General features: G+C 46.5%; 1 protein-coding gene, 2 long non-coding RNA genes and 1 other non-coding gene across 6 annotated transcripts; 3 read left to right on the top strand and 1 right to left on the bottom strand.

The window, feature by feature from the left end:
- The first annotated feature begins 8,921 nt into the window (after positions 1-8,921).
- Positions 8,922-9,054, top strand: LOC129468701 (small nucleolar RNA SNORA64/SNORA10 family). The gene has a single exon (XR_008652779.2). It is a non-coding gene; the product is annotated as a small nucleolar RNA SNORA64/SNORA10 family (small nucleolar RNA).
- A 38,504-nt stretch (positions 9,055-47,558) lies between these two features.
- On the top strand, positions 47,559-50,320 carry LOC134733631 (uncharacterized). Of its 2 annotated transcripts, none has more exons than XR_010117286.1 (3): positions 47,559-47,780; positions 49,748-50,000; positions 50,168-50,320. It is a non-coding gene; the product is annotated as an uncharacterized lncRNA (long non-coding RNA). The 2 variants fall into 2 exon arrangements; XR_010117287.1 differs by lacking the exon at positions 47,559-47,780 and adding an exon at positions 49,007-49,030.
- Positions 50,321-53,612: 3,292 nt separating this feature from the next.
- On the top strand, positions 53,613-81,693 carry LBH (LBH regulator of WNT signaling pathway). Of its 2 annotated transcripts, none has more exons than XM_055252981.2 (3): positions 53,613-53,852; positions 56,496-56,598; positions 78,993-81,693. In XM_055252981.2, the coding sequence occupies exons 1-3, from the start codon at positions 53,827-53,829 to the stop codon at positions 79,179-79,181; spliced, it is 318 nt and encodes a 105-aa protein (XP_055108956.1). In that variant the 5' UTR covers positions 53,613-53,826; the 3' UTR covers positions 79,182-81,693. The 2 variants fall into 2 exon arrangements, with proteins under 2 accessions (XP_055108956.1, XP_063478822.1); XM_063622752.1 differs by lacking the exon at positions 53,613-53,852 and adding an exon at positions 54,206-54,297.
- A 59,629-nt stretch (positions 81,694-141,322) lies between these two features.
- Positions 141,323-142,442, bottom strand: LOC129468321 (uncharacterized). Its single transcript, XR_008652604.2, has 3 exons — positions 142,356-142,442; positions 141,712-141,987; positions 141,323-141,366 (listed from the first exon to the last, which is right to left on the bottom strand). It is a non-coding gene; the product is annotated as an uncharacterized lncRNA (long non-coding RNA).
- Positions 142,443-143,548: the final 1,106 nt, after the last annotated feature.

Here is a 143,548-nt window from a genome sequence, read left to right as displayed (position 1 = left end):
GGCAGCGCCCAGTTGCATCCTGAATTAAAATCATCCCCCTGGATGGGAGCCAAATTTCCATTTCCATGCTGGCTGCCTGAAAGGGTAGACAGATGACCCGGCACGAACAAGTTTCCTGGAACATCACTGGGAAGCCAAAAGGACATTGTAGAGATGAGACTGAGGCTAGAATGACAATTTCTGGGAGACGGCAAGGTTCAGAACTGCATGTTCCAAGTGGAGGACGAGTATGAGTCACTAAATGGAGAACGTCTCTAAGACTCCCTTGCAGTATCAGAGTCAGATGGTCAGGCTGGTTCAAGGACGGCAACCTGCCTGCCTACCGGCTGCTGCCTTGAGGACTCAGCTGCTCCTATGGGACTGAACACCTGGGAAGCGTCAAAACAGACTGCTTTCCGCTGGAAATTAGGACTAGCAGCGACTCCTGTGCTAGGGAACAGAGAAAATGTTCGGGAAAGGGTTAGAATATGCCTCCAGAAATAACACAAGGCTGAACAGGCTCCAGAGCAGAGATGCTGCTGCCCACATGAGCACCTACAAGGTCCCACCCAAAGGGGAGCTGGCAGTCCCAGAGCCACATGGGAGAGCATTTCTGGGCAGGTCTCCCTCACCACTCTCAAAGGAGCATATGGCAGCATAGATAGCAATTGGGGCTGATACGCTGAATTCATAACCTTACAGCAGGGACTTGGGGAACATTGACATCTCCTGTAACTACTGCAGGGTGCTTTCTGCCTGGGACCTATGAGCAAGGCTTGGAGGTCCACACATGCCCTCACTGAGTTCCTGCTGCAATGTATTCTTAGCCAGTTCATCCTGCTATAACAAAATACCATAAACTGGATGGCTTACAATAGCAGGAATTTATTTCTCACAATTCTGAAGGCTGAGAAGCCTGAGATCAGGGTGCCAGCATGGTCAGATTCTGGCGAGAGCTTCTTCTGGGTTGCAGATGGTGTTCTCACTGTGTCCTCACATGGTAGAAGGGGTGAAAGAGCTCCCCTGGGTCTCTTTTGTAAGGGCATCAATCTCATTCATGAAGACTCTGACCTCATGACCTAATCACCTCCTAATGGCCCCACCTCCTAATACCATCATCTGGGGTGTTAGGATTTCAACAAATACATTTGTAGGTAGACACAAACATTCAGACCATAGCAAATGCTATGCAGCAGAGAAGAATAAACCAAGGTATTGGCTCCCATTGTTCTGCTCAGTCACCATCTACCATGAGTACCAGGGAGCTGAGGAAGAAAGAGAAGCAACTCTAGCAGCCAGAAAGAAGCAGGATGACAAATGGAGCTCCGATCTGCAGGGTCCAGGCAAGCCTCCATTGAAACCAAGGCAGGTCCCTGATACTCCAGGTCTTAGTGGGTGTAGACAAGCAGGGTCCCAGGCCCAGGACTCTCAAGCATTGGGTAGGAGTCTATAATTTGCTTTCCGTCTAGCAGAATAGTCAATAAATAACAAAACTGTGCTCCAGTCATTCACTCAAGAGGTTGGAAATGGCTTTGTATTAATTGTCTATTTGCTGCCTAACAAATTGCCTCAACACAGTAGCTTAAAACAATAATAATTTATCTCTCACAGTTTCCATGGCTCATAAATTCAGACAGGGCACATCACAGTGAGGATGGCTTGTCCTTGCTCTACTATGTCTGGGGCCATGGCTGGAAGAAGCAAAGGCTGGGGCTGGCATTATCTGAAGACTCATTCACTCACACGCCTGACTGTTGATGCTGACTACAGGCTGAAGTCCCAGCAGGGGCAGTTGGCCAGACATCACCATCAGCCTCTCCACGCAGCCTGGGCTTCTGCAGAGTATGGTGGCTGTCCAAGGGCCAGGCTCCTGAGAGAGAGCCAGGCAGAAACTTCATCCTTTTTATAACCTTGGGAGTCACAGAGTATCATTTCTGCCCCATTATGTTTGTTATAATACATAACACTAAGTCCTACCCATATTTAAGAGACAGAGAAATAGCTTCCATCTTTAGATGGGAGAAGGGTTAAAGAATTTGTGGACCTATTTTAAAACCACCATAGGCCTCATAGTTACACGGATTTTGACAAATAGGGACATTTAAGGGTGACAAATAAGGGCATTTAAGGTTGCTCTCATATTCCTTTTTCCTTGCAAAACTAAGATGCTGAAATTTGAAGAAGATACAAATTGAAAGACCTTAAGACTTTAGCTCTTATGATGCCATGCCACCTCTAGCCTAGGCACATAAGGAGGTAATAAGACTCATTCAGGTTCCCGCCAGCAGTCCCCAAAGAGCTCCCTCCCAGAGAGGAATTAAACGTGCTCTGATGATTATGATGTAGGGAAGGGAGGCTTTCACCTGTAAATATAATAGGAGGCATCATTAGACATTTGGGAAGGTCCACAGAAAAGTCAACAGGGGAAAAGCGGGACTGGACAAAACCTACTAGCATGTGAGCAGGAATCTCTCTACTGTCATAGGTTTTACCCTAGCCTCTGTACACACTAGCTATTTAAATTACATGTGCCCTAACATAACTACTCACCCTCCGTGAGCATTAGTTTCCTCATCCTGTAAACGTGAATGATAATAGCAGCCATGGCATAGGGTTTGCACGGGAGTTAAGTGAGATCACTCATGTACTGTGCAGTGCCGACACTTGGTGCATTATCTTCAAGGTGGTTGTTGCTATCTATCCTGTTACCAGCTGTCCCCCAACTCCACCGCCTCTAAAGAAGATGCGAGCCCTGCCTGTTCAGTTGTCTTCCTCTTTCTGAAGCTTGGAGAGGTCCAGCCTTGCTAGGGGAGTTTCTGCAGCTTTTCCTATGGGGGTGGAATGAGCAAGAGAGAGAAAAGAGGAAGCAGGACCCACACTGAGTGAGAAGTTTTTTAGGGAATTTTGAAGGAGGAAACGCAGGTCAGCTCAGGTGTGGAGCCAAGTGGAGTCAGGTGTGAGCCAAGAGAAAGGATTTTCTTTCTTTCTTTCTTTCTTTTTTTAAACGGAGTCTTGTTCTGTTCCCCAGAGTGGAGTGCAGCGGCGTGATCTCGGCTCACTGCAGCCTCCACCTCCCAGGTTCAAGTGATTCCCCTGCCTCAGCCTCCTGAGCAGCTGGGATTACAGGCGCATCACCATGCCCAGCTAATTTTTTGTATTTTTAGTAGTGATTCTCCTGCCTCAGCCTCCCGAGTAGCTGGGATTATTGGCGTGTGCCACCACACCTGGCTAATTTTTTTGTATTATTAGTAGTGATGGGATTTCACCATGTTGGCCAAGCTATTCTTTAACTTCTGACTTCAAGTGATCCACCCATCTCAGCCTCCCAAAGTGCTGGGATTACAGGCATGAGCCACCGTGCCTGGCCACCAGAGAAAGGATTTTCTAAGACAAATCCTTTATGTGGTTCAAAAAATACAATGACCAACTTGAGTTTGTCTAGACTAATTTTTGGCTGTTGTGGATGTTTCTGGTCAGGACAACGCTCAGAGTCTGGGCCTTGTGCAGATAATTTTATTAAGCATTACATATTTTTATCTAAAATGAAGGCTCCAAACTGTTGGTGTAGCATGCTTCCATTTGTGTTAGGTTTTTGCATATAAATTTTCTAGAAGAAATAAAAGTAACCATTAAGAGTAGTTTTCTCGGCCGGGCGCGGTGGCTCACGCTTGTAATCCCAGCACTTCGGGAGGCCGAGGCGGGAGGATCACGAGGTCAGGAGATCGAGACCATGGTGAAACCCCGTCTCTACTAAAAATACAAAAAAAAAAAAATTAGCCGGGCGTGGTGGCGGGCGCCTCTAGTCCCAACTACTCGGAGAGGCTGAGGCAGGAGAATGGCGTGAACCCGGGAGGCGGAGCTTGCAGTGAGCCGAGATCGCGCCACTGCACTCCAGCCTGGGTGACACAGCAAGACTCCATCTAAAAAAAAAAAAAAAGAGTAGTTTTCTCACCAGGTGCAGTGGCTCACGCCTGTAATCCCAGCACTTTGGGAGGCCAAGGCAGGTGGATCACAAGATCAGGAGATTGAGACCATCCTGGCTAACGCAGTGAAACTCCTTCTCTACTAAAATACAAAAAAAAAAAAAAAAAAAATTAGCTGGGGGTAGTGGCTACTCAGGAGGCTGAGGCAGGACAATGGCATTAACCTGGGAGGCAGAGCTTGCAATGAGTCGAGATCGCACCACTGCACTCCAGCCTGGGCAACAGAGGGAGACTCTGTCTCAAAAAAAAAAAAAAAAAAAAAAAAAAGAAGAGTAGTTTTCTCTGAGCTACAAGAGATACTAATTTTTCGTTTTATTTATTTATTTATTTATTTATTTATTTATTGAGACGGAGTCTCCCTCTGTCACCCAGGCTGGAGTGCAGTGGCGCGATCTCCACTTGCTGCAACCTCTGACTCCTGAGTTCACGCCATTCTCCTGCCTCAGCCCCCCGGTAGCTGGGACTACAGGCGCCCGCCACCACGCCTGGCTAAGTTTTTGTATTCTTAGTAGAGACAGGGTTTCACCGTGTTAGCCAGGATGGTCTCGATCTCCTGACCTCATGATCCGCCTGCCTTGGCCTCCCAAAGTGCTGGGATTACAGGTGTGAGCCACCATGCCCAGCCTAATTTTTCATTTTATACCGTTTGTTTTACTAATTTTTTTTCCAACCTGAGCACATACAACTTTCTCTATTTAATGTAAATTAGTGTTTGTAAAGAAATAGCCATTTATTAAATCCCCATTAAATATCTGCTAGGGATTTTATATGCATTGTATCTGATCCACACAACAACTTTGCAAGATTGGTTTTATTATCTCCTATTTTATAGATGAGCAAACCTAGGCTTGAAAGATGAAGTGAATGTATTGGTCAGGATTCTCCAGAGAAACAAAATCATCAGGAAAGAGAAAGACTTATTTTAAGGAATTGGCTCACGTGATTGTGGGTGCTGGTAAGTCCCGAATTCATAGGGCACGCCAGCAGCCTGGAAATTCGGATAAGAACTGATGTTACCGTCTCGAGTGTGAATTCAGCAGGGCAGCAGGCTGGAAACTCAGGCAGGGTTTCTGTGTTGCAGTCTTGAAGGAAATGCCTTCTTCTTCTGGAAACCTCAGTCTTTGCTTTACTTAAGGCCTTCAAATAATTGGATGATGCCCAACACATGATGGAGGGTAATCTGTTTGACTCAGCATCTGCTGGTTGTGTTAGCCACATCTAGGAAATACCTTCATAGCAACATCTACACTGTTGACTCAACATCGGGCACTGCAGCCTTGCCCGTCTAACACATAAATTAACCATCACAGTGAATTGGCCAAAATTTCACAGCTAATAAATTGTTAGTCTGGATTGGAACCCACAGTTCCACAGTCCCATAGTCTGGAACCAAAGGCTAGAAGTGGATGAGCAGACTACAGGCATAGGGGATACACAAATGGCTGGCTGTCTTGGGCGGGTGGAGCAAAGAAGAGGGTAAGGCATAACCCTTGCAAGACACTCCTGGACCAGATGGCGGCTCTCCTGCGCTTCTCCACTGAGCTCTGATGCCAACTAACTGGGAGACACTGGAAGTCACTCCTCTCTCCATCTGTTCTAAAATGAAGGAGGTACATAGGACTCATTACCTACATAAGGAGGTAATTTTTGTATTTTTAGTAGAGACGGGGTTTCACCGTGGTCTCGATCTCCTGACCTCGTGATCCGCCTGCCTCGGCCTCCCAAAGTGCTGGGATTACAAGCGTGGGCCACCGCGCCCGGCCGAGAAAACTACTCTTAATGGTTACTTTTATTTCTTCTAGAAAATTTATATGCAAAAACCTAACACAAATGGAAGCATGCTACACCAACAGTTTGGAGCCTTCATTTTAGATAAAAATGGTTTTTTTCCCTCCTCCGAAGGGAGAGATTAAAGTAAATAGTCTTTAAGGGCCCTTCAAGCCATACATGCTAAGATTCAATGCCGCTGAGAGGAAACAAATCAATACCACAATAATGTACCACTATATGCCCATCAGAAAGGTTACAGAGACTGAAAATGCCAAGTATGTGTATAACTCAATAAGAAACGGCAAAAGTTACATATATATATATATATATATATATAATTGCACAAAAGAAGCTACACTATTTGTTTTTTAATAAATGCAAAGAGGTGGTTCTCATAGAAGTCAGGATACCACTGTCTTTAGTGAGGAAGGAATGAGTTATAATCAGGAAAAAGCCTGATAGGGCTCCTTGAGTACAGATGGTGTTCTGGAGGTTTCTTGACCTGGAAGTGGTTGCACAGATGATCACTTACAGTAATCCATTAAGCTCTTCATAACATCTAGGTTTTATATACAGTCATGCAGTGCATATGGACGTTTTAGTCAGTGATGGAGCACATATACAATGGTAGTCCTACAAGATTGTAACACTGTATTTTTACTGTACCTTTTCTATGTTTATATATGTTTAAATACATAAATTCTTACCATTGTGTTACACTTGCCTACATAGTCAATACGGGAACATTCTGTCCAGGCTTGTAGACTCAGAGCAATAAGCTCTACCATGCAGCCTAGGTGTGTGGTAGGCTACAACATCTGGGTTTGTGTAAGTACACCCTGATGTTTACACAACGATGAAATTGCCCAAGGACACATTTCTCAGACTCTATTCCCATGGTTAAGTGATGCAATACTGTACTTTTATGTATAGATGGTAATATTTTACAATAAAAAATTCTAAAAATAAATAAGAAACTTAGAAGTTGCTGCTCTCTTGATGTCCTGGAAGACAGGAGGCTCTGCGAAGAACCCCAGGCAGACAGCTTCAGCTCAGAGGCCTGACTCCCGGGCCAGGGTTCTGGCCACTGGCTCTGCTACCTTTCCGTACGAGGAAGGGACTTTGAAAAATTTTCTCTCCCTGTTCCACTCCTTTCAGGGCTCCTAATCAAGAGGAGGCACATCTTATTATAGAAGGCGCCTTCCATTTCACTCCAGACACAACCTTCTCTTCCTTTGTCTGATGTGTTGATTAGATTTCAGGCAGGATTACTGGGGTTGATGCCATTAAGTAAAAAGTCATCTCCTTTGGAAACAGCCCAGAAAGTCTGGATTCCATTTTTAAAAGCCTCAGATCCCATTAAAGATGAAACATTGAGAACCAAGTGGATTTAGATTCGGTGGGAGAAATCAGAACTCCAAGTGCCGGCAGGCTCATGTGAACACCTGGATGGGGAAGGGGGAAGAGGGATGGCAGTAAAATGGGGACAAGGAGTGTACTTTGGCAGTAAGATCAGCAAATTCTCAGCAACTCTCTTCCTCAAGAACAAGTGATCAATAAATCAAATACTGTCCATCTGCTAGGCAGTCACTGAATAAATTACAGTACGCTCACAGCATGATATATTGTGCATCCACTAAAAGTACAAATTAGAGTTACATCAATGGACTTGGGTGGATTTCCACCAGGTATTATTGATTGAGAAAAGCAAGATACTTCAGCTTTTAAAGCATCTATAACATGCTCCTATTGTATAGAACAATGACAAACAACCCTCCACTTATGTACATGAATAATTCTGTACATGTATATGTGCCCATATGAGTCTGCATGTACAGAGCAAAATATGGAAAGAAACATACCAGGTTAACATCAACTACCCAGCAGGATTTTGGGTGGCGGTGGGTGCTGAAGAGGATGGAGGAGAGATGAAAGGTGGAACCAAACAAAAGAAAACCATGAAAAACAGCCAGCAGGAATGATAGGATCACATGTATGTGTTTATGTAAAAATGAATAAGGGGGCCGGGCGCGGTGGCTCACGCCTGTAATCCCAGCACTTTGGGAGGCCGAGACGGACGGATCACGAGGTGAGGAGATCAAGACCATCCTGGCTAACACGGTGAAACCCCGTCTCTACTAAAAATACAAAAAATTAGCCGGGCACAGTGGCAGGCGCCTTCAGTCCCAGCTACTCGGGAGGCTGAGGCAGGAGAATGGCGTGAACCCGGGAGGCGGAGCTTGCAGTGAGCCGAGGTCACGCCACTGCACTCCAGCCTGGGTGACAGAGCGAGACTCCGTCTCAAAAAAAAAAAAAGAATAAGGGGTGGGGAATTTAACTATGTATTGCACCTCTACTTTCTCTAGCCCTGTCTCAGGCATTGTAAAGAACAGAGGACAGCTCTGTTGGCCGGAAGCTTACACTCCCTTTGGGAAAACAAGGCAAACCCATGCAGCACTCAGTGAGCAAGCCAGTGTAAGTCAACATTCGAATTCCCTATGTCCTGAATTCCTATCACTCTATTATATTGTTTATTTAACAAGCATTTCTTCAGGCCACACTAGGCGCCAGGTGTGATCACTGTCACTGAGGAGTCAAAAAAGCAATATAATTAGAGATGGATATCTAGTGCTAAGTAAATATTATCAAATGGGGTTAAAATATCTGTAATTTGGACAGAGAGAGGTGCTGTATGATTTTGTCTTTAGAGTCTTTGCAGTCCATCACATCAGTATCTAGGGCTGGAAAAAGACCTTATCACCCATCTAGTGTAACTTCTATATATTACTTACGAGGAAACTGAGGCGCTGGGGGAGCAAATGAGAGTAGTCCCTTCCAGTGAGTAGCAGAGCTGAGCTACAGCCCACAGCTCAAGAACTAGGCTTGTTTCTGTTCACCACACAATAGTGTCTTCAAGCAAAACTGAGAACAAATAATGTCTGAGAGTGAAGAATTTGATGTTTCAGTGATCTTTCATCTGAAGCAGCAAATATAATAGGGAAAATATGGTGCTATAGGTTCAATTGTCTCCCCCTAAAAGATGTATTCAGGTCTTACCTTCTGGAACCTATGTATGTGAGCATATTTGAAAATCGAGCCTTTGTATCGATGACTGCTACACCTCAGCCCGGGGATGCACTGCTACCCTGGGCAACTTTAGTAGGTGGTCCACGCATGGGGCATAGCCATGGTCTCTCAGCTCTGCTTAACCACACGGGTCCAGTGTGTGCTTGGCGTGTTTTCAGGGAGGCAGAGAAAGGCTCTCCTAATGCACGACACACCCGCCCAGAATGGCCTCTCTGTTCCTAGGAGTGTGACAATTTTTGGGTAAGAAAAAAAAAAGAAAAAGAAAATAGAGCCTTTGCCTATGTAATGAAGTTAAGATGAGGTCGTACTGGATTGGGGTGTTTCGTAAATCCAGTATGATTGGTGTCCTTATAAGAAGAGGGAAATGTGGACACAGAGATACAGACACACAGGGGAGAAGGCCACACCAAGATGGAGGCAGAGATGGAGTGCTGTATCTGTCTGTAAGCCAAGGAGCACCAAGGCCTGCCGGCAACCACCAAAAGCTAAAATAGGCAAGGACGGATCCTTCTCTAGAGCCTTTGGAAGAACATGACCCTGTAGACACCTTGATTTTAGACTTCTAGCCTCTAGAACTGTAAGATAATATATTTCTACTGTTGTAAGCCATGCTAATATACGTGGCTTGGAGTTTGTTAGATCTAGGTAAAATCTTGTTTTTGTTATTTACAAGACGGATGATCTTGGACAAACCAACAAACTTCTTTGATCCTTGGCTTCATTACTGTAAAACAGGGATAATAGCAGCACCTCGGCTGCTGTGAGGATAAAACAAGGTAACTCATGGACAGCACCCAGCTCCTAACCACTCTACTGAACTCTGGGAAAGGAAATGGACCAGGCTGGGCTCGGGGAAGGTAGCAGGCTCTGAGTCCCTCTTCCCCTGAATCTCATGATGCCATGTGGAGCAAAGCTGGCCAATTCATCTTTTTGGCTGCAATTAACCTACAGTAATGGCTGGCATGCTGTAGAATAGCTATGCTGTTGGCTGAAGCCTATCCCTCCCTGACATTAGCACCAACTTAATGGTCTAGAGTGATGCTGAGGCAGAATAGGGTCTGGAGGGAAGGAACATAAAGCCGATTCACACTGACTTCCTAGAATTAAATCAAATGGAAACACTTCAGCTATGACAGGAAATAACCTCTCCATTTACATAGGGCTTACACCAACTAAATGACTTTGCAACTTTACCACATTCTCCTCATTTACATAGAGTGTACACCAGTGAAAACCTCTAGAGAGTATTTAAACGCCCCAAAATTCTGTAACGGGGCTCTTGGGCCCCTATGCTCAGGCCCACTCCCACCCTGTGGAGTGAACTTTTGTTTTCAGTAAATCTCTGCTTTTGTTGCTTCATTCTTTCTTTGTTTGTGTGTTTTGTCCAATTATTTGTTTGAGACGCCAAGACCCTGGACACCCTTCATCAGTATCAATGCTACAGAAAACTGAGATGATACTGATAAGAGAGGGCATTGGTTTGAGCAAAAGATCCAGGTTCTATTCTTGGCTTGGAGACTTGCTCTGTTGACCTTGGAATTTGCATCCCAGTAGGAATAACAACACCTTCAGCCTCACAAAGCATTAGTAAAAATGAATGTGTTCTTAAAAGTCCTTTGAACAATGGAGCAGAGTTACCAAAAGACAAACTGAGTCAGCGATAGATACAGATGTAAATTTAGGTTTAGCTTCTAGAGTAAGGGAAAGACAAAATTCCTTTTTGCCTGCATATATCCGTTAAACTTTTTTGAACAATTGCTAGGATCTGAGGACACAAAAATGAGTAAGATGCAGTTCCCTGTCCTCAAGTCCTCGCAATCTGGTGTGGAAGACAGTGCAAGAACCATGAGAACAGTCAGAAGCCATGACCCTGATTTGAGAAAGGTCTGGAGGTTTCTGGAGCTGGAATGGAAGGAAGGATGGTCATGGAAAGAAAGCCTTTCAGAGGAGGAAACCCTGTGTCATTTTTTCTATTGCCAATTTTAAAAAGTCATTCTGGTCTCAACATCCCAGAAAAAGCTATCATAAGTCATGGAATCATCTCCTATTTATTTTACAATGTATGAAAAATCCTTGATCTCCCTCTTTGCCTCATACCTTCTAAGAATGAGGTACCTTGAAAACATATCCACACAAAAACCTACATGTGGATGCTTTTAGCAGCTTTATTCATAATGTCAAAACCCGGAAGCAACCAAGATGTCCTTTAGGAGGTGAATGGATAGGTAAACGGTGATACATTCAGACAATGGAATATTATTCATATACGATACAATAAATCTTTCTGAGTTTGTCTTCAAAGGGTTTAGCCTATTAACTTCCTTATCCTTTGTTCTCAAACTCAACTTTCTTTTTCTTCCTTGCCCCTAGTTACTGTAAACAGCCTACCCCCTTCCCGTCAGCTCTAATCAATAACTCACATCTGTTCCCTTGGTTACCTGTACCCATTGTTCCCCCAAAAACTGCACGTCTCACACACTCCACCTCTGTACCTCATGTCCCCCCTCCCCTTTTATATTTAGAAAAATATACACAAGCAGCCAATGGGGTCTGCTCAGATTGTGCAGTCTGACCCCTGCCCATGGGGGGGTGACACAGAGATAGGGACTGCATTGAGGATAAAAACCCCCTGGTCTCCTTTGTTCTCTATGCTCTTGCCATCTTGATTGATGCAAGTGGCATCCTTCTGCAGAAGTAAACTGCCTTGTTGAGAAAATTAAACTTTTGCCTGAGTGCTGGTTTTACTTCGTGGCACCAAGCATTTATTCCTGAAGCGTTTTATATCCAACATTCAGCACTAAAAAGACACGAGCAGCCGAGCCGGGTGGCTCACACCTATAATCCCGGCACTTTGGGAGGCAGAGGCAGGGGGATTACCTGAGGTCAGGAGTTCCAGATCAGCCTGGTCAACATGGCGAAACCTCTTCTCTACTAAAAATACAAAAAAATTAGCCAGGCGTGGTGGTACGTGCCTGTAATCCCAGCTACCCAAGAGGCTGAGGCAAGAGAATTTCTTGAACCTTGCAGTGTTATAGGAGTTATTAAGAAATTATTTGGCCGGGCGCGGTAGCTCATGCCTGTAATCCCAGCACTTTGGGAGGCCAAGACAGGCGGATCACGAGCCAGACCATCCTGGCTAATACGGTGAAACCTCGTCTCTACTAAAAATACAAAAAATTAGCCGGCCTGGTGGCGGGCGCTCCGGTAGTCCCAGCTACTCGGAAGGCTGAGGCAGGAGAATGGCGTCAACCCAGGAGGCGGAGCTTGCAGTGAGCCGAGATCGCGAGCCACTGCACTCCAGCCTGGGCAACAGAGCGAGATTCCGTCTCAAAAAAAAAAAAAAAAAAAGAAAAGAAATTATTTGAGACAGCTAGAGAGGAAAAGGGGTCCGTCTTTGAGAAGTTTTCATTTTTAAAGCTGCTCCAGAAACGTTTCTTGTCAAGCCCCAGCTCTTAGAGCTGAGCCGGCAACTTTTGATATGCAAATACAGGCCGTTAGAAACTGGGTCCACCCAAACATGGCGGTTACCGCTGCCTTCTTGCCCTTGCCCCACATGTTCCTGGCAACGCCCCCCACATATCCCCACGTGCGTAGAACTTCACGCCCTGCATTTGCATATTAAAAGGCTAGGATGGGAAGGCCAGCTTTTTCCCGGCTACGTGAATAACATGCCTGGTCAAAACAATCCGCTAAGCCCTGTGCATATCAGATCACCTCCTCCGACCTCTGCATATATACCTGGCTGGCGTCCACCACACTTGGGGCCCTCCTCTTTCGGCTTTGGAGTCCCCCTCTCTCTGTCTCTGTACGGGGGAGCCTCTTCCTTCTGCCTTCTTTCTTGCCTATTAAACTCTCCGCTCCTTAAAACCACTCCACGTGTGTCCGTGTTGTTTTATCTAATTCAACGTAAGACAAGAGCCCTAGTGTCCCTCCACTCATGGGAGCCCTATCAGCAGTGAGCGGAGATAACGCCACTGCACTCCCGCCTTGGTGACAGAGCGGGACTCCGTCTCAAGGAAAAAAATAAAAGACACAAGCTATCAAGCCATGACAAGACATGGAGGTACCTTAAGTGGGGATATTAACCAAGTGAAAAAAGCCAGTCGGGAAAGTCTACATACTGTATGATTCCAACTCTGTAACATGCTGAAAAGTCAATACTGTGGGGACCGTAAATAGATCAGTGGTTGCCAGAGGTTTGAGGGGAGGTGGGAAGGGATGAATAGGTGGATCACAGAGAATTTTTAGGGCTGTGAAATTATTCTGTATGATACCATAATGATGGATACATGTCAATATCCCTTTGTCCAAGCCCTTAAAATGTGCAACATTCTCTAAAATAAACCGCGGACTTTGGATGATAATGATGTGTCAATGTAGGTTCATTGACTGTAACAAAGGTACCCGGATGTTGATAATGGGGGAGGTTGTGTGTATGTGGGAGCAGGGGGTAAATGGGAACTCTCTCCACTTTTCATTCAATTTTGCTGTGAACCAAAAACTGCTCTAAAAACTAAACTTTATTAAGAAAAAATAAGATGCTAGTGCTCATCTTTTGATATTAATAAATTGAAAAATGCCTCTACTAGCCTTCCTCCTTTCTGGTCATCAAACTGTTTCCTGCTAACAGTGCCCAGTGAGTAGGATACTATTGAGTGCCAGGTGTAGGAGGAGAGATGCCAGCAGGAAAAAGGAGAAGCAATGCTGGCTGCCTCGTGGTACCTGTTAGCTTGAAAACACAAAGATGCTCTCCCTGCGTCTTGTTTGACAAGGGATCGGCAGGAGGCGTGCTTGTTGGCATGAAAAGGAACCACTGCCTGCTTTCCTTGACATGGGAGAGCATGAACTTCTTTGAGCAGGTCTGTGTGGCAATGTCACCCCGAAATGAAAGTGCCCGGAGGGTCACAGGACACCCGCTGAGGATAGAAGAGCCAGTAATCCCAGGGCTATGGAATTGAACAGCAGAGTGGCCCAGCGATAATAGAGGAGAAATGTCACAGTGGCCCTGAAAAGAACCCTGTGCCTTTGAGGTGGTAAAGCCAGGGGGAGGGGCAACTGTGGCAGGGGCTGGGGCGGGGAGGGTGCCTCCTCACGTCTCTCTGCCCCCTATCTTTCCCACCTCCTTGTTATCTTACGAGGAGCTGTGCTAAGCCTCTCATGTGCCTGTTTTAGTTTTGGACTGACAGCCTGAAGATAACTTCACTTCTTTTATGAGCAGTGGGACCCTGAGTTATCACTTAGACCCTCTGAGGCTCCATTCCTACATGAGAAATGGGGATGTTAGTTCCTGCCCTAGTCACTGAGAGTGTGGGTAGCGGTGGCAACCCAGGCTTGGAGGAGGGTGGACCAGGCAAGACCCCTGATGCCTCTACCCACCCAGGCCTGCTTGGGCTAGTGAATAGAGACATGATGCCTCTCGTGCAGGTTTTAGGGGAAAATTTACTTCATTAAAAGCTACCGTTCCAATGCCTCTTTGGTGCCAGCCACACTCACTATATCATTTCATATACAATGCCCAGCAACTACCTATGAGAAGTTAAATGGTTCCCATTTTGCAAATGTGGAAACTGAGGGGCAGAGAGATTTGATGCTCAAGGTGACAGAGCCAGGCCTGTGGGTGCACTACACTGTCTGCAATGTAGCAGGCTTCCGACAGCCATTGGTTCTCTCCCTGCCCCTTCATTCACAGGACTGATGTAAGAAAAGGTGAACTGTGGAGACAGTGAAAAGATCAATGGTTGCCCGGGAGGGATTTATAGGCAGAGCAGAGAATTTTTAGGCCATGAAGCTATTCTGTATGATGCCATCATGGTAGATACATGTCACTATATATTTGTCAAATGACAAGGCATTTGTAAACAATAAGATGAAAATAGTACTTTATAAATATAGGCAGCTTTTTTTAATATATAAAAAAGTCCTCTATTTTGTAAGTTGACATTTAAAACTAAGAAAACATCACAAATTTATAGTCCTGTAAATATTCCTTAGACTAGGATTACAAAGAGTGTTCACCAGCAGAAAATATTTCTATAGTTCCCCAAAAAGGTTTACTTAAACCATCCAGTGATTCATTTTTATGGTTCTGATGTAGTTTTGAAAGTCAAATAACAGTCTATAAGGACCAAAAATCAAAATAGAGCTTTCGGTTAAAAAAAAAAAAATCATTTAGCACTAGTGGAAGGTATTCAATTAGGAAAAATAGAAAGACTTATTTTTCTTCCTGGTGGCTATCGCATATCATTTCATTTTCTGTCCATCTCCACTGCATTCCCGCAGTGGGCACCTCCTCCGTGCACAGCTGCACTGGTCTCTGGTTTCACCACCTCTGTTCCCTCTTCACTGGGCTGTGACTGTGGTTATAACTAGTTGTGCCTTCCCAGAAGCTGGCAGGGGAGGCCCCCAGGATGGAGCCAGGGTTATAGGCGAAGTCCCCAGGCAGGGCCAGCCTCAACACGTGTGTGACCAGAGCAGCCACCCAGGACCCCACACTCATCAGGGACCCCTGCGCTCAGGACTGAATGCTCTGCAGTGGCTATCTTGAAATTCTTAATAATTCTTTCTTTTAATTTGTGCTTTGTAAGTGAAGTCTGACGCACAATGGAGCCTTGTCTCATTCCCTGTCCCACACCCTGCTGCCTCCCTAGGTCCCTCCTCCCACCTCCTGGTCTCCAGCCCTGCCTGGCCTTCCCCTTCACGCTCCTGTCCTGCCATCACTGCTATCCTCTGCCCAGGGTGGTGACCAGGTCGCATCAGCAGAGACAGACCCACGTTTCTGGGCACAGGCATGGGAGGATTGGGGTCAGACACACATGCTGTGACATCTTGGGATGAGGCAAGTCAGCAGCTGTCCTCTTTCAGGGCTGGCACAGGCAACTCAGCCGGAACCTCCCTCCACCCCCAATGCAGCTACCAAGTCATCCCAGTGTGGAAGCTGTCATCCCTTGGGGGTCACCTGGCCTCTCTGGCTTGGATGGCAGCTGGCAGGCCATGGGAAGGTGAAAATGCTTTCCTGACCTAGCAGGAGCTCTGTATTTTTTTTTTTCTTTCTTTTTGCATCTGCATCAAATTATGTAGCCAGCCTTCTCCTCAGGTCTCTCTTCCTGCCCTTTAGTGAGCACCAGGGTCCCCAGGTCCTGTTTCCTTCTCTCTGTACCACCTGGATGGTGCTGTCGTCCTTCCTCCTGTTCCTCTGCTAAGCCCAGCTTAGATTCTGCCCCTGCCCCAGCCCACACTTGCCTTCATCAGCGTCCTCTTCCTTTCCGTGCCCATGGTGCTTAATGCAGCCTGGCTCTTGACCTAGTGGCCTCTACCTATTTGGGTCTCAGTTTCGTCTTCTTTATAATGGGGGAGAGAAGGCATGGCCAGTTCTTAGGAGTGTGTCCCCAAGGAAGGATACATATTTGTGGGCCTTGCTCTTCAGCAAGGATGCGAACAACTCGAAGGATGAAACTCAGGCTTCCCTTGCGCATGCCTCAGTCCTCATCCCTATGCACAGCCCAACACAAACATTTCCAAAGTGTGTCTTGAATTGAATTCCTTAGAACAAAGGTGTGTCAGCCCTTTCAGACTCCCATGATCTCTTGCCCATTGTGACTTCGAGTTTTCGAATCCATCATGCGTCTCTCAGTTCTTCCAGCTGTTTCCAGTGGGCTGAATCCATCACAGTAGGCAGCCTGGGTCAACCTAGAGGTGGCCTCTCCTGCCTGTGTGTCCATCGGAGGCCACTGCTGCCCCAGTGTGGGTGCCCGGGGACAGCTTCCCTGATGCACTGTAGCCATCCTGCTCAAGTAGGGAGCGCTCCTGACCTCGGTCACCAGCTGGAGGATCAGCTGCCCTTTCGTCTAGACAGCCACCGGCAGCCACTGGGCCAGACACCAAGGGGGATGATGGCTTGAAGGTAGGCAGCCAGTGTGGGAGTCAAGCCTTCATATAGCACAGTCAAAAACTCGTGTTTGTGCAAGGATGGAATCTGCTTTCCAGGGGAAGCAGCATAGGCCATGGCCCTCAACTCTGTCTGGTGATAGAAAAAAGGCAAGAGACAAGTCCCTCGCCCAAAGAGTGCTAGTGCCAGAGACAGTACAGATTCGAACACAAATAGTCGGGAAGACCACTCTACTCTCTGGGCTTCTCAAATTTTATCATGCACAGGAGCCACTTGGGGAGATTATTTAAATCCAGGTTCCCAAACCTCACCCTGCAGACGGTCTGATTCTGTAGCTCTGCAGGGAGGTAAGGAGGGTGCTGAAATCCCAGTTTATAGCAAGCACCTCTAGTGATGCTGCTGCCCTCTCCACAGACCACACTTGGAGGGCAATTCCCCCATCAGCGAGCAGCAGGCCACCTACCCTGCCTGCCCAGGCCACAGCCAGTGACTGGGGGCCAACCACGAGCTGATCCACAGATACTGAGGCTTGATTTCAACTACTGAGCCAGAATAAGAGACAGAGGAGAAACTGGTCAGTTTGTGCAGACCTGAGATAGAAGGTCAGGTAGCCTCGAGGGCTGGACAGATATGCTGGGTTGTATTAGCCTGAGAAACAGAGGAAGCCTGTGATGGGGTGGAGAACAGAGCAGATGGCTGGTGAGAGACTCAGACAGAGAGAGAGAGAGAGAGAGAAAATAGGAACGACCGCTGGAGCTGCCTTTCTCCTTTCCTTCCTTTCCAAGGTCAGAGGCTTCAGCCACATTACCCTGGGTTCTTGTGCATCTGCACCCATCCAATCCACCCTCCATTCCTGGGGTAACTTGATTCTTCCTCTAAAATGCTTTGACATACAGGACAAGCGCTGAACCTTGGCTGCAGCAGGCCTACCTCTCTGGTCGTGGTGGGGAGAACCTGCCTCTGGCAGCCTCTAGGGCCCTGGCCTTGGTGATATCAACAGCAGGGTGTGTGATGGTGCATTCTTATTCTCTATTTTCTTTTTTTCTTTCTTTCTTTCTTTTTTTTTTTTTTTTGAGGTGGAGTTTCGCTCTTTTTGCCCAGGCTGGAGTGCAATGGTGCGATCTCAGCTCACTGCAACCTCCAGGTTCAAGCAATTCTCCTGCCTTAGCCTCCCGAGTAGCTTGGACTACAGGCATGCGCCACCATGCCCAGCTAATTTTGTATTTTTAGTAAAGACATGGTTTCTCCATGTTGGTCAGGCTGGTATCAAATTCCTGACCTCAGGTGATCCACCCACCTCGGCCTCCCAAAGTACTGGGATTACAGGTGTGAGCCACTGTGCCCGGCCTCTCTGTTTTCTAGGATAGATTCCTGAAAGGGGAATTCTTGACTTGGAGGGTGTGAACTTTTTTTTTTTTTTAATGTTTCCCTTCATGTTTCTCATATCTGCTTTCCAGAAACCCTGATCACGTGCCTGCTCTGTAGTTACACACTAAGCAAGCAAAACCCCCTTGCTGGGTGGAGAGATTCATGGCGAAGGGAGCCAAACAGGGCTGCACCATACTGGGAAAGACGACTCAATGTCAAGCGCAATCGCTGCAGCTTCTGTTTTCTTCAAAGAAAGCAGATTCCCTCCTTGCACTAACACTTATGAGTTTTGTGACTGTGCTAGTCACGGGTTTCTGCTGTAAAAAGTTGAAACCATTCCTGGTTTTCTTAAATAGCATAAGGAAATTCTGGAGGGTGTCATCAGCTGAATAATGTCCTCCCACAGATCTCTACGTCCTAGTGCCTGGAACCTGTGAATGTGTTATGTTACCAAAAGGGACTTTGCAGATGTAATTACATTAAGGATCTTGAGATGGTGGCATTATCCTGAATTATCTGGTTAGGTCTGATATAATCACAAAGGTCCTTAGAAGAGGGAGGCAGAAAGCTCAGAGTCAGAGAAAGACTTGTAACACATCATCCGAAGCGGAGGTCAGAGAGACTTGAAGATGCTGCACTGCTGACTTTGAAAATGGAAGAAGGAGGCCAGGTCCAGTGGGTCACACCTGTATTCCCAGCACTCTGGGAGGCCAAGGTGGGTGGATCACCTGAGGTCAGGAGTTCGAGACCAGCCTGGCCAACATGGCGAAACCCCGTCTCTACTAAAATTACAAAAATTAGCCGGGTGTGGTGGTGTGCACCTGTAATCCCAGCTACTTGGGAGGCTGAGGCAGGAGAATTGCTTGAACTCAGGAGGTGGAGGTTGCAGAGAGCCAAAATCGCACCACTGCACTCCAGCCTGGGCAACAGAGCAAGACTCAGCCTCGAAAAATAAAAAGGCTAGGTGTCGTGGCTCATACCTATAATCCCAGCACTTTAGGAGGCTGAGGCTGGTAGATCACCTGATCAACATGGAAAAACCCTGTCTCTACCAAAAATACAAAATTAGCCGGGCATGGTGGCATATGCCTGTAATCCCAGCTACTCAGGAGGCTGAGGCAGGAGAATCGCTTGAATTTAGGAGGTGGAGGTTGCGGTGAGCTGAGATCGCGCCATTGCACTCCACTCCAGCCTGGGCAACAGAGCAAAACTCCATCAAAAAGAAAAAAGAAAAGAAAAGAAAACGGAGGAAGGGACCCTGAGTCACAGAATGCAGACAACCCCTTTGAGATGGAAAAGGCAAGGAAATGGGTTTCCCCCAGAGCCTTCAGCAAGAACCAGTCCTGCCAACACTTTAATTTTACTCTGTAAGACCTATTTCAGACTTCTGACCTCCAGAATTGTAAGACTATAAATGTGTGTTGTTTTAAGTCACTGAGTTTGTGGAAATTTGGGACAGCAATATCAGGAAATTAATACAGAAGGCTCCAAGCAGCTGAGAACTGCCGGGGAGGCTGGAGAATCTGGCTCAGGCAGGGAGACACAGCAGAGCCCTGCCCCAGGAGTGGCCTGCTCAGGATGCTGCCCCTACTGGACACTTGCCACTGCCTCGGTGGGCACCCCTCCCTGGGACACGTGCAACTGCTGCCAGATCCCACCTCACTTCACACCTTCATCTCGCCCCCTCAGGACTCAGGCAGGTGGTCTGGACTGACCTTATGTGGGCAAGTCCCCACGCAGTAGGTGCCAGGGCTGAGGACACAGCTTCCAGTTTCCACGGCGCAGTGGGGACCCTGTCTCCGGGTTATCTCAGAAATCCCCCAGATAGGAAGGTATTCAGATGGCAGCTGACTAAAATGGCAAATTTCCACCAGAGTGGCTTTGGGTAGGCTGCCAAACCTCTCTAGACCCCAGTTTCCACATCTTAAGATAAAAGTTTATGGCCAGGCACGGTGGCTAACACCTGTAATCCCAGCACTTTGGGAGGCCAAGACAGGAGGATCACTTGAGGTCAGGAGTTCAAGACCTGCCTGGCCAACATGGTGAAATCCTGTCTCTACTAAAAATACAAAAAATTAGCCAGGTATGGTGCTGCACATCTGTAGTTCCAGCTACTCGGGAGGCTGAAGCATGAGAATTGCTTGAATCTGGGAGGTGAAGGTTGCAGTGAGCCACTGCACTCCAGCCTGGGCAACAGAATGAAACTCTGCCTCAAAAAAAAAAAAAAAAAAAAGGTTTTTCTATTTATCTAAAGTCACTTCCAGTATATACATTCGATAAATATTTGTTAATTTAGTGTTGGGGAAGGAGGTGGCCAGGAGTGGAATGGAGCCATTTGTTTGTTGGCATGGAGTTCTGAGTAAGAGCCCCTCATAGTCCTGGCCCTGGGAACCACCTCATTGTAATGGCCCTACCATTCTCTACCATAGGTCTAGAGGTCACAGACTCTTGCTCTGCAGAAATCTAGGTCTTTACTCATTTAAACCCACAAAACTTGAATTTGTTCATTGAGACTGTTTGAGCAGCTGGCTGCTCTTGAGGTGAAGGGAGTGGAGACCACAGCTCTATGTGGACCCCAGAAAATCCTGCACGTGAATCCTTAACAGCTTAGCCAGGAGCAGCACATTCAGTCTCCTCTTCATGGGGGCACCCAGGCAACATGAGTCTTCAGCAAGAAACAGCCCTGCCGACACCTTAATTTTATCCTGTAAGGCCTGTTTCAGACTTCTGACTTCCAGAATTGTAAGATAATAAATGAGTGGCTTTTGAACAACAGAAATCTATTCCTCACAGTTCTGGGGGCTGGAAAGTCCACGATCAAGGTGCTGGCAGAGTTGGTGTCTGATGAGGGTCTATTTCTTGATTCATAGATGGTGCCTGCTGGCTGTGTTCTCTGAATAAATTCAGAGGCCTTAGGCAAGAGACACACCATAAACCAAATTCCTCTGACCCATTTCCTGCAGAAAACATTCAGAAAAAGGAGATATAAAGCAATATGCTGCTGGGAATAGTCATCCTGAACACCACGGTTTCCTATTTCCCTACTCTGTTCTTGGGCAGGGAATCAACTGAGATGATTAACAACTTACACTCAAACCCCACCATGTGCCAGAGAGAGCAGCACTGTGGGAATTGCTTGATTTAAACACAAGAATCGACTGAGTCACAAAAGAACCTCCATTATCTATCACCTAGATTCAACGATTATAAAAGGGGATCCGATTTTCTTCCTTCTTTGGTCTGAATGTTTGTGTCATGCCAAAAATCACACATTGAAACCTAATCATGAGTTTGATGGTATTAGGAGGTGGGGCTTTTGGGAGGTGATAATCTCCTAATCTTACCTTCCAAAGGCCCCACCTCTTAATACCATTCTATTGGGTTGATATTAGCAGACCAGACCCTTTTAATGGAGGCCCCAGAGAGCTGCCTTCCCATTCCATCATGTGAGGACACAGCCAGAAGCCACCATTTGTGAACCAAGAAGCAGGCCCTCATCAGACACCAAGTCAACCAGCACCTTGATCTTGGACTTCCCAGCCCCCAGAACTGTGTGAAATGGATTTCTGTTGTTCAAAAGCCACCTAGTCTATGCTATTTGGTTATAGCAGCCCAAACAGACTTAAGACACTTCATTTATCCTTTTTTCCTTTGCTGAAATGTTTTAGAGCAAATCCTAAGCACTGTGTCATTTCAGTATGCATCTGAAAAATGAGAACTTTTCCTACAGAGCCCCAATGTCATTATCACGCCTACCAAAACTAGCAGGAATTCCTTAATATTATCTCCTATCTACACTTTAATCAAGTTTTCCAATTATTTCAAAAATGTCCCTTTAGAGATGGTTAACTCTAATTAGGACCCGAATTGGGGCCACACATTGCATTTGGTTATTCTGTCTCTTAATTCTCTTATAATCTAGCAGTCCACCCTCTCCTATTCTTCACTCCTATTTTTCTCCAACCTATTGGCTTGCTACAGAAACTGGACCAATTTTATGGTAGAATAAGTTAGCCAAAGATTAAAAAGAGGAGGACATGGTGGTGCTATCATGGAAGGAGTGTAGGTTTGCAGAGTGTCTTAGGATCAAAGCCTGGCACTATGTGTCATTGTGTGTCACTGAGCCCCTCAATATATCCACTGGAGTTTGATAAAAAAGGAAGAATCACTATAAGTGATATAGAATGAAAACATTTGGGGAAATTAGACCTTACACAATTGTGGGAGCTGATTAAACAGTTTACCGAATGCAGCTGCTGCCATGTCCAGTGTTGGTCCTAAGTCAGCAGAGCCAGCAGTTGGAAAGGAGAGATGAGTGTGAAGTGGGGGAGAGCAAGACTAGATTAGAACCCACAAAGACAAACTGGGACCCTGGAGGACAAACTGGAACTTGCATTTGTCTCACTCTCTTTCAGTGATGCAAGTGACCTGCAGGATTCATTGGTGCCCCACAGAGCTGCACAAGCTGGCCCAGGATTTGGAGAAGCAGAAGATTCGGCAAGACCAATAAGGGCTGTGGACTCAGCTGCTGTTTCACACTCACAAGGTGGCCGGGAGACCAGCAATTGTGTGCTTGAGCCCACATCAACCTTCAGAGAACAGGAATGGCTGTTATTTCACTTCCACTTCCAAATCTCATGAACTCCTTTTGTGGCCAACCCTAGCCTAGAACAGTACAAGAAAGGAATTCTGAAAATTCCTTAGTATTTTTGGTTAAAGTGATGTACATAGGCAAAAAACTCACATAAGGATAGTCTCTCCCATAGAAATGTGGCCAAACTCATACAGGTGTACAGTAGGGTTGGAGGTCTCCCTGGCCCCTTCAGTTCCACTGCTCATGTCTTTCCCTGCCTTTAGGGCTAGCAGCAAATGATGCAAGCATGTGCTGGTGTGGGTAAAAGTCCAGGTCTCCAGGCAGAGGGCTGTCTTGCTATAGACACAAATCTCTTTGAGGATAGACTTGTATTCCCAGCAAAAACCTGGCCCCTGTGGGAAGGGAATGGAGCCAAGAGTGCATATAGACATCTGAGCATCTCCAAACGTGGCTGAGAGCAGGGGTTATTGGAATGTACTTCTTCTTTTTGGTTTTTTTTTTTTCTTTTTTTTTTGAGACAGAGTCTTGCACTGTCACCCAGGCTGGAGTGCAATGGCACAATCTTGGCTCACTGCAACCTCCACCTCCTGTGTTCAAGCAATTCTCCTGCCTCAGCCTCCCGAGTAGCTGGCATTACAGGTGCCCACCATTATGCCCAGCTAATTTTTTGTATTTTTAGTGGAGACGGGATTTCACTGTGTTGGCCAGGCTGGTCTCAAACTCCTGACCTCATGATCTGCCCACCTTGGCCTCCCAAAGTGCTGGGATTACAGGCATCAGCCACCGTTCCCGGCCAGGAATGCACTTCTGACAGGCAGCAGAAATAGTCCCTCTCTACCCCAAACTCCATTTAGAATTTGAGCTCACCACAGATTATGTATAAAAATCAACCATAACAATAATGATAACTAATATTTTAATAGTGATTAGTATTTGCCAGGCACTATTACAAATATTTTATATACACACCACTTTAACTCATGTAACAAATCCATCAGCACTAATGGACCAGGCCCTGCTCGGTTAAAAAAAGAAAAGGTGACAACCACAGACTAATACTATTTAGGTATAAGTTATCACAGATGATTTCAAGATTTGACATTACGTTTTTTAAAAACTTTCATCTTATCAAGAGCTATTTTCATGGAAATGGAGTTTCACTGAACAAGAATATTGTAATCTGCAAACAAGGTCGAAGTACCCTAAGCTTCTCCCATCAAGAGGCGGAGTCTATTTCTCACCCCTTGAGTCTGGGCTGGCCTGTGACTTGCTTTGGAATGCCATGCAAATGACAGCTCACCAATTCTGAGCCTAGGCCTCAAGGGACCTTATAGCTTCAGTTCTGTCTTAAAATCTAGTTTTGCCACATGAGACAAGCCTAAAAGAAGAGATACTGCATGGAGAGAGGCCCCAGATCATCCCGGCTGAGGCCCCAGACATGTGAGTGTGTCCAGAGAACAACAGCCAAGCTTAGCCCAGACTGAAAGGACCTCCCAGCTAAGCCCAGAATCAGGAACTGAATAAATTATTGTTGTTCCTAGTCACATGATTTTGTCATGCAGCCAAAACTGATACACAGGGAGACACTAAAAGCTAGATTTTACGTCTGCCTGACATCCTGGGCTCTTAGTGTTCTTTTCAAAATTCTTTCTGCAAATTCATGGAGTCACCTGTACCCTTCATGATGGGTACTGATTGATGGAGTTTAAGGGTGTCCCTTTTATTCAAACAAATATTTCTCCCCTATCAAGTATATTTTTAAATTCTGACAAGAAAACATGGAAAATATAGAAAAGATTAAACAAGGAAACAAATAAATAAAACCATAATTAAATAATCCACAGATAGGGACTGTTAATATTCATGGATTTTTCTTTCACATATTTTTCCATTATATATTATTTATATATTATAAATGTATGCATATGAATATCACATTATTATTCTACATGGGTGTATATATTATACACACATGTATTATATAATTAGTTTATGTAGTTCCGAATCCCACTTTTCTCTTCACAAGATTCTTATATATTCCCAGCCATTTAAATTCTTGGAAAACATCACTCTAATGGGTATAATTGCCCATCATAAAGATATATCATAATTTATTTAACTGCTTCCCAATTGTTGAACATTATTCTGTCTTCAATTTTTATTATTATAAGTGGCAATGTCATGAACATCTGTGTACATCTTTGTTCACATCCCTGAATCTGTCCTCAGGAAGATGGAATTGCTGGGTTAAAGAGCACCAGCATTTAAAGTTTTATCCATAAAAGGAACTACAATCCAAACATCTCGGGAAGAACATCTAAAGGAAGACAATGTTTATCTCTACTCCCGATGTTTAAGCCACGAACAGGTCTGCTTTTGTTTTACTGGTACTAGGTCAGGAACGAAATGCTCAGTGAAACAGAAGTCCAGGCATTCAGTTCTGGATGCCAGGGGACCCTAGCCCAGGGCCCCTCTCTACCGAATTGCTCAGACCCTCCGTGACCACTTTTGATGTGTGTTCTCCTGGCTGGAGAGAGGAGATGCAGGCTGGAGAAGGCATGGCAGAGTCCAGGGACCATTCTTGTCCTGGCTTCCGGAACACGCTCCTCTTAGGGGTTTCATGTCCCTCCAGGCTGGGAGTGCTGCCAGGGGGCTGAGGAACCGATGTTCCCAAGGCTGGTACATTTGATTTTCACTCTTGGCTAGAATTCAGAGCAGAGAAAAGTAAACTGCATCTGGGCCAAGGTGAGCCTGTCTCCTTGGAGGTCCTTGGGCTAAATGGAGGAGAAGGGTATGCAGAGCTGAGAGCCAAGGAAGCCGATGAGGAATTGCACTTGGGTGTGGAGAGCAAAACTACGTGGCCACTGATTGACTCAGGAGCTCTGCTGAAGGTGCCCTTGGCTCCCTGCATCTTAACCCTGGCCTGAGAATGGTCAGTCTACTTGAGGGCCAGTAATACGATCTTAAACCTTCATGACTTATGCCTCAGTACCAAGGCCAGTCCCTTCATTTGAAAAGGAAGAAGGAAGAAAACTAGAATCCACTGGTGATTTGCTGTGTGCCAGGCACTTTACAATACAAAGAAGGCTTATTAATATTCTCATTTAAAAAAATAAGCAAACCAAGGCCACAGTAAATGATGGGATTTGCTTAAGGTTTTGGGATTAATTAATTAATTAATTCAAAAACTGAGACTTGGCTAGGCACAGTGGCTCACGCTTGTAATCCCAGCGCTTTGGGAGGCTGAGGCAGGTGGATCACCTGAGGTCAGGAGTTCGAGACAAGCCTAGCTAACATGGTAAAATCCCGTCTCTACTAAAAATTCCAAAAATTAGCCAGGTGTGGTGGCGGGCGCTTGTAATCCCACCTACCCGGGAGGCTGAGGCAGGAGAATTGCTTGAATCTGTGAGGTGGAGGTTGCAGTGAGCTGAGATTGTACCATTGCACTCCAGCCTGAGCGACAGAGAAAAACTCCATCTCAAAAAAAAAAAAAAAAAAAAAGAAAAAATGGAGACTCGAATTGGGTGCTTTTTAATCCCTGGATGCAAAAGCAGGTATGGTATGGCAAGGAAAAGATCACTGACCTTAGATTTTCTCCAAGCCCTGACTCTTATTAATTCTTTGAACTTGGGGATGGTACTCATTCCCTCTGAGCTTCAGCTTCCTATTCTGTAAAATGAGCAGTTGCCTACCCTGCAGGGTTCTGGTTAGGAGTGGCAGGGGGAATGCTTGCAAAAGACCTAGTGCTTCACTTGACCCACAGGAGGACTCGTGAACACCAGTTATAACATCCACCCCTTTTGCTTCTGTTGCCTCTTCTGGGAGCCCTGACGGGAAAACCCAATGAGGTTTAGGATACAGGGCTTTGTGGGAGACCTCCATCTCTGGAACGAATCCCCCACTCCTCCACCATGCCCACCACGCTGGCTGCTTGATTTCTCTGCCACACTCTAGCTTTTCTCTCTGAAAAACAACTTGCCAGTAACACAGCAAGAAGGCTCAGGGCTCTGAACTATTGTGTGCATCCCAGGTGGACTCAGTCCCCAGATGGAAGAAAGACAAGTCCCCATCTCAGAGACAGGGAGTGGGAAGGTAACTGGAATGTTACCCATGCAAAGTGCCCTACATCCAGGTGATATTTCATCCTGCTCTGTTCCTTCTTAAAGGTCTCCAGTGAGCAGAAGGGTTCCATGAGCCTTACTCCTCTGGTTCCAGGCCTTGCCAGGCACATGTCGCTTTTCCCTGGGAGTAGGGCTGGGCACTCCTGCTTCCCAATGCCCATCAGCCATGGAGTTCCCTTTAAAGGCTCTGGATCGAGCACAGTCACCTTCAATGGGACCATGGAGGACCAGCCCAGCAACCTAGAGCTGCTTCCCAGGCTGCCTGGGAATCATTTCATTTTCTATTTGCAGAATCACAGATGTTGACTTTTGATCTCTTCCTCTCTCCCTTGGGGGCCTCAAATCAGTGATGACAGCTATTTCATTCCTTTTTAATTTTTTTTCTTTTCCCTATAAACAGAAAAGGTCAGAAAGGGCTCAGAAAGGTTTTGAAAATATTGGAAGAGCTACATACTGGCTACTGGAATGCAAAAGAAAAGCTCTAGCCCTCTCTATGGAAAGCTCATGGCAATGACCAGGCAGAGGCTGGGGTGGGCACTCTTTAAGGCAGTAATTTTAACCTTTAGTGTGTCTGTAAATCATTCAGGAGTCTTGTTATTAATACGATGCAAATTCAGATTCAGTAGGTCTAATGCACTCCCAGGCAGGGTCCATGCTGCCAGCCCAGAACCATGCTTAGAGGAACAGGTGCTGAGTTTCTTCCTTGCCTCCACCTTGCCCCAGTCCTGAATCCTGCAATCTATAAATTCTCCCTGCTATCTTCATGCAGTTGAGTCTTAACAGGCAAGAAGCCAGCCAAGCGAGAATCTCTCAGCAGACACTTTAATCAAATTAAAACCCACATTTAGATTTTTATCACTTTTGATCATTTAAACAGAAGAACTTTCAGATATATACAGATTTCCAAAGAAGGGATCACAAGAGGACACTCGGGTGAGGGGTGGGGAGTTGGTGGCAGTGTTGGGGGGGCTTTCTTCTCTCACCCCATTCTATCCCCTTCGGCTTATTTGTTTCTTTTAAATAGCATTTGGCTCAACTATTATGATATTATGCTGAACCTTTTGCCATCCCATGAATGGGCAAGCCTCTGTATAACCAGTGAAAATTACCTTTTTCTTTCCATAGCTCCCAGTTGCTTTTTTTTTTTTTTTTTTTTTTTTTGAGTCAGAGTCTCATTCTGTCGCCCAGGCTATAGTGCAGTAATGTTATCTTGGCTCACTGCAACCTCCCGGATTCAAGTGATTCTCCTGCCTCAACCTCCTAAGGAGCTGGGACTACAGGAGTGTGCCACCATGTCAGGCTAATTTTCATATTTTTTAGTAGAGATGGGGTTTTGCCACACTGGCCAGGTTGGTCTTGAACTCCTGACCTCAGGTGATCCACCTGCCTCAGCCTCCCAAAGTGCTGGGATTACAGGTGTGAGACACCACACCTGGCCTCCCACCTCCCAGTTACTTTTATAAAAATTTTTCTATGTGTTTTGTGCATGTGGACACAACTTAAAGAAAATGCATTCTATGATAACTCAAACATAATAAGATGGATACATATTGTGTATTAGAAAACAATGTCCATTTTCTAAAATGATTCACTGCATCATGCCATAAGCGATGAGCCCTTTCTGGGCCTTTAACCATCAAAAAGTGACTCTCAGGGATTCAGACCTAATTGGCCTGAGAAGGGACTCAGGCACTAATATTTTTTAAAAGCTCTGAAAGTGATTCTAATGTACACTCAGGTTTCAGTACCACTAGACTAAATGATGTCAAGTTGCTAACTTGAAACCATTCCGACGCCTTACTACACATTTAAATTCCACACACATTTTTGAGTGCTTGTCATATGCCAGGCACTATGTGGGCTCCTGAGATATGAGCAGATCAGCTGCAGCTTCTGCCTTCAGGGCATGCACAGTCTAGCAGGGGAGATTTTAAAAAGCAGAATTAATTCTATCTAGAGGCCCCACAAATAGTGAAACAGGGAAATGTTGCCTCTATAAATACAAATGAAAGGAGAGGAGAGAGTGGGGGAACCTGCCCATATCTCCCCCATCATTGCTCTTCCTATCCCTTCCTCCAGAGGATACAGAACGTGGATTAAACAGCAACACAATGAGTGCAGGGCAGACACTCAGCTCTCAGATTTGAGCTCTGGAGAGAATGGGCAGGGCTGTGAGCAGCTGAAAAATGGAGCCTTCCAGACTGGGCAATTTCTTAATGTGGGAATGCAAAACCTGGCCCTCAAGTGGCAAAGGCTCAATTGTGAAATGATTTTCAGCAGCTCCTCCACCAAAACTGTCAGGTAGCTAAAGTCAGCCTCCTCCTCCCTGTCTGCATGCTCTCCAGCTGCCTGCTTTTTGTGCTTTTCCTGCCAGATGCCCTCAGCTGGTCCCTTCACATATATATATATATTTATTTACTTATTTGAGACAAGGTTTCGCTCTGTCGCCCAGGCTGGAGTGCAGTGGTGTGATCTCGGCTCACTGCAACCTCTGGCTCCTGGGTTCAAGCAATTCTCCTGCCTCAGCCTCCCAAAAAGCTGGGATTACAGGCACCTGCTACCACGCCTGGCTAATTTTTGTATTTTTAGTAGAGATGGGGTTTCGCCATGTGGGCTAGGCTGGTCTCAAACTCCTGACCTCAAGCAACCTGCCCGCCTTGGCCTCCCAAAGTGCTGGGATTACAGGTGTGAGCCACCACGCTGGCCCCTTCACTAAGTCTTTATGCCTGCCTGGCTTACCTGCCCCCCCAATTACCTTGCAGGTGTCAACCAGCTGGGCGGGACTTCACACTGAGCATGAGTGGCCAAGAGGGCGTGCAAGAACACCTGCATGGTAAGATAGGAGACTGTTTCTCCCAAAGAAACTCCAGTGTTGGGGAATTCATGAATGAGATATTTTAATAAATGCAAAATCATGCAGTCCCCAGTCCAAATGAATCCACAGATGAGTAAAGCCAATGAATTTTGGCAGAAAATAGCATATGCCCCAAACCTGCCCCTTCACCTCAATTCTGGGGCTCAGCAGGTGTTGCCAAGTGGAGTTCTCTCCTACAAGGGAGAGGGAGCTTGCTCCCAGGCACAGCTGGCCAATGAGAGAATGGGCTGCTTTTTGAGATAATGAATTTCCCACCAGAGGCCTTTTGTAAGGTTTTGGGGCAGGAGTATTTAAGCAATGGAAAGGGTGTTGGCTACTTTTAATGTGCCTTATAAGGAACCTCTTAAAACCACTTTATGACTGCCTTTAAGTACCTTTCAATTCTACAGTTCTTTGAAATATGTGAACTGAATTCAGGTCTCCTAAAGCAGAGGAATAATGACAGTGACAATACTGCAAAGCCATGAATATCAATGAATATTAACTGGGAATTTCCTTGGCCCGAGCTCTGTGACACTCTCAAATACATCCTGTCCCTCAAAAATGTGTAGAATTATATTGTACGTACTTTACAAATAAGGAAAGATGCATAAAGAAGCTGAAAGATTTGCCCAATAGCCCACAAAAGACAAGTGCTTCAAGTCCAGGTTTCTTTATTTGTAGTCTGATGTTTATAATATAATATCATAATTTTTATTTTGTTCAGATACAGTAAGAGCTGAAAAAAATCCTTAGAACATGTATCTTCAGGAAAGAAAATGATCTCAAAGAAGAAACAGATTTGGTGGAATTTGATGGCTGGATTAGCTGTCAGGGTAATGCTCATGAGTGGCCAGCAGGGAGCAGAAGCCTGACATTCTAGCCGCTTACATCCTTTCCAAGCCGATAGAGGTCTGGAAGTTAGTGCAGTAAAACCATTGAGAGCAAAGCCTAAGAAAGCAGAAGGGAGCCAGTGAGGACTGCTGCAAAGGCTCCTTTCAGGCAGAATATATTTGACAGCAGGGTGCATCTGAAGAGGCTTGCCCCAAGAGGATGCCTCCAAGACCTAGAGGCAGCAAGAAAACTCTGGAACATGCACAAGATTGGAATATCAGCAATCCAAGACTCCAGGAGTCAATCTGCTATTTTCCAGCCCATGACCCTTTCTCTGCATCTGTTTCCCGTCTCAATTTACAATACATTGTCATTGTCAAGCTGTGCAAAGGCCTTCTCTTGTTTTATTTCATTTTCCTATCATTTCCGGTCTGTGTTCCCATTCCCCCACATATTGTTCTCTTTTTCCTGTTGGTTTGCAAGAGCTCTCTGTATAATCTAGGTGTGCATCCCTTGTTTGCGAATATATTCTCCCCAACTGTCACTCAGCTATCTGTAAATTTCACTAAAGAGAAGTATGCCTTGTGTTTTCCCATCCTGAAGTCACAAAGATATTCCACATTTCCATCTGGAGTTTAGAATATGATATAAAGTTGACTATGATATAAGGTTGAGATACAGCTTTATTTTTCTCCATAGAGTAAGCTAGTTACAGCCCATCACCAAGCCCCCACATTCATGTTTTTCTTACTGTTTTGGGGTGCTACCTCTATCATAAGTCAAGTTTTCATGTTAAAAAATGGCTTTTATATTTTTGAGCTCTTTAGTTTGTTCTGTACGATTTGCTTGTTTCTGTACCAATGCCACATCCTTTTACTACTATGGCTTTGTGGTAAGGTCAACTCTCTCTCCTCTCCTCTCCTCTCCTCTCCTCTCCTCTCCTCTCCTCTCTTCTCTTCTCCTCTCCTCTCCTCTCCTCTCTTCTCTTCTTCTTCTTCCTCTCTCTCTCTCTCTCTGTCTCTATTAAAATTGGCTTAGCTATTTCTGGATCTTATTTATTTTTGAGACGAAATCTCACTCTGTCAGGCTAGAGTGTGGTGGCACAGTCACAGCTCACTGCAGCCTCGATCTCCCATGCTCAAGCAATCCTCCCACTTCAGCCTCCTGAGTAGCTGGGACTACAGGCATGTGCCGCTATGCCTGGCTAATTTTTAAAATTTTTTGTAGAGACAGGGTCTCAGTATGTTTCCCAGGCTGGTCTCAAACTCCTGGGCTCAAAAAATCCTCCTGCCTTGGCCTCCAAAGTACTGGGATTACAGGTGTGAGCCACTGTACCTGGCCTACTCTGATTCTTAGCATAACCCTGAAATATCCATCTACCTTTATGGTCCTTCTTTATTTTTCTAGTTTTATTGCTTTGGCTAAACCTCTAGGACTATGCTGATAGCAGGCACCTTTGAGAGCAAGGATGAATTGTCCTTGTACTGTATTTTGCCTTGAATATTTAATAAATAGCCTTCGCTGAGTTGAGAAAATATATATTTCTTCTAGTTTTGTGAGTAATTTCTTTAAAATCCAAAGTTGTTTAGATTTATCAAATGCTTTATTAAAATTTCCTGAGATAAATCACAAAATTTTTCTCTTTTAGTCTGTTAATGGTGAAAATTACATTCATTTTTTTCCTCACATTAAACTTTTCTGTATTTTGAAATAAGCTTCACTTGGTTATAACTTTTTAACCACACCGTCGCAGAACTGTATCCACAGTCGCTGCTGTCCCGCCGTGGCGGCTCTCTAATGCCAGCGCCACCTCCGGCTCACTAGCTCCAGCCCAAGGAGGAGGGGTAAGTGAGGAAGCCTCATGCCATGCATTGCTCCTACAGAGCTGACTGCCCACAAACCGGCAAAGCACCCAGGAAGCAACTGCTACAAAAGCCGCTGGCAGGAGGGCACCCTCTCCCGGAGGGGTAGAGAGCCTCATGCTTTCAGGCCTGCCACCGTGGCAACGCACGAACTTGGACATTTTCAGAAGTTCACTGAGCTTCAGATTCGCAAACTCTCCTTCCAGAATATGGTGCGAGAAATTGCTAGGAACTTCAGAACAGATCGTGCTTCCAGAGCACAGCTATTGGTGTTTTGCAGGAAGTGAGGCCTATCTGCTTGGCCTTTTTGAAGACACCAACCTGTGTGCTAGTGGTGCCAAACATGTAACAATTATGCCAAAATATATCCAGCCCACACTCCAGATATATGGAGGGCATGCTTAAGAATCTGTTATGATGGGGAACATTTCTTTCTCAAAAAAAAAAAAAAAAAAAAGAAATCTTCTTTCTGTTATCGGTAGTTCTGACCGTTAGATTTTCCCCCACAAGGGATCAAAAGGTACCTAAATATATGATTGCATGTGGAAAAATAGGAGAGAAACATCAGGTATTGGCAATTGTCTTAGTCCATTTTGGGCTGCTATAAAGGAATGCCTGGGGCTGGGTAATTTATAAAGAAAAAAGGTTTAATTGGCTCACTATTCTGACGGCTGGAAAGTTCAAGACGGGGCACCTGGTGAGGGCGTCCGGCCGCTTCCATGTACGGTGGAAGGCAAGGGGAGCCAGCCTGTGCAGAGACGACAAGGTGAGAGGAAACAAGAGTTTGTGGGGACCTGGCTCTAACAACCAGCTTTCAGAAACTAATAAGGTGAGAACTCACTCATCCCTACCCCACCCCCATGCCCAGGGAAGGGATTAATCTATATATGAGGCATCTGCCCCCAGGATCCAAACACCTCCCACTAAGCGCCACCTCCTAACACAGCCACACTGGAAATTAAATTTAAACATGGCCGGGAGCGGTGGCTCACGCCTGTAATCCCAGCACTTTGGGAGGCCAAGGTGGGCGGATCACGAGGTCAGGAGATACAGACCATCCTGGCTAACCTGGTGAAACTCCGTCTCTACTAAAAATACAAAAAATTAGCTGGGCGTGGTGGTGGGCGCCTGTAGTCCCAGCTACTTGGGAGGCTGAGGCAGGAGAATGGCATGAACCCAGCAGGCGGAGGTTGCAGTGAGCCGAGATCGTGCCAATGCACTCTAGCCTGGGCGACAGAGCGAGACTCCGTCTCAAAAAAAAAAAAAAAAAAAATTCAACCTAACATCGGGTGGGGACAAACAAGCCATATCCAAACCACAGCAGCAGCTTTTCCATTTTCGTGTGAATTTTTAATATAAATGTGGGCACATAAAGCATTCAAGAAAGAATGTTTCAGTGCATAAGTTTTAGCAGTTCACCTTTATAACAATTATGAATAAACCTGTTAAATTTTTCTGGACAATGTCAGCACTTGAATATTTTTTAGAAGAAATAAATGTCTTATTGACTAAATAGTATTTGCAGCATTTTTACCATACAGTAGATTCCACCCACTCACTATACTTTTCTGAGCCCTACATGTGAGTACTTTTTTTTTTTTTTTTTTGAGACAGAGTTTTGCTCTTGTTGCCCAGGCTGGAGTGCAATGGCGCGATCTGCAACTTCTAACTCCCGGGTTCAAGTGATTCTCCTGCTTCAGCCTCACAAGTAGCTGAGATTACAGGTGTGAGCCACTGCACTCGGCCACAGATACATATTTTTAATGTTGTCTGTCTTCTGTGCAATTCCTGTATGTTTGTTATTAAAATACACTAGGCTATAAATAAATAAATACACTATTGGATACCATCAACTTATATTTTATTCTGAATTTTCAAATATGAAATAGCCTTATCGTTTTGTGTGTGTGTGTTTCTGCCATCCTTATCTGACTTTGTAATAAAGATTAGAGCAGTCTTATAGCAAAGGAGGAACTCATTTCTATTTGCTGGAGTAATTTATGTATGTCAAGAGATTATCTATCTTTTTTTTTTTTTTTTTTTGAGAAGAGTCTCACTCTGTCATCCAGGCTGGAGTGCAATGACATAATCTCAGCTCATTGCAACCTCTACCTCCGGGGTTCAAGTGATTCTCTGGCCTCAGCCTGCCGAGTAGCTGGGATTACAGGCGCGGGCCACTACACTTGGCTAATTTTTGTATTTTTAGTAGAGACAGGGTTTCACTATGTCAGCCAGGCTGGTCTTGAACTCCTGACCTTGTGATCCACCCGCCTTGGCCTCCCAAAGTGCTGGGATTACAGGTGTGAGCTACCGCACCTGGCCCTATCTCATCCTTAAAAGTGGGTAGAGCTTATCTGTAAAACTATCTGAGCCTAGGGATTTTCAGAAAGGTTTTTGATTGTATTGTAATTCTTAATTGAATACTTGACAAAACAGTTTGTTATTTATTCTTGTCCCAGTCTTGGAATTTTATATTTTTTCAGAATTGTATCAATTTTAGTAGGCCTCCAAATTATAATTCTTCATAATATTATTAGTCTCAAACTTTTCACAGCCTGTGGCTTTCAGTATTTAATGCATGGTTTTATCTTCTCTTTTTTTTCTCCACTGGTCTCATCAGACATTTATATATTTTGTTAACCTTTTCAAAAAACCAGCTTGGTCAATGTCTTATTGTTGATATACACTATTTCTCACATTTCTGACCTTATGTATATATTTTCCTTTTTTCCAGATTTCTCTATTGAAAAATTAGCTTCAAGAATGTTTCAAAAGTGATTTAGGAATAAGCCATCTGAAGTCTTATATACCTGATACTATTTTTATTTTACTTTTATTTAAATGATAGTTTGTTGAAGTTCTTTCCCATCAACACTTTAAAATATTACTTTATTGTTTTCTTCTTCTTCTAGTTGATCTAGTTTTTCTTTATACATGTTTTGAGAATGTTCTCTTTGTCATTAATGTTCTTAAATTTCACTACCGTATATCTAGGTGAGAGTTCCTTTTTGTATTTGTCTTGTTTAACGCTTGGCTTATTTTTCAATCTGAAATTTTGTATTTTCTTTATTTCTAAAAAATTCTCAGTCATTTTACCTCCAAATATAGCCTCCCTTCACTATTTGCTTTCCCTTTCTGGTTCCAAATTCAGCCCTCCTAACCAGTACACTATCCACCTGCTCTGAGAAGGTCAGCTTCGCTGCCCTTATCTGCTTGGGTATGGCCTCCTTCTACCACACCGTGAAAGGCAGGGATAGAGTGCTGTTTTGTCTTTGTACTCCTGGGGCATCAGTACCCACTGTGTGCTAAACGAATGAATGAACTAAGAGAATGGAGAAGTAGAGGTGGCCACAGGGCTGGAGTAGGAGGTGCTGTGGGGCCAGGGCGGGAGCCCCTCTTCGTGACTGTGCTGCATCACACCCAGGCGCATGACCTCTACTGGGGCTGCAGCCCCTTGAGCAGACCCCTCCCTGTGGGAGTCTTACTGCTCGTAAGTTATATATATATTTCCTTTCAATAGGGGCATCCGAAGTCTTAACCCAAAGCAGGCACCGTTCCCTGGCAGCCTGGTGGCAGGGAAGTGGGAGAGATATGTTCCAAGCCCCTCAAATGGCCCACTTAGGCAGTCATGTAGAATCTCGAGAAATACTCCCTAGCTTCCCAGGCACAGACTTTTTCCTGGATAAGTCTCTCTCTCCCGGATGTAGGCTATCAGCTCTCCAGAAACACCTCCTCACTTTCAGTCTCTCTTAATGGTTACTCCCAGCAACCTTTGAACCATTATCGATTCATGCTATTTTCTACCATCTCTTCAATTTCATTTTTCAATAGGTCTGATGTTCTTTCACTATTCCTGCCTTTCTGATCTTCTCTCATAAAAATCTGCCATTTCTGTAGAAGCTTTATTGGAAGAGGTTTTACACATGAGTTAGGAAATTGGATTAGATTATCTTGGCCACCATCCAACCCTGAATTCATTGATTCTGCGAAATTTACAACCCAGTTGAGCTAAACTAGCACCACTGGGGATCACTAGTGATTAAATCATCCACCATACTACGGTGCCTTCTGCTTAATGAGAAGACACATTGCTAACCAGCAAGTTCTATTTGTGGCGTTGAGATTACTGAGCTACTCTGACATTATCTAAGTTGAACATTCAAAGTAACCATATTTCCAGTGCGCCTTGGGTATCTCAGTAATGACAATCATAGTTAACACATATGAGACACCTACAATGTGCCAGGCACTGTCCCAAGTACTTTACATACTTTTTTTTTTTTTGAGACAGAGTCTCACACTGTCGCCTGGGCTGGAGTGCAGGGGCACGATCTCAGCTCACTGCAACCTGTGCCTCCCAGGTTCAAGTGATTCTCCTGCCTCAGCCTCCTGAGTAGCTGGGATTACAGGCACCCCCCATGATGCCCGACTAATTTTTTGAATTTTCAGCAGAGATGGGGTTTCACCATGTTGGCCAGGCTGGTCTTGAACTCCAGACCTCGTCATTTGCCTGCCTCAGCCTCCCAAAGTGCTGGGATTAAAGGCGTGAGCCACCGTGCCTGGCCAGTACTTTACATACTTTAGCTCATTTATTTTTCAGTTACACAATGAGAGAAATAACATTTTCATCCCTGCATTACAGAAGGGAAAACTGAGGCATGCTGAGGTAATATAATTTACCCAAGATCAGAGTTGGTAAACGATAGAGCTGGAATTCAAACCGAGCGGGCTGGGCTGTTAACCACTGCACATACTACATCCTGAAGCTCAGAGAGATTATTGTGCACCCCCCATGTGGAATTATGCCTTCTTATCTCCTCACAGGAGGCTGCCAGAACTCCCTTCCCCTCCGATCATTATGACATGTGTCTGGGCTTCACCTTTTGCACATCTGAAAAGAGTTAAAATAATTAGGAGACTTTTGAAAGAGATGGATGGTATTGTAAGGAAAGATACTGAAGCGAAAACAAGAAATAGAAAGTAAGTCATGTTTGGGTCAAAGTAAGAAGAGTTAGGGAAGAAGAGGACGAAACTCAGGATCTTATGGAGGGCTTAGAAATCATAACAACATGCCAGATAAAAGGAAACAAATAAAAAGGAAGATGTAAAATCATAAAGATGTCAATTCTTCCCCAATCAATTATACAATTTCAGCTGAAGTCCAACACAGCTTTTTTTTTTTTTTTTTTTGGTTGGGTTTGGATTGTGTTTGGTTTTGTTCCGTTTTGTTTTGAACTAGACAATCTGATCTCAAAATTCCCTTGGAAGCGCAAAGGGCCAAGAATAACTGAGAAACAATTTTGAAAAAGTACAAGGTGGAAGAACTTGCCCTACCAGATATCAAGATTTATTATCAAAATATTTAGTAAAGAAGACAATATAGTCTAGGCACAAGGATAAGTAAGGGAGCAGGATAGAGGGCCCGGTCACTGGCCTGCCCATGTTTGGAAACAAGACAGGGCAGAGATGATGTTACACGCCAGTGGGGAAATGGTGTTCTATCTGATAAATGAGTGCTAGGAGCAACCTTTATCCATATGGAAAATACAAAAGTAGATTTCTATGTCAGATAATTCTTGGGTGAATTAAAGAACTTAAAAAAAAGCACAACTTTAAAACAGAAGATGAAGAGATAGAAAAATTCTTTGTGACTTTAAGATGAAGAGTTCATTTAAAAACACTGAAAATAGAAACTTGTGATAAGTTTAATTTTAAAAGTGGTAATGTGGACTAGTACATTAAAATTCACTTTTGTACAACAAAGGCCGTGAGAACAAAGTGAAAACCAAGCCATAGCCTGGAAGATAATATTTGCAATGAATACAATATGTAAAGTGATATCTCAAATTAATAAGAAAAAGACAACATATGGGGGAAAATGGGCAAAACTATCAATTCACAGAAAAACTCCAGAAGGTCAATAAAAATATAAAAAGATGCTTACTCTCACTATTAAAGAAATACAAATCCAAACAACAATGAGATACCATTCACACCCACAAGATAGCAAAAGTGTATGTCAATGCCAAGTGTTGGGAAAGATGTTAAATCATGGAGTCTCATTCACTGCTAGTGGAACTGTAAGTTGATCCAAGTACTCCAGACAGCAATTTGGCAACAACTAATAAAGTTGAAGATGATCATGTCCAGAAATTCCACTCCTAGGCATATAGTCCAGAAGACATGTATTAAGATGTTCACTGCAGTACTGGAAACAACTGAAATGTCCATCAACAAGAGAATAGATAATTAAATTGTATTATAGTTATACAATGGAATACAACACAGTATGTGTCAGCATAGATAAAAATCTCACAATTGTAATGCTAAGGGAGAAATGAACATTGCAGAAGATAATGATACTACAGATATGATTATACACTATATAAAGTTTAAAAGCCTGCATAATAATACTTTGCAATGTTTGTGATACATAAAAAATGTAGTAAAGGTATAAAAACACGTGTGAAGATGATTTATACTGATCTCAAAACAGTGCTTAGCTCTGGGAAATGAGGGAAGAAAATGGGATGAGGGAGGTGTACAGAGAGGAACTCAATTGTATCGCTGATATTTACTTTCGTTGAAGTAAAAAGACATGAAACAAATAAGGCAATGTGTTAATATTTGCTAAAGCTGATGTGGCCATCATTAGTGCTGCCCACCAAATATTTCTGGCTCTCTGCCTGCCAGGCCCATAGTAGGATTCCATTTCCTCACCCACTTTGAATCAGCAGCAGCCTAGAGATTTGCCTTGGCCAGTGAAATGTGACTTGAATTGACTTGTGTTTCTGGCCTCTTGAGCCAGTGCACAAAAGCTTTGGCCAACATGGCAGCCCAGAGACAAAGCTTCTGTCCTCCCCAGTCCCTGAGCAAGCATGACACCCCCAGGCAACCCTAGGAGGATGGGAGGATAAGAGGGAGATGAGTGCTGTCAGCCACTGAGGTTTGGGGGTTGTTTGTTACTACAAGTCTACCCTGGAGAATAGAGCTGGAAAATGGGTCCACTGCTATTCACTGTATCAATCTCTGATTTTATCTACATGTTGAAATATTATCAAAAAAATTTGTAATACTTTTAAATTGGACTGGCTTTCTATTTCTTTGTTCACGAAAATTCTCTGTACTGGCCTGCGCAAGGCCCCTCTCTTAATTTACTAACTTTTGTGTTTTCAGAAAGTGCCTCTGACTTGAGATGGAAGCAATGTGGAACTGGAGGAGCCTCCTGGTAAAAAGGATGAATGGCGGAAATCACTGATTAAGCCGATTTCTGGATGAGCCCAGATTTCCTCCAGTGCTGTCTGCTAGCATTTCCCATTAATTTGGGGGAGCCAGAAACCCAATGAGAAAATCTTAGCTTTTCTCCAGAGAAATGTAAGCAAGAATTTTGATGAATGCAACTGTCGTTGATTCTTTGTATGGCTTTTAGAAAGATCACTTCACCCTTTTTCCCACTTCTCTGCAGTTCACCTCTGGGAGAAATGTCAAGAAAACTTTCCCACACCTCCTGGCTTCCAGGTTCCTTTTTAGGGCTGCCTGCAAGGCCCACAGGGAATAAAAGCCCCAGCAGGAGGTGGAGGAGGGGCAGCATGGTGGGAGAAGGAAGAGAAACTCTGCTCTTGGCCAGTTGTGCTCCGTACTGTGCAGACACACAGGCAGCGCCTGGAAGTCACCGAGAAATGCAATGCCTTTGAGAAGTTCCGTGGAAAGAATGACATCATGACCAGTCACTCCCCCACCCCACCTTTTTTCCAGTGGGAGTGAGAAATAAATAGACTGACACATTTTCCAGTGAGGGAGCCATTCTGGACAGCAAGTTTACCTTGGCACAGGAGCTCAGGTGGGGCTGTGAGAAACCTTATCTGTGCTTGCCTGGTAAACAAGGAGCCTGCAATCTCCCCGGAGTCTTGGCCACTGAGAAGGTGACTGCGGGAGGCAGGTGAGCAGAGCAGGTGAGCAAGGTGAGCCTCGGGCCCAGGAGCACGCCGTGTTAGGTAAATATTGCCTTAACTTGATTGATGGACTCAACTAACTGTCTGTTTGTTGCCAAGGGAAATGCCATCACCGCCAAGTTCAAAGGTAAAATTCCTGTCCCTTAAATCAAGGGTCCTCAAACTGTAATGCGTTACTAGGTCACCTGGGGAATGCCATTAAAATGCAGGTTCTGATTCGGCAGGTTGGGATGGCTGAGAAAATTGCCTTTCTAACAAGCGGCTGGTGATGCCTAGGGTGCTGGTCTGTGGACCACTCTCTGAATTTGCAAAGTCTTAATGCTCAGATGACTGTATGCATTTTACACAGTCAAAATAGTTCCTGATTAAGGAGCACTGATGCAGGCTGCAGGTGCTGTACCAGATGTTTGCTATCATCTCTTGTAACTCTTCACACCAACTCCGCAAGGTGGGTGTTATTATCCCCGCCCCCTCCTTGGCTGGCAAGGAAATTGAAGCTAAGAGAGGTTAATTCATGCATTATATGTGTAATTTCCAAAAGATTTCATTGCTACCTTCCCTCCTTTCACAGTGATCTGAAATAACCCAAAGACAAAAGATAATAAACGCCTGTGGTAGAGACGGGCGTTGTCTGCTTGTGGTGATCAGCCCTCTTGGCACCTGGAAATGAGTAATTTCGTCCGTACATTGTCAGGGCCAAGCTCAGGAACTCAGAAATCCTGGTTATCTACGTTTGGCCTAGGAGGTCCTCTCTTCAAAAGAGAGAGTAGCTCCAAAAGGTGGACGAGACTGGTTTTCAGATCCCTCTGGTGCTCATGTGTTCGCCCCTAGGACATGCAGTTGGAGAAAGTTCTTAATACCAGGAGGAGTTGCTTTGATGTGTCAGCTTGGAAAGAATGCCTCCTAAGGGCCATTCAGGACACTAGGAGAACAACAAAAACAAAAAAGCCCCAGCTCATAGAAACATCAAAGTGAAGGCACATATAACCAGACTGACCCACCTGGAGGTATTTAAATACCTTGAAGAACTGTGGTGTGTCCTTGCAAAACCCAGGCAGCTTTCAGGTAGAAACTTGAGTCATGTCTGGATCACAAGGAGTGAGGTGGTCTGACTGGCTGTCCCTGGCCACTCATTATAATCAGGAAAAAGTGAGGACAATGTGAGATTCTCCCTTGGAGAGTCTGAAGACTTGGAAGACCTGAATTTTGGTGACCACTCAACAAGTCAGGCTGCTTCAGGGCCCCATTAACATTGCAACCTCATTCCTAGTGGTGCCAAGATGCAGCCATGATTTGTACTGCAGCGTGGGGAGGCCAGATTTGGGCCCTCCTGGAAGTCCACAGCAACTCCATCCCTGGGAAGTTGTTGCACAGAAGAAAATACAGCGCCACGTCCCAAGACAAACTGAAGGCCTCCAAAGAAGACAGATGTAATTTTGTTCTTTACATTTTACATCTTTACAGAAAGTATTCGAGTTTACAAAAACCACATAAAATAGAACAAAGTTTAAAAAATAGAATATAGAGGGAAAGGAAAAATAATAGATAACAGAGGACAAAGCCCAGTATGGCTGCTACCTTATTGCTGTAAGGTCCTGTACACTTTCAAATCAAGCTCTGACTTCCCAAACCACAGAGCAAAAGTTTAAGAAATGCACGTATAGCACTGCACCCACGATAAGAAAAACCAGACAGCTGCTGCAGAGAAGCACATCTATTCCCAATGCTGAGGCTCCCCATGGGGCCTCATGAGAAAGAATTGGAAGACACAGTGGAAGGCCACCAAGAGCATCCCCAACAACAGCCCTACCGTACACCATAGGGAGTTCCTGGGATGGAGTTTCCTGGGATGGTTCCTATGACATCCCAGTGCAGGCTACTGGCCATGCCAATGCCTGGTCCAGCGAGAACGATTATGGGAGACTCCAGAATGACCTCTGCTGAGCTGGCTTACTCCTAGGACAAAAATCAGAGGAAAGAAACTGCTTTGGGCATCTGAGGGGCCCTGGTTCTCTGGGAATCTGAATTCGGGCCTCTCCCCAGGTCTTGTGCCAGCTTTGCTCTTTGCTTTGGGAGGGGAGTCCCTAGGGTTTCCAGCAAAGCTGCAGTCATTGAAGACAGAGGCACAGCACATAGCCCATGCACAGGCCAGGGCCATGGTCTTCCCATTGCGACCTCTGGCCACAGAGTGGTCTCCTGTCAAGCAGAGGCCGAGGAGAAAGAGGGACTAAGTGCTGGTCCTGGGTTCACCAGTCACTGACTGTGGGAACTTGGGAAAGCCAACTCCCCTCTGTGGGCCTTAGTTCTGTTGCCTGCGAAGTGGAGCAGACGAGCTAGCATCTGATCTGTCCTTTTCCCGAGGATTCTCCTAGCTGCAGAGCTCTTCAGTGCATGGCAAGCTGAAGAGAGGCAATGAAGCAGGGCTGGAAGCGTTGGGGTCTGTGGAAGACATGAAATGTGCCACCCAGATCCCCCTTCTACGGAGGGCCTGCTGCCCAGCTGCAGGTATGAACCAGCAGTCTGCCTCCAGCTGTTTGTTCCTTCAAAGTCTGCCATGGCTGCAGAGAGCTGCCTCCCGCAAGATCATGCCCTCCCAGGATAGCCCATGCTGTGGATTGAGTGCAGCAGGGAATAAAGGCCCAGGCACTTTGTCCCTGTGCAGATCACTCTGACAGGTAATATTAGCTCCAAAGCTCCTCCCAGAATTGGCCAAGATTTGTTGAGTTTGCATTTCAGTTAGACTTCCAAGCATGTGGAAGGGTCTTTCTGCTGTCATTACTTGTCCTGGCTTTAGCTCAGACTCACACAGGACTTACACCTTCTTTTTCTACCCAAGCCCGCTTCTTCCTTCTTCTTTGCACCGGTGTTGGTCCCAAAACCTGTCTTGGCATCTGCTTCTGAAGAACCCAATCTGCAACACAGGCCAAGCACCCAAGCACAAAGACTTGCCTGGCCTATGACCTTTGGAACAAACACCTGAGACACCGTGGACCCAAGAGCTAGAGAAACAACCAGCATGGATGGTCTGACAGCACTGCTGGCCACAGCTTTTACTCAGTGGCCGTTCATCACATGGAAAAGGGACATGACCCTCTTCTCCCCAAACAGACCCTTCTTGACTTTGTTTTTCCAGCGGATGATGCCAGTTTTCCAGCCACCCAAGCTCAAGATCTCCAAGCCTCTCCCAAGTTCCTTTCCCTTCTGCTCCTACATCCGAACAGTTACTAAGTTTTGAAGCTCTATCTTTGCATACACCACCTCCCTCATGGGCTACTGCAGCAACCCCATGAGGACCCCTCCCTCCTTACTATAAGATGCTCACCCCTGGTGCAGGTCCTGTCACTGTGATTCTCGCTGGCGCTCCCCACCATATGAGTCACTGCTCTGTGGAAGGAAGGAATGACATATTGGAGTCACACGTGTTTCCCCGAAGTCACTGGGAGGTGTTCGTTGCTGCTTGTTAGAAATACCCAAACACAAACAAAAGGTGGGAAAACAATGTGAATTGGATGAGAAGTTTCTGCTTCTCTTTGGATTGAGGTCAGTGATATTTCCCTAGCGTAGACCCAGAAAACAGAGCACTTGTTCAACTGAGGAGGCGCCCCTGGCATGTAAGTGAATGTGCTCGTGTGGACATGTGGAGGTCTCAAGAACAAAAGAAGAACTGGGCAACTTGCTGGCACTTGATACCCAGGTGTTCCTTAATGTTCCTGTTGAACAAATAGCTGTAAAATGCTGAAGGAAATGCCCGCTTCCCTATGTACAGAAGGCAGGCTGCGAAGGTGGGGCACCATACATTCGAGTCCAAGGAGGACCAGTATAACCTCCCCATTAGGCCACACAAATGCCACAGCTGTGTGCGTGTAGCCAAGGTGTCAGCAAGGTAAGACCCCACACAAATACTCCAAAATGTGCTGGAAAGAGGGAGGGATGGAATATCAACCATTCTATTTGGCATTAAATGGAGAAATTACTAAGCATTGTGGAGGCTTAGGGTCCTGGAGGTGAAGGTAATAAAATGAGACTAACGCTGGTGAGTGTGTATGAAGGGGCCCTCTCTAGGGTGGAAGTGGAAGCCAAGTGGGTCAGCACTTTTATTGGTACAAGCTGCAACCATCCCAGATAAAATAATCAGGTGGCTAGGAGTGGGGAAGGTCCCCCCTACTCATGGGAAGACTCAAACACACAGAACATTCTAGCTTTTTGCAGTAATAATATCATGGACATTAAAGAAGAAGATCAGAAAACAGCTTCAGGTGCATCACCTTCTGTCTTTCTGGTGTTCCTTTCTAAGAGGAGGCCTGGATGAGAATGAACAAGAAAGCCAGGCACTCACTCAGGAGAGTGCAAAGCAAGGTTCCTACCTGGCTGTGCCTCTGAATTCACCCACCCAGGGCCCTTGGTGTGGGTGGGAGGTGTGGTGGCCAGTTGCCCCGCCATCTTCAGTAGCTGGGGGCAGTAGGGCCACTGGCTCTGCCTGAGGCCAAAATGTGCCACACTGGCTGCTCACTGGGCTCTGAAACCCTGCATGTAAGCTACCCCTGAGGCCTCACCAAGCACGTGGAAAGGTCTTTCTGCTGTCATTACTTGTCCTGGCTTTTGCTCAGACTCACACAGGACTTACACCCCTGGGCAGGGGTGCTGAGTGCCCGGGGTCCCCTTAGTCTAAAGCTCTGTCCCTTGGAAGAAAGGAAGGAAGGAAGGAAGGAAGGAAGGAAGGAAGGAAGGAAGGAAGGAAGGAAGGGAAGAAGGGAGGGAGGGAGGGAGGGAGGAAGGAAGGAAGGAAGGAAGGAAGGAAGGAAGGAAGGAAGGAAAGAAAGAAGGGAGGGAGGGAGGGAGGGAGGAAGGAAGGAAGGAAGGAAGGAAGGAAGGAAGGAAGGAAGGAAGGAAAGAAAGAAAAAGAAATGGTATGCCCAGATCTTTTTTCCCTCTTCCAAGTTAAACAGCTCAAGTGCTATGATCACATTAGATCTAGGGATAAGAATTCCAATCAGATCCCTCCAGAAGGACTGTGATGGACAAGGAAAGTCACCTCATAGTGTGCCCACTGGATGCACCCACCCCAGCCCTTCCAGGTGGTTCCCCCTTTCTCTCTCTCATCATGACATGGTTTCCCCTCGGGCTTCTACCATCAACCATCAATTTGCCTCCAGGACCAGAGACTTTCCTGTCACCCACTCACCCTGTCTGCAGTGCCACCGTGAAACTGAGGCCTTTGAGGTGCTGCCTGCATGTCATTCTCACAATAGTGTGAATTCATTTGTCAGATCAAGTTCTCTTGCCTGGCAGCTGCCTTGGCTTAGAGAGCTGCAGGATGGAAGTTTCAGTGGAAAAGCAAAGAGTGGTTTTGGAGCTTGGGAGGCTGTTACAAAAGGAGTGTGGGGCTTCCTGAGTTCAGTGGGTGCCTGGGGCGCATTGAAGAGAAGTGTGAAACAAGAGGGGTTAGAAAGGGGAAGTCTCAAAAGACAAATTTCACATACATGAAATTTGACCTACTTAACACTTCTGCTGAGGCCCCACCTGGCTGGAAAAGAAACTCTGATATTAGCTCGAATAACTTAGAGGTGAAGGAACCTGGATTGATTTGGCTAATGGAAGTAACAGACTTTTCTTTCTGCTAGAAATTGTGTGCACAGTCCCTTCCGCAGAGCATGAGGCCTTTTACTCACAAATAGTTATTCCCTTCAGCATATAGACTTGGAGTCACGGTAGTGCCTCTCCCAAGGTCTAGAATAGATACTGCTGCTGCCCACCCCTAGTTCCTGGGACACACCTGGCCCATCCTGACCCCTACACCTTTGCTGATGTTGTTCTGCCGGCAGGATCTCCCTTCTCTAGCTTCTCCCCATCCTCTGAGGCCAGCTCAGTTGCCATCCCTTCCCTTTAGCTATTCCTGCTACCATTCTTTCCACAGATATTCCCTGAGTGCCTGCTACATTCCAGGCACTCTTCTGGTGGTGGTGACACAGTAATACACAAAACAGACTCACTCCTTGCCCTTGAGAGCTTCTCTTCTGCCAGTCAGCACCCCTCTCCCTGTACCTTTGCCCAGGACTGAACTAATCATATCCCCTCCCATGCTCACATGAGTCTACTGCAGCAGTTATTGTATGATATTAGAGGGAGTGGCATCTAGGTTCCCAGGCACCCCAGTGCCCAATACCTTGCCAACACCAGAGGCAGACTCTCATTTCTTTAAAAAAGAAACTCAGGGGTAGTAATTTGCAAAGAAAGGGCAGAGGCTAGAAGACTTACCTGCAAAATGCACTTGCTAGCATGTGTGACAGTTCTACTTAGTTTTGTTATTTATTTATTTATTTTTTTTTTTTGAGACAGAGTTTTGCTCCGTTGCCCAGGCTGGAGTGCAATGGTGTGACCTCAGCTCACGGCAACCTCTGCCTCCCGGGTTCACGTTGCCCAGGCTGGAGTGCAATGGTGTGACCTCAGCTCACGGCAACCTCTGCCTCCCGGGTTCAAACGATTCTCCCTGCCTCAGCCTCCCAGAGTAGCTGGGATTACAGGCACCCAACACCACGCCCGGCTAAGTTTTGTATTTTTAGTAGAGATGGGGTTTCACCATGTTGGCCAGGCTGATCTCGAACTCCTGACCTCAGGTGATCCGCCCACCTCTGCCTCCCAAAGTGGGATTACAGGCGTGAGCCACCGCTCCCGGCCTTAGTTTTGTGATTCTTTGAGGGGATCACTAGTGCAGTTTAGGGAATTTGTTTTACAGCTGCAGTGACCTTGCAGGCATACTACCATCACACAGACTGTGGTTATCTGGGATGGTTACAGGGAGTTATGGAGACAGGAGAAAACTAAACGTCTCCTAAACCGATTCCTTGGAAATGCCAGCACCTGTCTGGCACGCAGTGGGTGCTAATGCCTGTTAGAATTGTTGTTGAGAGGGCAGGAGGGTGTAACATGGACCCAGCTATCTGATCCTGAGGCTGGGCACCATGTGGGTGTGAAGTACACCAGGGGCTCCAGCCAGCAAATGCTAGCTCGGGTTACAGTTAGGGAGCTGGCAGAGTGTTCAGGAGGAGCTGCTGTGTGGTGCATAACACACAGCTCGCTCCTCCAAGGAAGAGCAACAACACAGCTGCCCCTGGAGGAAGCTAGCAGACATCCTGTGTACTTGAAAAGAAAACTGAAAGTGATTTTCTTCACAAGAAACTGTTGCGTTTCCCTCTTTTTTCATAAATCCTCCTCCCTCCCCTGCCGCCCCAGGTATGATGGAGTTTCTCTGGTCCAGAGTTGTGGGTAAAATAGCAGGAGGCGTGGACAGAGTGGTATGAAGGGAGTTTGTGCTGGGCTGTGGTCTGTGCTGTTTGTCTAATTCAGGGAAGGTATCAGGCTACCCCAAGGAGGACTCTGCTATACGATCTGCATCCTGGTGATAGTAACCTCTCTTTTCTGGCTGTTGAAGCGCATTCCTGTGCGGATGTGGAAAGACAGAAAGCAAGATACAGCCAGGGCTAGGACAGGAATGTGAGTATTTCCTTAATTGGACATGAGAGCCTTGAACTGATTCCAGTTGGAGTGTTTTCTTTTAGGGCCTGGACCCTAAAGATTTCGTACAGTTTTCTTTGTCAGAAAAATCCCTTTGGTTCAAAGGCCCCTTGATAGAAATAAAGAAAAAGCCAGGGCTGAAGTTCTTTGATATGTGGGAAGGCAAGAGTTTATGAGCTGCCAGATCTCAGGCTTCTTTTGGGGGCAATGAGAGGATTCTGGACTGAAAGATGAAGGCGCCTCCTGTGCTGCCACACGGGAAGAGGGGCCACTGGCTTTAGGGTGGGCTGCAGAGCCCCGATGGTATGGTAAGGACATAAAGCACTTTTCTCTTGACCCTTTATAGAAGTAACTTATCTCAGCCTTACTAGACCCTGACGCCTAAAAGAGAGACTTCCATTGCCTGCTTTTATTGCTTTCCATGTCTGAGACCCAGAGAGGTCAACCCACTTGCCTGAGGACTTACAGCGAAGTGAGTCAAAGGCTGGAGGATTTTGTCTGGTGGGTTCGGGTTGCTTTGTGTTGTTGACTGCTAATTCACTGATGACCAAGATAGGAGGTTCACACTCTCGGGCCTCATTCATTCTCTGCATGGCCAGTACCCAGCTGGGCACTTCCTGGGAGGCACCAAAGACAGAAGAACTCATGGCGGTGAGAGAAGATGCTTGGACTCTGTGACCGCAAGAGCGGCCACCAGGCAAAGCGCCACTACTTGCCTCTAACGTCTGCTCCCTCAAAGCTAGACATGTCAGTTAAGGGACTCCAGGAGGAAAATAGGGCAGTTTGTGATGGCAATGAGTAAAAAAACTGAAGCAGATGAAATCAGCTCGGCTAAACCCCCTCTTTTTCTCAAATACCTTAAAAACAAGCCCTACGTCTGCTCAGTGCTATCCAATTTACCAAGTGTTTTCATAACATTATCTCATTTCATTCTCACTTCAACCCACACACATTCTTGCCTTTTAGATTTCTTATGTACGCAAATGAGTTTCACCAAAAAATTGGCTAGAAACTTCCCTTCTCCTACTCACTTTTTTTTTTTTTAACCCCAAGCCTTTGAGTGATATCTTTAAGAAGCTCCCAGATTCCCAGGGTGAGAAAGCTGTTTATCCTGCCAGCCCTGCCATCCTGGATGGATCCCAGTGGTCCTGGTCTTTGCTATTGGAACTAGCGGTTTTGTATTCGGTTCACAATGTAGCTGTGAAAACAAACAAAACCACAGAGGCATGGTAAGTGTGGTATGGCGAGGAAATCATCAGCTCTGGAAACAGCAAGCCTCAGAGTCACATTTTGGGTTTTTTTTTTTTTTTTTAAGATGGAATCTCACTCTGTCCCCCAGGATGGAATATAGTGGCATGATCTCGGCTCACTGCAACCTCCTGGGTTCAAGCGATTCTCCTGCCTCTCAGCCTCCCAAGTAGTTGGGGTTACAGGCGCCCACCACAACACCCGGCTAATTTCTGTATTTTTAGTAGAGGTGGCGTTTTACCATGTTGGCCAGGCTGGTCTTGAACTCCTGACCTCAAGTGATCTGCCCACCTAGGCCTCCCAAACTGCTGGGATTATAGGCATGAGCCACCACACCCTGCCCAGAGTCACATTTTGGTTCAGCCATTTGAGAGCCATGTGGCCATGGCCAAGGTAGTTAACTTCTCAGAGCTTCTGTTTCTTCGTCTATGATGTGGGGGCAATACTGCCTCTGTCTAAGATTGTTGTCAGGCATAAGTGTAGTAAGAAATACCAGGGTACCTCAGCAAGTGTTGCCCCTTCCCTTCTCCTATTTTCCTCCCCAAGGTCAAATAGCTATTTTGTAAAGTCCCTTATTAGTAACCAAAATACCAGCTTCGCCATCATTAGGCAAAATAAATGCAATACTGTCTTTTTGCAAGCCAGAGGGAGATAAGAAGCGGGAATGTGTTGCTTAATGATCTTTTTCTTTGAGACAGGGTCTTGCTCTGTTGCCCAGGCTGGAGTGCAGTGATGTGATCATGGCTCACTACAACCTCCGCCTCCCGGGGCTCAAGCGATCCTCCCACCTCAGCCTCCTGAGAAGCTGGGACTACAAGTGTGCACTGCCATGCCCGGCTAATTTTCTAGTTTTTGTAGAGACAGTGTTTCACCATGTTGCCCAGGCTGGTCTCCAACTCCTGAGCTCAAGCAATCCTTCTGCCTCAGCCCCCTGAAGTGCTGGGATTACAGGTATGAGCCACCACACCTGGCTGCTAAATGAATTTATATGGAGACTTTTTTTTTTAGCTAGCTGAATGAACTCGCTACCTGTCCTGCATACACAGCATCCTTGCAGCTGAGATAACCCTAATAAGATGTTAAGTTCATTACCTTTTTTTTTTTAATTTGTATTTTAGGTAGGCAAGAGAAGGTGCTGGCAAAATGGATGTATGTAATGTCAGAAAGCAAGGCAATTCTGATTACACCTGGATTTCTACTGAAGCAGAATTGCAGTTCAACTCTTTAGTCTCCAAAGACAAAGACGGGAGAAGGGAGGGAGTGCAGAGGGCTCTGACTGGGTAATTAGTTCACCGATCTGCATCTAGTAGATGTTCAATAAATGTTGGTGATGCACTGTGGTGGTTTACAGAGTCCAGACATTGTGTTTGACCTTTGCTGCTGACTTCTTGGCAAACGCAGTACAAGAAGCAGTGTTAAAGTGGAAAGAACATCTGACCAGTGGTCTGAAGACCTGCATTAGTTTCCATCTATACCACTTAAGAGCCTGGCGACCTTGGACATGCCATTTAATCTCTTAGGTGTCTTCTCACCTGTAAAACGAGGAGACTGGGACAAGGTGATTTGGAAGGGCTCATTCAGCTCTAAGGTTCTGGGGCTCTAAGTAACTTCATTCGCTTGTGTTTCTGTTTCTTCATTTATTCAAAGGCAGTAGGGACAGAAACCTGTCTCATAGGGTATTGGGAAGAAATGGTCGGTGTGCATGTGGAAATACTCAGTATCTTTAGAGATATGAAGGAAAGGCAGTCAGCCAGAGCTATGTTAACAGAAGGGGAAGCTGAGTATGCCTACAACCTCTGAGTTCCAGACCCAGCTCAACCACTTTCTGACTGTGTGATCTTTGGCAAGCCTCCTAATTTATTTCAGCCTCAGTTTACTTATCTGTGAGCTGAGGATCATGAGTTGTGCTATGTTAACCTTATCACATTCTTTTGAAAGCCAAGATAATGAAATGCTTCAAAAACAAACAAACAAACAAACAAATAAACCTGCAAGGCATCATATAGACTAGCATAACTGAGAAACGGCATGCTAGTTATGGTTGCATCAAAGCTTAGCACCATGCCTCCCATATTTTATTTTATTTTTTATTTTATTTTTTGAGACAGAGTCTCACTTTTGTCGCCCAGGCTGGAGTGCACAATTTCAACTTACTGCAACCTCTGCCTCCCAAGTTCAAGTGATTCTCCTGCCTCCGACTCCCAAGTAGCTGGGATTATAGGCACCCGCCACCACGCCCAGCTAATTTTTGTATTTTTAGTAGAGACGGGGTTTTGCCATGTTGGCCAGATTGGTCTCTAACTCCTGACCTCAGGTGATCCACCTGCCTCGGCCTCCCAAAGTGCTGGGATTACCAGGCATGAGCCACCGCGTCCGGCTACCTCCCATATTTTCAAGTGAATGGATGTGTCACTGTGATTCCAGAGGAGAAACAGAAAATGCAGACTGGGGATCACAACCCCAGGCTTATTTCTACTTTAACTTACTGACAGAGATGAACTTTAGCTAAAATGGGCATTAATAAGTTTCCCAAAGAGTAGGCCTCAGGTAATTCCCTCAATGCACTCCAGTGTAGAGGATTTTTCCAGAGGCCAGATAACAGTTGGTAGAGGCCTTACTCCCCACCCTCTTCTCCAAAATGAGGCCATTTTGACAGATATTTGGGAAAATGGGGGGGGGGGGGAATAGCTTTCTGAGTTTTGAAAGCTTCACATGGCAATAATCACAAACACATAAAGTGTGTCTGTTATGTGTAAAAGTGGCATGACAGTCTTTGATCCCAGCCTCACCAGAGATTGCTACTGGGAAGAAATGGCAGAAGGCTTCATCCTGCCCACCCGGGGTCTAGCCCAGACATTTTCCTCTGAGTGCCTGGAAGTCTCAGCCTGGAAACTAGCTCTCCAAGCATTGGCGTCTCCTGTGGCTGCCTAGATGACAATGTGTCATACCTGGCTAGTGACACTGAGAAGCTTCCCCACCCTCTGTGCAGGACATCAACAATAACCCCACCCCGGCAGCATCTCCCGTTTAGCCCCTCCATCAGGCATTACCCCCAGAGGAGGAGAATGCGTTTAGCTTGGGAGGTGGGGGAATTTCTCTGGGTGGAGCGGGCAGCCAGTGGCTTGTCATGAAGCTGTGTTTTCATAGGAAGCACACTATTTTAACTCAGATTGTACATATAAGCATAAAAGTGATTGAAAATAGCCCAGTTGTTTTTAAATAAATTATTCTCATCAATTCTTATAATTTTTGTTTGGGCTGGTTTTGCGGGGGCTGATGAAAATTATGAGGGTCTTCTCTCACGGCTTCCTTCAGGGTCCTATCTCTGTCGAACCTTCACCATTAATTCTGTCATCCTTTTGCCTGAGATAAGCTATGCGTTTCCACTTTCAAGCACATATATACGGAATCAGTACACTCACTGCCTTTCTTTTAAAGAGCTGATTAACTTCAAAGCCAATTTAATTTTGCTTAGTTTTTGATCTCCCCGCGCCCCCTTTCCTCAGCCCCTATACACAGGTAGGTCAGGGTTATAAAGCCATTTTACAGGCGTAATTGAAGCGGAGGCCACAGAGGGGCAGCGCTGGGTCCCGAGTGAGACTCCCATCATGTGGCTCTGGGGGGCTGCGCAGCTTTGACTGCCTGGACAGACGCCCGGAGCTGCAATTCCTGGGCAGTGTGGTAGGCGTTCGGCTAAAGCTCTTTGTTTCCGCTGTCATGAGCGACTCCTCGGAGAAGACGTGGGAGGCAGGGATGGGGGGCGCCGTGCACACCGCCCGCCCACACCCCCTGCCCCCGCTGCCGACCGTGCGTATGTGTGTGTGTGTGTGTGTGTCTCCAATGGAAAAATCCTACCCAGGACGACACCACATCCTTGCTCCCACAGATAAAACCTTCCACGGAACTCAGGGCTGCAGACCAGCCCTTCGCAAGCCAACGCGCCCCGTGGGCTCTTGGTCCCCCGGCTCCGCGTCTCTCCCACCTTCCCACCGCTTCTTCTTTAACCATGTTCTTGTTTCCCCTCGCTGATCGCAAGGCTGCGGGCGAGGATTCCAGAGAGAGGCCTAGTCTGGGGAACAAACGCTTCAGAGGGGTCCCGAGGTGCGGGCTGGGTACAGCCAGTGGGTGGGAAGGAGGGCGCTGACGCCGGGGGGCTGGGGTGGAGGAGTGGCGGGCGCCCTACCCCGGCGCAGAGCAGCCGCCGAGCGGTCACGTCTGGAGCGGCCCCTGCGCCCTCCTTGCGCCCACCTCCGCCGCGCTGGAGTTCGGGGTGTGCGCGGAGAGGGCTGTGAGCGGGAAGCGGCGCGGGCGCGGAGTCCGAGCGGGTGCGAGTGAGCGCGTGTGCGCGTGGGAGAGCGGCGGGAGGGGGCCGGGCTCACAGCCGCAGCGAACCACGGCCCCGGGAGCAGAGCCGAGCGCGCCCCCGAGCCGCCGCCCGCCGGAGCTGCGAGCGCTGAAGCCATTCATGATTTTGGTGACGTTATTCCAGGAGTGGGCAAGGAAGGGCGGGGCCTCTCGGGGCCAAGCCCCGCCCCCGCCCCTATAAATACGGCTTCCCGGGCTCTTTGTGGGGCCGAGAGCTCAGTGGAGAGCGGAGAGTTGTGTCCGCCTTGCCGACGTCGCTGGCCGTGGGGCTGTCCTGGGAAGGCGGACGGCGAGCGCCCGGTGCCCGCACTCGGCCGCCTGCCGTGCCTGACTGCGCCCGTGTCATCCTCACTCGGGACGCAGGGACCGTTTTTAAATCATAGGGGCGTGTGTCAGCCTGCCCTAGGACTTCATGTCTATATATTTCCCCATTCACTGGTGAGTACCCTGCGCCTGCGGCGGGCGTCCGTCTCGCGGCGGTGGCTGCGGGCCCGGGCGCCTGCTTCGTGCCGGCTCCGGGTGCGAGGGCAGCCGGCGGCGCGGACGCTCAGCGCTAACCCGCCGCCCGAGCCCGTGCAGGAGTCAACATCAAGGTTGCAAAGGTGGGGGTGGGGGGAGGGGGGTGCTGAGAACATCCAGACAAAGGACGTGAACTCGGAGCCCTCACCTAAGTGACGGCCGGAGGGTTTGTATTGGTTGGCGGGGGAGCCAAGGGTCACGTGTGAATCCCCCCCCCAATGAAACCCCTCTATGCGGAGAGCTGCAGGAGGCGCGCGCCTCACTTGGCGCAGGGGGGCTTCTGCTCTTCCCGGGCCCCTCCTCTTTTTCTTTCTGTTTGCATGCAAGTCTGAACGTCGAGGCCGGCTGCAGCGGGGCTGAACTGGTGCGGCCGCAGGGTTTGCAGAGCTCCGGGGGGTGGGGGACGGGAAACGCTCTCCCCACACGTAACCCCACTAAAGCCACAAGCAGCAGGGCACACGCTGCAGCCTCTCAACCCCTGCCCTCTCCATCGCCCCTAAAAACCGACGCACATTGGTGGGGGCCGGGACTGGGAGGAGCCGCCTTCGCGGTGCTGAAGGGGAAGGAGCCCCGGCTGGGCGCGGGGCGTCGGAGGTTTGCCCGGGACTGGGAATCGGAGCCGGGAGGGATGCAGAGAGAGGCAGGCCCCTGACTGCTGGGACTTCCTTGCCGGCGGTTTCTTCCTTCCTGCGCTGGGTTAGAGGAGAAGCGGCCGGGGGCGAGCGCTGGCAGCCCCGGAGCGCGCTCTCAGGTGCGGACGTGGGGAGCTCGGCCCCGAGTCTCCGGCAGGCGCTGAGCGAAGGCAAAACCGACGCAAGCCTCGGCGGAGTCCGGCCTGGCCCAGGAAGCGGAAAGTTCATGCTTCTCGTTCAACTTTTCGGGTCGGCGCCACAGCCCCGAGCGAGGAAGAGCCGCCCCTACGTCAGACTCTTCGCCCTGCGCGCGCTCTTCTGCCTCCTTTCTTTGGAGGTCGCCAGCAGCCTTTCCAGGACCTGGGAGGAAACTGACTTTGCAGGGCCTAGCTCCCGAACCTAAACTTGCCCCAAAGCCCCGCATCTTCTCTTAGTCTCCCTGCCCCCATCCATCCCAGCCTGGCAGTGTTTAGAGAGGGGACTGAACTTCCCTCTGTCAACAGTTCAAGTTCCCCCACCCCGAGGCTTGTGTACCCTTCTTGTGGGTGCCCTTCCCTTGCCTCTCCCGTGGTGTGTGAGCAGCTAGGTGCCTTATTATAGGTGAAGCTTTGAAGGCTGTTGGAGGCTTTGTGCCTTTGGCTGCTCAAAATTTGCCAAGGTGGGTGTTTGGGCCCATTAGGAGTTTTATGAGAAATTAAGGCTTAAGATTATTTCATCGATTAGCACTTTGTAGCTTGCAATGCTTTTGTGCAGACATTAGCCCTTAACCTAACTGTGAGGTATGCACTATTAGCATCAGAGTAACAGACAAACAGGACACTTGTGGCTCAGAGAAGTTACAGGACTTGTTTAAGATCACACAGCTCTTGAGGGGCAGAGCCTAGAACCTACTGCTTCTGTTTCTAAATCCAGTGTCATTTCTTATCTATGTAGTAACCATACAATTGAAGAGGAATCTGGTACCCCTGTTTCCTTAGATATCGTCCCTCAAAAGCCTTCCCCACATTTTTGTTTTAAACCATGTGCACAGGCCCGATGGTGGAAAGCACTGGGTGCTGTGTAGCAGGTACCTGGATTTGGTGCTTATGTTCAGCATTATGTGCACGGGATCCTGTATGTGCCCAGAGCTTGTGCAAGGATAACGGAATATTAGTATCCTGCTTAGAGAGTACAAGGCACTTTCACATGTCAGCCATTGGTGGGCCAGCTTGGCCCCTCTGGAAATTTCCTTTGCAATCAGAGTCGGGTATCCTTAAGGCTTTTAATCCAGGGGATGTTTTTCAAGCTGTGAGCATGCAGCTGCTGTGTCTGGGGCTAGAGAAAGGGGTTGGATGGCAGATGTGAAACTTGCAGAAAAGCTGACCCCTTGGGGCTTTAAGTGGAACATTTTGCCAAAAGGAGCACCAGAGACACAGAAATTTAGGAAAGCTGTATGATTGGACTTTGTTTCCCTCCAGTTGACCTGTTATTGTTATTATGTAATAATAATATATAGAGTTCCCCTTTGGAAAGTTCATGTGAGGATTGTTTTTATTCTTAGTTGGAGAGGTGAAGGGAGATGTGGTTGAATTGGTTTTAATATAGACAGATGGACTCAGCTACCTACTGTTTTGGTTTCTCTGGTTCTGTCATTTAAAGAAACATTCAGGGTCCCTCTGTGCCAGTGGGGAGTAGAGTACAGGAGAGGAGGGAAGAGGTTTGCCGGAGAGGTCTGCAGACAATGGGCTTTGTCTGTTGCGACTGAGCCCTGGGGCTGTGGGCTTGCAAGGCGCTTCCTCAGGGTGTGAGCTTGTTTTGCTGCAAGTTCTGTTTTGAACACCTCTCGTCCTGTCTCCAGACAGTCCCCTGATCCCACAGCAGTGAATGCATGAAGAGTTAGGAATGTGAAAGCCCGTGTGTTTGTTGACTTTTGGTCTGGGTTTCTTGGCAGCCCCGACTATCTGAGATCGGCCGAGATGACTGAGGTGATGATGAACACCCAGCCCATGGAGGAGATCGGCCTCAGCCCCCGCAAGGATGGCCTTTCCTACCAGGTGAGTAAGTCCTGGCTCCCCTCTGACTCTCTAGAGCCTAGTGGTTTTTGCTGGGGGTGAGGACAGACTTGGTTTTGCATCCCAGTGCCACTTGTAAGAGCTGTCGGACTGTGGCAGAGTCCCCTAATGCCAGTAAGCCTCAGTTTCTTCATCTGTAAAATGGGGCAACAATCGTCCTTATCTCCTAAGATTGCAGTAAAGATACACCACGACAGCGGATGTGTAGAAAGCATTCCTAGTGTCTGTGACAGATAAGGGCTCAGCAAGCATTAGCCATTGTGATGAATTACTGGCTCTGTGAATTTTCCCATTCACCACAGCAAAGGAGGAAGTGATTTGTATAGTCGACTGAGACCAGAACTTTCCTTCCCAGCCATGCCTGGGGTAGTAGAAGCATTGCTGTCGGGGGCTTCTGCAGAAGGGTGGTCTGGTTGGGATAGCCATGTCCAATGCTGCTTTCTTCCTTGGGTTGATGATTGACCTTTTGATTCAGAGTTAACATTTAAACCACTTAGAGAAGAAGAGATTTTCCCCAAAGGGAGGCTAGCTCAGGGATGCTATTGCTGGGCTCTTGCTTGGAGATCATCCTGTCTGGTGGATGCAAAATGCACAAGGATCACAGAAAGGGACCGGAGTGAGCCCTCTGGACTCTCACCCCAGCCCTCTCTCTGGCTTGCCCTGCTGCCTCTCTACTGCCCCTGGGTGGCGGGGGGTGGGAGCAATGGAGCACCTGCAGTTCCCTCTGGGCTGCGAGCTGGTTTGGGGTTTTGAAGGAGAGTTCCTATGTTGTTTAACTGGGGGGAGGGAGGAGTCTGTTCTTAAGGAAGAGCTTGGGGCTAGGGAAGTTGTGTAGGATGGCCAGCCCAGGGAAGTCAAAAGGGAGTGTGATGAGTCCATGGGTCCGTGCTACAGACATGAAGGTATGCCCACTGCGTGCCAAGCACTCTACAGACGCTGCCTTGCTCACACCTTACCACAGCTCCCAGGTGGAGATCCTCACCCTGTTCACAGATGAGGAAATGGCTCAGCCTGAGTCAGTGACTTGGGTCTGTCTAACCCCAGAGCCTTGTTCTCCTGATGTATTGTGTGTCCACACCATGGCTTGGTTCCCCTAGGGTCTAGGTTGACTCTGGCTGGTCATTCCTTAGAACTGTTCCAGCGACATTTATTTTGTAAATAAAAAAAAAACAAATAGAAAGCCAGGGAGCCAGGGTGGGTGCCATGGAGGGAAAGTAATCAGATAGAACCAAGCTGAAAGCTCAGGCAGGGTCACTTAACTTCAGACACGCTTGGGAGGCTAAGGAGGCCCCTTTGTGTTGTCTATATTGGCAGACCTGTCTTGAAATAAGTAGCCATTAGCCTGAAGGGGGTGTGTGGAGCAAGGGGGAACTCTCTTTCCTATGTTTGACTTTTCTACCCTCCTCCCCCAGAGTGGGTCTGAGGAAGACAATTGAGGGCCCCCCAACCTGGTGGGAGGGGTAGAAGTTTCCTGGCCCACCAGCCAGGGGGTTTGGGGTAGCAGTTTCCAAGCCCCTGAGTCAGAATGAATCTCTTTGTGGTTACAGGTGAGGTTCTCTTTCGGTTCTGGGTTTTAGATTTCCATCACAGAACCTTTCCAAATGCAGTCATCTCTTCGTCTTGTGTGTGCTTTTCATATTTTCCTTTTAAACACATCCCAGGGTAAAGGGCCAGGCCCTATAGGGCAGTTTTCTCAATGCTTCGAGTCCTTCAGGCCATTCTGCTGGACCTAAGACTCAGGGCAGGTGGTGAGGGAGGAAGGAGCTGGGGGAGGAAGGCCAAACTGGGGCTGCAAGGGCAGGAGGAAAATAAAATCACCTCTGGGTGCCTGACACATCTCGGCACTGCCTGAACAAAGGATCCGCACATCTTCCCTTGCGGTGCTGGACTGACGGCCCAGTTCTCAGAGCCCCCTCCCAGGAAATCTGTTTCTGCTACCTTGGTGGGGACCACTCCCCAGTTCCAAAATATATTACTTGGAACTTCAGAGCACTCCGGTCACAATTTTTCCCAGCTGTTCTGATTTCAGAAAGGTCTCTTAGTTGCCTGGTGAAGAGGAAAGGGAGATTGTAGTATTTAACCAAGCAACATTTAGGGGCACTTTCCCTGTGCAACCTGCTGTGCTGGCCTCTGTGCCCAGGGTCCAGGGCCCTTGTAAGAACCCAGCATCTACATAAACATCTGGAACACAGGTGGTGCAGTCAGTCCAGGTGGGGGACATACAGAAGCTACAGTGAGTCCAGGCATCGACAGCAACAATGAAATCCAACCGACAGAATCGGAGGGAGGGCAGACTGGGGCTAGGCTCTGAAAGAAAATTAGGACTTTGAGAGGGCAGCTCCATCTCTGAGGTAATGTTCTTGCACCTTCAGATACCCCTGGGCTTGCCCCTGTTTATGCCAGGGGCAGGGCTGTGCAGTGAGCTGGTCTGACAATTGCAGTGTGACAGATATTCTCCGGGCCCACTCAAAGCTAGTGCCATCCAATTAGACACATTCCCACCAGAGCTCTGGGGATTGGCAGGGACTGGCACTTGGCTGGAGCCCCTTCCCTTTGCATGCTTGGGCTCGGCTCAGGCCTGGGGGCAGGGGATCTCCGAGCTCTGTTCTTGGCATTCCTCCTAAGGATAATAATAGTACGTGGCTTTTACTGAGACCTGCTTTTCTAAGGAACTGAGAGTGGGAAGGAGACATCAATCCAGACTTGGCAGATGAAAGAGGATCTCAGGCTTGTGATTTGACCTTGAAACAAAGTCATCAAATAAATGGCATATTGGACTTTGTCAGTCACTTCACCGCCTTGCAGATCTACCGAGAATGAAGCTTTCCTGATTTCTCTGTACCAGATGTGACCTTTGTTTTAACGCCTGCGGCATTTTGTACTTACCAATGATGCCGCTCTGCTTCAAGGATACGGGTCCTGTTCTACCTTCTGTTTGCCCAGGTCCTTGAAGGCAAGGGAGGACTTATCTTCATCTTTGTACCCTGCCCCCACCTAAGGTGCCTAAGTGCTATAAGTGGGCAGTGGTTGTTTCCATGAAGTTGAGTCTCATTCTAAAGCTGGTCACCTTCTCTTCTGCCTTAGCTTCTGGAAAGGGCCTGCTCAGGCTCATGCCTACCAAGGTTTCCCTTTTAATCCCCTGAAAGATTCAAGGAAGCCCTAGCTACTGTCCTGGGGCAGTTAGGGCTGTGTTGTGAGCCAGTGCCTTGTTTTGTAGTAACATTCATTTGGAAAGGCAGTTCAGTAAGGGAAATCCACGTGTGCACATTCACTTAACATGAATTGTGACACCCTGTGGGGTGGGTGAGTAAATGGTTACTAGAAAGTCTGAGCACATTTTGGGCAGGCAGGCTGTGGGTGGCGGCCAGCTCGCCAGCTGAGTGGGAGGGCCTCCAGCAGGATGTTGATGTCCCTGATGGCAGCAGCTCCCTCCCCACCTCCATCCAGCCTGTGGAACAGGAATTTCTGCTGCCCAGTGCCTTCTTCCTTAACCTAATTCAAGGAAGCAAGTCAGCGGCTGCTTCTTTGGCTCCAGGGACTCTAAAAATATGGTGTTAGGGAATGCCTCTGCGACTGGGCCTCCTTCGATGCTGTGTCCGAGTTGGCCTCGAGTTGGCCTGGGCGCTGTCTGGGGAAGGGTCTTGGGAGTTTGCTTGTGGGCACCGACACTGCCTCCACCCAAGGGCACTGGGACCCTGGCCTTGCTACTCTAACTTCCTCAGCACAGCAGCCGAGGCTTCTACAGTTTCATCACCCCAGCTAAGGTCTAGATACAAATGTGGCTTCTTGGTTTTCATTTAAAACTTCCTTCTAAAGCACCTGGACCAAGGTCTGAACACATTGTCCTTCCTCAGGCTCTTTAAATTTCTCTAATCAGCACACGTCCCTTCCTGGCTGTCCTTTGTATTCTTTCTGCTTGTATTCTTGGTCACGTCCCCACCATTTGACATCCATCTGTCAGTCAGGCAAGCATCAGGCTCCCCTCCTCAGGGAAGTGAGGGAGGATGCTCTGGGAGGGAGGAAGCAAGGAGGAGCGATTTCTTCACACACCACAGTGCTCGTGTGCGCCACACATTCCCTTTGATAAACAGAGCTGAGAGCTTCCTGCATCTTCCCCTTCATTCCCCAGGTGGGAGGGAGTGATGTCCTAGTGCTTTCTGTGGTAGGGAAGAGCAGGCTAGGGGGCTGACTTCTCTTGCCTCAGCCTTAGTATTTGCCTCATGCAGTTGGAGAGCCTCAGCTATGGCCCTGCATTGAGGGGTGGTCTGAAGGACCATTGGGGGTGGACGACCAGCCTTTCCCGGCACAAGATCTCTTGCCCCTGTATCTCTCAGGTCCAGAAATAGCCACCTTCTTTCTCTCACTCCTCCCCACTCTTTTTTTTTTTTTTTTTTTTGAGATGGAGTCTCGCTGTGTTGCCCAGGCTGGAGTGCAGTGGCGCGATCTCTGCTCACTGCAACCTCCACTTCCCGGATTCAAGCGATTCTCCTGCCTCAGCCTCCCAAGTAGCTGGGACTACAGGAGTGTGCCACCACGCCCAGCTAATTTTTTGTATTTTTAGTAGAGACGGGGTCTCTCCATGTTGGCCCTTCCCACTCTGTCAGAAGCAGCAACTCATCTCTCAAAGAACAGGCTCAGTTTGTTTCATCACCGAAGTTAGGCGGTAGCTCGGAAACACCTTCTCTTTGCTCACATCTCTGCTGAGCCTCTCTTGATGGAGACCTCCTGAGCCTGGCTTTACTCTGCCAGTTCCACCTGGGTGGAATGCGTGTGTGGAAACAGGTGACGGGTTAAGCCCTTAGGAAGGTCTCTGGTTCGTGACCTCTGTCCCCCACCAGCTCACGAGGCCATTCTGGGCATAACACATCCACTCTATCTGCCTCCTCCTCATTACCCCTGTCTCATTGGTTACTCCCAGCTGTAGTACCCCACATGTCCTCAAGAGTTTGGGAGGTGCTGCTGAGCAGCTGCACGCAAGTCCCATGGTCACCAGGAAACATCTTTCACAATGTCAGACTTAAAAGGCCTCAGTAGTCCCTGGAGAAACATAGAACTAAAATTCCAAAACATTTGGCAGGAGGCATCCAGCCGCGGACACATGTTCTGGAATTGCAACAACTTTCTTTTCTCCTATCCCTACTCCCCCCGACCCGCCTCTCTCGTTGACAAAAATCATAGGAATGGGATGTAGAACAGGCAGTTAGGGCCACGGGTCTCAAAAGCACAAATAATGTGTTTCTCTGAGTGGCACTGGGCCCGTGTCTGCACATTCTGCCTCTATGTGAGTCATTGTTCACCTTGTTCAGAGCAAATCTACTTTGTATGAGGATCAAGCACCTTCCCTCCTACACTACCCTGCAGAGGGCTGGAATTATTCCCATGGGGATTTCCTCCTGGGCCCCATAAGCCCCCTCGTCACAACAGTGAGTCTGTAGCCTGGTCAGGGAGAGAACAAGCTTTATTCACTTTCCCAGCCCATACATCGCATACTAGGGCCATACATCCCGGCCTCCTCTCAAGGGGCCCGTGTTGGGCCTGACGCCTCTCTCTCCAAGAGGTTATGTGTTCATCTCTCTGCTGAGCCAGGGGCTGTGTCTTAGACTGCTCTTTGTTTCTAAGACGCTGGGCACAGTGTCCTACAAATAGTTGCTTAATGAGTCTGGATTGATGGATTGGTCCTTCCTCTCTCCCCGTCCTGCACTGAGAATCCTTTTATCTTGGCAGTCTCATGAAGCCAATTTTTATAGGATCAGCATTTTCTGTAAGTAGGCCCGATCTCCCACGTTGGATAGAAAGGATGGTACTGTTAGGGAAAGGGATGAGTTTGGGTGGCGAATGTTGTGACTGTAGCCAAGAGCTATTCCTGGGTGTCTAGTGAATGTCCTGAAATGATCTTGCAGGCCTGAGTCCTGAAGTAATCCTCAGAGGATATGAAGACAGGCCCTCATTCACACAGGGCTTAGACTTGCTGGGGCTTCTTTCCTTCCCAGTCTAGTAGCTTCTGTGCTGCCTCTGCCTGCCTCTCACCTCCCCACCTGCCCTTCCCTTGTCCTCAAGCACAGCTCAGGAAGGCGTCGTTATCAGCACATCAAATCCTCTGCTTCCTTCCTGGGCTGAGGGAGGGCCCCTTATTACACAGATCCGTCTTGAAAAACAATTTCAATTTGCCCAAAGTTTCTCCAAACTGTAGTCAAGCTAGCATTTGAACCTCAAGGAAACTTGGGGAGCCCCCTCAAGCCCCGTCTCTGGTGGACTTAATTGCCTCGCACCGGCAGTAGCTTATTTTAGGTAAACTGTGTAGAAGAGACCCCAAGCGTTTAGCTGAAACTCATCCACTCCTTGCCTCTCAGCCAGGAATTTTATTTGAACCAATGGGAAGGAAAGTTCTGGATTTCTCACATAAAATGGAATTGGTCTAAGCAAAGAGGGCACTCATAAATTTTAGTACAGATACAGTTGGTGTCTAAGCCTGACTTTCTCCTAACTTGATTTGGTGGTTCCCAAACAGAATTTAAAATATACTTTGAACTCATCTTCCACCTTTTCTTAGGAGAGCTTAAAGCACTTGTTCAAACTGGATTTAAGAGGTATACTTGGCTTTCCCAAATTCCTAAACATTTTCACTAGATGTAGCCCTGCATACAAGCCCTGATTTAGTAGTTGGCCTTAAGGTCAGCCACTTATCCCCATGGACATAGGCAGTGGTGCCAGCACACATCCACTAACACACATTCACACACACAACTGTAAGGGCAGATGGGGGTTAATAAGTGGTTGTTTTAGATTAGTGTTTTAATTACAGGACATTTTTCCTTCCCTTTCCCTCTTTGTTGGCAATTTCATATTTTTATTGATAAAATATGTATTTTATTATTTTTATGCTTTTCCGATTTTAAAAGAAACATATGCGCATTATGGAATTTTTATTTTTGTTTTCTTTCTTTCTTTTTTTTTTTTTTTTTGAGATGGTATTTTGCTTTTGTTGCCCAGGCTGAAGTGCAATGGTGCGATCTCAGCTCTCTGCAACCTCTGCCTCCCAGGTTCAAGGGATTCTCCTACCTCAGCCTCTCGAGTAGCTGGGACTACAAGTGCGTGCCACCATGCCAGGCTAATTTTTGTATTTTTATGAGTAGAGATGGGGTTTCACCACGTTGGCCAGGCCGGTCTCAAATTCCAGACCTCAAGTGATCCTCCCCGCTCAGCCTCCCAAAGTGCCAGGATTATAGGCAGGAGCCACTGTGCCCGGTCTATTTTGTTTCTTAAACTTTTTTGTTTTACAGTCACCACAATTTCACCATGCATAAATCACAACAGTTAACAATTTAGCATCTTTGCCTTCTTTTCCAGTGCACTTATGTTTTTATGTAGCCAAGATCACACATTGTTGTATTTTGCTGTTTTACTTAACAGCATCTAAGTCATCAGCACTATATCATGATAATTTATCTTAAAAATATTCCAAGCTATCATTTTTAGTAACTGTATAATATTATATCATAAAGTTAAAACATAATTTGTCATTGTTGAAATTTTTAGCTTACGTATATTTTCTCTTATAAATATGTAAATATGTATATAAAAAGTTACATACAGTTTTTTTATAAATCTTTGTGCATACTTTATACTGTTTCCTTAGAATAGAGACTGTGGAATAGGGTTTCTTGAAAAAAGGTAAAAGTGTGAGTATGTATATATACTGTTACGTATATGTTATTATTATAAAGGTAATATTCTTTTTTTTTTTGGACATAGAGTCTCACTCTGTGGCCCAGGCTGGAGTACAGTGGTGCAATCTCAGCTCACTGCAACCTCTGCCTCGTGGGTTCAAGCGATTCTCCTGCCTCAGCCTCCCAAGTAGCTGAGATTATAGGCATGTGCTATCACGCCTGGCTGGTTTTTGTATTTTTAGTAGAGATGGGGTTTTGCCATGTTGGCCAGGCTGGTCTCAAACTCCTGACCTCAAGTGATCTGCCCACCTCAGCCTCCAAAGTGCTGGGATTACAGGCATGAGCCACCATGCCTGGCCAATATTTATTCTTTATAGAAATTTAGGAAAATACAGAGACATGTGAAGAGAAAAAAAATCCACACCCATATTTCTATCACTGAAACATTTTGGTATGTTTACTTTCAGTATTTTTCTATGCACTTATAGTTAAAAAATAAAATTGAGACCATACTGTACATGCTGTAGTGAATTTCTTTTTCATTTAATATAATATCGTGACTATGTTTTTGTCATTTGGTTTTCTTTGTAAAATTCTATTATGTAACATTTCTTAATGCTGAATATTTAGGTTGTGGCATATTATGTTCTTAGAAAGAACACTATTCTGAACATCACTTTACAGAAATCTCTGCACAGGTCTGATTTGTTTCTTTGGAATAACTTCCTGGAAGTAGAATTACTGATTCAAAGAGATTCAACATCATTAAGCCTTCTGATTATATGTTATCTTAAAAACAGAAAAGATCAAAGAGTTTATCCAAATATAAGCTCCCAGCATCGAAAGCTCTAGCAAATAGAATCTCCAGGGTAGAACATCTATAAAGATGGGATAATGGTAGAGCTTTTTGGATAGAGTCAGCAAGATATTTGGCTATTTTAAAGTGTTTAGGAGATATTGTACATCTTCCTATTGTTTGTTAATTACTTATTTCAAGCATGATGATAACAGTTGATGATGTTTAAGCAACATTTAGCCGGCATCGCAAAATAGCTGGTGACCATATTCTTGTCCCATAGTAGGTACACTGACACCCTCTGTGGATTAAAAATGTATGCAGGTCAACGATTGCTCAGCTTATCTCCTTTATTCTATTAATGACATTGAGCATTGTGTAAACCTTGAAGAAGACCAGTAAAATTACATTGTTCTGGAGACCCAAGAAGGTTCACCAGATGCATGCTTTGTCTCTGAACCAACTTGGCTTTCCTGGGGTCCCAGATCTGGCTCATGGATAACCCATGGTTGAGAAATATTCCTTCCCTGGAATTAAGGATGGGCTGGACTCTGTTTTTTTTTTTTGTTTGTTTGTTTGTTTGTTTGTTTTTGAGATGGAATCTTGCTCTGTCGCCCGGGCTTGAGTGCAGTGGCATGATCTCGGCTCACTGCAACCTTCACCTCCCTGGTTCAAGTGATTTTCCTGCCTCAGTCCCCTGAGTAGCTGGGATTACAGGCACCCACTACATGCCCGGCTAGTTTTGCATTTTTAGTGGAGACGGGTTTCTCCATGTTGGCCAGGCTGTTCTCAAACTCCTGACCTCAAGCGATCCACCTGCCTCGGCCTCCCAAATTGCTGGGATTACAGACGTGAGCCACCACGCCTGGCCTGGGCTGGACTCTTAAAAGCAGATCTTAACATAATGGAAGTCTTGGACCCAGTGTCGAAGGGCCGCATACCCAACTACTCCTCAAGGGTCTAGGTGCTTTGTAACACATAGACAGCCCAGGCCAGTGCTCCAGCAGGGTCCACATACTCCTGATGGTTTACAAAGTTCATTTAGGTGCTATACAGACAGCTTGAAAAATGTAAGACTAGTTTTCCATTTATGTAGTGGTAGATTTTTAAACAAGTATGTTTTAAATAAATGAGTGAAGGAAAACTAAGACATGTATGTGGACATAACAGGAATGATGAAGGTGGTATCACAAGGCTGACACATACCAGCTTACGTGAGTGTGAAATTCCACAGCACAATCCTTTTGGGATCCTCTAAAATGTGTACCTCTTTGGTCATGTGCCCCTCGGGTATGGCAGTTGAAGCATCAGGAACCTTCCTGACTGTTTTCATTGGCAGTTGAGTGTTAGAGATTTGCATGCCAAATTACTTCTTAATAATGCTTATACTACTTCACATTTTAACAAAATGTTAAAATGGGAGGACAGCTGCCTCTGGGGTTCACAGACACTTTCCAAAGGACATGACGGCGGGGAGGGTTTTCAGAAAATCCAGTTGCACATCTTAAGCATTCTTCTCTTGCTTTTTGCAAATTGCATTTCCTGAAGACTAGCTTCACCTGCTTCCTTGTCCTACCTTTCTTTCAAAACTGCCCTTCTCCCCCTTTACAAGAGGAGAACTTGTTGCAGTTCAACTCACTATTGCAGTATGAAACCTTCATTAAGGCCAGACGCGTGGCTCACACCTATAATCCCAGCACTTTGAGAGGCTGAGGTGGGCGGATTGCTTGAGCTCAGGAGTTTGAGACCAGCCTGGGCAACATAGGGAAACCCCATCTCTACAACAAATACAAAAAAAATTAGCCAGGCATGGTGGCGTGCACCTGTAGTCCCAGCTACTTGAGGGGCTGGGGTGGGAGGATCGCTTGAGCCCAGGAGGTGGAGGCTGCTTTGAGCTGAGACTGCACCACTACACTCCAGCCTGGGTAAAAGTGAGACCCTGTCTCAAACAAACAGAAGAAAAGAAAACCTCAATAAAAATTTACCTTTGTGTTTAATAATTATTTGTGATATATTCGTTGATCAGTTATATACTAATAGCTACAATAAACCAATCCAGAATTTGTAAATTAACAAAGCCTTAAGGTCATAGGACATTTTTTAAAATGTCAATTTATATGCATAAATACATCTTTTTATTGTAGAGAAGTATGAAAAGCTAATGACTAAAAACTTTCAAACATAAAAATATATTACGTCAAGAAAAAATTCTGTGGAGAAGTAGAATGGAAATACAGTTTTACATACAGAAAGTGAGAATACAAGATTTGACTTAAGTAAGAGCTTGTTCTTGAGTTTTTTAATAGGTCGTGGTTGCTGTCAAATTCATGGTATTTGTAATCCATTTAGTACATTTAAAAGAGTGGTGTATATGTTTTATTTTAAAATGTTAATATTTATAATATATCAGGGGTTTTAGAACATGTGAAAGGAGACAGAGTTGTTCAGAATTCTGTTGGGGACTACACTAGAAGTTCGGAAACCACAGATACGTACACTTTCTTTAGAATCAAAGCGATGACACTGTAGCTCCTCAGAGGGGAGGGCAGCTTTGAGCTTGGTCCTATCACCTTGATAAGGAATGTCCTCTACAGTAGCCTGACATTGGGTCACCTAGGTATTCTTTGGACACCGTGACACAGAGTCCAGAACCTCAGCACAGAGGGATTACAGACTAAGAATCCGGATAACTGGTTTCTAATCTTGGCTTTGCTGCTACCTATGTCATCTCAGGCAACTCACATCACCTATTTGGGCCTGATTTCTATGTCTATAAGTGAGAGAGGTAATCCTTATTGTGTTTTTTAAAAGTTGAATAATGACATGAAATCCACCATCCTGATCCTAAGATGTGCCCACTGGAGTTTAAAAAACAAAAGCAAAAACAAAAACCTGTTCTTTCCCTATCAGCCTTTCAGATATCAGAAGACATCTTTTATGTTCCCCTTAGATCTTTACCAGTTTTAAAATATGTTGTTTTTCAACCTTGACTTACATAGTCTTTTTTTTTTTTCCTTGAGACAGAATCTCACTCCGTCACCCAGGCTGGAGTGCAGTGGTGCGATCCCAGCTCACTGCAACCTCTGCCTCCCGGGTTCAAGGGATTCTCATGCCTCAGCCTCCCAAGTAGCTGGAATCACAGGCGTGCACCAACACGTCTGGCTAATTTTTGTATTTTTAGTAGAGATGAGGTTTTGCCCTGTTGGCCAGGCTGGTCTCAAACCCTCGACCTCAAGTGATCTGCCCGTCTTACCTCCTAAAGTGCTGGGATTATAGGCGTGAGCCACCGCACCCGGCCCATAGTCGTCTTACTGAGAGGATTATTTCTCCAGGCCAACTATTCTCAAACCTTTTGGTCTCAGTCCCTTTTACACTCTTAAAAGTTCTTTAGGACTACCCAAAGAGCTTCTGTTCATGATTATGTCTTTTGTTTTGATTATGTCTTTTGATATTTACTGTTTCAGAAATTAAAACAGAATTTTCAAAATTTTTACTTAGAGTAACAAAACCATTATATTTAATATAAGTAACAGTTTTTAATAAAAAATCTATTTTCCAAAGCAGAAAATGTTTAATGAGAAGAGAGGCATTGTTTTACATTTTGCATATACTCTTTCAGTGCATCTTTTACCCGTGCTTAGTGTAATGCTCTGATCATTTGGAAAATACAGGTTCACTGAGTTATGCAGGTCTTCAAAATGTTGAGTCATTTCATTATACGATATGATAAAATCACATTTCTTAATGTCTCCACTGATCTCAAGCATTAGGAAGCTGTCAGGCACATGGTGGCTGATACAACTTTTCCAAAATTCGAATTTTCACGTGAAAGCTCTATTTTTATCATTGGTGACAAATACTGTCAGTCATTTTCCTTGAAGTGACAGGCTCACTTTGTCACTTTGTCCATTTTTGAGAAAATGCCTGCCAAATACCCAAGCTGGAATAACTACAATTTGTTGGTCATTCTTTCAAGTAAGAATGGTGCTCCATGGCACGAGTGGCTAGTTCAGCTGGCAACTCCATCACATGACTGCTTTCCTCAAGACAGCTGTTGTACTTCCGTCAGCAGCAGAAATGTTGTAGGCTAACTGTCCATTTCACTGTGCCACATATATAAGTGACATGTGGTTGAGTCAATATTTAATATAAATTACTTTTTACCGCCTCATCAAGGGCATTAATTTTTTTTGTTTGCTTGCTTTCGTTTTAATTGTGAGGGTGAGCTGGCGAACAATTGATGATGCCAAGTATGGTTTGCTGCCACTATATTAATTCTTGCCAAGGTGCCAGCAGTTTCTTCCACTGTTGCTTTCTATACCCTTAGTGCAAGTGGTAACACTGTGGAAAAGGCAAATGACATCTTAGTATTACTATGAAAATATGTTACCTCCGTGGAGGCTCCCTCCCTGAAAGGATCTTGGCAATTGAGCTTGGAGAATGGCTGCCCTAGGCTAAATAGAATATGCCTGATGAGAGGGTAGCAGGGCCATCAGCTCTCTGTTAGTGTAGAAGGTTTCATTGAAAGGCATATACCTCTAGGAATATAGCCCTATTTGCTTCAGTTGTTAGCCTCAATGCTGCAGTTGTGATCAACTAAAATCTCCAAGCTTCTTTTATGGGAGCTACTATCAAGCAAGAGTTCTTGTGTGGGGCAAAAAAATTTTTTGTGGGGGACAAAGTGAGTTGTCCTGGTAGTGCACTTGCAGAATGGGTAAAAAAGGAATGAAAGTGGAGTGAAGGCCATGGGGCAGGACTGCAAGGAAGGCCTTCGAGATTTGTTTCCACCCAGGGATGTTTTTGGAAGCTACATGGTGGGGGTTAGGAAGGGAACCCAGACAAGAAATGGAAGGAAGGCAATGGGACAGGCTAAATTTTCAAGATTTGTGTTTCCAAAACAAAGAATGAGGGGATAGTTAGAAATGGTAGCTGAGAGAGGTGTGACCATGGGACATTTGGGTAGTACCAGTGGAGGGAGGATAGAGAGAGGGATGTGCCACCCACAGATGCCTGGAGGTGACAGGGGGCCAGTCTTCTTTCAAGAAGGTAATGATGATACGGTCCGAAAGTCGTGGATATTTGAAGTCATCTGTGCCTGAAAACTGTCTTTTGTTATCTGTGCCTGATAACAAGTCTTTTCTCACCGCCCCAGAGAACTTTGAAAAAAATTCTCTAACATTCCAAAAGCCTCCTCATTCCACTGGGCCCAGAGTTAGCAGTAGAAATTAGTGCAATTAATCAGAATTTGGAACTCCTGACTCGCAGGATGGGTGTGTGTTTGAGAGATGTTTATGAAAGATGGTGTTTATCCAAAGGATTTCCTTTTCTTTTAAGTTTCAAGGCTGGAGGCTTAAGCATCTTTGATCCAAAGGAAGGAGGTCCAGCAGTTGTTATAAGCCCCAAATCTTTGCCTAAGTCCTCTATAGGACTAGAGGCACCAGGGCAAGGCAGAACAGAGTGAGGTGGATGTTCCGTAACCCAGTCCAGGGGAGATTTAAGGAAGATGAGAGGCTTAAAGATGGACAGTCTCTGAGTAGAGACTGGAGAATATTCTTCCTTCCCTGCATCTAGTTAGTAGCCCTGCTGCCCCTTTGCTACAATTCTTTCTGTTCTTATTAGCCACATTTCACATGGAAAAGCCAGTAAAATGCAAATAATAATAATGATGATAATAAAATAGCAGGAGGCAAGTATTTCAAAGATTGAATTTCTTGCCTTCACACATTGTTAGGGGGCAAAGAACAGGTGGGTTTTTTATTCGAATTAGCTGCTGCTTGTTCATTCATCCCTTGGCAGAGCAGGATGCTGGTAGAGATCTGCCCATTGTTATAAGCCAGCCCCTTGTAGGAAGGAAGGAGCACACAAGGCAATTCATTGTTGTTCTCCAGGAGAAGTAAGAAATCCAGACTTTGGGAAGCTGAGGGGCAGGCCCCTGGAGTAAGTAGAAGGAGGAGGTAGAAGAAGAGGAAGGCCTCTGGTGGGGGGTGGGGTGGTGACAAGGGCATGGTTTTCATTCCGTTGGGCCTAACCCACGCCCTGGGGAAACAGATCCAGGGGGAGGGAAGTGATGAATGAAGTTGCAGCCGTTTCTCCAAAGAACTCGGCCTAGGATTTGTGGGCACAAGCCCAGGAGTGCTGCGTATTTGCTCCTGTCCCAAGCCACAGCTGTTGATCCCTTGGTTCCTCACTCTAAATGCTCCTGGGGGGGCCCTGCTTTACTTAGTAAGAACCATCATTAGGAAGGTAGAGTTTACAGGGCATGTTCACACATACCCGTATTTGATTCTCTACAAAGCCCTGCGAGATCAGCATTAGCACTGACCCAAATTATAGAGGAGTAGAGGAGGATAATGGGCCACCGCTTCGATAAGCCTGTCAGGCACTGTGCTGGCTCTCAAGGCACAGCACCGTGACCATGCCAACCATACCGTAAAGTGGAAATGATTTTCTCATTTTACTCGGGAGGCAGCTGAGGCTCAGAGGCGATAAAGTGATGTGACCAGGGTCATAGCGATAATAAGAGATGGAGGCAAGGAAAAAGCCAGATCCTTCGGACTCTGTGGTCTGCCTGTGGGAAGAGCAATTTTCCTGAGCGGGTTTGGGCTGATTGTTCTTACTTCTCTGCAACAGGAGAGGGTAGAAACTTACTGTGTGGTTTTGTCCACAGTGCCTTAGGGAGCTAGCCTGGTTATGTATCTCAGGCTCTCTCCCCTCCCTCTCCACCCCCGGCCTTCTTCTTTCCTCTTTCCACCCTTGCAAAAAAGAGCAAGATGTCCAGGCTCCTGAGGTCTCAGCTTGCAGAGCTGGTAATTAGCCCTTTGTGTCCTGTTAACCACCTTTCATCTCCTCCACCTGCTGGTATCCGCTTTCCCTATTAGCATCTCTTGGCTCTTTGCAGAGCCCTCGGCCTCTCTGTGGCCAGCTCGGGTTGTTTGTCAGAGATGATGGCTGAGAGATGCACACTCATGGGAGGGCGGCTCTGACCGGGAACACTCACATTTTCCATGGCAGGTGCCAGGCATCTCTCTCCTCTCCCACCCCAGGGGCAGCCAGGTTTAGGTCACCTGGCATGGAGGCAGACAGTTGATAGCCAGGTCCCCAAATTTGGGGCCTTTGAAGCCCTGGTGTTGCCTTTCAGTTCCCCTCCACGGGTGAAATGGGAACTGGCTCACCGGCAACTTTTATGCCTAAGCAAGAAGGCTGCTGAGGAATTCCAAGTCTCCAGAAGCTCACCCTCAGGCCCAGGATTCTCTGGTCCAACAGCCTCCACTGTTGGTCAGTCAAACAGCCTCCACAGTTGGTTGGTCAAACAAACGCCCTGGGATTCCCGGGAACATTCTGCTGCCTTCATCGTCCGCATACTAAATCATCAATCCAACAAGGCAGCCACTCGCCACACAGGGCCATTTAAGGTTACATTAAATTGATATTTATATTATATCACATATAAATTTCTATTAATAAAAATTAAATAAAAATAACATTTTAGCCACCATTCTTATTTTTTATTGTCTGTAGAATTTTTTTTTTTTTTTTTTTTTTGAGATAGGGTCTTGTTTCGTCACCCAGGCTGGAGTGCAGTGGCACAATCTCTGCTCGTTGCAGCCTTAACCTTCCAGGCTCAGGTGATCCTCTCACCTCAGCCCCACAAAGTGCTAGGATTACAGGCACGAGCCACCCATGCCTGGCCAATTTTAGCCACCTTTCAAGTGCTCCATAGTCACACATGGCAAGTGGCTACATTGGACAGCGCAGATAGAGAATATTTCCATATACAGAACATTCTTTTGGACAGCACTGATCTATACAGCCAGAAATTCCAGTATCTTACAGACCATCTCTTCCTGCTACAAAGTCTTGAAGCTCCCTTGACCTTTCAAGTGAATTCATTTGAGTTTCCAAAATGCCAGGGCCTGTTGGGACTGGAGGCCACCAGGCAAAGGATGCCTCCTAAGAGGTGTCCTCTGTAATACTCACTGTCACCACGGCCAGGCATGGTGGCTCATGCCTGTAATCCCAGCACTTTGGGAGGCTGAGGTGGGAGGATCACTTGATTCTGGAAGGTTGAGGCTGCAATGAGCCGAGATGGTGCCATTGCGCTCTAGTCTGGGTGACGAAACAAGATCCTATCTCAAGAAAAACAAAACAAAAAACTACTGATAAAAAATAATAAAGGTGGCTAAAATTTTTCTTTTATTTTTATTAACAGAAATTTATATGTGTTAACATCAATTTAATGTAACTTTAAATGGCCCTGTGTGGTGAGTGGCTGCTTTGTTGGACAGATGATTTAGTATGAGGATGACGAAGGCAGCAGGATGTTCCAGGGAAGCCCAGGGCGTTTGTTTGGTACCAACAGCAGAGGCTGTTGGAGCAGAGAATCCTGGGCCTGAGAGTGAGCTTCTGAGACAAAGAATGGTGCTTACTTTTCCACACAGTGGAGCATGCAAGACCTGGGAGATTCACGCTGTGTGTGAACGTCAAGGCTTCATTCCATTTGCAAAGGATGGAACTTGGTGATATGGCTTGGCCGTGTCCCCACCCAGATCTTATCTTGAATTGTAGTTCCCATAATCCCCTTGTCTCGTGGGAGAGACCTGGTAGGAGGTAATTGAATCATGGGGGCGGTTACCCTCATGCCGTTCTCATCATGATAGTAAGTGAGATCTCATGAGATCTGACGGTTTTATAAGGGGCTTTTCTCCCTTTGCTCGGCACTTCTCTCCCTGCCACCTTGTGAAGAAGAATGTGTTTGCTTCCCCTTCCACCATGATTGTAGTTTCCTGAGGCCTTCCTAGCCATGTGGAACTGTGAGGCAATTAAACCCCTTTCCTTTAGGCCGGGTGCGGTGGCTCACGCCTGTAATCCTAGCACTTTGGGAGGCCAAGGCGGGCGGATCACAAGGTCAGGAGATCGAGACCATCCTGGCTAACATGGTGAAACCTCGTCTCTACTAAAAATACAAAAAATTAGCCGGGTGTGGTGGTGGGTGCCTGTAGTCGAAGCTGCTCAGGAGGCTGAGGCAGGAGAATGGCGTGAACCCAGGAGGCAGAGCTTGCAGTGAGCAGAGATCGTGCCACTGCACTCCAGCCTGGGTGACAGAGCGAGACTCCGTCTCAAAAAAAAAAAAAAAAAAAACCTCTTTCCTTTATAAATTATCCAGTCCCGGGGATTTCTTCATAGCAGCATGAGAATAGACTAATACACTTGGTGTCCATTCGATTCATTTCAGCCATCAGCTTTGGCAGCCCAATGTGGCTGCTGGATGAGTCCAGGGCTGGCAGAGGGAGGAAGGTGTAGGGCTAGGAGAATCACAGCTGGGGGTGGATGCTTCTAGACCTGCCCTACCCTGGGCTGAGGGTGAGAAATGCCTCTGAGAGCCGCAGAGAGAAGGGAAGATGATTTGTGTTTGTTTTTGCCTTTCTGTAGTACAGAGAGAAGGAGCACTTTGGGGTAAGAGGTTTAACCAGAAGCAGTTTCTTTTGGGAACAGGGGCGGTTCTTTACTCCCTGCCGGTTCCTGCAGGCAGGCAGCATGCCGGGCAGACCTGCCGCCTCAACCCCTACCTGTCATGTGCTTGGCAAGTCTGACCCAAGTCCTTTTTTCCACTGCCTTCCCCACCCGTCAAATTGCAGTTGCAACCTCTCATTTTTCTGCTGCCTAGATGATTAAAAAGCATGACTTAGTGGAAAAATGTTGACCTCCTTGGGGTCAGCCTCTGAAGCAGCTGTCAGAGGTAAGATTGTGCTGGCAAATTACTCAGCAGCACTTTGCAAGGCTTTCTGTCTGTCTGTAAGGAAACCAGAAGCTGTTGGTTCTGGGTACTTTTTGTGTTTGGAGAGAGCTACAATTTTGAGGCCCAAATGGGTATAATCTGATAATAAAATAAGATCTCTGATGGAAGGGTTTATTATAGTAATTTTTAAAAATACAATTAACAGGCTTTGTAAAAACAAAAAAAATTTTTTTTAAACAGTGCTTGCTTCGAGCAATTCAGGGAGCAAAGTCCTCTGGCAGCTAAGCACTATCAGAAGTTCAATTCTCATACCTCTTCCAAGGTCTTAAAAGACTTAATTGTGGAGCTCTCGGTATGAATGGCGCTGTTTGGAATTATTTTAATTACTGTGTTCATATGACTGCCTCTTGCTTGGTGATTGGATGCTTACTGTAGTTCTTTTGAAACTGCTCCAAAGAGGACATTATAGTTTCAATTTCGCTTATGTCCTCAAAGTATTTTATCATCTTTATATTTGCCAAGAACTTGTACCCATCTAGTGAGACAAGAAGGTCACTTCATGTCTCAAAAGGAGAAACTGAGGTGTTTGGGGTTGAGAGGACTTGACTGGAGTTATACAATGGTGGTCAAGGACATAGTGAGTGCCTGGGTTGTGTGGCTTAACCCATGTTATCAAGTGAACGCTTCATTTGAAGTCCTACAGGTCTGAGTTTGGATCCCAGTTCAGCTGCTTCCCAGGTGTGTGGCTTTGAGCAAGTCACATACCGTCTCTGTGCTTCAGGTTTCTTATCCACAAAATAGGGTTACAGTAGTCCCCGTTATCTCTGGGGGATACATTCCAGGACACACAGTGGTTGCCTGAAACCACAGATAATACCAGACCCACATATGCTATGTTTTATCCTATACATCCATACCTGTGATAAAGGTTAATTTATAAATTAGACTCAATGTGATAGCTACCAATAAAATAGAACAATTATAACCCCATACTGCAACAAAAGCTATGTGAATGTGGTCTCTCTCTGTCTCTCTCTCACAGTATCTTATTGTACTGTACCTACCTATCTTGGGATTGCATTTGACTGTGGGTAACTGAAACCAAGAAAAGCAAAGCTGTGCATAAGTTGGGGAGTGGTGACTAGAATTATTGCGAGGTTTGAGATTCTGCTTAGCAAAAATTTCATCCATCATCATCATCATTCGATTTTTTTCCTTATTTTAATGAAAGACCTGTTTCCAGCTTGAGATGAAATCCAGTGCTTCCCACCCCTCTCCTCCTCCTCCTCCTCCTCCTCTTCCTCTTCCTCCTCTTCCTCTTCCTCCTCTCTTCCTCCTCCTCCTCCCCCTCCACCCCCTCCTCTTTTTGCTGGCCCTGCCCTGCTTGTCATGCCTTTTGCTTTTCATTGGCTTAGGCCATCATAGTTAGAAATGGGTTTTCACTCTCCCAGCCCTGGCAATGTGGCCCTGGCACAGGTAGGCATAATCCTGGCAGTGAGGTCAGAGGGTGGAGGCAGGGCCAGGCGCTGCACAGGGCAGGTCCCCCTCTCCTCTTGACAGCTTGTGGCGCTGTCTTGGATCCTGAAGGTTTAGAACAAGCATCAAGACTGGGAAGCTCACCTCCTGAGCTGGGGCCCTCAGAGCTGCCTGGGCAGTGAAGGCCCAGAGTCTTACTCTCCCTCCCTGCTCAGTTTTCCATCTGTGAAATGGGGTGGAGACCCAGCAGCAGCCTAATCCATTTTCCAGAAGGCTCAGGCACTGAAAACAGCAGATGTAGGTTTGAATCCTGGCTCTGCCATGTGACCCTCAGAGTCCCGGGTCTTACTATTCCTAGAGTGGCAGTGAGCCCTGAATGAGGTGACGTCTGAAAGAGCTTCGTGACCTGTAGTGGGCTTCCCTCCATCGGGGTCCCTCTCACCCACTCTCAAAGCTCATGCTTGGAGGGTGCCTTGTGTCCTCACAGCCCATGGGGGGCTCTGGCTCCATCCAAGAAATGAGGAAGCACCCAAAAAGCCCACGTGGCCGCTCCTTGCTTGGCACATGTGCGTCCGGGCACAGCACCATCAGAGGGCAGAACTTCCGGGCCGGCCTGATCAGGAAGACAAAGCCCAGAGTCGGGGTCCGTGTCACCCTGCCTCCGTGACCCACACTGGCCCATCCCCTCCCTGGACTTGTTTTCCTCCTGGCTGCCATTATGATACCTTTTATGAGCCTCGTTAAGTCTTTAATGATGCCTGGTTGTGCAGCTGGCTTAAGGCTTAATCCCCAGCAATAGGTCTTATTGGATAAATGGTTAATAATCACTCGTTTGCAGGGATTGGGAAGGCTTCACTGAGGCCTGTGATTCCTGGAAGCTCCACGTGGCCTGTGATGTGGTGAGAGTGTGACTTGGCTGGGGCAGTACTGCATGGGGTTGGGTTGCAATAAGACCGGGTGTCCTCAGAGCACCACAGAAGTTGGGAAGGCCTGAGTTTGTAAAAGAGCCTTTCTTCTATGTCCTGGTAATGGAGGACTCCTGTCTGCTGCCATGGGCCTGTCCCCATCTGGATCGAGGTGCAGGCAGGAGCAGGCAGCCCCCCAGATCTCTTCAAATGTGTCTCCACCCAGTCAAAGTTTTGCTTTCCTTTCTTGCGCCATGAACAAGCTGTGTGACCTTGAGCAGGTCTCCTGACCCCTCTGGGGCCTTGGTTTGCTCATCTACCAAATGAAGAGGTGGGAAGAGATGGCTGTGAAGGTGCCAAGTGCCTGATTCTGTGAGTCCAGCATCCCAGACAGAGGCTCCTCTCTCTAGCTCTGGGGCGTGTCGCTGAGGGCTGTGAATGGCAAGGACCAGCAGCCCAGCGGATTAAGTACTTAAACTGCTGGGCCAAGAATTGGGTCAGCTGTAGTCACAGGGCAGTGTGTGCAAAGGGAATCCGCAGAGCCAGATTTGGCCCTGATTTTATAGCTGGGTTTGGGGTTTCTGCCAGCTCTGGGCAGGACACAGAGCAGGCATTAAAAAACAAAGCCTGGTTGACGGGACTCTGGAAAAAGAAGTAGACTCCTTCAGGTGTAGAGCTGGCAAGAAGCCAGGAATTGTTCACAGGTGAAAAAGAAAGGATCCTTGGATTTTGTTCCCAGCCCGCCTGTGACTGGGGACCATGCTGTTCATCAGGATTTGGCTTTGACTTTACAGTTGCAATGAGATCAGGACCCATCTGCTTGAGGGACAGGCTGGTGTTGGGGCAGGGGAATCGAACAGACCCAGTTTTTGGCTTTTTTTTTGTTTTTGTTTTTGAGACAGAGTCTCGCTCTGTCACCCAGACTGGAGTCCAGTGGTGCCATCTCGGCTCACTGCAAGCTCCGCCTCCCGGGTTCACAATATTTTCCTGCCTCAGCCTCCCAAGTAGCTGGGACTACAGGTGCCCGCCACCACGCCTGGCTAATTTTTTTTGTATTTTTAGTAGTTCACCGTATGAGGGGTTTCACCATGTTAGCCAAGATGGTCTCGATCTCCTGACCTCGTGATTCACCTGCCTCAGCCTCCCAAAGTGCTGGGATTACAGGTGTGAGCCACCATGCCCAGCCCAGACCCAGTTTTCAATCTCATCCCAACCCTCACTCATTTCTAGGCTGTCTGGTCTTGGACCACCTACTCTCCCAAGCCTGAGATTCTTTAAGCTAGCATTAGCAACGCCTGTTTTTCAGCATGACTGTGTGGGTTGGAAGTGATATATGTATAGCAACCTGGTAACCTGCTCACTTAGTGCCAATAATTATTCCGGGAGGTACTTAATGCTGTGGCACCTGTTGTATTCTTTGTACTGCTGGCGTAAAATACTTCCTGCAGAGAGAGACCAGACTTACTGTGGATAACATGATTTGGGATTATTTTATCTGAAAATAAAATACTGAGTCCAAACAGAGTCACATCAACCTTTAAACTCAGTGGCACTGCCCCCAAACTTTCAGCTTCAGGATTAGAATGGAAGTCTGACTGAGGGACAGTTTCCTATGTTGCCCCAGAATATTCTCCCGTGGCTCCCACCTTATATATACTCCACAGCCTCCCAAGTGCAAAGCGCAGTCCCTGGCCTATGGCATGCACCCAGTATGCCACATGGATGTGCAAAGAAGGAATGGAATTTCTCTTTTCAAATATCTACGTGATCAGGCACCTGCTCTGCTTTTCTTTCAGATCTTCCCAGACCCGTCAGATTTTGACCGCTGCTGCAAACTGAAGGACCGTCTGCCCTCCATAGTGGTGGAACCCACAGAAGGAGAGGTGGAGAGCGGGGAGCTCCGGTGGCCCCCTGAGGAGTTCCTGGTCCAGGAGGATGAGCAAGATAACTGCGAAGAGACAGCAAAAGAAAATAAAGAGCAGTAGAGTCCCTGTGGACTCCCATGGGTCATACCAGCCAGCATCTGTTCCTGAACTGTGTTTTTCCCATTGTGACGGAAGAAGAGAGTGAGCCGCAATTGTTCTGAAAATGTCAAACGAGGCTTCTGTTTTGCACCTGCAGATCACCGAGTTGGTTTTCTTTTCTTTTCTTGTCTTTTTTTTTTTTTTTTTTTTTTGAAATTTGCCGAGCAGTGGAGCCCTCTGACAATTTGCAAGGCCCTCTGAGAAAGGAAGCTGCTTAGAGCCAGGGCATTAGGGGGTGGGGGGAGTGAGTGCTGTTTTTGAGATCATTATCTGAACTCAGGCAGCCTAGTAGAGGCAGTGGTGGGATTCCAGTGGGTCTTGGTGGGTGGGAGGTGGGGCATGTGCAAAGCAAGCAAGGAACATTTGGGGTAAGAAAACAAACATGAGGCAAAAGAAAAAATACATGTTTTTAAGAAAACATCGAGCAGAGAACTGCAGCCAGGATGCGCTCAGCAGACATTCACTCTGGCTGCTGGGACATCAGAAAACAAAGTCTTCATCTCTCTCTCCAGTTTCACCCACCCCACCCTTTGCTTTCATTTCAGGTGTGTTGGTCTATGACAGGGAGGAGAGTAAAGGAGAGCAGGAGCAATTGGCTGCCTGCAAAGCCAGATGGAGGTGATGTGCAGGAAAGGAAAGGTCACCCCATTCTTCTCCATGGCCTCTCTGCTCCCAGCTGTGGTAGGCTCACATAGCCAATGTGATTGGTTTTTAAGAGGCAGTGTTTTTCAGCTTTTCTCCCTGATATATCCATTTTGCTTCCCAGCACTTTTTAGGAGTAGTGAGAGCACTTCCTGCCCTTGTTGGAAGCCCCAGGGTAGACACTTGGCATGAAGGTCTCTCCCTTAACTGCTGCCCTCCCAAAACTTGCTCCCAAGATGGAGTGGGCTTGGTCTTCCAGGCTGGCCCTTCATCCTCCTCACCGCCACCTTCCCTGCCCCAGCCACAGCAGCCATGGGTACATGGGTCCCCAGCTCAGCTGTGGATTCCCGCCAGTCTGCCCAGCTGCAGTACTCCCGCCCATGGGGGCTCTTGGTCTGTTTTTCTTGTGGGAGCCAAGTGGAGAGCAGACGTGGCTTTTTCTGTGTCTTGTTGGGGCGGTGACTTGCATGGTGGGGACAAGGCTGTTGTGGCAACCTTGGGATCGAGTTTGAGACTAAAGGATGCCATGAGATCCCTGGCTTCTCCCCATGTTGTTCCCAGACAAGGGCAGAAGGGAGGCATGGCAAGGGCAGAAGGGAGGCATGGCAAGGGCAGAAGGGAGGCATGGCAAGGGCAGAAGGGAGGCATGGCAAGGGCAGAAGGGAGGCATGGCAAGGGACCTCCGCTGTCCTTACTCAACGGTGGTCCTCATCCCTCCCCACCTCCCACTGCTTCCTGCAAGGGCACCAGTTGTATGAGAAAGTTGGCCTTTGGACTTAGCATTTCTTATTGTAGCTAAGAGCCATCTGAAGCAGCAGGTTGCAGGACAAATGCTTCAGTCCAGCCGAGAGCAGTACCACGTGGCCAAGAGGTGGACTCAGAGCCTTCCTTGAGCTAAACTCGGCCAACCAAGGCACGCAGCATGTCCCCTCAGGTCTCCAGTCAGTCCAGGTTGACCCTCGGTTCTGGACGTGTGTATATAGCTGTATTTAATACCTCAAGGTCATTGTGGCTCTGGGGATGCCGGGGCAGGAGGACGAGGGTGTGCTGTGGACACAGCAGTCCGCGGGATTCCGTTCTGGGAAGCCGATGGTCGCCGGCACCCCCTGCTTCCTCCCTCTGTTGTCTGCCTGTGTGACACACATCAATGGCAATAACTTCTTCCAACTCCTCGCAGAAGTGGGAGAGGCCGGCAGCCTGCACCGAGAGGGGCTTTCCTCTCTCTTGCTCCCCGCTTCATTCTGTTTTGGCTGCAGAGAGTGGTTCATCCATACTCTCATTCCCTCGCCTCCCCTTGTGAACGGGGGTCTTGCCTTTTCAATTCCTGTGTTTTGGTGTCTTCCCTTATCTGCTACCCTGAATCACCTGTCCCGGTCTTGCTGTGTGGTGGGAACGTGCTTGTAAACTGCGTAACAAATCTACTCTGTGTATGTGTCTGTTTATGGGGGTGGTTTATTATTTTTGCTGGTCCCTAGACCACTTTGTATGACCGTTTGCAGTCTGAGCAGGCCAGGGGCTGACAGCTAATGTCAGGAACCTCAGCGGTGGAGCCTGCTGGGGGGACCCAGCTGCTCTTGGACAAGTGGCTGAGCTCCTATCTGGCCTCCTCTTTTTTTTTTTTTTTTTTTTTTTTCAATTAATTTGTGTGTATTTCTAACTGATTGTATTGAAAAAATTCCTAGTATTTCAGTAAAAATGCCTGTTGTGAGATGAACCTCCTGTAACTTCTATCTGTTCTTTTTTGAGGCTCAGGGAGAAACTAGCATTTTTTTTTTCCAAACTACTTTTTGTCACTGTGACAGTTGTAAATAAAGTTTGAAAATGCTTTCCACTATGGTCTGGTTTCCTTTTCCCCTTCCTGTTCCATTGGAATGGAGTGAACTCAGGAGCGAGATGAAGTTCTGCAGGAGGCTGAGTTGGGGGAGTCCCAAGAGAGGCTCCTTATGTAGCTCACCTGATGGCTTGTCCGGGGAGAATTCACTGGGGAGATTTAACCCACAGCCAAGGTGTGAACTACCCTTCTAAAGGAAGAAAAACCCAAGACATATAGGAAGGTCATTCACAGAGGCTGGAGGGTGAGTGGGTGGGCATGTGGTAAGCTCAGGCTATCATGCAAAGCATTTACTGAGCACCTACTGCTTGGCAGGCATTGGTAAGAGGTCAAGGTCACAAATGGCAATGGCCCTGGTTCTCATGGCACTGCCTTAGTGAAAAATTAAATGACGAATATGGTGAGTGCAAGGCAGGATCAAACTGGGATGCCGAGTGTGAACATCAGTTGGGAGGGTCAGGAAGGTCTTTGGAAGCAGTGACAAGGAGAAGTTAGCCAGGTACTAGGTGGCAGGGAGCAGACGGGAGTTGGGGGCATTCGAAGATGATTCCAACAGGGAGAACAGCTTGGCAGGTGGGGTGGGGTGGTGGAAGAGGAAAGCGGGCAGGAGGGCTACTCAGTCCTGGCTAGGAGTTTGGATTTTATTCTAAGGGCAGGACCTAGCATGGTCTGCTTCACATTTTAATACAACCTGGCTCAATGGAGATGGGATTGGAGGGGGCAAGATGAAAAGCCTAGAGACCAGGAAGGATGCTTTGTGGAGGTCAGAGTGAGAGAATGGTGGTTTGTAGAAGGGATTTGGGGGCATTTTTCTAACCCAAGGCCATTTTTGCCTTCACCCAGCCCTCTTCTGGGTTCCTTAACCTTGATAAGTGTAGAGAATCCATTGGTTTGTGCTGAAGGTGTCTGCCAGGATTTACAGAATAACGACCCATTTTAACACTAGCCTTAGTGAAACAACTAGATCTATGGATCTGCTGCCCCAAGGATAACTGGCAGGACTTTACCCTCCTTATATGGGTTGCCCCTTTATTTTTCTCCAGCAGCCTGAAGATGGAATTTATTAGAATGCAGCCTCCTTGAACACACCCCTGCAGAAAACTGTCATTTGCAGATGACATCATCTGTGTAGGAAATCCTATGAAATCTACACAAAAAGCTACTAGAACTAATAAATGAGTTTAACATGGTTGCAGGATCAAAGCTCAATATTCAAAAATTGACTGCATTTCTATATGTTGGTAACAAATAATGACAAAAAAAAAAACACTGCATGTTCTCACTCATAAGTGGGAGTTGAACAAAGAACACGTGGACACAGGGAGGGGAACGTCACACACGGGCCTGTCGGGGTGGGGGGCGAGGGGAAGGAGAGCATTAGGACAAATACCTAATGCATGCAGGGCTTAAAACCTAGATGACGGGTTGACAGGTGCAGCAAACCACCATGGCACATGTATACCTATGTAACAGACCTGCACATTCTGCACATGTATCCCAGAACTTAAAAAATAGCAGAACATTGACATTTAAAATGCAATTTACATTAGCATCAAAAAATATAAACTATTTAGGAGTAACTCTGATGCAAGATATGCAAAACCTCCAAAACAATGAAAACTGCAAAACACTGCTGACAGAAATCGAAGAATCCCTATGTAAATGAAAGCCCTACTATGTTCATGGATCTGAAGACTCAATGTTAAAATGTCAGTTCTCTCCAAATTGATCTATAGACTCAACACAATCAAAACCTCAGCAAGCTGTTTTGTAGACATTGATGATCTGATTCTGAAACTCATTGGAAATGGAAAGAACCCAGACTAGCCAAAACAACTTTGAAAAAGGAAAATAAAGTTGGAGGAGTCTCAGTTCTCAGTTTCAAAAACTTAATACAAAGCTACAGTCATCAAAACAGTGTGGTGTTGGCATCAAGAATGACAAATAGATCAGTGGAACAGAATAGAGTCCAGAAATAGACCCACAGATGTGCGGTTGACAGATTTTTGACAAAGGTGCCAAGGCAGCTCAGTGGAGGAAGGGAAGTCTTTTCAACAAGTGGTACTGGATATCCATAGGAAAATAGCCCCTGGTGATGAAAGATGAGTCTTCACTTCTGTCTCCCACTGTCTTCATGTGACTTTTAAACAAAATAATTGTTTGTTTGGAAAAAAGTTTCGTCATTCTTTTTCATGGTTAGCCAGTTGCTTCAATACCCTCCTGCTTCACCCTAAGTTGCCTCCTCTTCCCTAAAGGAGAAGGATTGGGTGGCACCTGGCTGACTTTGCTGTGTTATTCGAGCTGACTTGCATTTGAGTCCTGTGCAGCCCTTCCATAGGTGCTGTGGGGCCATTTTCTTAATGTCTAGGATCCTCAGTGTTCTTGTCTGTAAAATGGAGATAAGACTAAAAACTCCTGCATAGGGGTGTGCAGATTGAGCACCCAGTAGGTGTTCCACAAGTCAGGATATTTTCTGTCTCTCTTTTGAGGGCCTAGTTGCTAAGGAACTAACTCTGCCTTCTCTCTCCTGCTTTTTGCTTTGGGTCCTTTGTGGACACCAGATACAAAGGTAGCTTCAAAGTGAAGATTCAACTCCTTCTGTCTGCCTTCTTTTCTTCATCACCTTGAGAGGGGAAAGGCAAGGAGAAGAGAACTGTAATGCCTCTGCCCACTAAAGATTGGAGAGGGAAGAGAGGGAGGTCTCTCATCAGGGAGGGTCTATAGCTCTGCCTGACTCCTCTTTAAAGAGAGGATCCTTGGGCAGAAACCTCTTTGAAATGACAGTTGAGCTTTGAGTAGATTGGGAAGAGATTCCAGGTGAGGAGACAGCAAGTGCAAAGGCCCTGGGGTAGAGATTGTCTCCATCTTTTTGAGGAATGTCTATGAAGCTAGTATGTCTGGAGTAGAGAAAAAGAGAAAGCTGAGAGCAAACACCACAGAGCAGTGCCTCATGGGTCCTCATGAAGGTGAGTTTCAGAATCACTGGTGCCCATTGTAAGAAGCCTTCAGGGAAGGACACAGGCTCACCAGGCATCCCAGCCCCTGAAATCCATTGGTCAGCCCATTTAAAGTTGCCCAACTGGTGGCCTACGGCAATCGACGTTGAGGGACCTGAGGCACTGTCACATCCGGAAAGGGCTTCTGGATCATCAGAGGAGGATTAAATTAGGTAGAATTCAGTCTGTACCTCTGTCCTTAAATTACTGAAGGGTGATTGTCACTAAGAGCATTGGCTCCGAGATCAGACCCCTGGATCTGTAGCTCAGCCCTTCCTCTTACTAGTTGTGTGACCTTCAGCAAGTTACTTTTCTTCTCTATGCCTCACTTTCCTCATTTGTAAAACGAGTACCTAACTCATAGGGTTGTGGTGACACCTAAATGCATATTACAAGTAACATGCTTGGAACTTTGCTAGACACATAAGTGCTCAAGAACTGTTGGCCATTGTGAGGCCGGCCGCGATGGCTCAAGTCTCTAATCCCAGCACTTTGAAAGGCCGAGCCGGGAGGATCACCTGAGGTCAGGAGTTCCAGACCAGCCTGACCAACATGGAGAAACCCCATCTCCACTAAAAATACAAAATTAGCCAGGTGTGGTGGTGCATGCCTGTAATCCCAGCTACTCGGGAGGCTGAGGCAGGAGAATCACTTGAACCCGGGAGGCAGAGGTTGCGATGAGCCGAGATCGTGCCATTGCACTCCAGCCTGGGCAATAAGAATGAAACTCCATCTCAAAAAAAGAAAGAAAGAAAAGAAAAAGAAATGTTAGTCATTGTGGTAGACAGATGTCTTCCACCCCCACAGATGTCCATGTCCTAATCTGAGCAACTGTGAATATGTAATGTTACATGGCAAAGGGGAATGAAGGTTGCTAATCAGCTGACCTTGGCTTGGGGAGATCCTGAATTATATTTGAGCCCAATCTAATCACAAAGGTCCCCGTAATGAAAGAGGGGGGCAGGAGAGTGAGTCAGAGAGATGTGAAGATGAAATGCTGCTGGCTTTGAAGACAGAGAAAGAGGCTGCCAGTCAAGGAATGCAGGCACCTCTAGAAGTGGGAAAAGGCAAGGCCATGATTCTCCCTGGAGCCTCCAGAGGAATGGAGCCCTGCCAACACTTTGATTTTATCCTAGTGACAGCTATTTTGGACTTCTGACCTCCAGAACTGTAAGATAATAAATTTGTTGTAAACCACTAGGTTTGTGGTAATTTGCTAACAGCTACAATAGGAAACGAATGCAGCCTTTATCATCATAACTGTGATAATGATGATGATAGACTTTTCCCGCATGGCCTCAGAGAACAGGGATAAGGGAATGAATGGAAGGGGTTGCAGTCAGGCTGAGGCCACCATCCAGCAGTTGGAGCCCACAGCTTCCTAAGGATCAGTCTTCTCTTGGTGCCACCAGCTAGAGGTATCTGTCAGACGGAGGGAGCCATGACTGCCCTAGGACTAGATAAATTTGAGGCTATAGATCCCTTATTCTAGAATTTCAAAAATTAGTGATTTGTGTGTGATACGATCATCAGTATAGTCTTGGAATCAGAATATTCATTAGAGTACTCTCTTCTCTCTGTTTACCTGGATAGAAGGTCCTACTTTGACATGCAATTCATTTGCAATATTTCCTTTGCCGTTTTCAGTCAGAAAACTGTGAATTCACACTTTTCTATTATTGGCAGCCGTCAATTACAGAGCACTGGTTTACCTCCATTTCTTCTAATTCTCATCACACTTCTTGCAAAGTGTGGGTTTTCATATATATAATGAAAAGTATATTTAGCACAAAGTACATTTAGCAATGATGGAAATTATAAAAGATGGTGAAATTTAGGGACTTCGTCTTTCAAATCCCATCATGGTAACATATCAGTTATTTGCATTTTGGTTTCCTTCCAGTCACTGTTCCCCCATACTTACCAGAATGGGCTCAATGAATATAACTTTTTCCCACAAAGTGGACATTTTTAATGTTACTTTACAGATGAGGAAGCTGAGGTCAGAGGACTTCAAAATATACTGACTTCGGAAAACAGTAGAATTAGAACAAATGGTGTGCTGGTAAAAATGTGTAACAATCAGCCCTCTGAGATTTAAAAAAAAAAAAAAGTCCCTGATTTGTAGTGTTTACCAATTTCCATGGTGTAAATGCTCCCACCATGGCTGATTTTGTGGGACTGGGATGAGATGGGAGCCAATGCAAGCCTGTAGCAGCACACCGCTAGAATCCCTGATCCTCCACTTCTATGCTAGAGGAACATGGGCTCAGCCTGCCTGAGCCTCAGTCTCCTTTTCAATAAGATGGATATCACTCAAAACCAGGACAGTGCCTAATTCACAGGGACTCAATAAACTCTAGCGCCCTTCTTCCAGTTGGAAAAGAGAAATCATTCTGGAAATTTATCTGGCACACTATTTTTCAAGCTAAACCATGACTCATTATGGGGTTGTGAAAGTAATCTATTTGTGGGCTGCAACCAGAATTTTTTAAAAAAGAAAGAAAACAAATAGAAAAGATGACAATAGAAAAGGAAAAATCAGAGTACAGCAGATATAGGAAGAATAAATGTTATTCCCTGAATTTTTTTTGTTTCATCCCTACATGTGGATGAATGTGTGTACTTGGTCATGAAAAAAAATATTTTTCTTTCTGTGGGTCACAGTCAAAACAGTTCGAGAGCCACTGACCTGGGGAATCTGACTTTCTAGAAAGCAGTACTTTTACTTAGTAGTCATGGCAGTGGGAGAGAGGCAACTAGAAAAAGTAGCTTAATACGCCTCTCTGCAGAGGAAATGGGGCTGGCACACCCAAGGGTGGAGACTGTGTAGTCAGTGTGTAGGGGACAAGCCTGGGAAGGCCACTATGTCCTTGGTCTCCTCCAAGGCCAGGATTAGGCTCTGGGTAGCCTTCAAATTGCTGCCGAGCCCTGGAGGAGGGAGGGAACTGTGCACAGGGAAGGAGGCGGAAGCTACACAGGAAACCCTCACTGCATGTTTGTCGCTGCTGGCACTCACTGCAGCAGCTAGCAGACAACCAACAATAGTGATATCAGGTAAAAAAAATAACCCATAGGGTCCCAGCCCTGCCGTGCAGGGGCAAGGGCATGCCATCTAGAGGGCTGAAGTGTCACCAGGCTACAGCTGGGGTCATGCTGCCTGGCGCCGTGCTGTGCCTTGATTTCCTGATTGCTAATTAGAGGGCACTTTTCCTGCCCAAGGTCACTTGGGCTGGCGCCAGCAATGGGGCCACTTGCCTGCAGAGTTTTTCCTCCCCTGATCTCTTGCACAAGGTGGTATTTAAAAAATCACTCATGCCAAGACCTTCAGGTCTGAATGCACCACCTCTCCCAGGGGGACTCTCATCTTAAAAGAAGGCCCCAGCAGTTCTTACCCAAAGGATTGTCCCAGGCAGGGGCTGTACAGAAAGCCCCAGCAGCCTTAGAAGCCTCTCCTTTGGCTATGGTAGGCTATGACCCCAGGCCCTGTGCTGACCCAAAAGCACTTCCCGCTGTTCTCCAAACCTTTCTCTCCAGACCAGACACAGGCTTCCCATGTTTCCCCAGCACTGCCAGCTGGTACATGCTCCCACACACCAGTGAATGGTGTGGAAGGCAGTGCTACATTAGCTATTACCGTATTAGGCCATTCTTGCATTGCTGTAAAGAAATACCTGAGACTGGATAATTTATAAAGCAACGAGATTTTAATTGGCTCACGGTTCTGCAGGCTGTACAGGCATGGTGCTGGCATCTGCTTGGCTTCTGTGGAGGCCTCAGGGAGCTTTCACTCATGGCAGAAGGCAAAGCAGAAGCTTGCACATCACGTAGTGAAAGAGAAGCAACAGAAAGCAAGGGGATGGGAGAGGTGCCACACACTTAAACAACCTGATGTTGCAGGAACTCACTCACTATGGCGAGGACAGCACCAAGCCATTAGGGATCCGCCCCTGTGACCTCCCACTAGGCCCCACCTCCAATACTGGGGATTACATTTCAACATGGGATTTGGGCGGGGACAAATATCCAACTCTATAATTTACTTGACTACAACAAAGCGTGTTGAGGATTAGCAGCCGGCTCTGACACATAGGAACTAGGGTCCCCTGTTTGCTTCTGACCTCACAGTTTGCTGGTTAGTCATCTAGTTTCAGCCTGGTTCTCAACCTCCCTTACCTATCCTAAGAGCACCCACGTCCCTCAAGGACGAACAATATTCACACAGACTTTCCACTCGACAGTTTACAAAGCACAGTTCTTATCTTCCATCCACCTACACAGCATTTCTTAACCTGGGGTTCCTAGAATTCAGGGCTGCATGTGACATTGGATGGGATAAAAAATTACAACTATATTTTAGTTAATCACTAACTGCAATTCAGCATTTCCTGTTTGCAGGAATGCAGGCAACAAACTGCAGTGGTGTCAGCAGCACCTGCAATTTGTCACTAATAAAAAATCACAAGTATTTTCATTTTCACAGTACACTTGTTGCAGGTATCATGAAATATCATTTGTAGTCATGGCTACCTCAAGATTATAGCTGCTGCTGGATCTCATTAGGTAAAGCTTTAATAAAGAAGGATATTTCTGACTTTTTCTTTTTTTTCACAAATGTGTTTCTAAAATTTTTTTGATGGCTGTATCTCAGCATACTTTATTTTCTTTGCAACTCTCTGTATTTTATGTTATGCATTTAAAGCATTATTCTGAGAAAGGAATTAAAACTTCTTCAAGCTGCCAAAGAGATCCTCAGTCCAAAAAAGATTAAGATTAAATTGCCCGAGGAGATGGTGCTCCAGCCCTGAGTAGAACTACAGTAGTGTGCAAACCCAAGGAAAATTCAATCTTACCCCTAAAGGGCTTAAAGCCAGTTAGAAATATCCAGAAACAAAGAAACATTGCACACTAGCCTAATGGGTGCTGTGAAGGCAGAGACTGTATGGGCAGATGGCATGGCCGGCAAAGCCTGGGAGGGCTGGAGTAGGATCTGGAGGGTGGAGAAACAGGGGGCCACTGCCTGGTTTCAGACACTTGGCGGATTCACAGCCCACCCCTGGCCAGAGAGGAGAGAGCCCATCCACCTACACTGACATGGGCTGCCCCGGAACAGCTTGGTGGCCCTGGGTGGGAGTGGCTTCCCCCTGGCCTGCTCCATTCCCTCCCCAGCAATCCAAATGCCACCCACAGACCCGGGCCTGGGAGCAGGGGGATGAACTGTCCCTATTTACCTTGGCCTAGAGGTTTCACCAGACACAGAAATTTGAGTGCTAAGAAGGGAGAAAGTCCCAGGGCAAACCAGTACAGTTGGTCCAAACCCCACCCTTTTCACCTAGGACTAATTCAACTGCCTGGAATTTGGGTCAAGTTAGTCCCATAGCACCTTCTCTATCTGAGTTTCCATTTCTGTTCCCATCTGTCTCTCTCTGGTTGTCACTCTCTTACCTTCTACCCAATTTCTGCTTTAGCTCCCAAGCTTACCAATGTCCCCAGCTCCTGTCTCCCAGTACTCTTGAGAGACAGGACTAGCTGGATTTCCTAGGCCGACTAAGAATCCCTAAGCCTAGCTGGGAAGGTGACCACATCCACCTTTAAACACAGGGCTTGCAACTTAGCTCACACTCGACCAATCAGGTAGTAAAGAGAGCTCACTAAAATGCTAATTAGGCAAAAACAGGAGGTAAAGAAATAGTCAATCATCTATCTCCTGAGAGCACAGCAGGAGGGACAGTGATTGGGATGTAAACCCAGGCATTCGAGCTGGCAACGGCTACCCTCTTTGGGTCCACTTCCCTTGTATGGGAGCTCTGTTTTCATTCTGTTAGATCTTGCAACTGCACACTCTTCTGGTCCGTGTTTGTTACGGCTCGAGCTGAACTTCATCCACCACCGCTGTTTGCCGCCGTTGCAGACCCGCCGCTGACTTCCATCCCTCCAGATTCGGCAGGATGTACACTGTGCATGCTCCTGATCCAGCTAGGTGCCCACTGCCACTCCCGATAGGGCTAAAGGCTTCCCATTGTCCCTGCACGGCTAAGTGCCCAGGTTTGTCCTAATCGAGCTGAACACTAGTCACTGGGTCCCATTGTTTTCTTCCGTGACCCATGGCTTCTAATAGAGCTATAACACTCACCGCATGGCCCAAGATTCCATTCCTTGGAATCCATGAGGCCAAGAACCCCAGGTCAGAGAACATGAGGCTTGCCACCATCTTGGAAGCAGCCCGCCGCCATCTTGGAAGCGGCCCACCACCATCTTGGAAGCAGCTTTCCACCATCTTGGAAGCGGCTCGCCACCATCTTAGGAGCTCTGGGAGCAAGGACCCCCAGTAACACTCTAAGGACCTGGCTTTCTCCTGGGTGCCTGTTGAGCACTAGTCATTCTTTGTTGATAATTGAAGTATCAATTACACAAAGTGCTCAATTGTAGGGGACTAGCTCAGCTTACATTTGTACACCCATAAAACCACTACCCAGGTCAAGATACAGAAGGCTATCACACCCCAGAAGGCTCCCTAGTATCCCTCACTGTCAACCACTCATCCAAAGGGTAACCACTGTTCTGTCCTCATCACACAGCTGAGTCTGAACTTCATATGAATGGAAGCAGGCCCCCATGTCTCTTATGAGCGCATCCCACGGAAGCTGTGAATGATTCCACTTCAGCAGGATCACGAAGCAGAATTAGAGCAGAAAAGGCAGGGGAAACAGGATGTTTGTGCTGGAGGAAATAGCCTCACGTTTAAGTGAGGACACTGAGGGCTCAGAGGACAGTTTGTTGACTTGTTCCTTATTTGACTAACATTAACTGGGCTCAGGGACACACAGCAAGTTGGGGGAGGCAAATTTGAGATTAGAACTCTGAATCCCAGGACAACCTCCTTCCATTTATCTTCAGGGTGCCCTTGGAACAAAAACCAGGGCTGACTTGCCCTGGCTGGGAGGTTTTTGCCATTCTCCACTTCTGCTTCTCCCCCTGCCAGATGCCCCTTAGGCCTGAGACAGCTACACAGGAGTGGTTCCCAATCCTCGCTGTGCATTCAAATCACTGGGGAACTTTAGAAAAATCTCAGTGCCCAAGCCTCAGCCCAGACCAATGAAATCCCTATCTGTGGGAGTGAGACACAGGCATCCGTATTTTTAAAACTCTTTGGGTGATTTTGCTCTTCTCTACCAAGTTTGTAAAGCAGAAACACTTATCAAACTGCAATGCATGTGACTCTTACAGAGCTCTGGTGAAAATGCAGATTCTGGCCGGGCACAGTGGCTCACACCTGTAATCCTAGCACTTTGGGAGGCAGAGGCGGGCGGATCATGAAGTCAGGAGATCGAGACCATCCTGGCTAACATGATGAAACCCTGTCTCTACTAAAAATACCAAAAAAAAAAAATTTGGTGGTGGGCGCCTGTAGTCCTAGCTACTCAGGAGGCTGAGACAGGAGAATGGCGTGAACCCAGGAAGTGGAGCTTGCAGTGAGCCGAGATTGCGCCACTGCATTCCAACCTGGGCGACAGAGCAAGACTCTGTCTAAAAAAAAAAAAAAAAAAAAAAAAAATGCAGATTCTGATTCTGGGTGGACCCTGAGAGTCTGCATTCCTAACAAGGTGCTGGGATGCCGATGCCTCTGCTTCACAAACGACACTTTGGCAGCAAAGCTACAGAGGCCTCCTGTCCCTTTCTTCCTGCACCCCAATTCTTCTTCATATAAACAGACTTTGCAATGATTTATTTTTCAGTTTGTCTTTTAAACGTACAGTTTCCACATCACCCGAATATAGATTTACCCACCCTTACCAGAAAGGGTATGATGATGTATCATGTGCCTTCTACATGCAAAATGTTGTTATCAACTGCTTTGAGGAGTTACAGCCCCTGTTCAATGATGAGAAACAGTAGCTCAGGGCCCCTGGTGTTAGCGGCAGTTCTTGCTGCAAGTCTCCAAGGCTCTTCTAAGTTACCTGCTCCTCTTCACCTGACTGTCTCTTTAAATTTGTGATTATTAAGCTTGTGAATCTGATTCATATTTTAGCTTGGAGGTCCAAACCTCACCTAGTTTTTAGTATACACTGAAAAAGATCCATCCATTTTTCTAATCTTCTACCTCAGATCTCTTTTTCATTTCTGCTTTCCCTAATTCCTTGCCCCGCCCAATCCAGTCTTCACCAAGACTTCCTTCCCCAAAGCCCTTGTATCTCTCACCACTGTTACTGTCCCACCTTCGGCTGGCCTTATCGCCATACACCCAGACTGTGTCAGGGACTCTCACTAAGAGGATTCGAGAGAGCAGTGCAGCTAGGTCACCCTTAAACAGCCCCAACAGAACCACTCCAGTCCTGGCTTACTTCTTTGTCCTTTATCCAATGCCAGCAGTGAGATTTGGACTATAGGATCCTGTCCTGGGAGTTGCCACAGTAGTCTTTGGGTTGCTACTGCCGAATGCCACCACAGAGAATTTCCCCGCAGAGTGAAGGCTGTGCGCTGGCATTGCTGTGATGGTTAGTGTTGTGCATCAACTCTACTGGGCTAAGGAATGCCCAAGTAGTTGATAAAATACTATTTCTGGTTGTGTTCGCAAGGGTATTTCTGAAAGAGATCAGCATTTGGATTGGTGAATTGGTGGACTGATGCCTTCCCCAGTGGAGATCACATCATCCTATCCACTGAGGGCCCAAACAGAACAAAAAGGTGGAGGAAGGATGAATTCTCTCTCTCTGCCTGAGCTGGGACGTCAAGCTTCTCCAGCCCTTGGATACTGGTACTCCTGGTTCTCAGGCTTTCAGACTCAGACCTGGACTCTACAGCTTCAGCCTCCTGGGTTTTAGGCCTTCAGGCTTCAGCTGAAATACACCGTTGAATTACGCCTGTTTCCCTAGCTTGTACATGGCAGACTGTGGGACTTTTGGGCTTCCATAACCACATGAGCCAATTTTTATAGTAATCTGCTCGTGTGTGTGTGTTTGTGTGTGTGTGTGTGTGTGTATAAAATTGCCTCATTCATTCTGTTTCTCCGGAGAACTCGAATACAATTGTGATGCCAATCTAAAGAGCTGCACTTCTGTCCCCTCACCTAGAGGAGGACAGAGACATCAATGACACACAGCTCCCAAGCCAGTTTTGCCCATCGTCATTATTCCCTTGCAGATCTGTTAACCAGTGCCCAGGTGATGGGTAGAGCAGGTTCTCTGTGGCAGCCTGCATCGCTGCAGCTGGTGCCGAGGAACTACCCGTGGCTCTACCACATTGGCACAGCCAGGCATACAAGACCACTGTCCTTACAGGGCCAGTAGGGCCAGCGAGGTCAGCTCTCTGATGAGAGGCAGCCTTGTGTGGTAGTAAGAGAACAGATTTTGGAAATAGACAGACCTGGGCTGAAATCCCAATTCCCCCACCACCCACTATCTGACCATGTGACTTAATTCTTTGTGCTTCAGTTTCCTCATCTGTAAATGGGGAGGAGGCAATAACTCATTAGGAGAATTATTGCAAAGATCAGGTATGAGTATGTATTCAGGTTTACCCCTTCTCTGCTATTTTGAGCATGACATGAAATGATACTTGTGGAAAGCATTCATTAGCATAGCACCTGGCCCAATATGTGATGAGAAGGTTCTCACCAGATATTGCCTTCTCTCCCTTTCTTGATGGCCATCTTTCTGATGCCAAACAAATCACTTCTCTGCCCTAACCTTCATCCTAGGTAACAAAGGACTGTCAGGTAAGGCAAAGGGTCAAGCCAGAGCTCACAAGTTTCCAGTTCTCCCTATGGCCACCCTTCCCAGACAGCCTCCTCTGACCTTTTGCATCCTGCACCTTTGCTAGAATTCCTGGGATCAAGAAACCTCCAACCTCAGGCTTGGAGCAGTTAACCCAGGTGTTGGGGGTGAGGGAAAGAAAAATGTTGAAATGTGAACTGGTTCACGATGACCCCAGCTCACAAGCTGCATGGATAATCACTGTTTATCAACTCACTGGAAAAAATGACTACAATTACATTTCACACATCAACAAAAGGAAAAAATAAAGCCCCATTGGAATGTCTGAGTCATTCTTCAGAGCCTTTAAATTATCCATTCATTATGACCCTTCTCCTCATCACGTACCCTCCCTTGCAGGGACCGGCGAGCTGCCATCTGCCTGTCACTTGCCAGCCTGGCCAAAAGCTCTGCAGAGCAACCAAGACTCTGTGTGGGGGCTTACAGTAAACCACAAGGAGCTATTAAAGGGACAGCAAGGCCTGGAGGGTCTTTCTTTTAGGAGCAATTGTTTCAGACTCTGTTCTGAATTGTTGACTTGGGTGTGTCATTTACACACACATACCAAAGTCTGGCTGAGTGAGGAGGAGTCATGGTCAACAAGGAGATTTTGCTGTCATTTGGGGCCAGCATTTTTCCACAGATGTGAAATAACAACTTCATGGTCATAGTTTGTTCAAAAATGAATCACTTCATTTAGAAGAGGTAGGAGGGTTCAGCGGTAACCCCTGACCCCTGCCCCACGGAAACACTGCACCTTATCTGCCACCAGATGTGTGCGGTCCAGTATCTGGTTTGGCCAATCTATATGTCCCCTGAAAACTGGGAACGATCACATCTTAAATTCACAGGAACAGTGGTTTTAAAACAGTTTGGGGGTCTCGCATCCCTTTGAGAATCTGATGGAAACTATGGATTTTCTCTCTGCAAATACCAACAGAGGCTTACAAATTCCTGGGAGTCCACAGGCTCCCGTGAGAGGCAAGGCATCCCCAAAACCCAGCTAGCACTGGACAGACTTGTTACTGAAGAAACCCTGGAGTGAATTTGTTTGTAAAGGGTCCTTTGGTCCCAGGGATTCCCCCCTACCACGTGACCTCTTCTGTGTGTGTGTGTGTTTTTTTTTTTTTTTTTTTTGAGACGGAGTCTTGCTCTGTCACCCAGGCTGGAGTGCAGTGGCGCAATCTCAGCTCACTGCAAGCTCCGCCTCCCGGGTTCACGCCATTCTCCTGCCTCAGCCTCTCCGAGTAGCTGGGACTACAGGCGCCCGCCACCACGCCCGGCTAATTTTTTGTATTTTTAGTAGAGACGGGGTTTCACCGTGGTCTCGATCTCCTGACCTCGTGATCCGCCCACCTCGGCCTCCCAAAGTGCTGGGATTACAAGCGTGAACCACCGCGCCTGGCCACTTCTGTGTGTTTTTTAAGACTTCGTCTTTGAAAGTAGGATTTGCTCAGTGGAAAAATAGGTAACTCAGACACTGAGACCTACAGGTCCCTGTCCCAGGTCAAAATGAAGCTCCCCTTTCAGTTTATTCAGAGATCAGAACATTCTTTCCAAACCAGGAAATTGGATCTGGCCAACGTCAGTACAAAGTGCACTGTCAGGGCCTGGTGGGTAACTTGGCCTCTCGTGGGACACTCCTTATGCTACCAACACCAGGACTATCTTAGATGTTTAGGCCAAAACCATAATCTCTGGGCCCCCAAAGGGAATGCCGTCAGACAGCAAGGAATGACAGGTTTCCAGGAAGTGTACGCCCTATGCCACCCAGAGCTTCAAGAATCTTGGCTATCGTCCATTCATCAACTTGGTCATCAAATCTGCGGGCCATAGTGGGTGGTGAGCAACAGGTCTGGGCTGGAGAAGGCTGTGTTTACACAGCAGTTTTATGCCTGCCAATCTGTCTGTGAACTTTGGAAGACTCGTTCACCACAGCAATATGGTAATTGTCAGTGGGGACAATAAGGATTTCTTACGTCTGTGTGCCTTTTTACCCTATATAAAGCGCTTATGCCGATAAGGCATTCTCTTTTTTTACTGTGGAAAATACACATACAATTTACCATTTTAACTATTTTTAAGTGCAAAATTTGGTGACATTAAGTACATTCACAACTTGTGCAACCGTCACCCCATCCATTTTCAGAACTTTTGCATCGTTCCAAACAGAAGCTCAATTACTTCCTGTCTCTCTGAATTTGCCTAACGTACGTAACTCACATATGTGAAATCATACAATATTTGGACTTTCAGGTACGGTTCATTTCATTTAGTGTAATGTGTTTGGGCTTATTCATGTTGTGGCACATATCAGAATTTCATTCCTCCCTATGGCTGAATAATATTCCATTGTATGTAGAGACTACATTGTGTTTATCTATTCATCTGTCAATGGACATTTGGGTCATTTCCACGTTTTGGCTGTGGGGAATAGTGCTGCTGTGCACATTGGTGTCCGGTATCTGTCTGAGTTTCTACTTTTCATTCTTTTGAGTAGATATCTATGAGTGGAATTGCTGGATCTTGTGGTACTTTTATGATATTTTCTTTTTTTTTTGAGACGGAGTCTCACTCTGTCGCCCAGGCTGGAGTGCAGTGGTGCGATCTTGGCTCACTGCAAGCTCTGCCTCCCGGGTTCACACCATTCTCCAGTCTCAGCCTCCTGAGTAGCTAGTACTACAGGCATCCGCCACCACGCCCGGCTAATTTTTTGTATTTTTAGTAGAGATGGGGTTTCACCGTGTTAGCCAGGATGGTCTCGATCTCCTGACCTTGTGATCCGCCCACCTCGGCCTCCCATAGTGCTGGGATTACAGGCATGAGCCACTACGCCCTGCCCAATTTTATTATATTTTCTTATTTATATTGTGATAAACAACTCCTACTTTATTATAACCGTTTTAAACACAAAGAAATCGAAGCTCAGAAAAGTGCAGGAAATGAATTCCCTCAATGAAGTTTGCTAACTTAGAGATTCCTGTGCCCAGGGTTGGGACTAGGGTGAAGCAAGTGAAACGCCTAGGGTGCAAATGACAGGAGGACTCCCTCTCAGGTTTGGGTGACCCCTTGCCATGGTGAATTTGCCTACCAGCTGCAGTAGCAGTGCCAGGACCCATGATAGTTTTAGATCCTATGGAAATGTTTTAACGTATTTTATAATCAGAAAAAAGAAATCAAATCCAGCTTGAATTATTTGTCTCTATATCAATGCAGTTCTAAAATATAATTTTGTGTGTGTATGTATAGGTATTTTTTGGATAGAGGAAGGAATCTACAAAGGCGAAAGTGCCTAGGGCCCCCAAAAGTCATAATGGTTTCTGCCCTGAAAATGAGCATCCTATGAAGAATGAGGTGCCCAGGGCACATGATTTAAGGAGGCTTTCATTTTTAGGTTCCTGCAAGTGCTGAGCCTGCACTGTCATGATCCCCAGAGGGAATGCCTCCTTAAATGCTATGAGCTAGGTGCCTGGCTTTCCTTACCCTAGGCCCAGCCCCACCTGCATCCTAATCAGGCTGGACTGCTACTCCTGGCACACTGGGCAAAATCATCTTGGGCCACAGATTCCTCCCTTGGCAGCATGCTGTGCCTGTCTAAGGGAAGGAGGCTGGGGGAAGTTCAGTTTAGTCATAAAAAAAAAGCTAGGTGTTTGCCCATCGGGGCGCCCTGAAGAGGCCTCGGTGAACCCTTCCCCAGTCAGCCTGCAGTAGTAACACTTACACCACTCAAGCCGTCTCATCTAGTTTGCCACATCTGTAGTTTTTCTTATTTTACTAGAAAGTCCTATTTGTAGTCATTCCCAACGCATTAGCTAATTCTGCAACCCATCAGGATCAGATGAGGAAAGATTTCCTTTCTAAAGTTCTCCCTCTAGATTCAGAATCTTTCATATATTTTCATCCCTTCAGAGCACCCTGCTCACTGCCTCCTCCTGCTTCTCTGCACCCACAGACTTCACGGGGTGCAGTCCTTTTATATTCACTCCCACAAGGAGATGGCATTTGGAGAAACAAGATATACTTTACTTATTAAATAATTCATTCAGCAAATCTTCATAGAGTACCTACTAAATGCTCAGGCGCTGGGATACAGACGTGCACAGAGCAATCCAAAATCCCTGCTTTCGTGGAGCTTACATTCTAGGAGGGAGAGAGCAATAATAAAAAATAAAGAAATAAGTGACAAAATTTATAATGGGCCTGATAGGGATAGGTAATGGATAAATAAAGCAGAGGATAGGGGATGCTGGATGGGGCTAGGAAGTGCAATTTTGGATCAGGTGGTCAGAGGAGGTCCCATGGAGAAGATTGCATTTTAGCAAAGACCTGAAGAGTGTGAGAGAATAAGCTCTGTGGATGTCTGGGACGTGCATTCCACGTACCTGGCCAGGGTACATTACTGCTGTGTTCCTGTAGGTTGATTCCTCTTACAGCACCAAACAGTCTCAAAGAGTGAAGTTTCTACCCACCTCATGCCTTAAAAATCACACATGACTCCAAAGAGTCTATGGGATGAAACTCAGATCTCTCCGTTTGGCACATGTGGTTCTTCACAACCTGACCACAACCTCAGCCCACTCTCCACACAGGGTGGCAGGCAGCCTGAGACAGCCCCTGGTGATTCCCACCTCTTGGTATTCATGTCCTTGTATAATCCCCTCCTCTGGAGAGTCACTGTGCCTGGTGATTTGCTTCTGCCATGTAGGTAAGGCAAAAACCATGGAATATCAATTCTGAGATTAGAATGAAAAGAAATCATGGCTTCCGTCTTGTACACCCTCCCTCATCCTTCTTTGCTCTGAGAAAAGCCAGCTCCCATGTTGTGAGCTGCTCTATAGAGAGGCCAATGAGGCAAGGAACCCAAGGGGACCTCAGGTCAAAAGTTGGAGAGGAGCTGAGGCCTCAGCCCAATAGCCTGTGGGAAACTGAATCCTACCAACAACAACATGGGTGAGCTTGGAAGTAGACCTTCCCCTGGTTGAGCCTTCAGATGAGACCCCAGCCCTGGCTGGCTACTCTGACTGCAACCTTGTGATAGACTTTGAAGCAAAGGCACCCAGCTAAGCTGTGCCCAAATTCCTGACCCAAAACTGAGATAATAAACATTTGTAATTTTAACAAGTTTTGGGATAACCTACTATACAGCAATAAATAATTAACACAATACAACCTCACTAAGTGCCAGAAAACCACTCCAGAGTTTAGCACCACTCTAAATTCTTGACCAGCATTTCCTCCAGGGCTGTCATCCAGCCTCACATTCTATTCTGCTTCTCTGGCCACCCAACTCTTCATCTCTCCCCAACGAATATAGCAGATCACACCAACTCTCTTTAAATTTCCAGCCCTCTGACTACCCACCCTCAGAGGCTCCTCCCCAACACTCTCCCCTCAATCCCAGGAGATGACATCACCAAGAATATGAAAGTTATCAGATGAGAAGTCCCTTAACCTCTCAGCTCGAAAGGGACAAAGTTATTCATGTTTGCAGGCAACCACTCATCTCTCCCTTCTGTTGCAGTACAGGACTAGTCCTTAAAGCTGATCCCAGTTCTTCCTCCAGCAACTGGATCCTATCCCATCTTTTTACATTTTCAAGGATCCCTCCTTTCTTCTCTATCTTCAACCCCTTCCTCTCCTTTCCAACAACCTTTCAAGTCACTCAGTTCTCTCCCATCTTAACAAACATTTCCTTGATCCCAGAATCCCCTCCTGCAACTGCCACCCACTCTGACTTCCTCTGTAACCAAACTCTTGCTGTGTCCTCTGCATTTCCTCCCTTTGCATCCACTCCAGTCTGGCTTTTGCCCTAACCACTCCACCAAAACACCTGTCTCCAAAGTCATCAATGTCCTAGAGGCTGCTAATCAAATAAACATGTTTCACACCTCAGGTCTTTTGATGTTCAGGATCATTTGAAACGCTGACTGCTCTGGGCTTCAAGACTCTCCCAGCCTCTCCTTTATAGACCCTGTTGCCAACTCCTCTCCTACCCAACCTCCAATGCTAGGGTATCTCAGACTAGGTCCTAGGCCCTCTTCTACCCTCCCACCCCTTCCACCCAACCCTACATAGAGTTTCCTTTTGCTAGGCATTCCCATTAACACCTCAAATAATATCTCTGCATCTGCATCTTTAACTCTCAAATTTATACCCCTGATCCAGACATCTTTGAGCTCTAGATTTTTTTTTTCTTTTTTTGAGACAGAGTCTTGCTCTGTCACCTAGGCTGGAGGGTAGTGGCGCGATCTCAGCTCACTGTAACCTCCTCCTCCTGGGTTCAAACAATTCTCCTGCCTCAGCCTCCCTATTACTGGGATTACAGGCACATGCCACCATGCCCAGCACATTTTTGTATTTTTAGTAGAGACAAGGTTTCACCATGTTGGTCAGGCTGGTCTCGAACTCCTGACCTCAGGTGATCCACCCTCCTCAGCCTCCCAAAATGCTAGGATTACAGGAGTGATAGCCACTGTGCCAGGCTTGAGTTCCAGATCTATATATTCAACTGCCTGCTATCCACTTAGACGGCTCATAAGTGCCTTAGATCCAATATGTCCAAACTTGAATTCATGTCATACACCTCACAATTGGTATTTCTCCATTTTTTTATTTCTCAGAGAATTGCCTAAAACCAAAATCTGGCAGTTCATGGTTACTACTGTCCATTCTACTCCTAAAAGTATCCAGCATTTGCTTTCTTCTGCAACACCACTTCTCTAGGCCAAGCTACCATCCTCTATGACCTGTAGTAGAGCAACGTCACCATTCTTCTTCTTCTTCTCCTCTTTCTCTTTCTCCTCCTTTTTTCTTCTTTTTCTTCTCCTCCTCCTTTTTCTCCTACCCCTTCTCATATTTTTCCTTCTGTTTCTTTAAAGCAATGTCCTTCTAATTGAGGCTTTTCAACTCTGGATATACATTTAAGATGCCTGCAGATGGCCGGACGAGGTGGCTCACGCCTGTAATCCCAGTACTTTGGGAGGCCGAGGCAGGCAGATCACAAGGTCAGGAGATCGAAACCATCCTGGCTAACACGGTGAAAACCCGTCTCTATTAAAAATACAAAAAAAAAAAAATTAGCCGGGCATGATGGCGGGTGCCTGTAGTCCCAGCTACTCGGGAGGCTGAGGCAGAAGAATGGCGTGAACCCGGGAGGTGGAGCTTGCAGTGAGTGGAGATCGCGCCACTGCACTCCAACCTGGGTGACAGAGTAAGACGCCGTCTCAAAAAAAAAAAAAAAAAAAATGCCTGCAGAACTTTAAAAAATTACCAATACCCAAGGTTTATCCCAAACCAAGTAAAGCAGAGTCTCTGAGAGCAGGCTCCAATCACCCTTATTACAAGCTCCCCATGTAATTCTAATTTGCTGCTTAGATTACGAATCACTGCTCTAATCGGCCTCAATACATCCATTCTCACTCCACTCCATTTTCCATGCAACAGCCAGAGGGGTCTTCTTCATAAGGCAAATCTCATTGCATCCCTCCCCTTGCTCTTAGAATAAAGGTCAAAGCCTTCTGGCCCTCCGGCATCCCCCGCTGCCTGCCTCCTGGAAGTCTGGCTGCTCTATCGAATCTGAACTACTTTCAGATACTCTGGACTCTGTGTCCCTTCTACATCAGGCCCATCCACATGCTGTTTTCTCTTCCTGGAATGCCTTGCCTAATTCCACTCATCCCTCAGGAGGCAGCTCATCTGTCTCCTCCTCAGGCAGAACTCTCCTGATCCTCAGATCAAACGGGCTCCTCTCACCCCATTTATGCTTCCATAGCTCCTTCTTCTTCCCCTCCACAGGCATGGCACAATTGTCAATATACAATTACCTATGTGATTTTGGTTTGTTTAATTTCCCTTTTCCACTAGAAAGAGATAAGAATTATGTTTGCCTTGTTCTTTTCTGCATTCCTGGAACCTAACCTAACCCAATTACCTGGAACATAGTAGGTATTTAACAAAATTTTATGGAATGAGAATGAACACACACACATTCCTCCTACCCCACAGCGTGGCATATTTTTCCTTCTACTTGGAATGCACCAACCCTGTCTACAGCCTCTCCATGTTTCCCCTTGTCAAACTCCTACTTATCCTTCATGACCTAGTTTAAAAAGCTCTTCTCCACAATTCCTTCCTGGCTCCATCAGGCAGAGCTCATCTCTTCTCCTCTGTGAGCTGATAGTATGCCTCCTCTCTTGGTATTTTAGTTACTTGTTTGTGAACTGTCTTCCTGCTGCTGCTGAACTTCATGATCATCTTTCTTCTAGAGTTGATAACTTATTTACTGGACGAATGAACAAAAAAATGAGTCAATGGGGATCCCATCACTCTCAAGTCAAGCTGTTTTCCTGGGGGAGCCAGACCCTGCTTTTAGGCTCCAATATGGAACCACCAAATTGTTCAAAGGCCAGCAGGCCAGACATTGAGGATCTCATTGTAACTCTGAAGTATTGGACACACATACGATTGCCACACAACACATGAGCTAAACTCTTGGGTCACACACAGAGTCCTTGTGCTGCACCTCTGAGGCTGACCAGAGCTTTTTTTTTTTTTCTGGGCCTCTGAAAACAAGTCTGGAGGAGTTTTTTGATGCAGGTTGTTGGGTGGGCTTCTAGAGTGGGGAAGGCCATGGGACTTTTTGCTCCAGGGGCAGTGCGGGGACAGAGAGGAATGCAGCCTCAGCCCTGGACACCACTCCCCATCACTGTCAAGTCGAGCTGTTTTCCTGGGGGACCCTGACCCTGCTTTTAGGCTCCAATTTGGAACCACCAAATTGTTCAAAGGCCAGCAGGCCTTCATTCCAGACTAAGGGTAGTGGGAGAGACCAAGGCCAGGCTAGAATAAGGAGAAGGGTCTGCTGCAGGGCCAAGGTCATATGGAAGAGTTGCTTCATGGTAGGTTCCAGCTGCCCCAAGACAGGAGCTCCTGGCATTTTCCATACCTGATTCTAGCTGACTGCTAACACAGCTGGCAGCTTTCTCCTTCCCCAGCTGCTCAGCCTGAGGAGGGGCCTACACCCTCAGACTTGCCCTATACATCAGCAGGTCCCGGCCGCAGCAGCTGGGCAGGAGGCCTACCGCGTTGGTTCACGTCTGCTGACCAAGTGGAGAGAAGCAGAAGCAGACCTGGGCAGGGCAGGAGGAAGCCATCTGGGGAAATGCAACTGAGGGCCCACTCCCCGAGCCCCACCCTGCCTGCCCTCAGGCCCAGTTTCTCTTTCCTTGACCAAATCCACTTCCTGAGTGACATAGGTGGAATGGGGTGGGAGAGAGACAGCCTTTGGAAAAAGACCACCTGCCATGTGTTAGATGCAGTGCCAGGGGGTGACCAAGAAACACCTCTTCCAGGTGACAGAGATGGAGTAAGCTTGACATCATGGATGATAATAGTAATAATAGTGGCTGACATATGTTGACCTTTCCTAAGTAGCAGGCCAAGAACTTTACAGAAATTGTCCTGTTGGGAAACCTAGCTCTATCCCTGAAAGAAATTGAATTCCTGTTCATTGCCCCTACACATCTTCACATGTTTTCAGAGAGCCGGCTGCATGCAATATAGGTGAGATGCCTCTCATGGGCCACCCAGTCCCTCTCTGGGACCCCTGGCTGCTGGTTGTGCTCCAGCCATGTCTGAGTGATCAACTCAGCAGCAGCTCAGGCAGCTCCCAGGGGGCATGACCTGACCAAGCTCTCAGGTCACACCTACACTGCACACCTCTCCTTCCTGCCTTGGGGCTACCTGCAGTCTCCGAAGTATGAGATGCCACTGATGGACCTCATATGCAGAGCCCAGAAGGGTGCAGTCAGCAGACCTTTGACCAATGGCAGACAGGAGACAGTGGACACATTCTGTCCCATTCCTCCCCACTGGCCAGGCGGTCCTGAGGCTCAGAGGTTCATACAGCCTCTTAGAAGACAGTCCTGCAATCACAAGCAATCGGCTTATCCAGTGTAAGTGGTGCCTACCTGGTAACACACACTCATAGGGGCTCTCCCAGCTTCCTGCCCCACTCTGCTCTTCCTTTGCTTTTACCTTCCAAGCATTGCACACCCTAATAAGGCAGTAGCATACCAGCTTGTGCCTCAGGGTACCCAGGCTAAGACAGGCCAGTGGAGAAACAGATATGGAAACAGATATGAATGCACATTAGTTACGTGAAGGGGAAAAATAAAGATTGCTGGTGAACTCCAGGCTGAAGATGATGAGTTCTGTTTTGTGATAAGAGGGAGCTGTGATTTGTAGGGCGCTAACCGTGCAGCTGGCTGGAGGGTGGAAGTGAGAAAATGGAGGCTCAAGACAGAGAGTCTGGTTGGTGGCTGTGGCACTGTAGTCTGGGTGGAGCTGGGGCTACTCAGACACTCTTGGGGTACTTGTCCAGGGGCCTGGTGGGGTAACTGCTCCTTTCTGGAAGAAACAGTGGGGGAAGGAAAGAAATGAGACCCCCAGCTAGGAGCCTCATTCATCTTTGACCTATATACCCCAGCCCCGGTTACATCTGGGAGGGTGTCCCTGGTCCCCTCCAGCCACCATCAGTCACCTAAATGGAGAGTTCTAGGTTTTGTCAGGTGGGGGGGGCTTTAGGACAGCTTCTCTGATGTAGGACCCTGGAATCCAGCTCTGGAGAAACATTGCCTAAAGTGACTAAATGTTTCAAAATGCCACTCTAGGTCTGTGGCTCTTTGTATCCCAACATGGACCGTTCTAGCTCTTGTGTTCCTTCCCAGAGCAAGGACTTCCCACGGGGCCACCTGATAGCCTGGGCCCAGTGGAGCTTCCTTGGTCCAAGCCTCCCCCGTCAGCCTTGACTTCACCCCTCGGGTGCTTGGCTGCCTACCTCCCCATGGCTCTGACTGTACTCATGCACTCCCCAGCAAGGGCCAGGGAAGCTCCCTCACAATCATGGTGGTGGCCCCTCTTGACACAAAAGTCGCTGGCAGCCATGGCTGAAAGTTCCAGGGAGGTCAATTTTGGCTCTGCATGTGTGGCTAAGCTTTGGTGAGAGAAGGACTGATTTCATTTGAATGACGTAGACAGAATGACACTCCATCAGGCCTGAGGTCACACCCAGGACATGAGGAACATCGACACCGCCTGGATGACCCAGCACTTCCTAGCATTCTGCCCCGAACAGGATTTCTAAAGGGTTTGATGAGTATGAAATAATACCAACACACCAGTCTCCTCGTGCTCAGCACTCACATCCCCCCTGGCTTGGGAACCATGCTGACCTTTCCCAGTCATTCTACTCACAGCACTCCCTGTGGGCGCTTTCCAGCATCCCGTCCTTCCCTGACATGAAAACAAAACCAGACCTTCACCAAGATGCCTTCTCTACTCCACCTTCTCCATCATTTGCCCCCACAGGACTGCCTCGCAGTGAGTGTAGACTCTGCCTCCATTACAAGAAATGATGTGGGAGGGAAGCCACTGGCATCTTTCTCTGCTCATTCCCTCCAAACTGCGTGCCTTCCTACGACTCCTCATTGTAGGAGGAGAGGCTTTTCTGATTAGTGTGACCATAGCATCTTTTCCTATCTTTTTAATTTTAACCTATTTGTGTCTTCATATTTCAATTTTTTTTTTTTTTTTTTTGAGACATAGTCTCGCTCTGTCGCGCAGGCTGGAGTGCAGTGGCACAATCTCAGCTGGCTGCAACCTCTGCCTCCTGGGTTCAAGTGATTCTCCTGCCTTAGCCTCTCGAGTAGCTGAGATTACAGGCACCCACAACCATGATCAGCTAATTTTTATATTTTTGGTAGAAATGGGGTTTCACCATGTTGGCCAGGCTGGTCCCAAACTCCTGACTTCATGTGATCCAACCACCTCAACCTTCCCAAGTGCTGGGATTACAGGCATGAGCCACCGTGCCTGGCCTCAATTTGTTTTTTGATGGATAGAATATAGAGCTTGCCTTTTTAAAAAACTCCAATCCGACAATCTCTGCCTTTTAAATGGGATATTTACACCATTTGAATGTAATGTGATTATCGATATGATTAGTATTAAATTTACTATCTTGCCCTTTGCTTGCCATTTGTCTCATCTGTTTTTGTTCCCTGTTTTTTTCATTTTCATCCTCTTTTGAGGTAAATTATTTTTTATAATTCTATTTTATCTCTTTTATTGGCTTATTAGTTTATATCTGTTTGTCTTGTGTTTGGGATGTTTGCTTTAGGGTATATAGTGTACATCTTCAATTTATCACAATTCATCTTCAAAAGATAGGATGGCAATTCATTTATAACACAAGAATCTTACAGTATACTTGCATTTACACCCTCCCTTCCTGGCGTTTGTGTGTTACTCTTGCTAACCATTTTACTTGTGCATATAAACCTCACGATACATTGTTATTATTTTTGTTTTTAATGATCAATTGCCTTTTAAAGACATGTTAAAAATAAATTTGTTTTTAATAGTTACCACGTATTTATTATTTACAGTCTTTTCATTCTTTTATGTAGAACAAAACTTCTATTTGATTTCATTTTCTTTCTGTCGAAAGGTTCTCCTTTAACTTTCTTTAGGATTAGCGATCAATTCTTTTAACTTTTGTATGTCTAAAATAATTAGTTCACCTTCTTTTTTTGCAAGATATTTTGCTGTATATAGAGTTCTAGGTTCACAGTGTTGTCTTTCTGTTCATTAAAGAAGTTAGTCAACTGTCTTTTGGATTGCATTGTTTCCAACAATAAGTCTGCTGTTATTTTCTTTGTTCTTCATGCCCGTGTCCTGACTGTTTTTAAGGTTTTCCTCCTTATCTCTGTTCTTAAGCAATTTGATTATGTACACTGGCATCGTTTTCTTCATGTTTCTTGTGCTTAGGGCCCATCAAGCTTCCTAAATATTTTTATCAAATTAGAAAAAAGCATTCAGCTATTATTTCTTTTTTTTTTTTGAGACGGAGTCTCGCTCTGTCGCCCAGGCTGGAGTGCAGTGGCACTATCTCGGCTCACTGCAAGCTCTGCCTCCTGGGTTCACACCATTCTCCTGCCTCAGCCTCCCAAGTAGCTGGGACCACAGGCGCCCGCCACCACGCCTGGCTAATTTTTTGTATTTTTAGTAGAGACAGGGTTTCACTGTGTTAGCCAGGATGGTCTCGATCTCCTGACCTCGTGATCCGCCCACCTCAGCCTCCCAAAGTGCGGGATTACAGGTGTGAGCCACCACACCCGGCCTTATTATTTCTTCCTTCTATTTCTCTATTCTTTTTGTGGGGACTGCAAAAAGAATTATTATATATTATTGTATATAAGCTATAGGTTATATTACCTTGCTTGAAGTTGTTCTGCAGCTCACTGATGCTATTTACTGTTTTTCTTCAGTCTGCAGTGTCCATTCTTATTCCCATCTAGTGTGTTTCTCCATCTCAGACATTAGAGGTTCTTGTTTCTTTGTTTTAATCTCTACAAGTTTGACTTAGGTCTTCTCCTTTAAATATCTACCACCATCTCCTTAATATGCTCATGCATTCCTCTGTCTTCTCAAATATATGGAGTATATTTACCTCATTTAAAATACTGTTCTTGTCTATTCACCTGTGTCATTTCTGTATCTATTTCTATTGATTGTTCTCTTCTTTATATTGTTTTCCTAGTTCTTTGATGCCTGATAATTTTTTATTGGATGCCAGATTAGTGCTGAATGCTATGTTTTTTCTATAAATACTTTGGAGTTTTATTCTGGGACTCAATTAAGCTACTTGGAAACAACTTGATCTTTCAAGACTTGCCTTCAAGCTTTTTACACGGGTCAAAGCAACCTTTAATCTAGGGCCAATTTTTCCCATTACTGGTCCAGGCAGCGAGGTGCCATCAATGATTTTTAAGCAAGACAGAGACATGATAGAATTTGCATTTAAGAAAACCACTCTGGCAGCATGAAGAAGATAGAGGGAAGAGATGGGAAGGACAGAGAGAGAACTAAGGCAGAACTCACTGTTTATTCAGCCCAGGCAGTGAAGAAGGCAGGAGCTCAGGCTGCAGCCACTGCGGGGGTCTGAAATATCAGGATTGGAATCAATGGTGCTTGATGTGGGTAGAGTAAAATGGAGAACCTCTGAAATAAGCTGAGGTTTCCTCATTTCTGGGGGGTTCAGAGGAAATGAGATCCCACAAGAAGTCATTAACAGGGTTGCCAGGAGTTTCTAATCCCCCTTTTGTGAGTCTCTCTGTCATTACCAGGGGGCTGATGGCAGGAAGAAGAAAAGTCAGGACCACATAACCTAGCACTGCCCCTTTGGGTATCTGTGGGCCTTTTTCTCTGCTAGCTCAAAAGGATGTCAGTGTCCAAGACCCTGAGTATCGGTGATTTCTCCTGCTTATGACATCACAGACTTCCTTCTGTTCAAGGAAAAAATTTCTCTCTGTAAGTGTACCATCTGGTGTCTGGTAGAGCTTGGCAAATTAGAGTCTTTTATAGCACTGTGTTTTTATAATGTGACATGAGGCCTCAAAATTACATTAATATCTCCAGTGCTGCAATTATATTAGTCCAGGATCAAGTCAGTCTCTCTAGAAACAGTGTTGATGAAGAATTTCATTCATAAAATGTTGAAATGGCCTCCCGAGCTCTCACTGAGCTAGCCAGAGAAATTTCCTCTAGGCCCATGGAGACTATGTTTCGTTTCAATCTGTGACCCATCTTCCATCTCCATTTTCAGAAGAAAATGTTCCTTCATAAGCTAGATATCATTTCCCCTTTTCTTTGATGCACCAACGTGTTTTCTAGCAGGAGATCCAAGAATGTTCATCAAGCGTACAGTTGAAACCATGAAACCTTTAGGTTTAAAGTGCACTTTGTCCACATCAGGGTAAAGAAAGAGTTCAGTTGAAAAAAAAAAAAAACCCAAAAAGGAAAGTTTGGCAAGTGAGACTCATTCACTTCCTCTCTCTTTAGCTCTCCTGGTTGTGAATTTGACCAAGAGTAAACTTAAGTGTCTTCAATTAACCCTTCCAAGTAAAAGAGTGCCTCCCCTGCTTCCAAGGGCCCAGGAAAGCCGTGAACTTGGGTTACTTGCAGGGGCTGTTGTTTCCCTTGGAATAAAAAATGTTTGAGGCCCAAACCTGACAGCCGAAGAAAAAGGAAATTATGAACATAATATCACAGTTTATACACTTAGCGAGTTTTGAAAGTGTTCTCTCATTTCCTCTATTTTCTGTGTCTTTCACACACGCATGCACATTGAAATAAGCCAGCCTAAATATATTGGCAAAGTCACACTCAGGGTGTGTTTTAGTTCTTAATTAAAGCCATTAGAAAACAAAAAACCAAAACATTAACTGATGACAACAGAGCTCCTCCTCAGAATTAAACTCTCCTCTGTTTTAAAAGGAAAAAAATCTGAAGCAAAGGGTTAAATTATTTGCTCAATTAATGTCACACAAATCATCTGAAAAAAATGCAGGCCCTAAGTCTGCCTTCCAAAGCTGCGAAAATGCTAACTATGGTCTCTGTCTCCAAATAGGCAGCTTTTAAATGATCCTAAATACCAAAACATGCCCAGGCTATATTTCTTCAGCGCTGAAGCTGAAATTTACAACATAACCAGCCTCAAAACATTTGGTTTCCAGCAGTGCCTGGATATGTCCAAGCCTGATTTTGCACAAGTCTAGGGTAAAAGAACAGAGGAATCCAGGAGAAGCAATAAATTGAGTGGACTAGGGAGGGGGTAAGAGAGGTAATTGGTGAGGATAGAAGAGGCATGAAGTCTAACAAAATTCAAATGGTAGCCTAAAAAAATAGTCTCCTAAAGGGTTAGAAAGAGACAATATAGTATTAAAAGTTATTTTTCAGAAAAAGAATAAAATTATGATTCACATACAGATATAAAAATGTACACTTTAAAGAATTTATTTACTCCTGATACCAAGAAACCAGGCAATAGTTCAAAGAAAAAGTCAAAAACACACAAATTCTTACTGAGTGAAGGAATGTAGAGATGAATTGCAAATGGAGATTAAATTGCTTTTTTTTCCAAAAGGGGAGGAAGTCAATTAAATCACTATCAGACAAGACGTAATTTACATATCTATCAGTTACTTCCAATTTACAGAGCCTTGCAAAATAGCTCAAAGACAATGCATAGTAGAATCTGATAGCCCTGAAGGCTTTGCTGTAGACAATGCATAGTTTTACACTGAAATACTATTTTTCTCTTTTTCGAGTCGGAGTCTCGCTTTGTCGCCCAGGCTGGAGTGCAGTGGCACCATCTCAGCTTACTGCAACTCTGCCTCCTGGGTTCAGGCGATTCTCCTGCCTCAGCCTCCCAAGTAGCTGGGACTACAGGTGTGCACCACCACACCCAGCTAAGTATGCCCAGCTAATGTTTGTATTTTTAGTAGAGACGGGATTCACCATGTTGGCCAGGCTGATCTCGAGCTCCTGACCTCAAGTGATCCACCTGCCTCGGCCTCCCAAAGTGCTGGGATTACAGGCATGAGCCACGGCACCCAGCCACACAAAATTTTTTCTACAGCATTTGTAAAATATTGTTAAGGGGAAGTTCTTGGGCGGGGTGGGGTGCATGAGCCCTCCCATAGAGGACAATGTCATGGAGAGGTTAAAACCCTTGAAGAGGCAAGGTAGAGGGTATTGTCAAGGATGTCCAAAGCAAGCATTGGTCAGATAGCAGCGCACAGCCAGTAATTTTATTATCTATTAAATTTGGTCACTTCACACACACCTTAGCACAATGTAGGATCAGAATATGAAAGTTAGGGTCACTGAGCTGTTCTTAAAGTTTGTGATCCTAGTGGCCATCACTAGGTGGGCTGCAAAAGATCCAAGACTCACCCCCATCCATGCATGCAAATGTTATGTGTGTGCCTAATGAAACTGCATTTTTCTGGGGATGGTTCTAGAATGTTCATGACGTAGATGTCCTATGCCTCTACATTATACAAAATACACATCTAAATCTAGTTATAATGAACATAATTGAAATCTGGCTACCTTCATAGAATTTTTAAAGGGCTTTTTTTGGAAGGAAACATTTTAATTGCTCACATCACTTCAATTAAAAGAAAAAAAGTCTAAGAAATGTGAATAATGCATTCCTTTTCCCTGGATAAATCACCCTGCAACAAGTGGAGGCATTCCAAATCATTCCCTTTTCCTTCTAAAGTGAACCATCAAGGCATCCAAGAGTTGAAAGGCTAACAGAGGCCTTCAGTAGTGCCAATGTGAGGACCAGGAATGTGACTCACTCCCTGAATTTCTTGTGTTTCTCTTTCTACTCCCTCTCCCTCTCTCACCCCATCCCAGCCCAGCAACACAGACAGCACTGGGGGCCTTATGGGAGTTGGAGGGGGTAGAAAGAAAGTCCTCCTTCCTCTCAGCTAACTAGCAAGGGAGACCAACATGACTGATGGAAATCAGACCTAAGGCTCTTTTTTAGGACTTCAGCTGTTCCAAGTCACTTCTGCCTCCCAGCTTTTGTGATCATCTGGGGCTGCTTGTGGAGCCCCTGCTGTAAAAGCTAAGTCAATGAATGAGTGCGTAAAATTGACAAAAGGTGAGACCTGAGACTGAACCGCAGGTCTTATGGTCAAGAAGATGGACTCCCAGCTCACCAAGTGCATCTGTTCCTCACCAAACATCATCAGGTCAGCCCAAAGCCCTGTGTGAGGTCAGACCTGGAGCTTGGCATTTAAGATAAGGGCTAATCTACAAACCACAGGCAGCTCCCATCCAACACAGGCAAGCCGGGGTCAGGGCCAACCAGGAAACAACCTGGGGTAGTAGGTGTTCCTTGAGGCAGAGGGAGAAAGGATGGAAGGGACTGACAAGTATGTTCTGAGTGCTCCTCTTCTCGGGGGACATACTATGTGTACACCACTACAAGGCCACTATCTGCTTTAGGAACAAACTTGGCATTAAATATACCCACCATTACAATAGCATACAGAATGTCTCTCAAAACCTATATGTAGAATGTACAACACAAGGCCGGGCATGTTGGCTCACATCTGTAATCCCAGCACTTTGGGAGGCCGAGGTGGGCAGATCACCTGAGGTCAGGAGTTCGAGACTAGCCTGGCCAATATGGCAAAACCCCGTCTCTACTAAAAACACAAAAATTAGCTAGATGTGGTGGCGAGTGCCTCTAATCCAACTTACTTGGGAGGCTGAGGTAGGAGAATTGCTTGAACCCGGGAGGCGGAGTTTGCAGTGAGCCAAGATCGTGCCACTGCACTCCAGCCTGGGAGACAGAGCAAGACTCCATCTCAACAACAACAACAACAACAACAACAACAAAAAGTACAACACAGAGTGAGCACTAATGTAAATATAGACTTCAGTTAATAAAAATGTATCCATATTGGTTTATCAATTGTAACAAACTCGAATGAACCATACTCATACAAGGGTTAATAATAAGGGAAACTAGTGGGGAGGAGGGATATGGCTATTGATACTTTCTTCTCAATTTTTGTTTGTTTGTTTGTTTGTCTTTGAGACGGAGTCTTGCTCTGTCACCCAGCCTGGAGTGCAGTGGCACTATCTCAGCTCACTGTAACCTCTGCCTCCCGGGTTCAAGTAATTCTCCTGTCTCAGCCTCCCTAGTAGCTGGGACTACAGGCACCTGCCACCATGCCCGGCTAATTTTTGTATTTTTAGTAGAGATGGAGTTTCAGTATATCGGTCAGGCTGGTCTCGAACTCCTGACCTCACGTGATCCGCCTGCCTCATCCTCCCAAAGTGCTGGGATTACAGGCGTGAGCCGTCATGCCCGGCATCTTCTCAATTTTTCATAAAGCTAAAACTGCTCTTGAAAAATAGTCTATTAATTAAAATTAAAAAGTAAATCTCAGGCCAGGTGGATTACAACTGAAATCCCAGCACTCTGGGAGGCTGAGGTGGGCAGATCACTTGAGCACAAGAGTTCAAGACCAGCCTCGGCAACACAGTGAGACCCTGTCTCTACAAAAAAATGCAAAAAATTAGCTTGGCGTGGTGATGTGCACCTGTAGTCCCAGCTACTCAGGAGACTAAGGTGGGAAGATCACCAGAGCTTGGGAGATTGAGGCTGCAGTGAGCCATGACTGCACCACTGCATTCCAGCCTGGGTGACAAAGTGAGATGCTGTCTCAAAAAAAAAAAAAAGGTACACCTAGGGTCTTCTCAGAGCCTCTGGATTGGGTATTTAGTGGCTGCTACCACCAAGTGAGACAGTGGGGACAGAGAAAGAGCAAAGTTTGAGGGAAGAGGATAATAAAGGGAACATTGGGCCAGGTGTGGTGGTTCACACCTGTAATCTTAACACTTTGGGAGGCTGAGAGGGGGCAGATCACTTGAGGTCAGGAGTTCAGTTGAAGACCAGCCTGGCCAACATGGCAAAACCTCATCTCTACTAAAAATACAAAAATTAGGCAGGGTGCGGTGGCTCACACCTATAATCCCAGCACTTTGAGAGGCTGAGGTGGGCGAATTGCCTGAGGTTAGTTTTCCCATCCTGGCCAACATGGTGAAACCCCATCTCTACTAAAAATACAAAAATTAGCCAGCCATGGTGGCAGGCACCTGTAATCCCAGCTATTTGGGAGGCTAAGGCAGGAGAATCGCTTGAACCCAGGAGGTGGAGGTTGCTGTGAGCTGAGAGATCGTACCATTGCACTCCAGCCTGGGTGACAGGAGTGAGACTCCATCTCAAAAAAAAAAAAAAAAAAAATTTAGCCCAGCATGATGGCACATGCCTGCAATCTCAACTACTCAGAAGGCTGAGGCGCAAGAATCACTTGAACCTGGGAGGCAGAGATTGCAGTGAGCCGAGATCCCACCACTGCACTCCAGCCTGGGCAACAGATCGATACTCCATCTCAAAAAAAAAAAAAAAAAAAAAAAAAAAAAAAAAAAAGGAGGTTTGGCCACGGTGAATCCAGGGAGTGTAAAGGACACATAGATAGATATATCTTCTAGACAGAGGACAGAAGAGTCAGAATTTGGGCTGCAAATACATGATGGGAGTCATCAATGTATAAACCCATTGAACACCATATATGGATGAGAGTTTTCTCTTCAGCAGCTGTGAGGAGTTGGGATGACCACACGCAGTGCCTCCTCCCTTGTTTGCGAGCACTAAGTGCAGGGCAACTGACAGCAATTAGGATGGGGGGACAAAAAGCCTCCCCCTGCCGCAGGACTTGCTGCTGCAGATTTTCCCTTCTTGTGGAACACTGTGGTCTCTGTGGGTGAGGGAGATGTTCTGATTCATCGTCCACAGGGTTGTAGTATTTTGATGCTGTAGTCAATAACTGTATTTTCTGTCCATATTAGGCCGAGAGTAGGGGCATCCTCCAGGGTTGTATAAATCATCAGTGGCCGATTCATTTGCACCTGCTACATTATCCACTGATGACTTCAATCAGTTAAGGCAGCCAAGCAACAAGAGGCACTACGTGGGCAAAACGTTGAGTCACCCACATATCTGCCCTCTGAACACACGAAAATACCCCCACTGTGCATCCTGAGTAACTTCTGTGCCAGGTTCCCAGGCAGACTTCCTCCTGAGCTTCCTCCTCCACTCTTCCCTGCTCCAGGCACTGAGCCCTACCCACTCTCAGCATCTCAGGCTTAAGGGCCGAATCATCCACTCTCAGAGCTTAAAGGAAAAAAAAGAGGAAGGAAGCAGTGAGACTTGATTTGTAACAGCCCTAACTATGGAGCTGGAAGATCTGGGTTCAGATCACAGCCTGGGTTCCTTAGTTATGTAGTAGATCTCATCTTTCTGAGCTTACACATCTTCAGCCATAAAATGGAGATGATAATATTAACTGCTGCTGATGATCTTTTGACAACTGAGATAATGTATTTTTCAAGGGCCTACCATATACTAAGAGCTAACATTTTTGAGTGTTTACATTTTATCAGATACTCTTCCAAACCATTTACACATTTGTTAACTCATTTCATCTTTATAACACCCTATGATATTCCCAAGGCACAATTATCTTTATTTTATAAGTGAAGAAACTAAGCTACAATGAAGTTAAGTAAATTGTTCAAGGCCCCAGAACTAGAAAGTGGTAGAACCACAATTTTCCGCCACTCAAAAGTGGGCTGACCCTCTTCGTATTTACATCAGGGGTTCTCAGAATGTGGTCTCCAGGCCAGCAGCAGCAACAGCAGCAGCAGCAGTAGAAACTTGTTAGAAATGATCTCAGGACCCACCCAGAGCTACAGAATGAGAAATCCCAGGGGTGGGCAGTGGCAAACTGGGTTGACAAGCCCCCCAGTTGATTGTGATTTTCAGTCAAGTTTGAGAACCACTGGCCTATGCTTTTCCTTCTACCTCCATGGCAGATGACAATTGAACAAATTAGACCCCTTTTCCTCCCAACACCCACTATGTATTAGGCACTTTGTGTGTTATTGTCATTTAATTCTCACAAGAAACTTTTTTTATTTTTAGTTTTTATTGAGACATGGTCTCACTCTGTTGCCCAGGCTGGTCTCGAACGCCCGGGCTCAAGCAATCCTCTCCCCTTGGCCTCCCAAAGGGCTGGGATTACAGGTGTGAGCCACCATGCCCAACCAAGCAAGAAACTTTAGAGACTGGTTTTCTCATCCCCATTCTATAGATAGGAGACCTGGACAAGGGGAGGAAGTTGTGGGTCCTTGTACAGGCCATACAGCTAGTAATGTCCCACTCCAATGTCACACTGCCCGGCTCCTACAACACAAGGCATTCCTCACAGCTGGCTGTGTCCTGTCATCCCCAGATCCCTGCTTCGCTCCCTCACTCCATTCCCCAGCAGGGCCCCTGGGCCTCTGCAGGCCTCAAACCACCGCTCCTGGCTGTGAGGTCAGTCCTGGCTCTAGGGCTGTAACCCCAAGTCAGCTTTATCCAAGCTGCTCTGTGATCTTCTGTTCTAGGGCAAGCACCAGAGATGACTCCCATGACCAAGCCTTCACCCCATAGCCCCTCCTGACCCAGGGGCCCAATCTGGTGTCCCTTTAATTTGGGCCATCTCATGAGTTCTCCAGCCCCTTAGTGCCTTGAAGCTTGCCTTTCTGGGGTCAATCCCTTCAAGTTGTGGAGAAATGCCCCTGGGCCCCAGACCCCAGCAGGGTCCCCATGTCTCCTTCCAGACCATACCTCCCTGCCAGTGTTAGGAATAACGCTCAAAATCCTAAGGAAATTGAACACTTGAACAACGGATTCTTAGCCAAGAAATTTTACTTCTGCGCAGAGGGGTGCCTCCTTGGCCGTTGCCATGAGAGCACACCTGAACAAAGGGGCACAAGAGCCTTTATTCCTGATGCAAGTCCTGCCCCTGTACCCTTTCCCTATTGGCCAGGGTCAGGTCGTGCAATCTAAACTAATCGCAGTTGGCTAAACATTTGATTTTTTTAGATAAGGTGGGCAAGTAAAATAAAGTGGACAGGAAGGGGAAGGGGTGTTTGTAGTGAGCTAGAAAGTTAGTCCTCTTTCCAAATAAGGAAAGGAATGTGAGCTGGTATGGATACCGCCTGGTACTGTGGCGTACCTGGGCATCTAACAAAGGCAAAAAGGAAAAAAGGAGAAAAGGCGAGGGGGTCAGGGGTACTATGAATTAAAGAATAAAAGATTGATCAGATTATTTGAAGAGAAACCTCATCATATCCCAAACCAGTTTCAGACTTCGGGTCACCCGGCCCCATCACTCTTCACAGTCAACACTTACTGTCACTTTCGCTATTCCCCACCCCCCACATTGATTCCCACCTATTCTCTAACTCCCTTAGGACATTAGGTGCCTGAAACCCTGTCCCTGAGACCATCGTTATCTCAAACCTCTCTCTGTCTTCTAGAAAGGATCCCTTTCCCAAGAGTTAAGGCAGGTTTCCTCTGGGCCTCAGAAGATGCTGCCATGTCATGAGCTCAACCAGAGGCTTCACTGACTGGGGAAACAGACAGGAGGAGCATGCCTGCCTGCCTCTGGGAGCCCTTGGCCCACCCTGCAGGGCCTGGAGGGGTCTTTGCACCCAGGCCCTTCCCTTTCACCCACTATGCTCCTGGCCTTGGTTCTCTCTGCAGTGGGACTTTAGCAGTGGCCCCCTTAGGAGCCCCCAACCTGATACTCACATATTCTTTGTGGATCCAGAGTCAAGGTTGGATCTGGATACAGGAAGGTCAGGGCCTCCAAGATGTGTGCTGAAGCACTCTGTCAGGTGGCCTGAGGGGCAACCCAGAACGAAATTTATCAGGAACATCTTGCAGCTTTTAGCAGATACGTCTGGATCATTGCCTACCACACTGTGGAAAGATAGGATGCAGGCTCTTAAATTACCCCCTCTGGTGTTCCTGGAGAGGCAGGTAAGGAAGGAACATGCTCTTTGCCTGAAGCCATGTGAGTTAGAACCCAGACTCTGTGGGGCCCTGCCCTCTGAACACCCTGTCTCCACTCAGTCTTGTCTGGGAGCTGGAGCGCCTAGGTGAGGCCAGGGCACTTCCGTGGGGGAAGCTTGTCTGCCTGCCCATGAACTTGGGCCTGTGGCTCCTGCAGCCTGGAGGCAGGTGCGATGGGGAAGGGCAGAGGCTCCGGAGGCACCGAGACTTGAGTTAGAAGCCTGATTTAGCCCTTTTCCTAGCTGTGGGAATTGGGCAAGCCATGTAATCCCCCAGGTCACCATTATGCCACCTGGATATAGGGGAGAGATATCTGTTTTATAACATTGTTTAAAGGACTCAAAATATTTCGTGTGTACAGTATTTCATGTGTGTACTGTGGCTCACACACTTACCTCCCTGTATTTTGTGTATACAGTATTAAATGTATGTACTGTGGCTCACACACCTGCCTGTATTTTGTGTGTACAGTATTTCATGTGTGTACAGTATTTCATGTGTGTACTGTGGCTCACACACTCACCTCCCTGTATTTCATGTGTATAGTATTTCATGTGTGTACTCACACACTCATCTCTCTGTATTTCGTGTGGACAGTATTTCATGTATGTACTGTGGCTCACACACCTCCCTGTATTTTGTGTGTACAGTATTTCATGTGTGTACTGTGGCTCACACACTCACCTGCCTGTATTTTGTGTGTACAGTATTTCATGTATGTACCACTGCTCACACACTCACCTCCTTGTATTTAATGTGTACAGTATTTCATGTGGTACCATTGCTCACACACTCACCTCCCTGTATTTCATGTGTACAGTATTTCATGTGTGCACCACTGCTCACACACTCACCTCCTTGTATTTTATGTGTACAGTATTTCATGTGTGTACTGTGGCTTACACACTCACCTCCCTGTATTTTATGTGTACAGTATTTTGTGTTGTATACTGTTGCTTACACGCTTACCTCCCTTGCCCTTCATCTCCCCACTCTTGCTCATATATTCCCCTCTTTACTCCACCCCTATCCCCATTTGTGTTGATTCTAATCACTAGAGAAAGAGGGGAGCTCACAGCAGAACAGTCCTGACACCAACTAGAACCTGAGCCATGTCAAGAGGGTCTGTTCCATCTGCTGGAAAGGTTAGGCCAAATGCAACCCCTACAGTGGGTGGCCAGGCAGTCTGGGTACCAGACCCAGGGCAAGGCTGCTGCTATCCGTCTCTCCTGCTGCTTGGTGCAGTGTTCCAGGGCCCAAGCATTGACCTCCATACAGGCCACGCAGCCGAGGCCCCGGGTGGTTGGGAAGCTGCAGTGGGAGGTGGCAGCTTCCTGCAGTGAGAGAGTTGAGATGGAAAGTTACAAGCTCACAGGTGGGGGAAACTCAGTATTCAGAAGAATTACCTACTGGAATGGGAGCTCTCTGAGATCAAAACTTTTCTTTGTGCCTGTACCTAGAAAAATGCCCACAGTAAGGGCCCATAAATAGTTCTTAAATTAATAAATGAATGAACAATTCATTCCTTCTTCAAAGTGTACAGTGGATCCACTAATGGGTAGTTAGGAGACTTAGATAAGTTAATGATACAAAAGTACTTTGTCAGCTTTTTGTGTTTTTAACTTAAATAAAGTAGAAGTCACTTTGGATGTAGAGTCCTCTCTGAGTTTTAACACAAGCACAGATTCATGTAACCACCACTACTAACCAGATAAAGAACAATTCCTACATCAGAAAGCATTTCCTCATGATACGCCTTTGCATTCAGGCCCTTCCTTCATCCCAAGCTCTGTGCAACCACTGATCTATTTTCTGTTCCTGTAATTTTGCCTTTCTCAGAATGCCATATAAATGGAATTTCACAGTATGTAACCTTTTGAAACTGGCTTCTTTCACTTAGAGTTTAAAGAAAGGGGAAGGAGGATGGAAGCAGTGAGCTCTGATTTGTGACAGGCCTTTCACTTAGCATCATGCATTTGAGAGTCATTTAAGTCATTGTATGAATAGTATTCTCCTCTTTACTGCACAGTAGTTTCCATTGTATGAACGTCCCACTGTTCATTTATCCACTCATCCAATGAGAGACGTTTCGGTTGTTTTCACATGTTGGAGGTTATGAGTAGTGCCACTATGCATATTGGTGTAGTTTTTGGTAGAAGCATGTTTTTATTTCTCTAGTAGAAATACCTAGAAGTGGGATTGCTGTGTTGTATGGTAAATAGATTCTACTTTATAAGAAATAATCAAACTATTTTCCAGTGTGGCTGTACCATTTTGTATTCCCACCACCAATGTATGAGAGTTCCAGTTTCTTCACATCCTTGTCAGCATTTGGTATTGTCGGTATTTTTAGCGATCCTAATAAGCATAAGATGGTATCTCATTCTGGTTTTAATTTGCATTTCCTTTTTTTTTTTTCTTTAAGATGGAGTTTTCCTCTTGTTGCCCAGCCTGGAGTGTAATGGTACAATCTTGGCTCACCACAACCTCCGCCTCCCAGGTTCAAGCAATTCTCCTGCCTCAGCCCCCTGAGTAGCTGGGATTACAGGCACACACCACCATGCCTGGCTAATTTTGTATTTTTAGTAGAGATGAGGTTTCTCCATTGTTAGTCAGGCTGGTCTCGAACTCCCAACCTCAGGTGATCCGCCCACCTCGGCCTCCCAAAGTGCTGGGATTACAGGCGTGAGCCACCACGGCCGGCCAATTTGCATTTCCTTAATCACTAATGAGCATCTTTTCATGTATTCGTTTGCCATTTCTTTTTTTTTCTTTTCTTTTTTTCTTTTTTTTTGAGATGGAGTCTCGCTCTGTCGCCCAGGCTGGAGTGCAGTGGCGCAGTCTCGGCTCACTGCAAGCTCTGCCTCCTGGGTTCACACCATTCTCCTGCCTCAGCCTCTCTGAGTAGCTGGGACTACAGGCGCCCGCCACCACACCCGGCTCATTTTTTTTTTTTTTGTATTTTTAGTAGAGACGGGGTTTCACCGTAGTCTCGATCTCCTGACCTCGTGATCCGCCCCCCTCGGCCTCCCAAAGTGCTGGGATTACAAGCGTGAGCCACCGCGCCCGGCCTTCGTTTGCCATTTCTATATCTTAATTGGTGAAGCATCTTTTCAAATCCTGCCTAGTTTTTAAAAATTGGTTGTTTCTGTTCTTACTGAGTTTTACGAGTTCTTTTTATAGTCTAGATGTCTGTTGTCTGATATGTGATCTGCAAATATTTCCCCCCAGTTTGCAGCTTTTCTTCTCGTTCTCTTTAAAATGTCTTTCACAAGAGTAAAGGTGTTTAATTTTGATAAAGTCCAATTTATTGTTTTTCTTTTATAGAGCATGCTTTGGTTGTCGTATCTAAGAATTCTTTGTTTAACTCAAGATTACAAGGATTTTCTCCTATGTTTTCTTCTGAGAGTTTTATAGTTACATACTTTACATCTAGGTCCATGATCTGTTTTTAATTCACTTTTCTATAAGGTGAGGCACAGGTCGAGGGTAGTTGTTTTTGCATAGGATGTCTAATTTCTCCAACACCATTTATTAAAAACACTGTCCTTTCTCCATGTAATTGCCTTTATATATACCTTTGCCAAAAATCAATCGACCATATTTGTGTGTGTCTATTTCCAGACTCTTTACTCTGTCTATCCTTTCACCAATACCACACTGTCTGGATGACTGTAGCTTGATAGTATCAGGTAGTGTGAGTCTCCAAATTTGTTCTTTCCCACAATTGCCTTGGCTTTACCTTCTCATGTAAGTGTTAGAATTCACTTGTCTGTATCCACAAAGAATCCTGCTGTGCTTTGGATTGGGATTGTGTTACATCTACAGTTCAATTTGTGGAGAACTGGTATCTTAACTACAAGAAGGATTCCAATCCATAAACATGCTCCCCTGGGGAAGCCAGGTGACACTAACGCCTGCCTGGGGGTGGGAGGCCCTCCTGGCCCCAGCCCAGCTCTGCCAAAAACAGCTGAGTGAGCTTGGGAAAGTTACTTCCCCTCTCTGGCCCTCAATGTCCTCAGCTGTAAAATAGAAAGGTCGGATAGTTAGACAGAAAGATTACCTTTCAGCTCAGAAGTTCTGGGATTCCCAGTGTAACCTTGAAATGACCTGCCAGGAACAGGAGTTATCAGGTCTCTCCTCAGGGCCTGTCTGATGAGATGGTTCAACAGAGCCACGTACAGGAAAAACCAAATTCACAGCAAACAGCTCAACATGAAAGCCCTGCTGAGTCCAGAGCCCCTGAGTGCAGCCAGCTGAGGGCCTTGCTCTTATTCCTGGGGCACCACAGGCCTTATAAGAATTCTCCCAATGACAGTCCGAGATAATAGCCTGTCTGTGACAGAACAGCAGACATTGGCCTCTGTTATTCCCAGCCCAGGGAAGTAGTATGAAGAATAGGCCTTTCTGGGAATGCAGGAGAGAAAGGGTTCCCTCCCTCATCCCATCCCATCTCTTCATGTCCAGGCAAAGGAGAGAAAAACCAGGTGGCCCGGCAGCACTATTAATAGTGTTCAAACATTGGAGGCAACCCAAATACCCAACAATTAGGGAATGCATGCTTAAACAAAGGATGGTATGTTGGGACCCTGGAATCCAGCGTAGCTATTAACAATGACAAGTATGTGGATTATGCACTGAAGTGTGTAATAGATAAAATAATGTCAAATAAAAAATCTTGAGAACGAAATAGCACTTGCATATCATTACAGTGATGCTAACATGTTTAGAAATTCCATTGACAAGATTTGGAAAGAAATTAGTTGTAATGCAAACAGAGTTTGTGATTTATAATCTGAGCATAATTGAGCCACTGCTCCATTGAAGTTCTGTGTTAAGTGCTTTGGGGATTCAGAGATGCCGATGGCTGAAGGCTTGTCCTGGGACGACCTTGCAGCATAGTTGGGGACACATCACCAAACATAAGACTAGGAGGCGAACTCTGACTGAAGGCTGCTTTCACAATTATTCTGTCTCAAGATTCCTAGCTGGGGTATCAAGAGTCTAGGATGGAAGAGCTTTTACAAAACAGTCCTCCCAGGCTTCTTGTTGACAAGGGAGGCAGTTGCTAAGGCACATAATCAAACAAAGCTGGGGGCCGGCTGGAACCCCACCATGGCTGAGGCCCCTGCCTAGGGTAATGCCCTTGGGCTTTCAAAGCTCCTGGGGCCGCGTGATGGGCCTCAGTACCAGGAACCGCCCTAAATGCTGAGTGTCCCCAGGTGTGACTTGTGAAGTTTCCCAGCCTCCCTCCAGCTCTTTGACTCCTGGAGCTCCTGGCCCTCCACCTTGGGAAGCCAGGCAGCTGGAGTAGAGATTCTCTGGGTCTGCTGTCAGGAGGGTACCCGCAAGCCAGAGTGAGCCACTGTGGGCAAGGCTGTCTGGACCCAGGCACCCTGGATTCTGACCCAAGCTCCACTTGCTTGCTGGTGGTCCCAGGCAGGGCACTTAATCCCCTGAGCCTCAGTTTGCATATATGTAGAAGGATCGCAGTGCATTACAAAGCGCCCTACGTTCACTAATGCAACAGCTCTTGTTAGGTTTGTTTACTGATGAAGAAACAAGTTCAGGGAGCCTCCGTGACTAATCCCCGGCCAGAGGCACTTCTTAAGGACACACAGTGGTCAACAGCTACTGGGTTTCCCCAGAGTCCAGTGTTCACTCTCGAAGCTGACCCAGCCCCAGCCTGGCCTCTGGGACCAAGGAAGGCGGTGAGGCTAAGGCCTTAGACACAGCTGAATGATCATGCGGGGGTTCGAGGAAATTCTGTTTATTTAATGACATAGGCTGGCTTCTCTTGATTCAGAGAGCTTGGGGGCTCCTGGGTGGGAGGCTGAAAAGCCAGGCTTATTGTGTCATAATTGCATCACCCCCTTGTTGGTAATTAATTAGTTAATTACTGTGGGAGAAGCAGAACCAGAGCAGAAATGCCAACTCTAGGCTGGAAACAGCACTTAAGCCAAGTAACTCTCATTTCCTGTGATATCAGACCTCCTCTCCTGGGAGCAGGGTGTGGGGAGATGGGCTCCCAGGAGACCCTGGGTCCTGGGGCAACTGCACACCAGCCAGTTTCCAGGATGGGAAGGTAGGAGAAGAGGCCTGAGTGTCCCCCAGAATGGCAGTATCCAACCCCACAGGAGTTGGTAGCTGGGGTTTGGGTAACACCTAACGAGGTTAGTTGATTTTCGCTACCCTCCTCCCCAACCTGGGCTGAAGGAAGATCCTGCCTGCCGCCTGCTCCTCTCCCACCCTGTCCTCCTGGCATCTCCTGGCTCTGGGTACTTCATGACTGACTGTGGAATCTCCAGAGGCAAAACATCCTATCTTCAAACTTCTTTGGGTGACTGGCAGGGTGGCTGGTGGTCACAAAGAAACTGAAGGCCGAGACCTCAATCAATTCCTTGGGTTTTTAAAGAAATAGTTATCTTGGAGGGAGAAATGATCTCATGAATGTTCTGAGACCCTTCTGTCTGTGCCCAAGCCCCTCTACAACAGATAAAGGAGCTGAATTTCTCTCTCCAGCCCTCCGTCACAGCCTCACTCTGCTGCCTTCCATGCCCTAATAGAGATAGGTGACCAAATAATTTATCATCCAACCCAGGCAGCTTTGAAGAGCAAGAGGAGACAGTGCCCTTCCTCACTATGCTGAAGCAACAGGCATACACCACGACTGTCCCTGGAAAATGGGGATGAAGGGTTGCCTTCCCTAAGGAGGAAGTTCAAACTGGTTAGCACAGCACACGGGACCCTTCAAGGCCGGCCGCACTGCAGCCTCATCTCCGCACAGACCGCCCCTGCCCTCCACCCTCCAGGCCCCAGGTTCTTTCCGCTCCTGCCCACTCTCTCACCTCAGCACCTGTGCATGAGCTGTTCCCTTGTCCAGCCCACACTCCCACCCAAATCCTCCCAGCTGACTCCAACTCACTCCAGCTACCAGCTTGAACAGCACTTCGTCCTGGAAGCATTTCCCACGTCTGGGTGAGACGCTTCTCTTGGTGTATCCATGTCCACCTGACTGCCCCTTATCACGCACTGGTTCCCTCTTTTGGAGTGCCGACTCGATGTCTCAGGTCAGCACTGGACAGAAGCTCCATCAGCATGGAGGACGGGCCGTCTTGACCACCTTGTGTTCCCGGAGCCTGGTGCTGACCAGGTGCTGTTGAATGAATGAATCGCTTTTCCACAACTTGCACCCAAGAATGTTCATTCTCACTGAGGTGGGGTATTTTCAGGTGAGAGGTGACAAAACCCATCTAGCATAAGCTAAAGGGATAGTATTCTCATGATGGATTTTGAATGTCAGTAACCCGTTTGGAAAGCACCCCCATGTAAGTGGTGGCAAATTCCACTTAAAATGCACCGTGGTCTGGTTGAAGGTCCCGGTGGAAACATTGGCCCAGTATTTTCGACATGGATGCACCTGCTTGTGCTTGTCTTATCACTCTATGAACTCTCTAGTCTCTGGGAATCCAAAGGGAACTAGCCTCACACTTGGAAAATTTTATTTTAAAATACTGACCTTTTGTTTCAAGAATAATAATGACATTTTGATGCTATTTAGAGTTTTCCAACAGTTTTCACGTACATTAACTTATCTGTCCTCATAATAACCCAGTGCAGGAAACAAGGCAAACCATTTTACAGATGAAGAGCCCAAAGCCCAGAAAGGTCAAGGGGTTTGTGTGAACCTCGCAGCCGGCACATGGCAAAGTCTGGAAGCACATCTTGGTGGTCCCGCTCCAGATGCTGAGCACCAGAGCTCCCTCCACCATCTCCCCTTGTCACCACAAACAATGGAACCTGTGACCATTGTTCTTCCCAGCAACAAAGGGCTGCTGGCTAGGTATGGATGATGGCTTTTAGATAAAATATTGCTGATTGATTACTGTGATGGTTAGTTGTTTTTTGTTTTTGTTTTTGTTTTTGTTTTGTTTTGTTTGTTTGTTTGTTTTTTGAGACAGAGTCTTGCTCTGTCGTCCTGGCTGGAGTGCAGTGGCGCCATCTCAGCTCACTGCAAGCTCTGCCTCCTGGATTCACGCCATTTTCCTACCTCAGCTTCCCAAGTAGCTGGGACTACAGGTGCCTGCCACCACGCCCAGCTAATTTTTTGTATTTTTAGTAGAGACGGGGTTTCACCGTGTTAGCCAGGATGGTCTCGATCTCCTGACCTTGTGATCTGCTCTCCTCTGCCTCCCAAAGTGCTGGAATTACAGGCATGAGCCACCGCGCCTGGCGGCGATGGTTAGTTTTACATGTCAACTTGACTGGGCTCAGGGATGCCCAGAGAGCTGGTAAAACATGCTTTTTGCATGTGTCCATGAGGGTGTTTCCAGAAGAGTTTAGCATTGGATTAGTAGACTGGCCAGACGCCTGTAATCCCAGCACTTTGGGAGGCTGAGGCAGGCGGATCACCTGAGGTCAGGAGTTTGAGACCAGCCTGGCCAACATGGTAAAACCCGGTCTGTACTAAAAATACAAAAATTAGCCAGATGCGGTGGCACACGCCTGTGGTCCCAGCTACTAGGGCGGCTGAAGTTGGAGAATCGCTTGAACCCAGGAGGTGGAGGCTGCTGTGAGCCGAGATCACGCCACTGCACTCCAGCCTGGGTGACAGAGCAAGACTCTATTCCAAAAAAAAAAAAAAAAGAACCAGTAGAACCAGTAAAGTAGATCACTCTTACTAATGTGAGTGAACATCATCCAATCATTGAGGGCCCCAATAGAACAAAAAGGCAGAGAAGGGATGAATTCTCTCTCTCTCTCTCTCCCTCACTCCCCCTCTTTCTCTCCTTAAGCTGGGACATCTATTTTCTCCTGCCCTCAGACATCAGACCTCCTGGTTCTCAGGCCTTCAGACTCGGACTGAATTACTGAATGATACCACCAGTTTTCCTGGCTGCCTAGTTTGCAGATGGCAGGTATTGGGACTTCTCAGCCTCCATAATTACATGAGCCAATTTCCATAGAAATCCTGGGTCTTTCTTTCTCTCTTTATTCCTTCCTTCCTTCCTTCCTTCCTTCCTTTCTTTCTCTTCTTCCTTTTCTTTCCTCTTTCTTTCTTTCTTCTTTTTTTTTCAGATATGGGGTCTGGCTATGTTGCCTAGGCTGGTCTGCAGCTCCTGAACATAAGTGAACCTCCTGCCTCAGCCTCCCAAATTGCTGGGATAACTGGCATGAGCCACTATGCCCAGCCAGACATCTTTTATATATATCTTGTTTTTCTGCAGAACCCTGACTCACACAATCACCATATTTTATTTTCCCAGCTAGATTATGACTCCTTAAGGATAGGGAACTTAACTCGTTTTATATTTACTATTTTCCTATCTGTATCATAGTTTCACATTTGGCTAGAATGAAGCTTTGAGAGGACAAGGACTTGCCTTGTGGGGGACTTTTCTCTTGTTCACAGCCACAGCCTCTGCCCTGATAAGCACATTGTCAATATTTACAGAAGGAAATTACTTTTATGTCACAAGGAGAGGTGGCTGCTATAGAACTTTGGGCATAGCAGATGTTCAATAAATGCTTAAGAATAACACAAAGGTAAGCCCTGGCTCCTTCTCCAGGAGGGTGACTCTGAGGTAGATGTTCTGGGAAGCAGGTTGCCCACTGAGGCTGATGAAGGAGCCTAGACATTCAGGAGACAGCTGTGCCCTCATCTGTGCACTCCTTGCACTGAAGAAAAGGCATTTATAAGAACAGACCTAAAACAAATGGCAGGAACACAAAGGAAGCAAAGCCCAGCGCTCAGGCGTGGAAGCCTCTAAGATGCCACCTTCCCAGGCAGAACCCTTCATTTCACACCAAGATCCCAGCTCCAGATCCTCCTCTGCTGTGGGATGGGGAGTAGGTGGTGCTGCATCCAACTGTCCAGAGCTGGGTGTGGGAAAGCAAGCCGAGGCTGTTAATCCGGTTTTAGGATCCAGGGTAGAACCAGGGGCCTGAGCACACCTAGTGAGTCTGAAGCGAGCCCACCTTGGCGTGTGAAGGCATGAGCGCATAAGTTGTGCCAGGCCTGTTGTTGGCTAAATTACCTGAGATATATCCCTTCCCCTCTGTAAGTTTCCATACCTTAAGGTCACATCAGGAGAAGATATTGAGCTGGAGGTATTTGCATGGGCAAATTTTTGTTCATGGATCAGATGGTTCTTCTTTGTCTCCTCTTACCCCACATAAACTATAGGGAGAGTGAGAAATTAGTTTTCTGCCTATAGTTTACGTGGGGTAAGAGGAGAGAAAGAAGAACCATCTGATCCATAAACACTCACACCTGAAATGCCTTTCTACAGCAAAAGCATCCACAGCACCTGCTTTGGGGTGCTACTCTTAAATAATAAACCCTGGGCCTAGGACAAGGGTGAGCGTGGGTCTGGTGCAGCCAGCAAGCCTCCCTCCATGACCTGGGATCATCTGTTTGCAGGGAAGGAAGCCTTGGCCCCACATCGGGGAAGCGGCCAGCTGCTCAAGGAGCTCTGAGCCTGGGCCAGGTGCTAGGAATCCCAAATTTCTTCTGCTTTCATAGGTGACTGACATAGTTTGGTTATGTCTCCACCTAAATCTCATCTTGAATTGTAGTTCCCATAATCCCCACATGTCATGGGAGGGACCCAGTGGGAGGTAATTGAATCATGGGGACGGTTTCCCCCATGCTATTCTCATGACACTGAGTAAGTTCTCACAAGATCTGATGGTTTATAAGGGGCTGTCCCCTTTGCTGGGCTCTCATTCTTCTCTCTCCTGCTGCCATGTGAAGAAGGATGTGTTTGCTTCCCTTTTTGCCATGACTATAAGTTTGCTGAGGCCTCCCCAGCCGTGTGGAAATTTGAGTCAATTAAACCTCTTTATAAATTATCCAGTCTCGGTTATTTCTTTATAGCAGCGTGAGAACGAACTCGTACAGTGATTCACGGCCGAATTCGTCATTTGGACCAGAGATATGGGTGAAGTAGACCTTGGAGATCATTCAAGGTCACGAGTTGGTGAGTTAGGACCCAGGGTGGACCCAGGGGCCTGAACACACCTAGAGAGGGTGGCACTTGCTAGAAATCAGTGGCATGGCTGCAGGAGGAAAGCAGGCTTTCCAAGGGTGAGGCCTAGGGCCAGGAAGGAAGGAAAAGGTGGGCTGGATGTGAAGTTCCAGGAAAGAACCCCACTCGTCCTTTCCCTTCTGCCCTGACTCCATGCTGGAGATTCGGGCTCCATTCACGCAACACCTAAAGTCGAAGGGACTTTAAGGAGCATCTAACCCTACCCTTTCTTTTATAAAAAGTGGAAAGTGAGGTCCCCTGATGTTAAGTGACTTGTCCAAGTCCTAGCTGTTGGCCAGAGGGAGAGCTGTGAGGAGAACTGGCTCACCAGGCCTGTCTCAGGGCCCTTCCCCTTCCCTACTCTGGCCTGACAGGAAGCCGGGCACCCAATGCCCAGTGCCACATGGAGCTGGGGGACATCCAGGCCCAGAGGACATGGAGAAGCATGGCAGAGGGGATCAGATGAGGTCGCAGGCACAAACTTCAGTATCTTGGAAGATGACAAAAGATTGTGGAAAGAGACTGGGAATGGGCAAAGACGGGCAACCTCCGAGAGTTGGTTTCACATCAAGGACAACATAAATAACTTGTTCAATGCCCCAGGATAGTCCTCATCGTATACAGTGTGAATATTTGCTTATGCAGATGTTTCTCTCTCTAGCCTGTCAGTTCCTTGCGGGCAGGAACTGTATTATTTATCTTTAGATCTATGCCACAATCCCTGACTCAGTAAATGTTTGGTACAGGGATGAATGAATACATGAATGGATGAATGAATACATTAATGAATGAATGAATATCAGCAAGGCTTATGGGAGAGGACCTCTAAGGTTCTGTCCCCAGCTCTGCCACTTACCAGCTATAAACCTAGGACGAGGAACTGCAAACTGGGAGGAACGACAGTACTCGCTTCACAGGGCCATGTGAAGATTAAACGGGATCAGGCATCTGAATTGCTTGATAAATATTAGCTGTTTGTAAGACTATTTTCAGGAAGCAGAGCCAAGGGGAAGTGAAGTTAGATGAGCCTGGAAAATGGGCCACAAGGCAGTGAGAAGCTTAGACTCAGATACATTGTGATCTCAGTTTCCCTCATCACCCCCACTTTCCTCTCCCTCGCCACTATAATTTCTGGAATCCATTCAATCTCCTATAGTTGAAGATCGAGGCAACGTTGCCTATGTCCTGTCTATGCTGCCATAGAAATCCTTGCTTTAGAGGATGATATACGCAATAAGCATCCCTGCATTTTTTTTTTTTCTTTTTTAAGAGACAAATTCTGGCTCTGTCGCCCAGGCTACAATGCAGTGGTGTGATCATAGCTCTCTGCAGCCTGGACTTCCTGTACTCAAATGATCTTCCCACCTCAGCTTCATGAGTAGCTGGGACCACAGGCATGTGCCACCATGCCTGGTTATTTTATTTTATTTTATTTTATTTTTTTAAAGAGAGAGTCTCGCCATGTTGCCCAGGCTGGTCTCAAACTCCTGGCCTCAGGTTATCCTCCCATCTCAGCCTCTGGAGTAACTAGAATTACAGGTTTAAGTCACCACACTGAGCTCCCTGCTTTTCTTGATTCTGCAATGGGGCCATTTCCAAATCCATGGCACCCAGGAGGAGCAGATCATCTGGGCCTTGGCCTTCTTGACTCAAATCACACAATTCGGATGGGCAGCCACGCCATGCCCCTGCCCCTAAGGGCCATCATGAGCAGGGTGACAGGACAGGCCATAGGCCAGTGAAGGTCAGTCTCCCACTCCTGACCACCTCTCCTCCTAAGCCCGACAAGGTGAGAGAAGGTACTATGGAGGCAGGATGGCAGGGACTGCCCCAGCAGACAGTGGATGCCCCAGACTCAGTGTCAGCCCTCCCAGGCCAGCATCAACTCTGGGTAGAGGAGAATGAATGCCTGATGAACACCTTTCATTTGACAAGAACTGTGCTAGGCATTTTGTGGAAAGTGAGGCTAAAATATGGCCTACTATCTGTGGCCCCCTTGATCATTTTCCTCCCCCCCTCACCTTTTGACTTGCTTGGCAAGCTGTAAATCTTCTTCCCAGACTGGCCACCCTCCTGCAGGAGCCAAGTAGCTAGTCCAAGCAGCGGTAGTAGGAGATCTTGGTTCTGGCCCAGAAGGTGTCCTCGGGGCCTTTTTATTTATTTATTTAATTTTTTTGAGAAGGAGTCTTGCTTTGTCCCCCAGGCTAAAGTGCAGTAGCATGATCTCAGCTCACTGCAACCTCCACCTCCTGGTTCAAGCGATTCTCCTGCCTGAGCCTCCCGGGTAGCTGGGATTATAGGTGCCCACCACCACGCCCAGCTAATTTTTGTATTTTTAGTAGAGACAAGGGTTCACCATGTTGGCCAGGCTGGTTTCGAACTCCGGACCTCAGGTGATCCACACACCTCGGCCTCCCAAAGTGCTGGGATTACAGGTGTGAGCCACTGCCCCCGGCCATCAGGGCCTTTTTAAAATCCGTAGTTGAAGAATCTTCCTGGTCTCTGTTAGCCTCAGAATCAGCAGCTGCCTTCTGGCCATGGTCTGACTCCTGCCTTTCCTGTTCTGCCGCAGCCTGGTTTTCCAGGCTGCCCTGGTTCTAGGTCCTAGAGCTCTGTGTCTGGTTGTGACCCCCGCCTGAGCCTGAGCCTCTGTCCCCAGCTTCCTGGTCCCAGGAGGCCAACACCATTCCTCTGAGTCCTCCTTGGCTTCAGTCCACAGCCAGACCCCACCTCCACAATCTTATCTTCTGGGTCTGAGTCCTGCTTTCACCCCTGCCCACCATAGTATTCACGTGCCTGTGCCAAGCTCTGTGCTGTTTTTTTGTTTCTTTTTTTGAGACAGGGTTTGGCTCTGTCACCCAGGCTGGAGTGCAGTGGTGCGATCTCAGCTCACTCACAACTTCTGCCTCCCAGGCTCAAGCAATCTTCCTACCTCAGCCTCCCAAGTAGCTGGGACTACAGGCTGCACCATCATGCCTGGCTAATTTTTATATTTTTCTGTAGAGACAGGGTTTCACCATGTTGCCCAGGCTGGTCTCCAACTCTTGGCCTTAAGCAATCCACCTGCCTCAGCCTCCCAAAGTGCTGGGATTACAGTCATGAGCCACCACACACAGCCCAAAGCTCTATTGTCTATTACCCTTCCCAGGATGACCAACTACATTCTGAAATGTCCTTTGAAATAACTGACCACAGTATTTCTACCTTGGTGACCTAGAGATGATCATGAAAAGTTGAGGCACCTAAGGACTGAGTGAAACAATATGGACACCATACAGAAAACTTTTGTGCAGATTCAAAAGGAATTGTAATCAGCAGCTTATATTTAAAGGAAGACACAACCCTGAAAATGGCTCAAAGTTGCTGACGATAGAGGTACGGAGGCATTTCAATTCCTTATCCACCCAACACATAACGAGTGAGTATCTTGTTCCTAATAGGCTAGGCCCTGCAGGGAGCAGCCTCAGACTCCTAGGCTCAAGGGATCCTCCTACCTCAGCCTCCCACATAGCTAGGACTACAGGCACATGCCACCATGCCCAGCTAGTTTTTAAATTTTTTGTAGACAAGGAGTCTCGCTCTGTTGCCCAGGCTGGTCTCAAACTCCTGGGCTCAAGTGATCCTCCTGCATTGGCCTCTCAAAATACTGGGATTACAGACATAAGCCACTGCACCAAGCACCTCACCCCCCCTTTTTTAAAAATATGAGTTCTATCACAATAAAAATTGGCTTAAAAAAAAAAGAAGTGTATCTTGCTTGCAGTCTTGCTTGCTTCCTGCTCCGGGTTGGCAGGGTGAGCTCTCATGAGGGGCGACAGGTGACGCAGGAGCCTGTGAGCATCAGCTGTGGTGGGCTGGCTGGGGCGAGTAAAGGCAAAGATGGGCAGGCCCCAGAGCAAGGACCTGGGGTGCAGGTGGGGGCAGTGAAATCAGTCACAGCCGAGCAGAACGAAAAGCAGCAGAAAGCAACAGCTGTTGAGTAGCAAGTGGCTGCTGCAAAGAGCATAGGAAAATGAGAGGGAGGAGGGGGCGTGGCAAGGCAGGGGGTGGTGAGGGGAGCCCTCTTGCCAAGGAGCTCCACAGAGGGGATCACACCTCACAGCACACCCACATGGAGGCAGTGGTTTCACTTTCTGGATGTTGTATCCAAAATGCTGCTCAGGTTCCTCTAAGAGGGATGCCAAGGTCCCTCTGAACTGGATATATATAACAAGGACAAGGGGCCAAGGGAAAGCATGATTATCACGCAGGGTGGCCCCTCTCTGGCCCAGCCCATGCAGGCTTGCTTGCTTTCGCTGGGTTCCTGGAAGCCTCTGGTGGGTCAAGTGTCAGGTATATCCTAGAAATGCTATGTGGATCATTTGGGAGGGCAGCTGGTATTGGGGTGTCTTCATTTTCTCCCCATAGAAAGGGCCTACGCTGGAGGATGTCATCCTAATAGCTAAGCTAGTTAGTCCAATTTTAAAAAAAGTAAAATGATGGCAGCCTCACACTCCTTTTTGTTGCTAAGTGTCCTAACTGCTGCAGAGGAATCAACATGCCCTTCTTCAGTTAATACACAGACATCTTTTTTGCCCCTGAAATGGAGTTTAATAATCCAAACTTGTTAACTTTTCTGCCAGGCTCTGTCCCTCCAGGGGACAGTGGAGCAGGTGGCAGCAGCCTGGTGAAATGTATATTTGGGTTGTCCTTTTTTAACATATATTTACTAGCAAGTTGCTTGGCCTTTCTGTATCTCAGTTTCTGTAAAACTAGGGCACTGGGATAGATTGCATCCCAGATGGTCCCTCAACATCCTTCTGGCTCTGACTCTAATCTCAACTCTAGTCATTTTGACATTTACTACTGTGAATGCTGCAGCAATGTGCTGGTGATCTAGTGATCGCATTGGCTGGTCAATCATGTACTCATTAGGCACCAACTGTGTGTAGTTCAACATATTAGAGACGACTTCTTTTTTTTTTTTTTTTTAATTAGAGACAGAGTCTCCCTCTGTCACCCAGGCTGGAGTGCAGTGGTGCCATCTCAGCTCACTGCAACCTCTGCCTCCAGGTTCAATAGATTCTCCTGCCTCAGCCTCCCGAGTAGCTGGGATTACAGGCACGCACCACCACGCCCGGCTAATTTTTGTGTTTTTAGTAGAGACAAGGTTTCTCGAACTCCTGACCTCAAGTGATCTGCCTGCCTCGGCCTCCCAAAGTGCTGGGACTACAGTCGTGAGCTACCACCCCCAGCCCTAGAGACTTCTTGAAGAGAAACACCCATAGCATGGTTTCTTCCCTTGAGGGCCTTAAGAGAGAACATACTTGGGAAAATATGTGAGAATAATTACAAGAAAGAAAAATATGGATTAATGAATATATATATTAAATCTCTTTGACAAGAAAAATCTCTACCACTTCACACAAATGTGAGGGATCCTGTTATTATTAAGGAGATTAGGACTGTGAAATTAGGTCACTGTATAATTATGTTTGACATTTCAGCACATAAGCGGTTGGGCTACTTTGCATATGATATAGCAGCACTCAGCCCAGACAGGGCCTTGATACAGCCAGATATTATTTTTCACTCTGTTATCCTTAAAACAATTTTTAGGTAAGTTCTTTCTTAATATAGCTTCCCATGATAACATTAAAACACAAGGTTTAGAGAAATAAAGACCTAGCTATGACTGTCATGTTGGTCACCAACACATAGCTGTCCTGAATCAAGCCACAGGTTGATCTTACTGGAAAGCTTGGTTGGACTCCTCCCCTGTAAATCACCCACCTGCTGCTCTGAGAGGCTCACAGGCTCAGGGCTTTGCCAACTCTTCCTAGGGTTAGAGCCTCACGGCCTCAGCCTCCAGGGACTGTGAGTCCCAAACCAAGAAGACCATTACCATGTCTGCTCTTAGGGAGTTGGTTAGGGTAGCCGTTGATTGATTTGTCCAAGTTACCTGTTCTCAACAGCTGCTTCCAAGGACAGACCTGAGCCAAGGAAAAGGGAAAGGCACACTGGACCACGAAACCATACGGATCTATTTCCATCATGTTTCCTTACCCTCTACTTTTCTATTTTCTTCTTTGAATGACCTCAGTCCAAGCAACCACTACTTTTGCAACCACATCTGGTACAAAACATGCAGTTACAATAATCTCAGCTTCCACCAGAAAGAACTATCATATGGGTTGGTGCAGAAATAAAAAAACGATTTAAAGATCAGTACATGGCAAGGACATATGTCAGCACCCATCAGAAACTGTAATTCAGTTGATTTGTTACTCATTTCAAATTTCTTTTCCATCATTTTCTCCTTACAAAAATGCCGTGAAAACAGGCCAGGCACACTGGATCATGCCTGTAATCCCAGCATTACATAAGGCCGAGACAGGTGGATCACTTGAGGTCAGGAGTTCAAGACCAGCCTGGCCAACATGGTGAAACCCTGTTTCTACTAAAAATACAAAAATTAGCTCTGTGTGATGGCGGGTGCCTGTGGTCCCAGCTACATGGGAGGCTGAGGCAGGAAAATTGCTTGAACCCGGGGGACGGAGGTTGCAGTGAACTGAGATCGCACCACAGCACTCCAGCCTGGGCAACAGAGCAAGACTCCATCTCAAAAAACCAGAACAAAACAAACAAAACAAACAAACAAACAATGCCACGAAAACAGTTACTTCACTAAAGAAATCAAATATAAATTATATTCATTTAAAATTATGACTTGACTTTGTTTTCATTTCTTACTTGATTTCTCATCATGCTCAGCCCTTAAAATGTAAACTTTCTCACCACATGTAATGTTTTCCTTTCTAGTAAAATTTTTTCAAGTTTCAGAAAAATAAGAGGGACTAATTTTTTTTAAAGAATTGAGCAGAAATAGGGTTAATTTTTCTTTTCTTTTCTTTCTTTCTTTCTTTCTTTTTTTTTTTTTTTTTTTTTTGAGACGGAGTCTCGCTCTGTCACCCAGGCTGGAGTGCAGTGGTGCAATCTCAGCTCACTGCGAGCTCTGCCTCCCCCATTCATGCCATTCTCCTGCCCCAGCCTCCCAAATAGCTGGGACCACAGGCGCCCGCCACCACGCCTGGCTAATTTTTTGTATTTTTAGTAGAGATGGAGTTTTACCATGTTAGCCAGGATGATCTCTATCTCCTGACCTCGTCATCTGCCTACCTTGGCCTCCCAAAGTGCTGGGATTACAGGTGTGAGCCACCGCACCCGGCCAAATTTTTCTTTTCACATTGAGAATTGCTATATTTTCTTTTAAGATTTTAAAAATAGGCCAGGCATGGTGGCTTATGCCTGTACAAGGTGGAAGGATTGCTTGAAGCCAGGAGTTCGAAACCAACCTGGGCAATGAAGCGAGACCCTGTTTCTGCCAAAAAAAAAAAGTGTATACTCACTGTAAGAAAAATACACCCATACACACACACACACAGCCTACAGCCTCTATATATGCTGGTGGCACATCACAGTCACACAGGAGTTTACAAAAACCCTGAAGCCTGGATCCCATCCCCAGAGATTCTGATTACATTGACCTGGGCTGCTACCTGGGCAGCAATATTGAGTTAAAAGCTGCCTGGGTGATTTAATCGTACAGCCAGGGCTGAGAACCACTGATCTATAGAAAGGCATAAAGAGGAGAGTGAACATCACCTACACACTCATTCCCTGGAGATAACTGCTTTTGACTTTTAGTGCAGTTAGCCAGAGGAGTCGCAAATGTGGACTGTGGGGACCAGGTCAAGGAGCGAGGATACTTAGAATCCATCTCTGGGCCAGGCGCGGTGGCTCACACTTGTAATCCCAGCACTTTGGGAGGCCGAGGCGGGCGGATCACGAGGTCAGGAGATCGAGACCACGGTGAAACCCCGTCTCTACTAAAAATACAAAAAAAAAATTAGCCGGGCGTGGTGGCGGGCGCCTGCAGTCCCAGCTACTCGGAGAGGCTGAGGCAGGAGAATGGCGTGAACCCGGGAGGCGGAGCTTGCAGTGAGCTGAGATTGCGCCACTGCACTCCAGCCTGGGCAACAGAGCGAGACTCTGTCTCAAAAAAAAAAAGAATCCATCTCTGGCATGGAGCACCAACTTAGGTCCACCAGGTTTCCGGTACCAGAGGAGATCATCATCCCTTTGTCCTCCTTCAGAAATCAGGTTCTTATGGTTGTATGAGACTACCTGTCCCTACCTCCTAGGAGCCCAGAGGGGCCAAAAAAAAAAAAAAAAAAAAAAAAAAAAAAAACACCCAGGCAGCATTTAAGGTCTGTAAGACAAGACCCCAGGAAAACCAAAGTGGAAGGTGTGAAAGTGGTGGTGGATACAGAACTGTGGGAAATCCCACAATGACTCCAGGTCAACAGTACATCTGCCTCAGCTCACCCAGCTACCAACAAAGAATGCTTAGTTAGCTACACAACTTCTCCTGAGGGGTGAATACCGGTTGTATTAAGCAGGATGGAAATTGGAAACACAGTGGTATAATAAATGGAAGAGAAGGACTAAAGCATCTGAGGAAAAAGAAGGTGAGGATTTCAGATGGACTCAGACATGGAAGAAGGCAAGACATCCTTGTGCCTCTGAATCCCTCACATTGGCAGGAGTTAGCCATCTACTCAAAAAGATGGATCCCTGCAACTTTTTCACTAAGCAGGACGGTCAGGGTTCACTGGAATAGTGCTGATGACCTAGAGCCTCAGCCAAAGGGGGAGAAATAACTTGAGTCACTTAACGCAGTCATTCACTGCACAACCAACCTTATATAATACAAATCTCCTCTAGATGTCTTTATTCTTTCTCCTATAGCCCCTTGTCAATTCCCATTTTTGTCCCCAGAAATTCACCTCTGGTCCTCAGCTTGTGCCCAGATTGAACCACGCAGTTGGCCAGCCCTACCCATCTTTGAAAGCAGGTCAGTGATGGCACATTTTAATCAAGCACACTTTGAAGCCTCACACCTACACACATACCCAGATTTTCACACAAAGCATGTTTCTTTCTAGGCAGGATGTGGCAGATATTGTTGCTGCCTGTTTGGCCATCATTCCCCAGACTTCCTGGCCAAAAGAAAAGTCCCCAGGTGCCAGCAATGAATCATAATTGATTTAACTCAGCCCATCCCCTTAAGGAGCCTTTTTAGATATGTTTTCCTGATTGCTTTGTCCCATGAAAATTTAATACCTCAGATACACTGTACGTTTATGTACTTTATGCATATCTGTACTTTATACATAAAAAATATGATTTTTTTTTGAAATGGAGTTTCACTCTCATCGCCCAAGCTGGAGTGCAGTGACATGATCTCAGCTCACTGCAACCTCCACCTCCCAGGCTCAAGCAATTCTCCTGCCTTAGCCTCCCTAGAAGCTGGGATTACAGCTGCGCACCATCATGCCTGGCTAATTTTTGTATTTTTAGCAGAGACGTGGTTTCACCATGTTGGCCAGGCTGGTCTTGAACTCCTGACCTCAGGTGATCTGCCTGCCTCAGCGTCCCAAAGGGCTGAGATTACAGGTGTGGGCCACCATACTTGGCCCAGTATGATTTTTTTTTTTTTTGCCCCCAAGAACCAATTTTCACCCCCTTGAGGGTGACATCACCCTCATTAAGAATACATGATCTACATAAACAAAGCAATTGCTTTTGCCAATGATTGGTCTAAGGTTGGTGTCTGGTCCTATTCTGGCCAATGAAACATGAAGGAATTCTGTTTGGGAAAGATCTTTCTTCTGATCAAAGAGAGATGTGAAGGAAAGTGACCTTTGACCCCTGCCTACTTCTGCTCATGGTGAGGAGTTGGTGCCTGGAACTGTGGCTACCATCTTGTTCCCATAAGGGTAGAAGAGAGAAAGGACAGAAGCAGTCCGTACCCTGCTGAAATCAATGAGCCACTAAACAATTGTAACCAATGCTTGCTTCCAGACTTGTTAAGCATGATGGTAAATGTCAGTATGCCATAACCCATTAATAGTAGTAAGATATTATGGGCCTTGCAGCCTGAAACTTCCTGATGGATAGATAGGATTTTCATTAATAGGGAATGTGGTCCAGGAATCCCAGAAGACCTGCACCAAGGAAGCTGTGCTGAAAAGTTGGCCACCACTGCTGCTCACAGACCTCCAATGGCCCACAGTGAAGCGCCAGAATTTGAACACTCATTTCACGTAAAATAAATGAGGATAGCTGTTTCAAGCTGTTTTCAAGTTCAGGGTGTTTTTCTGAGAGTACTTTCCCCAAAATAAAAGTGCTTTTGTTCTTGCTCTCTGAGTGTCGTACCCAGTGAATCTGGGCCCTGGGCCTGCACACTCACTCAGCAGACCCTGTCCTCAACTCTCCTAACCCCGAGTCTCTCCAGCCCATCAGGTCCACCCCTCACCCCAGGACCCCTTTCTCTTCTCTGTTTCCACTGTGAATGTGTCTGGGGTAGGGAGGGTGAGGTACGATGAAAGGCCATACCATGTGTCCTGCCACCAGTCCTGTCATGGTCTTCCATAAAAGCCCTGCCCCAGCCATGAACTTGTGGAGCAGTTATTCAGAGCCCACAGAACAGGAAAAGCAGAGGCGAGGTAGGGAGTGAGCATCCAGGCCCAGATGTATCCATAGAACAAGAAGAGTGGGGGACCCAGAGGGTGAATACAGGGAGGTAGGAATCCAGGCCAGCCCCTCATTTCACAGACTTGGACACTGAGGCTCAGAGAGGTCAAGGATTACTCAGGTAACAGAGCAAGATGTCGGGGCTCCCAGGAGCAGAGCCCTGTCTCCCAGCCTAGTGTCCTTTTCACAGCAACTATGGTCTATTTGGTCCTCATCTTGTGCTATGCTGGGATGTCCTGAACCATCATTCACATCTGCTGTCATTTCACTATTCACCTGTTTATAGCTTATCTCCCCAAGTACATTGCAAATTTCTCAAAAGCTGGGATCTTGAGGCACCCGTCTTGGGATCCCTCATAGCACACATAGCCTTCTAGGTACCAACAGTTAGTCAACTTGATTTCTAAGCGGCCAACACGGAGAAAAGGCCAGAGGTGATGTCATGGGCTAGTGAAATGTTTGAGGAACACTTGCACTTCCTTCTGGAAAGGCTACTCCTAGTCACACCGGATCTATATGTGGGAATAACAGTAATATCCCCGGAACCTGAGTCCTCAACCTCTCATCTGATTGGAAATGATACTCTGTATTTATATAAATATTAGAATCACATAATCCCAGGGCTTGAGGGTTCAAAGATACTCCCTTGAATCTAAGCCAAGAATCCAGTGCCACTCCTTTTACTGCTCTCGTCCCCACCATCAGAATCTCTCTCCTAAGCAGTTCTTGCTCTGGCTTTCTGTCTGCAGTGGCTGTGGGGATGGGTATATCTAGCACAGCAAGACAGGCCATGAGGATGGGACAGCATTAAGGGACAACATTTTATTTATTTATTTTTGGAGACGGGCTTTCGCTCTGTCACCCAGGCTGCAGTGCAATGGCACAATCTTGGCTCACCACAACCTCCACCTCCTGAGTTCAAGTGATTCTCCTGCCTCAGCCTCCCGAGTAGCTGGGACTACAGCCGTGCACCAGCACACCTGGCTAATTTTGCATTTTTAATAGAGACGGGGTTTCACCATGTTGGTCAGGCTGGTTTCAAATTGCTGACCTCAGGTGATCTGCCCGCCTCAGCCTCCCAAAGTGCTGGGATTACAGGTGTGAGCCACCGTGCCTGGCCAAGGGACACATTTTTAAACAATGCAAATGTAAAATATTTTTGTGCAAGGGTTTGGTGGGCTGACAGGAGAGGAGGCTGAGCGACCCAAGCTGTATTCCTGTGGAAAGGACACTGGAGCCATGTTCCCATGAAGTGGGAAGTGATAAGAAAGTTTCTTCTATTTCATTTTCGCATCTTAAAATTATGTGATTGGATAAAGAAACCTGGAGGTCTCTCTTCTCGTTCTTTTATGCGAAGACTTTCTAAATTCGGGGAAGGAATGAAGAGCAATGATAAACATGAACGCAAGCCCTGCATTATGTGTTCTGCACGTTTCATCTCACAGCAACACTAAGATGTAGGTAATGTTTGCAATCCCTATTTCACACCTGAGGAAGCTGAGACCCAGAGGAATAAAGCACCCAAAGTTATACATCTAGTCAGTGATGAGGGCAGGATTTGAACCCAGGCAGTCTAAATGCATCTTTGAGGAGGGTAGTACTGGCATCCCAGCCTCCGTGGAGAAGCGGGGCTGCTGTTCCAGTCAGCAGTCCTCCAGGGACAGGAGGCCTGGCTCCTGGGTTCCCAAGACTCAAGCACCAGCAGCAGCAGAAAGAGGTGGGGAGAAGAGGAGGAGGAGGAGGAGGCCGGCTACCCCTCTGTTTAGGGCACACACATACCTTGCCGATTAGCAACGATGGGAAAGGAAACACACAGTGAGGGCCCTTGACAGCTTAATGGGATTTTAGAAAAATACACATCCATATTTTTAAACTTTTTTTTCCATTCGAACATTTTTAGCTTCCAGCTCTGAACTGAAATAGAAACTGTCTTAGATAATTCTTCATCCTTAGGCTCCCACATTTGGAAAAGGTCTCAGCCTAGCCTGGGGAAAAGAGAGACAGAGAGAGGATATACAAGCTTAGCACATATATAATACATCTGGCACATAGATAACAGATACTGAATGGATGGATAAATGGATGGATGGATGATGGATGGATGGATAAATGGATGGATGGACGGATGGATGGATGGATGGATGCATGGATGGATAAATTGATGGATGGATGGATGGATGGATGGATGGATGGATGGATGGATGGATAAATGGATGCATGAGTGAATGGGTGGATAGGCAAGAGAAGGAATATGATGGGAAAGAAAGAAAACAGGTTCACTCATGAAATTCTTCTGAGAATTATATACCCTTCTGGAAAGATATACTTACACTTTTTGCCACTAACCAAACCCAGGGTCATAGTTAATGGACTGACAGCCTTCCTGTAGCTTCCAGGGCCTGGCTTTCTAGAAGTGGTTTTAACCAAACCTGTAGCAGGGCGGCACTGACAATTCAGTTCCCATCTACCAGCCCCATTTCCAGTCGCTTTTTGCGTCTTCTGTTTACTCTGGACCACTCACATTTCCTCTATGCATACTGTGGCAGAACCATGGTTTGGCTTAGTGAACACTCATTCCAATCCCCTTCCATATTAATCTTCCTCTGCTGCAAAGGGTGAAAAGAGAAATACTCCAATTCCCACTCTCCCCTGCAGGTAAGATACCAAGTGATGTCACTCTGATGGGTTTGAGGTAGGCAGATGTCCAAGAGACAGGCTTCCCACCAAAATAAATGGGCAAAGCTTTGTCCATCATTTCCCCCTTCTCCCTGCCTGGAACTCTGACATAATGTTTGGAGGTGCAGCAACCATCATGTGATGAAGACAACAAAAGCCTTAATCTAAGATGTCAGAGCAAGAGGATACAGAGTTGAGTCTCCCAGCCCTGGGCTCTTTCCTTCTGGTCTCCCAGTTAAATGAGGAAGAAGAGCCCCTTACTTATTTAAGCCACTGGGTTAGAGTTTTCTGCTACTACCTGCTAAATACAATCTTAACTGATACACAGGTGTGAACAAGAGTTCCCTGAAAAGGAATTTGGAGGAAAGAGACTTCATTCCAGTGAACAGGTGGCAAACCTGAGAGACGCAGCAGCCCGTGTAAGACCAAGGTACATTCCAGAGAACAAAGGAAGCATTCCGGTTTCATAGCAAAAGTTCCCACCCAGGTTCCCAACCAGGTCTGTTTACACAAATGAAGGACTGACACTCGCTTCGTTCTGATTGGTCAGTACAACTGAATTTTAATTGTTCCATATAGCTGAACCCTGATTGATCAAGGCAGGTGGGCTCTGATTGATTGGCTCAGGTGAGCTTTGTCAGTTCCCACATCGAACAGAGGTGTGGGTTTGGGGGAAACTCCGAGTATGTGTGTGACCTGTAGTTATCAAGTGGCCACTTTGCTCTATTTGAATTTAGGCCCAGTTAGCCATTGGGGATCCATCTTGAAATATTGGCTCTTTCGGGTTCACATTTATTCACAAAGTCATGCATTTTAGGGCTTCATAACTTTGTCTATGCGACTCCCCCTGTCTGAAATGCCATTCCCTGCCTTTCTTCACTAAAGTGCAGACACTAAACACATATTTTAAATGTAGAATTAAATTGGAAGTGCTTGAAGTAAGACTGAGCAATACATTCTTTTAAATGCAACTCCCCGCAACCCTACCCAGAATCTTTAATTTCTTCCTACCTTGGGAGTGCCATCCACTTTGTCTAAAGAAATGCTCCAGTCATCCCAATCTTGAACAAACTTTGGTTTGCCCTTGCTTCCTCTTTGAACTATCAATTTTCTCTACCCTTACACTCTCAGAAACTGTACTTGGTTTTTCTCCTAAAGGGAATATGGTGAAAGGTCAGGGGAGTCAGACAAGCTGGGATCAGATCTGACCTCCACCACTCCATGGGTAGCATGAGAATAATCATTTCCATTTTACCCAGAGTTGTAGGGAGAGTTAAGCTTGGTGATGCATTTCAAGTGCATGACACAGTGTGGAACTTAAATGTTAGTCCCCTCAGCCTTCTAATGGCTTTTGTTTCCTTCCTTCTTTCCTCCCTCCCTTCCTTCGTTTTTTCTTCTTTTTTTCTTTCAGCACCATTTATTAAGTGCATTCTAGGCACCGGGCTAGTTCAAGAGATTCCGAGTTGAATGAAGCATGATTCATTCCCCCGC

The sequence above is a fragment of the Symphalangus syndactylus genome, chromosome 18 (assembly GCF_028878055.3).
Source record: "Symphalangus syndactylus isolate Jambi chromosome 18, NHGRI_mSymSyn1-v2.1_pri, whole genome shotgun sequence".
Classification (NCBI taxonomy): Eukaryota; Metazoa; Chordata; class Mammalia; order Primates; family Hylobatidae; genus Symphalangus; species Symphalangus syndactylus.
The sequence above is the reverse complement of the archived record's forward strand: the minus strand, read 5'-3'. Positions and strand labels throughout refer to the sequence as shown.

Coding starts and splice junctions, on each gene's coding strand:
- LBH (XM_055252981.2), top strand. CDS start 53,827: ATGTCTATATATTTCCCCATTCACTG. Junction 53,853..56,495: donor ATATATTTCCCCATTCACTG/GTGAGTACCCTG, acceptor GTTTCTTGGCAG/CCCCGACTATCTGAGATCGG. Junction 56,599..78,992: donor AGGATGGCCTTTCCTACCAG/GTGAGTAAGTCC, acceptor CTTTTCTTTCAG/ATCTTCCCAGACCCGTCAGA.